We start from the raw sequence: 144,179 nt of genomic DNA, 5'->3' as shown, positions 1-144,179 counted from the left end.
CCGATATTCATGATGTCTGTTAACACGTGTCTTGTGAAAATGACATTTTTTCATTTGTTAGTCTTTTTTGTCTTAATTTAGCATCTGAAAAGTGTGACTGAGAATAAAAACGGATGGAAGTTTGTGTATGTGGTTATTCTTTGTTTGTTTTAGTTTTATTTTGGTCACAATCACTGGCTTTCTCTCCAGAATTAAAGGTACAATCCTTAATTCGTGTTTCAGCCAAACGGCAGCCTTACCCACTTGGTTTGGTACAAAGCTGTGGGATGGGACTGGCGATATGTGGCCACTTTCAAATTCATAGATTGAGATAAAAAAATATATATATAATTTTTAACACATTTCTAAGCTATGCACTGTTTACAAAGACTGATTCTTGAAGAATTGCCTAACTGCCTAAACCCAAGTGAAACCAAAATAAACTTGTTTTACTCCATTGTTTGTAAATATGTAATTGTAAACAAAGATTGTATAGCTTCAAAGCATCTCATGGTTGATTAGTCCTTGCATCCAAAGCTCTGTCTATGAATTTGAGTGGTTACATCCCTCAACTGTTTACCAAAACAGGTGGTGGGGCGGCCATTTTACAAAACTCAGACTGTGGATTTTTTTGAACCTTTATTTAACTAGGCAAGTCAGTTAAGAACAAATTGTTACTTACAGTGTGTTAACTGCCTTGTTCAGGGGTAGAATGATAGATTTTTATCTTATCAGCTCAGGGATTCGATCCAGCAGCCCAATTCCTCTAATCACTAGGCTACCCAGATTGAATACAGTTGTATAAGCTCAAGTACTTTATAAATCAATTAAAATAATTCCAATTTGAACTGGTTTAATGTTAAGGCTCCATGCCGTCTCTTACATGATAGATCCTGTTACAGTATATGAGCCATATGAGAAACTAATGAGCATGATTGGAATGAAGAATGGACTCAAATCAACTTTAGACCACTTTCAAGGTGAACATATCAGAAAATAAATACTTTCAATTCAATTTGGACAAAGAAAGGCTCTCAAACATTTGACCCTAAGTGAGTTTAACCACATTCCTCAGGCCTCAGTATAGAGGCACCAGTGGCGACCCATCAGTGGCAACCTGTTTAGCTAAATAATTTTTTTTTTTTTGGCATTAAATCAAATCAAATCAAATTTATTTATATAGCCCTTCGTACATCAGCTGATATCTCAAAGTGCTGTACAGAAACCCAGCCTAAAACCCCAAACAGCAAGCAATGCAGGTGTAGAAGCACGGTGGCTAGGAAAAACTCCCTAGAAAGGCCAATACCTAGGAAGAAACCTAGAGAGGAACCAGGCTATGTGAGGTGGCCAGTCCTCTTCTGGCTGTGCCGGGTGGAGATTATAACAGAACATGGTCAAGATGTTCAATGTTCATAAATGACCAGCATGGTCGAATAATAATAAGGCAGAACAGTTGAAACTAGAGCAGCAGCACAGTCAGGTGGAAGTTGAAACTGGAGCAGCAGCATGGCCAGGTAGACTGGGGACAGCAAGGAGTCATCATGTCAGGTAGTCCTGGGGCATGGTCCTAGGGCTCAGGTCAGTTGAAACTGGAACAGCAGCATGGCCAGGTGGACTGGGGACAGCAAGGAGTCATCATGTCAGGTAGTCCTGGGGCATGGTCCTAGGGCTCAGGTCCTCCGAGAGAGAGAAAGAAAGAGAGAAGGAGAGAATTAGAGAACGCACACTTAGATTCACACAGGACACCGAATAGGACAGGAGAAGTACTCCAGATATAACAAACTGACCCCAGCCCCCCGACACATAAACTACTGCAGCATAAATACTGGAGGCTGAGACAGGAGGGGTCAGGAGACACTGTGGCCCCATCCGAGGACACCCCCGGACAGGGCCAAACAGGAAGGATATAACCCCACCCACTTTGCCAAAGCACAGCCCCCACACCACTAGAGGGATATCTTCAACCACCAACTTACCATCCTGAGACAAGGCTGAGTATAGCCCATTAATACGTGTCACAGTTTGCAAACAATGTAAAAATAAAAATCGAGTTCATAAGGTTGAATTCAAACATGGTCTCTTTATTGCTTTCTTGAGTAAAGCATCTCCAAAATGTAGGTGTTTCAGCCTAGCTCAGTGGTTTCTGTGGTGGAGGGTAGCCAGTGGAAAATACAGAGCGTAGGGTTTGGTAATCTCCTCTAGTTGCGCCGTGATTGGCTCAGTGTTCTGTCAATCATGGGGACACTACGTCACCGCAAAATCTACAGGGAGAGCTTGAAAGTTCAAGCCCCCTTGGGTGATGCCATCTATTTCCATGCTTTTGTCACTTCTAGGTTAGACTACTGCAATGCTCTACTTTCTGGCTACCCGGATAAAGCACTAAATAAACTTCAGTTGGTGCTAAATACGGCTGCTAGAATCCTGACTAGAACCAAAAAATTTGATCATATTACTCCAGTGCTAGCCTCTCTACACTGGCTTCCTGTCAAAGCAAGGGCTGATTTCAAGGTTTTACTGCTAACCTACAAAGCATTACATGGGCTTGCTCCTACCTATCTCTCTGATTTGGTCCTGCCGTACATACCTACACGTACGCTACGGTCACAAGACACAGGCCTCCTAATTGTCCCTAGAATTTCTAAGCAAACAGCTGGAGGCAGGGCTTTCTCCTATAGAGCTCCATTTTTATGGAACGGTCTGCCTACCCATGTCAGAGACGCAAACTCGGTCTCAACCTTTAAGTCTTTACTGAAGACTCATCTCTTCAGTGGGTCATATGATTGAGTGTAGTCTGGCCCAGGAGTGGGAAGATGAACGGAAAGGCTCTGGAGCAACGAACCGCCCTTGCTGTCTCTGCCTGGCCGGTTCCCCTCTTTCCACTGGGATTCTCTGCCTCTAACCCTATTACAGGGGCTGAGTCACTGGCTTACTGGGGCTCTCTCATGCCGTCCCTGGAAGGGGTGCGTCACCTGAGTGGGTTGATTCACTGATGTGGTCATCCTGTCTGGGTTGGTGCCCCCCCTTGGGTTGTGCCATGGCAGAGATCTTTGTGGGCTATACTCAGCCTTGTCTCAGGATGGTAAGTTGGTGGTTGAAGATATCCCTCTAGTGGTGTGGGGGCTGTGCTTTGGCAAAGTGGGTGGGGTTATATCCTTCCTGTTTGGCCCTGTCCGGGGGTGTCCTCGGATGGGGCCACAGTGTCTCCTGACCCCTCCTGTCTCAGCCTCCAGTATTTATGTTGCAGTAGTATATGTGTCGGGGGGCTAGGGTCAGTTTGTTATATCTGGAGTACTTCTCCTTTCCTATTCGGTGTCCTGTGTGAATCTAAGTGTGCATTCTCTAATTCTCTCCTTCTCTCTTTCTTTCTCTCTCTCGGAGGACCTGAGCCCTAGGACCATGCCCCAGGACTACCTGACATGATGACTCCTTGCTGTCCCCAGTCCACCTGGCTGTGCTGCTGCTCCAGTTTCAACTGTTCTGCCTTATTATTATTCAACCATGCTGGTCATTTATGAACATTTGAACATCTTGGCCATGTTCTGTTAAAATCTCCACCCGATACAGCCAGAAGAGGACTGGCCACCCCACATATGCTCGCTCTAATTCTCTCTTTCTTTCTCTCTCTCGGAGGACCTGAGCCCTAGGACCATGCCCCAGGACTACCTGACATGATGACTCCTTGCTGTCCCCAGTCCATCTGACTGTGCTGCTGCTCTAGTTTCAACTGTTCTGCCTTATTATTATACGACCATGCTGGTCATTTATGAACATTTGAACATCTTGGCCATGTTCTGTTATAATCTCCACCCGGCACAGCCAGAAGAGGACTGGCCACCCCACATAGCCTGGTTCCTCTCTAGGTTTCTTCCTAGGTTTTGGCCTTTCTAGGGAGTTTTTCCTAGCCACCGTGCTTCTACACCTGCATTGCTTGCTGTTTGGGGTTTTAGGCTGGGTTTCTGTACAGCACTTTGAGATATCAGCTGATGTACGAAGGGCTATATAAATACATTTGATTTGATTTGATTTGATTTCATAAATTTTAGAATAAGGCTGTAACGTAACAAAATGTGGAAAAAGTCAAGGGGTCTGAATACTTTCCGAAGGCACTGTATAGATAAAAATGTATCAGTGCTCATTGGCCATTGGACATGAACATTACACAACAAGTTGGAAATCACAAATTCAACAATGACTGGTTTGTAAGGAATCAGCGGCTAACTGCAAGCATTGCAAAGCAATCCCTATTTCGCTTCCCTTGCCTGCTATTCGGTCTGGTCCAAGTCTGGGTTTAAGGGTCTCTTTTCCAAGCATAAAAGGATAAACATTCACATGAAACACCATGGGCCAGAAAAGGTTGAATACGTTGGCCATGCTGGTCAAGACAGTATTACTTCTGCCGCATTCAAAACAACTGGAAACTTGGAACGGGGAAATCTTAGACTTCAGTGAGTTCAAGACAACTGTGAACTCTGAAAAAAAACTATCTCTGACTGGGAAAATACGTTTTGAATCGTCATCCAACTCGGAATTCCACATCGGGAACTCTGGCCTCTTTCTAGAGCTCCGAGCTGGAGAACACTGACGTCATGATTTGACCTTGTTATTTTCCAGAGTTCCCAGTTGAAAGCACCATAAATCCAGAGAATGCCAGACTTTGATGACAAAGTTTTATGACAAAATTTGCCCACAAGAAGGACTGCCGCTGCACCACCTTCCTTTTCGAGTGAGCACAGAACTGTAAGTCCAAAAATGTCTTGTATGATTCTGCATAAATAATTATTATTCCAGGGAGATATGTATACTAAGAAAGTAGCTAAGAAAGTAATACTAAGTGTATGTTGTGTATTAAGCTGTTTCCCCCTCATACTATAATTTAGCTTACTGTTCTCACTTGGTGGTGTAGCCTGTAGCTTGTTTTAGAGAAATGTCATCATCAAATATTGTAAGAGCTTTCATTGTCTGCTTATATGCCCCCTTTATTTATCATACAGTTCTGACTTGGTGTACAGGTAGAATACCGTAAGAACGCCCCATGTTCTGAAATCTGTCTGAAGAACAAAAGTGCTGAACAAATAGTTATTTTTACTATGTCTGTCTTAGCTCACTCATTAATATCTTAATCAAAATTACGGTTCATTGCTCCCTTATGCCATGGTACATAGATTGTACATCTCCATTTTCGTTGGAAACCCCATATGTTTAAGCAAGTCAGCCATATCAGCTATGTTTTTTTTAAAAGGTTGCAAATGAGGCTGAATTAACTGTTTCACTGCCAGATAAGGCTCCGCTGATAGCCAGATGTAGCCGGGTAAGAATTCAATCCATGGTGCTTAAAATTAAGCTCTGCTGTTGGGACAGCTTTATGTAGACCCTAACAGTTTGTCACCTTCATAGTGCAATTCATGTATTGTGGCTTTGCTGGCATGCATCCAAAACAAAAATGTTGAGTTTGCCCCACCAAGATTTACAAGATTTACATGCTAAAATGCCACTGAGAGGCAAATCGGGATATGCAACTTGATCTTATAACAAACACTCACATTGGCCAACAGCCAGAGAAACACTCATGCTCTCTGAACTGCAGATGTACAAGCATGGCAGTTTAGGAGCATTTTTCGTTTATTTTATTTGAAAGGACATCCGGAAATGGAGAGAGGGAGATACAAGGTTTAGAGGGGCATAGACTGAAATGGCCGATACGGGGGGCTTGAACCCCCATCGGGACGGGAGCTTGTGTGGTCCGGAGTAGTGAGTGTTATCTGCTACTGTACCTCAGACTCCAGCAGACAGTTTTGACATTTATTTCAAGCTCATGACTTACCCACATTTCTAATGTATTCGCCTGTGTGTGGTCATAGGAGAGACTCCAACAATGTATGTTACAGCAGAGATAATTTTGGTGGTTGAAAGAATGGTTGTTAATTAGCAAAATAGCTGTCATACTCTCTGGGGAAAGAGACACCCCCCCCCCCACCACTCATCCCATTTCCCTAACTGTCTCTGCAATGTGATCAACCCTTTGTCTCTCACTTAGTTCTAGTCCACAGAGCTCATTGTATGGATTAAACTATGGAGTTATTAAGAATAACAAACCAGGGTGAGCGTGTGTAGAGACAGCTCTGATCTGAAGGGGCAAATACAGCAGAAATGCATGAAAGGAATCGGTAGGTAATGCGGTGGTAAACACTCAGGGTTACAGTATGGTTTAAAAATGTTACACCATTATAATCGGCCTCATTCAAGACAAAGGGAGGTCTACTTTTAGAATGGTGGCCTCTTGGCTCGGTATATGTTTCTTATTTACACTGGACTGTTCTAGGTTAGGGTTTGACCAGGGTTAAACACCAGGGCCCCGAAAGCAGGGTAGAGCTAGTCTTAGCCTAAGGCTGTCTTGGATCATCCCTGGACATATATCACAGGCAAGCCCAGGCTTCCAATAAAGGGTCAACTACTAGACTGGTTATTCTTGAGCCTTATCTATAATAGGTTCTTATGCACTAAGGGGACAATTCAGATTTCTGAATTTATGCCTTTCCTACGCAGTTCTCAGTATTTGGTATTCAAATGTACCTTATTTAGTTGCGTAACGCTCTCTGCAGGTGTGGATACCGTCCATGCCAAGAGTGTGCAAAGCTGTCAACAAGGCAAAGGTGGCTACTTTGAAGAATCTAAAATCTAAAATATATTTTGATTTGTTTAACACTTTTTAGGTTACTACATGATTCCATATGTGTTATTTCATCGTTTTGATGTCTTCACTATTATTCTACAATGTAGAAAACAAAATGTTATTTTCTTAGTCAACCTTGTGTTCTTTTTCTTTGTGTTCTTGAAAGTAGCCCTGTTTCTTTGTGTTCTGGAACGTAGCCCTGTCTTTCATTGTTGTTAATTGATTTCACCTGTGTTCATTTCTCACCTGGTCTCATTAGCTCCCTATTTAGTTCAGTTCTTTCTGTTTGCATGGTTGTGAGGTATTGTTTGGTTTTGCCTGCCTACCTGTGTTTGAGCTTTGCCTGGGACCATGATTCTTGCCTTCTGTGAAGGCTTAACAAACATCTGCTGCGCTCTGCGTGTAAATCTATACATTTTTCTCCCTGAGTATTCATTACAGAATACCTCACCTAAAAACAGAATGGATTCAGCGGAGCTACAGCGGTGCCTAACCCAGCAAGAGGATCTTGTGGAGGAAATTTGCCATCTTCTCCGCCAGCCTATCCCTACTCCTCCGATGCCAGGTATCGTAACCCATAGCCCTCCTTCGTTCATAACCATGCCTGGAAAATATGATGGTTTGCCTGGGAAATGTTAGCGATTTCTGATGCAATGCAGCAAATACATTAAGCACAACCCCACTAACTTCACCACTGACAAGAGCAGGATGGATTGTGTTGTCTCTACTCACGGGCAAAGCCCTGTATTGGGTCACCAACATATGGACTGCCAACAGCACAGAACTCTGATCCGAGAACCATTTCCACACCCTCTTGAAAGAGCTATTCGATAACTCGCCCTCCAGTTGTCCTATAGGAGACCTCCTCATAGAACTTCCACAAGGATGCAATTCAGCTGCTGTGTATGCTCTCGATGGACTGAGGCTGCTTTTCTTACCGTCTACCAAAGAGGGCTCAACAGGGAACTTCAGGTGGAGCTGGCCTGTAGAGTTGACCTTCTGGATTTAAATCAATACATTCGTATCTCCATCGACCACTTCATCGCCGACCGCCGAAGAACTCTGCCACCCAGGAACCCGAAACCTTCTCTTTCCGTGATTAACTCATCCCGTCTGAGTCTTCCAGTGCCCATGTAGTTGGGCCACGCTCCTCTCCCGTGTATCGACCGTCAAAAGTGGATCCAAGAAGGGCTCTGCCTATACTGTGGAGGGAAAGATCATCTGCTCAGCCATTTCCCTGTTCGCCCCCCCCAACGGAGAGATGAGAAGGGTCCCCCTGCTGCCATGCAGGATTAACACCCTGGGCGGGCAGCCAATGGCCACGGGCCTCATTGCGCACCTGACACAGAGCGTCATACTCCAGTTTGGAGTTTTCCACACTCATGGAACTCTCATTCCCCAAACAGCCACTCATCCTCGGACACCCCTGGCTTTGTCGTCATGACCCTCATGGCAACAAGGTGAACTACTGTCCTGGTCTTCTACCTGCTTCTCCAGTTGTCTCAGCCTACCCTGCAAAGCCACCACTATTGAAGACTCTGCATCTGCAGTGCCACCCACCATACCATCTGAATACGCCCAGTACAGCAATGTCTTCAGCAAAACCAAGGCCTCCACTCTGCCACCGCATCGCCCAGGAGACTGCTATTGACTTACTCCCTGGAGTGTCCCCACTGAAGGGCCGTGTTAACCCCATCTATCCTGGAAAATGAGGCAATGGAGAACTACGTTGATGAATCATTCAAACGGTTTCATTCGTCCTTCTTCCCCGGCTTCTTCTTTGTTGGAAAAAAGGACGGTCTCTTGATTATCGTTCCCTGAATGACGTCACGGTCAAGAACCTCTTCCTCTGATTCCAGCAACCCTTGAACAAGTGGGCCGCGCCAACTTCTATACTAAACTCGACCTGCGACGTACATAACCTTGTCCGTATACATGAAGGCGACCGACTGGAAGACTGCCTTTATCACCGCTCGAAGGCACTACGAATACCTGGTCATGCCCTACGGCCTTACGAACACATTCGCAATCCTTTATGAATGAGGTTTCCCAAGATATGATCAACCGCTTTCTCATTGTCTACATTCATGTCCTGATTTACTCCCTGAAAGAACACATACAGCATGTGCAAAAGGTTCTTCATCAGCTCCTTGACCATAACCTTTGAAGACTGAAGAGTTCCTTCCATGTATCCTCGGCATCGTACTGACACCTGGAGGGGTCAGCATGGATGAGCAAAGTCATCACTGTCAGTAACTGGCCCAAACCCACCACCGTTAATGAACTCCAATGTTTCATTGGGTTCTCCAACTTCTATCGCCGGTTCATTCGGAACTTCAGTTCTAGGGCCACTCCCCTCAATGCCCTTACCAGCCAAAAGACCCAGACCCTTCAATGGACTGATATCGCCCTGACTGCGTTCAACAACTTGAAACGCCTCTTCACCTCAGCTCCTGTCCTTCTCCAACCTGATCCGACCCTTCCTTTCACCCTGGAGATGGATGCCTCCGAAGTAGGAGTAGGAGCCATAGTCTCTGGGTGGGAACACATCCCGAAATCACATCCCTGTGCCTTCTTCTCCAGGAAGTTATTCCCCCACAGAGGAATTACGATGTGGGGAACTGAGAACTCTGCCATCAAGCTGGCCCCCATCCTAGCCGATCATCATAATCTGGAATATATCAGAAGGGCCAAGAGGTTAAACTCCAGACAAGCCTTCTGGGCTCTCTTCACACGCTTCCATTTTCATGTGACTTACTTCCCTGGAAAGAAATGTAAAAGCTGATGCTCTCTCCCGCCAGTTTGACCTTCCGACCAGTAACTCCGACCCTACACTCATTCTTCCTTCCTCTTGCATTATGGGACCGGTACAGTGGGAGGTTCACTCTGCCAAACAAGAGAACCTAACCTCAGACCCGGGTCCTCCTGAGACACAAGCTGGGAAGCGTTATGTACTAGCAGCTGTTAGACCCCCAACTGATGCATTGTCGCACATCCTTGGGGTCAGGACATCCGGGCATTACACGAACCACCGGACTTCTAGCCCGGAAGTTCTGGTGGTCCTCGCTGGCATCCAACGTAAGGGATTATGTACTCTCCTTTCCAGTCTGCGCCCAAATCAAAAGCCCTTGTCATCTCCCTTCCGGGAAGCTTCAACCTTTGCCAATCCCTCACAGATCCTAGTGCCACATAGCAGTTGACTTCATCACAGACCTTCCTGAATTTTCTGGTAACACCTCCATCCTTGTCATAGTAGACAGATTTTTTTTTATGTCTGGTTCCTCTTCATCTACCGAATGCCATGGAATTGGCGGAGTGTGTTCCGTCTGTATGGGATTCCGGAGGACATTGTCTCTCCCAAGTTTGTCTCCCTGGTACTGTCCCAGCTGTCGACACTGGTCACCGGCATCTGCAGAAAGCCTCTAATACCCAGAAACGCTTTGCTGACAGACGCTGCTGACCTACGCCACTCCTTCACCCCGGACAGCATGTGTGGCTCTCTACCAGAGACATCCGCCTCCCCTGCAAAAAGTTCTGTCCTCGCTGCATTGGTCCCTTCAAGATGACCCATTGCATCAACCCTGTCACTTACTGACTCCAGTTACCCCATCAGTATAAAATCTCCTCATCCTTCCATGTGCCTCTGTTAAAACCGGTCACCCACAGTCCTCTTCATCCTCCAGTCTCTACCCGCAATGCACCCCCACCGTTGGATGTCGGAGGGGAACCTGAGGTTGTGCAAACATCTGCTGTGCTCTGCGTGTGAATCTACACCTCTTTCTCCTGGCGTACTCATTACAGGTGTGTCCAAACTGTTGACTGGTACTGTAAATGTATGCTTCATCCAGTATAAACTAATGTATAGAATTTATTATACAAGACAAAATTCACAAATTCTATAGCACAATGGCAGAGTCATGTCTCAAGTGTAAAACTAATGACTCAATAATCCATGCTTTCTGGGAATGCTATGAAGTTGTTGGTGGCTGAAAGTTGGCTGTCAGAAGTATTACAATGTACTTCTTATCCTTCTGTCTGCATGTTTCAAGACATGGCATGTGGGGGTGTAGTGAGACCCAATGTGCTGGATGAGTCTCTCATCTTGAAAAAACAAAGTTGGAAGTTTATATACACCTTAGCCAAATACATTTAAACTCAGTTTTTCACAATTCCTGACATTTAATCCTAGTAAATATTCCCTGTTTTAGGTCAGTTAGGATCACCACTTTATTTTAAGAAGGTTAAATGTCAGAATAATACTAGAGAATGATTTTCCAGCTTTTATTTCTTTCATCACAACCCCTCAGGAAACTGTGGATAGATACTTTTGTACCTGTTTCCTACAGCATTTTCACAAGGTCCTTTGCTGTTCTGTGATTGATTTGCACTTTTCACACCAAAGTACGTTCATCTCTAGGAGACAGAACGCATCTCCTTCCTGAGCAGTATGACAGCTGTGTCGTTCCATGGTGTTTATACTTGCGTACTTTTGTTTGTACAGATGAACATGGTACCTAAAGGCATTTGGAAATTGCTTCCAAGGATGAACCAGACTTGTGGAGGTCTAGTCAATTTAGTGTATGTAAACGTCTGACCCACTAGATTTGTGACACAGTGAAATAACCTGTCTGTAAACAATTGTTGTAAAAATTACTTGTCATGCACAAAGTAGTATGTCCTAACCGACTTGGCAAAACAATAGTTTGTTAATAAGAATTGTGGCATTTTAATGACGCCAACTTAAGTGTATGTAAACTTCCGACTTCAAATGTATTTTGTTCAGCATATTTTCTACCTGCATAGTTACAGAAATAGAATGTGCCAACTGAAACCTTGCCTTCTTCGATTTGAGCAGCATCACACGCACACTTCACACGGCAACAAAATTAACATGCACATTACATTTATGATTTGTTTTTAAACCAGTTTTACATTTTCACAGAATAAGGTACAATACCTGCATATAGAGCTATAGAAACAGAGGCATTCAGTTAAATGTCTCTTAACTGTATCCATGCCTGTTGGATTTGTAAAGAAATAACTGTCCAGTGCATCAACATGCTAACATGTAATGGTAATAACAACAGAGCTAGCAGTTCGTGTTCAACATTATATGGTGAACATTCCATTGAGGTTGTGCAAAGAGTGGATTCGGAAAGTATTCAGACCCCTTGACTTTTTCTGCATTTTGTTCCTCGTCAATCTACACAATAGCCCATAATGAAAAAGCAAAAAATGCTTATTTTTTTTTTCCAAATGTATAGAAAATCGACCTGAAATCCGTTACATAAGTATTCAGACCCTTTACTCAATACTTTGAAGCACCTTTGACAGCGATTGCAGCCTCGAGTCTTCTTGGGTACAATGCTACAAGCTTGGCACACATTTATTTGGGGAGTTTCTGGTCTCTCCAGAGATGTTTGATCGGGTTCAAGTCCGGGCTCTGGCTAGGCAACTCAAGGACATTCCGAGACTTGTCCCGAAGCAACTCCTGCGTTGTCTTGGCTGTGCGCTTAGGGTTGTTTTCCTATTGGAAGGTGAACCTCAAATTGAATCAGTTTATTTGTCACGTGCGCTGACTACAACCGGTGTAGACCTTACAGTGAAATGATTACTTACAAGCCCTAACCAACAGTGCAATTTAAGTAAAAAAAGAGGCATTAGGTAAACAATAAGTAAAAACAGTGGTGAGGCTATATTCAGGGGGTACCGGTACAGAGTTAATGTGCGGGGGCACCGGTTAGTCGTGCTTATTGAGGTAATATGCGTAGTGAAGTGACTATGCACAGACTATAAACAGAGTAGCAGCAGCGTAAAAGAGGGGTTGGTGGTGTGTGTGTGGGGGGGGGTCAGAGGCCCGGAGCGCCAAGTCCAATAGTCTGGGTAGCCATTTGATTACCTGTTCAGGAGTCTTATGGCTTGGGGGTAAAAGCTGCTGAGAAGCCTTTTGGTCCTAGACTTGGCGCTCCGGTCCTCTGTCACCGCCTGGTGACAGAGGACCGGTGTGTTTGAACCATTTTAGTTTGTTGGTGATGTGGACACCAAGGAACTTGACACTCTCAACCTGCTCCACGAAAGCCCCGTCGATGAGAATGGGGGCGTGCTTGGTCCTCTTTTTTGTGGTCCACAATCATCTCCTTTGTATTGATTACGTTGAGGGATAGGTTGTTATTCTGGCACAACCCGAACAGGTCTCTGACCTCCTCCCTATAGGCTGTCTCGTCATTGTCGGTGATCAGGCCTACCACTGTTGCGTTGTCTGCAAAATGAATGATGGTGTTTGAAGTCGTGCCTGGCCATGCAGTCGTGGGTGACCAGGGAGTACAGGAGGGGATTGGGCACGCACCCCTGAGGGGCTCCAGTGTTGAGGATCAGCGTGGCAGATGTGTTGCTACCTACCCTCACTACCAGGGGCGGCCTGTCAGGAAGTCCAGGATCCAGTTGCAGAGGGAGGTGTTTAGTCCTAGGGTACTTAGCTTAGTGATGCGCTTTGAGGGCACTATGGTGTTGAACGCCGAGCTGTAGACAATGAATAGCCTTCTCACATAAGTGTTCCTTTCGCGCAAATGGGAAAGGGCAGTGTGGAGTGCAATAGAGATTGGATCTGTTGGGGAGGTATGCAAATTGGAGTGAGTCCAGGGTTTCTGGGATAATGGCATTAATGTGGGCCATTACCAGCCTTTCAAAGCACTTCATGGCTATGGATGTGAGTGCTACAGGTCTGTGGTCATGTAGGCAGGTTACCTCAGTCCCTGTGCCCAAGAGCACTATGGTGGTCTGCTTGAAGCATGATGGTATTAGACTCAATCAGGGACTTGTTGAAAATATCAGCGACACCTGTCAGTTGGTCAGCACGTGCCTGCAAGAGCATGGAGAGCATGATCACAAAGTCATCCGGAGCAGGCGACGCTCTCGTGCATACCTCATTGTTGCTGTCCTCGACGTGAGCATAGAAGTGATGTTTAACTCATCTGGTAGGCTTGTGTCACTGGGAAGCTTGCGGCTGTGCGTCCCTTTGTAGTCTGTAATCATTTTCAGGCCCTGCCACATCCGATGAGCGTCGGAGCCGGCGTAGTACGATTCAATCTTAGACCTGTATTGGCGCTTTGCCTGTTTGATATTTTGTCGGAGGGCATAGCAGGATTTCTACCCTTTAGCTCAGTGCGGATGTTGCCTGTAATCCATGGCTTCTGGTTGGGGTATGTACGTACAGTCACTGTGGGGACGACATCCTCAATGCACTTATTGATGAAGCCAGTGACTGATGTGATGTACTCAATGCCATCGGAAGAATCCCGGAACATTTTCCAGTCTGTGATAGCAAAACAGTTCTGTAGTTTAGCATCTGTTTCATCTGATCACTTTTTTTATGGACTGAGTCACTGGTGCTTCCTGCTTACATTTTTTTCATGTAAGCAGGAATCAAGAGGATATAATTATGGTCAGATTTGCCAAATGGAGGGAGAGCTTTGTCTGTGTGTGGAGTAAAGGTAATCTAGAATTTTGTTTTCCTCTGGTTGCGCATTTAACATGCTGATAGAAATGAGGGAAACTGATTAAGTTTCCCTGCATTAAAGTCCCCGGACACTAGGAACTCCGCCTCTGGGTGAGCGGTTTCCTGTTTGGTTATTTCCTTGCACAGCTGACTCAGTGCCGTCTTAGTGCCAGCGTCCATCTGTGGTGGTAAATAAACAGCAATGAAAAAAATAAACTCTCTTGGAAAATAGTGTGGTCTGCAGCTTATCATGAGATACTCTACTTCAGGAGAGCAAAATCAAGACTTCCTTAGCTTACATGAACCAGCTGTTTACAAATGTACACAGACCGCCCCCCTTCGTCTTACCGGAGTGTACTATTCTATCTAGCCGGTGCAGCGTCTATCCCGCTCACTGAATGTTTTCCATGTCCTCATTCAGCCACGATTCGGTGAAACATAAGACATTACAGTTTTTGATGTCACGTTGGTAGGATATTCGTGATCGTACCTCATCTAATTTATTGTACGTTGGCAAGTCATATTGATGGTAATGGCAGATTTCCCACTCGCCGTTGGCGGATCCTTACGAGGCACCCCGCCCTGTGTCCTCTACTTGCGTCTCTTGCCAATGACTGGGATTTCGGCTTTGACGGGTGTCTGAAACACATCACGTGAGTCCTGCTTGTTGAAGATAAAATCTTTGTCTAATCCGAGGTGACTGCTCGCTGTCCTGGATTGCAGAAGTTATTTTTTTGCCGTAAGACACAGTGGCAGAAACATTATGTACAAAAATAAGTTACAAATAACGTGAAAAAAACTAAACATAATGGCACAATCTGTTAGGCGCCTGTAAAACGGCTGCCATTTCTTCCGGCGCCATCTTGTTCTACCTTCACCCCAGTCTGAGAACCTGCTCCAGAGCGATCAGGACTTTCCCTCTCTCCTGACCAGTCTCCCAGTCCCTGCCGGTGGAAAAACGTCCCCACAGCATGATGCTGCCACCACCATGCTTCACTGTAGGGATGGTGCCAGGTTTCCTCCAGACGTGACGCTTGATATTCAGGCCAAATAGTTCAATCTTGGTTTCATCACACCAGAGAATCTTGTTCCTCATGGTCTGAGAGTCTTTAGCCCACTTGGAGGTGGTCAAAAGGCACCTATCTGTGCCATTTACAGAGAAGTGGATTCCGTCTGGCCACCCTAAGATAAAAGGCCTTATTGGTGGAGTGCTGCAGAGATGGTTGTCCTTCTGGAAGATTCTCCCATCTCCACAGAGGGACTCTGGAGCTCTGTCCGTGACCATCGGGTTCTTGGTCACCTGTCTGACCAAGGCCCTTCTCCCCTGATTGCTCAGTATGTCCGGGCGACCAGCTTTAGGAAGAGTCTTGGTGGTTCCATACTACTTCCATTTAAGAATGATGGAGGCTATGGTGTTCTTGAGGACCTTCAATGCTGCAGACATTTTTTGGTACCCCCAGATCGGTGCCTCAACACAATACTGTCTAGGAGCTCTAAGGACAATTCCTTCGACCTCATGGTTTGTTTGTTTTTCTCTGACATGCACTGTCAACTGTGGGACCTTTATATAGACAAGTGAGTGCCTTTCCAAATCATGTCCAATCTATTGAATTGACCACAGGTGAACTCTAATCAATTTCTAGAAACATCAAGGATGATCAATGGAAATGGGATGCACCGGAGTTAAATTTGGAGTCTCATAGCCAAGGGTCTGAATACTTATGTAAATAAGGTATTTCTGGTTTAATACATTTGCAAAATTATTTTTTAAATGTAATGCCTTCTTGATTTAAGGCTGAAACGTAACAATGTGGAAAAAGTGACAGGAATGTATGGTAACATTCTGAACAAACAAAATTTTTTAAGCAACTTAGTTTTTACTTTGGTATACCAATCTTGTTCATAACCATAGGGAACAAAATTACCATGCTACACTCACATTAGACAAGCCCATTTTGGATTTGTATTTGTACTTTTATTGACACCTGCTGGGACATATTGTGTGTATATACAGTATAACACCAGAAGAGGAAACCACAGAGAAATGAGTAAAAGAGAAACCAGTGGAATCAAGCTCACCAGTGGTAACACAGTTTCAGAAAAGGCCAGTTCGTACCCAATCGACTCCCCTCAAACCACCTAAAACCCAGGCATCCTTTCAGCCCCCACCCACCCCTCCTGTTGCCTGTTCCGAATGCTCTAATTTTATTGGACTCCCGTCGTTCTCAAAACCAACATGACAGGGCCTTTGCGTGTTTGAGTGTGACCCTGTCTGTTCCCTGCTATGGGATCTGACTGCGTGACAGTGGCTGGCCATGGGCAGCTCAGTGCGGGCCTCTACCTGCCAAGCGAATGCTAATGCACTTCACACTGAATGATTTTCCCACAATAGAAGCACAAACTGGCCAAGTGACTTCCTAATTGCCCCGCTGGTCCTCCGGGGGCCCATGTGGGCCTCATTCTGCTGCCCAGGGGCTCCCATTAACACCCTGCACGCAATGCCCCCCCCCCCCCCCCCCCCCCCCCCCCCAGCCAGACAGTAAACATGCAATACATACTGTACACACGCTCCGACATGCTCACACACACACACACACACGCACGCATGCACACACAAACGCAGTACCCATAGGTCCAATCCCAATTGGACCCATAAGCCCTATGCACTAGTGGAGAGCTGAGAGGATTTGACAGGTGTAATGAAGAGCTCCACCTTGCCCTCTAACAGGCTTGGTGGACATTTCATCATATTGCGCCTTACACTGATCAAATCCTCTCGCTATACACCATGCAAAGAAAAACCCAAGAAAGCGTTGCCTTTTCAGACAAAACCATGATACTCTGCGGAATGGTTACCTATGTTCTGCATACTACAGTTTATCCATTTCCTGGGCCTCCAGCCAGTGAAAGATGAAGAGATGTGAATTCAGCATTTTGTACACATATGAGCATGGACCATTTAAAAAAAAAAATATATATATATATGTTTTCTTATAGGTGAGTGTTTCAAATCAAATGTATTTGTCACATACACATGGTTAGCAGATGTTAATGCGAGTGTAGCGAAATGCTTGTGCTTCAAGTTCCAACAATGCCGTAATAACCAACAAGTAATCTAACAATTCAAAAACTACTGTCTTACACTTGTGTGTGTATAAGGGGATAAAAAATATGTACATAAAGATATATGAATGAGTGATGGTACAGAGCGGCATAGGCAAGATACAGTAGATGGTATCAAGTACAGTATATACATATGAGATGAGTATGTAAACAAAGTGGCATAGTTAAAGTGGCTAGTGATACATGTATTACATAAAGAGTACAGTATATGCGTATACCCTACATTATTCATCTCATATGTATGTAAACATTATATTAGGTAGCATTGTTTAAAGTGGCTAGTGATATATTTTACATTTCCCATCAATTCCCATTATTAAAGTGGCTGGAGTTGAGTCCGTGTGTTGGCAGCAGCCACTCAATGTTAGTGGTGGCTGTTTAACAGTCTGATGGCCTTGAGATAGAAGCTGTTTTTCAGTCTCTCGGTCCCAGCTTTGATGCACCTGTACTGACCTCGCCTTCTGGATGATAGCAGGGTGAACAGGCAGTGGCTGATGTCCTGTTGATGTTGATGTCCTTGATGATCTTTATGGCCTTCCTCTAACATCGGGTGGTGTAGGTGTTCTGGAGGGCAGGTAGTTTGCCCGCGGTGATGCGTTGTGCAGACCTCACTACCCTCTGGAGAGCATTACGGTTGTGGGCGGAGCAGTTGCCGTACCAGGTGGTGATACAGCCCGCCAGGATGCTCTCGATTGTGCATCTGTAGAAGTTTGAGTGCTTTTGGTGCAAAGCCGAATTTCTTCAGCCTCCTGAGGTTGAAGAGGCGCTGCTGCGCCTTCTTCACAATGCTGTCTGTGTGGGTGGACCAATTCAGTTTGTCTGTGATGTGTATGCCGAGGAACTTAACTTGCTACCCTCTCCACTACTGTTCCATCGATGTGGATAGGGTGGTGGTCCCTCTGCTGTTTCCTGAAGTCCACAATCCTCTCCTTAGTTTTGTTGACGTTGAGTGTGAGGTTATTTTCCTGACACCACCCTCCGAGGGCCCTCACCTCCTCCCTGTAGGCCGTCTCGTCGTTGTTGGTAATCAAGCCTACCACTGTTGTGTCGTCCGCAAACTTGATGATTGAGTTGGAGTCGTGCGTGGCCACGCAGCCGTGGGTGAACAGGGAGTACAGGAGAGGGCTCAGAACGCACCCTTGTGGGGCCCCAGTGTTGAGGATCAGCGGGGTGGAGATGTTACCTACCCTCACCACCTGGGGGCGGCCCGTCAGGAAGTCCAGTACCCAGTTGCACAGGGCGGGGTCGAGACCCAGGGTCTCGAGCTTGTTGACGAGCTTGGAGGGTACTATGGTGTTAAATGCCGAGCTGTAGTCGATGAACAGCATTCTCACATAGGTATTCCTCTTGTCCAGATGGGTTATGGCAGTGTGCAGTGTGGTTGAGATTGCATCGTCTGTGGACCTATTTGGGCGGTAAGCAAATTGGAGTGGGTCTAGGGTGTCAGGTAGGGTGGAGGTGATATGGTCCTTGACTAGTCTCTCAAAGCACTTCATGATGATGGAAGTGAGTGCTACGGGCGGCAGTCGTTTAGCTCAGTTACCTTAGCTTTCTTGGGAACAGGAACAATGGTGGCCCTCTTGAAGCATGTGGGAACAGCAGACTGGGATAGGGATTGATTGAATATGTCCGTAAACACACCAGCCAGCTGGTCTGCGCATGCTCTGAGGGCGCGGCTGGGGATGCCGTCTGGGCCTGCAGCCTTGCGAGCGTTAACACGTTTAAATGTTTTACTCACCTCGGCTGCAGTGAAGGAGAGGCTACATGTTTAGGTTGCCGGCCGTGTCAGTGGCACTGTATTGTCCTCAAAGCGGGCAAAAAAGTAATTTAGTCTGCCTGGGAGCAAGACATCCTGGTCCGTGACGCGGCTGGTTTTCTTTTTGTAATCTGTGATTGACTGTAGACCCTGCCACATACCTCTTGTGTCTGAGCTGTTGAATTGAGATTCTACTTTGTCTCTATACTGACGCTTAGCTTGTTTGATTGCCTTGCGGAGGGAATGGCTGCACTGTTTGTATTAGGTCATGTTTCCGGTCACCTTGCCCTGATTAAAAGCAGTGGTTCGCGCGAATGCTGCCATCAATCCACGGTTTCTGTTTTGGGAATGTTTTAATCGTTGCTATGGGAACGACATCTTCAACGCATGTTCTAATGACCTTGCACACCGAATCAGCGTATTCGTCAATGTTGTTGTCTGACGCAATACGAAACATATCCCAGTCCACGTGATGGAAGCAGTCTTGGATTGTGGAATCAGATTGGTCGGACCAGCGTTGATCAGCGTGGGAGCTTCTTGTTTTAGTTTCTGTCTGTAGGCAGGGATCAACAAAATGGAGTCGTGGTCAGCTTTTCCGAAAGGAGGGCGGGGCAGGGCCTTATATGCGTCGCGGGAAGTTAGAATAGCAGTGATCCAAGGTTTTGCCAGCCATGGTTGCGCAATCGATATGCTGATACAATTTAGGGAGTCTTGTTTTCAGATTAGCCTTGTTAAAACCCCCAGCTACAATGAATGTAGGCTCAGGATATATGGATTCCAGTTTGCAAAGAGTCAAATAAAATTCATTCAGAGCCATCGATGTGTCTGCTTGGGGGGGAATATATATACGGCTGTGATTGTAATCGAAGAGAATTCCCTTGGTAGATAATGCGGTCGACATTTGATTGTGAGGAATTCTAAATCGGGTGAACAGAAGGACTTGAGTTCCTGTATGCTTTTGTGACCACACCACGTCTCGTTAGCCATAAGGCATACGCCCCCGCCCCTCTTAACAGAAAGATGTTTGTTTCTGTCGGTGCGATGAGTGGAGAAACCAGCTGGCTGTACCGACTCTGATAGCGTCTCTCCAGTGAGCCATGTTTCCGTGAAGCAAAGAACGTTACAGTCTGATGTCCCTCTGGAATGCTACCCTTGCTCGGATTTCATCAACCTTGTTGTCAAGAGACTGGACATTGGCGAGAAGTATACTGGGGAGTGGTGCACGATGTGCCCGTCTCCGGAGTCTGACCAGAAGACCGCTACGTTTCCCTCTTTTACAAAGTCGTTTTTTTGGGTCGCTGGCTGGGATCCATTCCGTTGTCCTGGGTGAAAGGCAGAACACAGGATCCGCTTCGTGAAAGTCATATTCTTGGTCGTACTGATGGTGAGTTGACGCTGCTCTTATGTTCAGTAGTTCTTCTCGACTGTATGTAATGAAACCTAAGATGACCTGGGGTACCAATGTAAGAAATAACACGTAAAAAAACTAACTGCATAGTTTCCTAGGAACGCGAAGCGAGGCCGCCATCTCTGTCGGCGCCGGAAGTCATTTATAGGTGTGTTGTCTGGGTCTTTGGTCCCGGTGTGTTTAGTAGATATCTCTCACATGAGGGAGATTAGCATGGTCAGGGGTCCAGAAACATAATTACAAATCATTTACCGCAAGAAGCCAAAACATTTATATTATCGGCATAAAGTGTAATTTCAAACGTTGACATTTGTATACGATCACATATCTCTCTTAGGTGTGGGAATGCTTTGGAACAGATTTCTAAAATGGTTTGCTAGTGTTATTACAGTCTTATGTCAAACGATAAATAAAATAAAACAACCCCGGGACGCCAGTTGGGCAACCCTGCAATTATAGGGCAGCTCTGACATCTCCCAGAGCACTCAGACTTGTTAATGGAGCTATCCTCTTAGAAAGAGTGGGAATGGAGGGAGGCGAGCGAGAGCGACAGTATTCAACAATGATATTCATGGGGGGAAATTTTATATATATGGTACTAAACAAAAGTTTGGACACCTACTCATTCAAGGGGTTTTCTTTATTTTGACAATTTTCTACATTGTAGAATAATCGTGACGACAAACTAGGAAATAACACATATGGAATCATGTAGTAACCAAAAAAGTGTTAAACAAATTAACATTTTCTATTCTTCAAAGTAGCCACCCTTTGTCTTGACAGCTTTGCACACTCTTGGCTTCTCTCAAACAGCTTCACGTGGAATGCTTTTCCAAAAGTCTTGAAGGAGTTCCCACATGCTGAGCACTTGTTGGCTGCTTTTCCTTCACTCTGAGGTCGGGTGATTGTGGAGGCCAGATCATCTGATGCAGCACTACATCACTCTCCTTCTTGGTCAAATAGCCCTTACACAGCGTGGAGGTGTATTTGGGTCATTGTCCAGTTGAAAAACAAATCATAGTCCCACTAAGCGCAAACCAAAGGGGATGGCGTATTGCGGCAGAATGCTGTGGTAGCCATGCTGGTTAAGTGTGTCTTGAATTTTAAATAAATCACTGACAGTGTCACCAACAATGCACCCACACGCCATCTCCACCTCCATGCTTCACAGTGCAGAGATCATCCGTTCATCTACTCTGCATCTCACAAAGACACGGCGGTTGGAAACAATCTCAAATTTGGACTCATCAGACCAAAGGACAGATTTCCACCGGTCTAATGTCCATTGCTCGTGTTTCTTGGCCCAAGCAAGTCTCTTCTTATTAGTGTCCTTTTAGTGGTGGTTTCTTTGCAGCAATTCGACCATGAAGGCCTGTTTCATGCAGTCTCCTCTGAAGTGTCTGTTACTTCAACTCTGTGAAGCATTTATTTGGGATGCAATTTCAAACAATTAACTCATCCTCTGCTGCAGAAGTAACTCTGGGTCTTCCTTTCCTGCGGCCGTCCTCATGAGAGCCAGTTTCATCATAGCACTTGATCGGTTTTGCGACTGCACTTGAAGAAACTTTCAAAGTTCTTGAAATGTTCCGGGCTGACTGACCTTCATGTCTTAAAATAATGATGGACTGTCATTTATTTTTGCTTATTTGAGCTGTTCTTGCCATATTATGAAATTGGTCTTTTACCAAATAGGGCTATCTTCTGTATACCACCCCTACCTTGTCAGGACACAACTGATTGGCTTAAACACATGAAGAAGGAAATTAATTCCACAAATGCAATTTGAACAAGGCACACGTGTTAATTGAAATGGATTACAGTTGACTAACTCATGAAGCTGGTTAAGAGAATGCCAAGAGTGTGCAAAGCTGTCAAGACAAAGGGTGGCTACTTTGACGAATCTCAAACATAACATTTAAAAAAAAAAAAAAATGTTTTATTACTACATGTGTTGTTTCATAGTTGATGTCTTCCCTATTACTCTACAATGTAGGAAATAGTAAACATAATGAAAAACCCTTGAATGAGTAGGTGTGCCCAAACTTGACTGGTACTGTATATAGATATTTTATTTCTCAATTTTCAGCTCAATGAGAACTATTTCACAACCAAAATATTTTCTAAATCTTTGAGATATGGAGTGAGCGTTAAATGCGCCCCAGCCATTGAGAGGGCATAGGCCTATAGGTCGCATTGGTAGTAGTCTACAACTGCAAAGTTTTTAGTTTTAGGACATTACATTTACTGTTGGATTAATATTTAGCTACTAGCAGTGAGTATTAGTTAATGTGTTTGATTTTCCACTTCCTCAGGTGTTGAGCCCAAATGAATTAGCCTATGATATTAGTTAGTGTACATAAAGATGTATACTATATATACATAAGTATGAGGACACCCCTTTAAATTAGTGGGTTCAGCTATTTCAGCCACAACCGTTGCTGACAGGTGTATAAAATCGAGCACATAGCCATGCAATCTCCATAAACAAACATTGGCAGTAGAATGGCCTTACTATAGAGCCCAGTAACTTTCAACGTGGCACCGTCATAGGATGCCACCTTTCCAACAAGTCAGTTCGTCAAATTTCTGCCCTGCTAGAGCTTCCCCGGGATAACTGAAGAGTGTGCAAAGCTGTCATCAAGGCAAAAGGTGGCTACGTTGAAGAATCTCAAATATTAATTATATTTGGATTTGTTTAACACTTTATTAGTTACTACATGTTTCAAAATGTGTTATTTCATAGTTTTGATGTCTTCACTATTAATCTACAATGTAGAAAATAGTACATGAAGAAAAACCCTAATGAGTAGGTGTGTCCAAACTTTTGACTGGTACTGTATATATATTTATTTCCTGTTTACTTTATTCCTATTTTCTGATTTTATCATATTTTCTGTGCAAAACAGTATTATGACATGAGATAGAATTAAGAAGGATGGTATCAGGGTTGTGAGAGCCAGTCATTGTGCTAAAACCCAGCGATCTACTCTTACACATGCCTTGCTTGGCAGCTATCCCTCTCTGAGCCCGGGTCTGTAATGATGTACCTACTATTCACTCACTCTGACTAAACCAATTTAACAGGGCCCCTTTGAAATGGGGTGCGGGCTTTGGGTGTACTGGTGGCTGCGATATGGCGGTTGGCGCAGGCCTGCTGAAACATGGTGAAGAGCTCCCCGGTGCTGGGGACCTCCTTTGTCTCTGCTCCCTGGGCAAACACAAGCCCCTTTCTGTTCCTCTTAATCTCCGCCCGCCTACTCAGGACCTTGGTCCACTCACAAAGAGGTCCTGGAGCCAGTCATTATACAGCTTCAACATGTAGGGAGAGAGTAGCACGAAGAGGAGAGGAGAAAGGAGACTAGGAAGAGGGGGGGGGGAGAGGAGAAAAAGGAGATGGGGATGGGGGGGGGGGGGGGAAGAGTTTGATGTCCTATGTTTACGATAAGGTGTATTTGCTTCTTGTTGCCGATGTACAATAGGCAAATAGTTTCTCCTCGCTCAGTGAGACTTCTCAGCCCTCACCTTAAAGTCAAACTTGGTGGCATTCTCCTGGAGGATGTCAAATATGGCGCTGAACGCTCTCAGCATGCATGATGCCTGGGCTTCCCTGGTCTCTGTCACCCACCATGGTGAATGTCTTTCCGTAGCCTGTCTGAATGTACGCAATGATACACACGTTGATACAATGATACACACGTTGTAGCCGTCGGGAGAAATAAGGCTGTAACGTATCAAAATGTGGGGGAAATCAAGGTGTCTGAATACTTTCCAAATGCACGGTATACTACCATAACTTTAATGTTAATTTCCCCCAGATCTTCTCTGACATATGAATGTTACTTTATCTGCGTAATGCAGTTCACCTGACTCATAGGGGCTGTAGATCTGGACTTATTCAAATAAGGTATTTCTGTTTTTTATTTTTAATACATTTGCTAAAATGTATAAAAACCTGTTTTTGCTTTGTCATTATTTGGTATTGTGTGTAGATTGATGAAGAAAAATGTGTATTTAATCCATTTTACAATAAGGTTGTAACATAATGTGTGTTTAATCCATTTTACAATAAGGTTGTAACATAACAATGTGTATTTAATCCATTTTACAATAAGGATGTAACATAACAATGTGTAATAAGGGAAGGGGTCTGAATAAGTCTTTCAATTCAGTAAGCGTTATACTTTAAAATGACAAATGAAAAACTTTTGAAATTAATAGCTTCTCCTTTTCAGAAGTCATTGAAAATAAAAGCAATGTTTTTTATTAAGGAATTGGAATTTCAGTTTACCACCTGAATTGACTGACTTCAATTTGAATTGAGCCCAACCCTGCTGTACTCGATCACACTACAGAAAGATCTGCAGTTTGCATATCATGTTATACAAAGAGACACAGCGACACATAGGTCAACATACGTAATAGTGACCGCACACACACACACTTACATTACCAGAGAGAGAAGGGCTGGAACCAACTCTGATACAGTCCAAAGCCTTCTGGGAAATCTCACATTTCCTCAGTGTCTCCAGTAGCAAAAACACATTAGATGCATGCTCATCAGATGGGTCCAACCAGTGGTACAGAACATTATTCACTCAATAACAAGAGGCACCATATCCATTTAATTTGGCCCATATCTAAAGGGTACTATGTAATATAGGAGTTAGCTATGGTCTCTTTAGTGCTTCCACACAGGTTTCCATTCAAAAGGTTGTTGGTTCGAAACTTACCGCAACCCTTAGCCTAACCGTAGCTTCATGTCCATATCCTGGTTCAACCCTTATCCTACCCTCAACTCTAATCCTAACTGTAGCTTCATGTCCATATCCCGGTTCAACACTAACCTTAGCCTCAACCCTAACCAATTTGGACTACTTGCCTAAGCACAACCACATTTTTTCTTCCCTTGAGGCAGAGATGCCCTAAGAACAAGATTGAATAAGGAAGATTCCATGGCTGGAAAGGAAGCTACAGTAAGTCAAAGACATTTTCATGGGATGGAAATCACATTGTAGTTCGTATACTGACCATTCTGGGTCAGGATTGTCCTCTTTGCAATTGTGGTCATCTGCTGTCATATTATATTAAAATGTTTCCATTCTAGTTATATAACAGACCTCAAGCAGTGCTCCTTCCTTTTTTTCTTTCCATAGCTTCAATGATGATAATAAATATCAGTGCTATATCGTCAATGCTGGTGCCCTGGGGCTTTAGTCCTGGATTTCCGAGATTAGATACTTTTTAAAAGACACTGTATAATGGAGACATTTCAAGACTGCCTCACCTTCTCAATGACAGTGCAGAGCAGGCCAGCCCATGGGGGCTAAGCCCCAAACTCAACTGTTACATGTTGCTGACAAAATTCCAAGGGGATAGGACCACAAAACTTCAGGACACCTTCCTGACTTGAATGATGGAATTCATGTTCCACTTTTAAATAATACAAATTCAAATGAACAAATCACATCTGTCGTTTTACAAGATATTAACCTCAGTAACAGTTAAACATTTACATTTGGGAGGTACTTCATCTGTTACATTGTGTCAAGTCTCAAAATCAGACAAACACATGCAAATGGAATATAATTAAGCACGCCTCTCCATTCTTTTGTATGAAATCGTGCAAATTACAAACATATCGCAGTGCGTGTCGGGATAGCACTTCGCTCTGAAGTGTGCAGCATTGCAGGACCTCGGTCGAAGTGTCTGAGGGTCTAATTAGACCCTACAATCAAAATTGTCACTCCCTTAGCTTTGGGACACTTGTTCAGGTGGTGGAGGCACACGTGTATGCTCAAATGTAGGGCCGAGGGGTGAGGAGAAGGGGAAGGGGTGGATTTGGGTTTTAGCCCCTCTCTCCAGTATATACTCTCCTTCAACTTCTCTAGGTGGGCTTGGGCCCCCTCCAGAGGCAGCACTGTGTCACTGCACCCCTATGGACCACAACGCCTGCTCAGTGCTCAAAGTCCCAACCCCACTACACTGAATACTTATGGTAGAAATAGCCAGTAACCACAGATCAAGGATCAGATTACTCTACCCCCAATCCTTACCATCACAATTAGGGCAACGAAAGCAATTTTGGGGAACTTCTAACAACTCTCCATAAAACTGAATGCCTGATTACAATGGAAAACATTTACACTGAGTGTACCAAACATTAAGAACACCTGCTCTTTCCATGAGAACTTTCACCTGGATTCACCTGGTCAGTCTATGATCTCTTATTGATGTCACTTGTTAAATCCACTTCAATCAGTGTAGATGAAGGGGAGGAAGCAGGTTAAAGAAGGATTTTTGAGACGTGGAATGTGTGTGTGCCATTCATACGGTGAATGGGCAAGACAAAAGACGCTTTCAACACCTTGTATAGTCCATGCCCCGATTTAGGCTGTTCTGAGGGTCAAAACTCAATATTAGGATGGTGTTCCTAATGTTTTGTACACTCAGTGAAAATTCTGGATTCTCACGTGTGCTCACTAATATATCTACTTTGTTATTTCTTGATTTCTTGTTAATTTTGGGGGATTATTTGTGTATTTGTCAGACATTCTACTGCACAGTTGGAGCTGGTAACATAAGCATTCTACTGCACTTGCTATAACACCTACAAATCTGTGTACGTGACTATTTGATTTGATTTAAGATCATCAGTCAACTGATAATATGCCAGGACAAAGGTTAATGACTCATATACACACAAAGAGTGCACAGAAGCATGACAGCACAGATGACATAGTGATAAAGACTGATAAATCACAAACACCAGGTAATTCTAATCTGATCTGCACGCACACACACACACACCTCTAGGCAGAAGGAGCCACAGACATGTGAGTAAAGAGGAGAACACAACACTATCTCTATCAATGAATTCACTGTGTGTTTCTTTTCCCACGTCAACATCAGGCCTGTCCCTGAGTCACACGTCTGACTATTTTAACCCATTCCTTCTCTGTACATTGCATTATGATTACTGCTCTTGAACTCAAAACTCTACTATGTGGCTTGACAGAAATGCTAAACACTTACAGTACATTCAGGAAAGTATTCAGACCCATTAATTTTTCCGCATTTTGTTATGTTACAGCCTTATTCTAAAATTGATTTTTTTTTTTTAATTGCCCTCATCTACACACAATACCCCATAATGACAAAGCAAAAACAGGCTTTTAGAAAGGTTTGAAAATGTATTTAAAAAAATATACAAATGAAATATCACATTTACTTGAGAATTCAGACCCTTTACTCAGTACTTTGTTGAAGGACCTTTGACAGCGATTATAGCCTTGAGTCTTCTTCGGTATGATGCTATAAGCTTGGCACATCTGTATTTGGGGAGTATCTCCCATTATTCTCTATACCATAAAGGCCTGATTGGTGGAGTGCTGCAGAGATGGTTGTCCTTCTGGAAGGTTCTCCCATCTCCACAGAGGAACTCTGCAGGTCTCTTAGAGTGACCATAGGATTCTTGTCCCCTCCCCTCCTTGACCAAGGCCCTTCTCCCCCGATTGCACAATTTGGCCGGGTGGCCAGCTCTAGGAAGATTCCTGGTGCTTCCAAACTTCTTCTATTTAAGAACTGTGTTCTTGGGGACCTTCAATGCTGCAGACATTTTTTGGTCCATTCCCCTAGATCTGTGCCTCGACACAATCCTGTCTTGGAGCTCTACGGCCAATTCCTTCGACCTCATGGCTTGATTTTTGCTCTGACCTACACTGTCAACTGTGGGACCTTATATCAACAGGTGTGTGCCTTTCCAAATCATGTCCAATCAATTGAATTTGTCACAGGTGGACTCCAATCAAGTTGTAGAAATATCTCAAGGATGATTAATGGAAACAGGATGCACCCAAGCTCAATTTCGAGTCTCATAGCAAAGGTTCTGAATATTATGTATTTTTATCATTTTTTATTTTCTAAAAACCTGTTTTGGCTTTGTCATTGTGGGCTATTATGTGTAGATTGATGAGGGGGAAAAAATAAGGCTGTAACGTAACAAAATGTGTGAAAAATCAAGACGTCTGAATACTTTCCGAATGCATTGTATACTACCATAAAAACTCATAATAAATGTTAATTTCCCCCAGATCTTCTCTGACATATGAATGTCACTGTATCTGCGTAATGCAGTTCAGCTGACTCGTAGGGGATGTAGATCTGGACCTCCATGACCCCTCTGCTTCCAGCCCGAGGGCAGAGATTCAGAGATGCTTGTCAGCGGTAAAGAATCCACACACAGTCTAACAAAATACACAAAATCTTCCTCATCCTGACTCTTCAGTCAAACCTTTCCTAAGAATTCTAGAAAATGTCATAGTTTCATTTCCACCCACCCGCTCCCTAATTCTCTCTACACCAAAATATACCAATCCTCTCCAACACACTCCCTTTGCTACTCCCATAGAAATAGAGGGACTAGAATGGACATTTCCGTTCAAGTCACCGCTCTGTGAAGGGTGAACCTGTGGCCATATTGAGTGTAAAGCTGAAACGTCTGTGTACGCTATCAAATCAAAAGTTTATTTGTCACGTGTGCCGAATACAACCTTACAGTGAAATGCTTACTTACAGGCTCTAACCAATGGTGCGGAAAAAAAAGGTGTGTGTGTGTGTGTGTGTGTGTGTAGGTCAGTAAAGAAATAAAACAACAGTAAAAAGACATTTGAAAAAAGAGTAGCGAGGCTACATACAGACACAGGTTAGTCGGGCTGATTGAGGTAGTATATACATGACTGTATAGTTAAAGTGACTATGCATATATGATAAACAGAGAGTAGCAGCAGCGTAAAAAGAGGGGTTGGGGGGGCACACAATGCAAATAGTCTGGGTAGCCATTTGTTTCCCTGTTCAGGAGTCTTATGGCTTCAGGTGTCTTATGGGGGTTAAAACTGTTGAGAAGCCTTTTTGTCCTAGATTTGGCACTCCGGTACCGCTTGCCATGCGGTAGTAGAGAGAACAGTCTATGATTAGGGTGGCTGGGGTCTTTGACAATCTTTAGGGCCTTCCTCTGACACCACCTGGTGTAGAGGTCCTGGATGGCAGGCAGCTTTGCCCCAGTGATGTACTGGGCCGTATGCACATGCGGTCGGAGGCCGAGCAATTGCCGTACCAGGCAGGGATGCAACTGGTCAGGATGCTCTCGATGTGGCAGCTGTAGAACCTTTTGAGGATCTCAGGACCCATGACAAATCTTTTTAGTTTCCTGAGGGGGAATAGGCTTTGTCGTGCCCTCTTCACGACTGTCCTGGTGTGTGGACACCAAGGAATTTGAAGCTCTCAACCTGCTCCACTACAGCCCCGTCGATGAGAATGGGGACGTGCTCGGTGCTCCTTTTCCTGTAGTCCAAAATCATCTCCTTAGTCTTGGTTATGTTGAGGGATAGGTTGTTATTCTGGCACCACCCGGCCAGGTCTCTGACCTCCTCCCTATAGGCTGTCTCGTCGTTGTCGGTGATCAGGCCTACCACTGTTGTGTCGTCAGCAAACTTAATGATGGTGTTGGAGTCGTGCCTGGCCATGCAGTCGTGGGTGAACAGGGAGTACAGGAGGGGACTGAGCACGCACCCCTGGGGAGCTCTAGTGTTGAGGATCAGCGTTGCAGATGTGTTGCTACCTACCCTCACCACCTGGTGGCGGCCTGTCAGGAAGTTCAGGATCCAGTTGCAGAGGGAGGTGTTTAGTCCCAGGATCCTTAGCTTGGTGATGAGCTTTGAGGGTACTATGGTGTTGAACGCTGAGCTGTAGTCAATGAACAGCATTCTCTCAAAGGTGTTCCTATTGTCCAGGTGGGAAAGGGGTGTGGAGTGCAATAGAGATTGCATAATCTGTGGATCTGTTTGGGCGGTACGCAAATTGGAGTGGGTCTAGGGTTTCTGGGATAATGGTGTTGATGTGAGCCATTACCAGTTTTTCAAAGCACTTCATGGCTACGGACGTGAGTGCTACGGGTCTGCTACGGGTTTGTGCTACGGGTCTGTTTACTGCTATCCCTGATGCAGTGAAAAATATACAGTACCAGTCAAAAGGTTGGACACACTTACTCATTCAAGGGTTTTTCTTTATTTTTTTACTCTTTTCTACATCGTATAATAATATTTCATAATAGACATCAAAACTATGAAATAACACCTAGGGAATCATGTAGTTACCAAAAAAAAGTGTTAAACAAATCCAAATATGTTTCATATTTGAGATTCCTCAAAGTAGCCACCCTTTGCTTTGATGACAGCTTTGTAAACTCATGGGACTCTCTCAACCAGCTGCAAAACCTTTTCAACAGTCTTGAAGTTCCCACATATGCTGAGAATTTGTTCGCTGCTTTTTCTTCACTCCGCGGTCCAACCCAAACCATCTCAATTGGGTTGAGGTTGGGTGATTGTGGAGGCCAGGTAATCTGATGCAGCACCATCACTTTTCTTTCTGGCGAAATAGCCCTTACACAGCCTGGAGGTGTGTTTTGGGTCATTGTCCTGTTGAAAAACAAATGATAGTCCCAAACCTGATGGGATGGTGTATCACTGCAGAATGCTGTGGTAGTCATGCTTGTTAAGCGCACCTTGAATTCTAAATAAATCACTGACAGTGTCACCAGCAAAGCACCCCCACACTATCACACCTCCTCCTCCGTGCTTCACAGTGGGAACCACACATGCAGAGATCATCCGTTCACCTACTCTGTGTCTCACAAAGACACAGCGGTTGGAACCAAAAATCTAAGTCTAATGCCTGTCTAATGTCCATTGCTTGTGGTTCTTGGCCCAAGCAAGTCTCTTCCTCTTATTGGTGTTCTTTAGTAGTGGTTCCTTTGCAGCAATTCGACCATGAAGGCCTGATTCCTGCAGTCTCCCCTGAACAGTTGATGTTGAGATGTGTCTGTTACTTGAACTGTTACTTGAACATTCATTTGGGCTGCAATCCGAGGTGCAGTTAACTCCAATGAACTTATCCTCTGCAGCAGAGGTAACTCTGGGTCTTCCGTTCCTGCGGCCGTCCTCATGAAAGCCAGTTTCATCATAGTACTTGATGGTTTTTGTGACTGCTCTTGAAGAAACTTTAACATTTCTTGAAATGTTCTGGATTGACTGACCTTCATGTCTTAAAATAATGATGGACTGTCGTTTCTCTTTGCTTATTTGAGCTGTTCTTGCCATAATATGGACTTGGTAGTTTACCAATAGAGCTATCTTCTGTATACCACCCCTACCTTGTCACGACACAACTGATTGGCTCAAACGCATTAAGATGGAAAGAAATTCTACAAATTAACTTTTGACAAGGCACACATGATAAGTGAAATGCATTCCAGGTGACTACCTCATGAAGCTGGTTGAGAGAATTCCAAGAGTGTGCAAAGCTGTCATCAAGGCAAAGGGTGGCTACTTTAAAGAATCTCAAATATAAAATAGATTTTGATTTGTTGATCACTTATTTGGTTACTACATGATTCCATGTGTTATTTCGTAGTTTTTATGTGTTCACTTTTATTCTACAATGTAGAAAATCTGTTTAAAAAAAATCTGTTAACTTTACCGCGAGCGAAGCAGCCAATGTATCAAGGAGACAGCTAAAGCCAAACAAACAGTTATATGTCATTGTATCCAAAAATTATACAAACTAAATTAATCCTTACACTTAGCTAACTCTCCCAACTTCACACACGCACACACAGGAGTTGGAAGCAGCAGCTGAGGGATCAAACAATTGTAAAGCAGGGAATCCCATACATGCGCAGAAGGTTCAACGTCCAATGTTTTCGGCAACGCAGCCACTACAAATGTATATATATGGTCACGGCTCACCCTGCTTGTCTTTATACAGCACATTTCTCCACAGTCCCACCTCCTGGCTCTTCTCTGCAGTCAGCACTAATCCAGCATGCAGCCCACCACTTCAACAACAATACTTAGTTGTCATGGATCCCCCCAGTACTGCTGCTCATTCCGTGCACCAGCTCCGGAGGTCTAACACCTGGTTCCCATTCCCCCTGATTAGTATGTTATATACAGTATGTGCCCTCTGTTCCCCATAGTCCTTGTCGGTTATTGTTACCATGTCCGTTGATCCTGTGAGTACCTGTGTTATTGTTACCATGTCCGTTGGTCCTGTGAGTACCTGTGCTGTTGTTTCAGCTTCCATGCTACGTGTTACTGTTACCATGTCCGTTGATCCTGTGAGTACCTGTGCTGTTGTTTCAGCTTCCATGCTACGTGTTATTGTGGACTTCTTTTACGGGTCTCGTCCCGTGTATTATTTAGAGGTTTACACCTCGCTCTTTTTGAGTTTGAGTTTAAGTTTATTTTTATTTTTACAGGGACAGTGCACATTAATCAACATTTCAGTAAAAGTGCCGGTTTTAGCCAACCGGCTAATTTTCAACCACAGTCCCTGGGCAGGTTATTAAAAACAATTACAATATAGACAATAGCAACATAGAACAAGCAAGACATAGCAACATAGGACAAGCAAGACATAGCATACAGACAGAGCAACATAGGACAAGCAAGACGTAGCATACAGACAGAGCAGCATAAAACAAAAAGCAACAAGACAAAATTCATAAAAGCAACAAAGTGTTTCCACACCTCACAAGCTACAGACAACAGACAACATGGAGAGTGGCAACACACAGCTAGGGACCATGTTCACAAATCTGATTGACCTTTAGCCATGTCTTCAAGCATTTTGTGAAAGTGTGATATGTGGTGCAGTTATGTGTGTCTGATGCCAGTGTATTCCAGACATGGGAAGCTCTCACAGAGAATGCAGATTTACTAAAGGTGCTTTTCCTTAGGGGAACTATACAGTCACCTCTCATGGCAGACCTTGTGGATCTGCTGCCATATGTCTGGGTTTTCTGTTTAACAAAAATATTGAGTGGAGGGGGAGCCAGGCCATTGAGGATCTTGAATACAAGACATGCGTCGGTGTATTGCACAAGATTTTCCCAACTCAAGAGCTCATGCTTTCTAAGGATGTGACAATGATGATGGCTATTGGGCTTCCTATCAAGCACTTTGAGAGCCTGTTTGTAGACAGACTGAATAGGTTTTAATGTTGTACAGCAAGCTTGGGCCCAACTAGTCAAGCAGTATGTTAAGTGGGGGAGTATCATAGATTTGAAGTACAGTTTTGCTACCTCTGTAGTCAAACAATTTCGTATAAATCGGAAATTAGCTAGGTTGAATTTGGTTATTTGAATTACCTTTTTCACATGCTTTTTAAAAGAGAGGTTGGAATCAAGTATGATGCCAAGGTACATAAAATCAGATACCACCTGGAGCTTCTCCCCTGACACATAGACATCTGGCTCAGTAGCATCTGTTGCCCTCTTTGTGAAGAACATGCAAACAGTTTTTTTCACATTGAGATGCAAACACGAGTCACTGAGCCACTTTGTAACCTGGACCATTACAGTAGTGAGTTCTTGTGCAGCTTATTGTTTGCTCTTTGCATGCACATATATCACTGTATCATCTGCATACATTTGAACTTCAGACCCAGTACAGACAGAAGGCAGATCATTAATGTACAGGCTGAACAGGAGGGGCCCCAGTATTGACCCTTGGGGCACGCCCACATCATAGCTACGAGTGGGCGACAGCTCATTGCTCACTCTGACACACTGAGTTCTGCCTTCAAGGTATGATTTCATCCTTCTCAAGGCATCAGGGGAAAAGTTGAACTTGGACAATTTTGTGATGAGAATCTCATGTTTAACAGTATCAATAGCCTTCCTTAGGTCCAGAAACACAGCCCCAACAACGCCAATGCTTTGACGGTGCGCCAGCGAGAAGCAAGGGATTCCTTCTGCAATGTGACCTGTACATCGCTCGCTAAGCCGAGACTGTCCCCGGTAGAGACAGGGTTGGCCACCGTCATTTTGGCACTGACCGGACGGTCCTGGACTGGGGCGCCGTGGTCTGTGAAATGGGAGGACCCGAGGTCGAGTCCTACGAGAGCTTCACTCTCCTCTTCAACTAGGTGTTTGATCATCCTGTGGAGGGCCGAGAGGGGGTGAGCACCTACTCCGACTACTCCAGAGATCTAGGACCACCTCAGAGTTCGCCCTGGAGTTCCGGACCATCGCTGCCTCCACCGGATGGAATGAGTCGACTCTGGTCACCGCAGGAGGAGGTAGAGATGGAGTTAGCCTGCTGTGATGACAACCTGTCACTCGACCAGCATGGACATTTGTTTGGACAATCTCCCGCGGTCCTGGCGAAAACCAATGTGGAATCCGGAGCCCATGACTACACCGGCTGTCGGGGAAATATTGGTTCAATAATATCTCTCAGATACTGGAACCTGTGAATTCAAATAGACATTAATACAAAGTAACAAGCCGAGCTGGTCCATGGAGCAACTCGGCTTGTTACTTTGTTATAAAGTTTATTTGAATTCACAGGCTCCGGCATCTGAGAGATATTATGAACCAATATTTCCACAACATAAATGGCAAGCTTGCCAGGAGTGGCAAAAAGGGACCAGAAATGGTGAAAATCTGTAGTTGTGGACGGTTTTGGACAAACTACACAAACATGTGGCCACTTAAAAGGTAAGCAAAGTTCTTGCTTAAATATTATAGAGTTTTGTGTGGTTCGCTCCAGGACACGGCCTCAGTGGTAGGACACCAAGTGGGTCTCTCCAAATGTAACAAATTTAAGATATTGGGAGTTTTTGAATTCAATAAATGCAGGCAAAATAATGAAAAAAAGGTGATAAATGCTTTGAGGGTTACAACAGTGAAAATATAATAGTAACATTGGTGCGACCACTACAATTGGGGAGTTGTGTGCCACATCTGTTTTGATCGGCTCAGTTGAGTGGGGTTGTTCACTTGTTTTATTCGGGTGGTTCATCTGACCAGTTTGTTCAGTCTGTTTGAGTTTGTATTGTTTTGTCTGATTCAATTTGCACGGACTTGTTTGTTCAACCTGTTTGAGGATGCGATCGCAATTCGTTGCGAGCGCAATTCATTCATCTTATTCAATCAGTCCGAGTCAGGTGGGTCATTCAATTAACTCAGCTGCTCATCTGGGTTATTTGTTCGATCTCATTCAATTCATCTGTATGCCCTTTTGACTGTTCTGCTCAATCCATTTTGGGGCAGCAAGTGTCTGTCTGCATGGTCGAAAAATTAAATTAAATTAAAATTAAATGAAAGTCCTATGGATAACGCTCTGGTGTGTTGAGGAATTGTATCACGAGGGGACTGCACAGATAGGCAAAAAGACCTGCGGATACCACTTTGTGTCGGAGAAGTTTATCAATAAACGGCTACATAGGCAGGCAAAAATTCTGCGGTTACCATTTTGTTGTGTTGAGGAAGTGAATCAGCAAAGGACTGCTCAGACAGGTAAAACCCTGTATAATACCGCTTTTCTGTGTCGAGGAAGGGTAATCAGAGAAGGGATGAATTTGCAGGTCGCTTAGGGAAAGTGTAAGATGTGTGGAAAGTCTTCTGTCATTGGTGGAGAAGGGGCCACGCACCTCTCCTGGATCGCTGCTTAAGAGTAGGGTGGGTACAGATAAGAACCCCTCAATTTACCATTCGGAGATGGTGGCGTAAACCAGGAGAAAGAATAACGTTTAAAACAACTGATTAAACAGTGGTGGGCACAGGAAATAGAAATAATAGAAATGTGGGCAGGGGTATTCCGGTAATGGACTTGCCGTCCGGACATAAATGATAAAAAAATATAAAAAAGTGATGGCAGAATGAAAATAGGGAACAAAGAATAGAACGGACACTATAAGAAGCTAAAGGGATAAAAACATATTGTAGGGAAAATGATTAGAATACGAGGATATTAGAATACAAAAACACAATTTAGCAGTGGAAAAGAAAATTCCTTATTAAGAAACTGGACAGAAAAAAAACGTAATCTAGAAGAGGTCAAATAAAATAAAGTGAATGTCTAAACTAGGGCAATGAATTAAGAGCCAAACTAAACAAAGAATACCCCGTTGCAAGATAATGTTCTATCAGGGTCAAGGAAATAAAATAAAAGTTGTTAAAATAGAAGTGGAAGTGTTTATGTGTAACAGTTTTCTTGAGTTGAAGGAGAGGCGGACCAAAATGCAGCGTGGTTACTTGTATACATCTTTAATAAAGCTGAAACCACGAACAGTATACAAAAACAATAAACGTGAAAACCTAAACAGCCTATTTTTTTATTTTTATAAAAAATAATTTATTATCTTCAATACCATTCATTCTGTACAACTCATAATTCTCATACATACTCAAATAATGGTATTTTAATTTAACTAATTCAACTAAACAAAAACCCCAAACAAAACCTCAGGGGAGCATCTTCTCTCCCCGTCACCCGTCACCCTACAAACTACCTTTCCCTATCTCCCCATCCCTAATCTATCCCCTTACAAATCTAAATGACACCCAGCCCTAAACCCCCCTTCCACCTCTCCCGAGCAGCATGCTGCCCCCACTTCCTCTGCTCCCTCTTCATCCTCCCCCTCAAATCTCCTTCCACCCTCCTCACTATCCCTTCCACCCCCCAATCTCTCCCTGTCTTCACCATGTTCTGCCTGGCTTCCCACAGCCCCCGTTTAAAGAGACTCATGAGAAGCCAGAGCAGAAACCTGTCCCTATCCGTCCCTCTCGCTCTCCCTACACCTCTCTCTAACCTGGCCCACGTCAATACAAAATCCCCCCTTACCAAACCTAACAACACCCGTGCCCTAGCCCATACTACTCCGGCAAAGGCACAGTCCCAAAAGACATGGCGCACAGTCTCCTCCCTGCCACAAGAGGATCTTGGACAGGTGGGGGAATGCACCAAACTATACCGGTACATGATGGAACGTACCGGCAAGCACTTATGGAGGCTCAACCAATTCAGGTCCTTGAGCCCCGCGCCTGCACTCCCTCCCAGACCACTTCCGAGATGCCCACTACAGGCGCCGGACTCCCTGCCTTTCTGACCTCCTCGTACAGGTGCCTGTGATCTAAACCTACTCGGGCAAATTCAACCTCAGGGTGCGCACGTAGCCACTTGGCCTCATGACCAAAGTGCCACGGCAGCTGTTCCGCCCGAGGACCCGTGTTAGACCACACCATTACGCTTCTCGCCTGATATGAGAAGAACACCCGCAGGAGGTAACCGGACGGGTGTATCACTGGATGAGCAAAGTTGGGGAAATGTGGTACCCCCCTACCTCCCTCCCCAATGGGACAGAGCATGCGTGCCCTGGCGACCCACTCGCACCTGCCACTCCACATGAACTGAAACACAAGCCTCACTAGAGGCCTCCTCAGACAAGCCGGCAATGGGTAGATGTACGCCAAATACAAAAGAGACGGCAACACATCCACCTTTAGGACCAGGACTTTGCCCATAAAAGACAAATACCTAGCCTTCCACATTGCTAGCTTCCTCTGTACCACTGCGATACGCATGTTCCAGTTTAGCGTCGCTGAGCCGGAGGTCTCAAAATGGACCCCGAGAATCCTCAGGGCCCCCTCACAGAGAGATAACCCCCCGGGCACATCCGTTCTACCGCGCCATCTTCCGAAAAACTTGACGGAAGACTTTGCATGGTTCAGAACCGCTCCCGACGCTCGGGTGAAATCCCCAAAGATGGCAAGGGACCTTGTCAGGCACGAGTCCTTGCACAGCAGCAAGGAAGTGTCGTCGGCGTACTGCGTCATCTTAACACGCAGCCCACCACTTCCAGGGATCAACAAGCCTTCCACCCCTGTGTCTGCCCTAATGGCAGCCCCCAGAGGCTCCATGTACAGAACGAAGAGGAGAACTGAGAGTGGGCACCCCTGCCTGACCCCAGACGAGAGGTCAAAAACGTCACCCAAGTGACTATTTACACTAACTCGGCACCCCGCTCCGACATATAATGTACGAATCCATCCTATGAACTTCTCCCCAAATCCTAATCGACCTAACACTCTGAATAAAAAGGATCTATTCACGCGATCAAAGGCTTTCGCCTGATCTAGCGCTGCTACCATTAAAGGCAGTCCTCTATCTTCAACCCAAGCGATGGAGTCCCTGATTAACTGTAGGTTCCATCTAATAGAGCGGCCCTCTACCCCGCACGTCTGATCCTCATGGACGACGTAGGGAAGGGCTGTGCGCAACCGGTCTGCTAAAACCTTTGCAAGTAGCTTGTAATCTACACACAGCATGGTCAACGGCCGCCAGTTGCCAAGGTCTGTTACTTCCCCCTTCTTATATAAAAGTGACAGCACACCAACAGCCATTGATCCCCCCGGGACCACTGGTCCAAGTATACCCCAAAACTTGAGATAAAACTCAGCCGGCAGCCCATCCATCCCAGGCACCTTCCCTTTTCCCATCCTCCTAAGAGCGCTCTCAACCTCTTCTAGTGAAATCTGGGCCTCCATCACTTCTCTAATGTCCTCCGGCAACCGCCTGGACAAGTGTTCTAAAAACACATTTCCCTGCTCTACAGTTATTTCCCTTTCCTTAAATAAACCTTGGAAATGATCAGTTGTCACCCTGACCATATCCTCTGGTTCTCTAACTATACTACCATTTTCTTCCCTAACGCCATGCATTACCTTCCTACAATGTCTGGCCCTAACCGACTTAAAGAACATAGCAGAACAAGTCTCATTGTGTTCTAGAAAGCCACTATGCGCACGCTCCAGGAAAGCTCGAGCCTTCCGCTCCTGCAACTCCCTGAGCTCCGCCGAGGTTGCCTGCCTCGTACTCGAGTTCAATTAACCTTTGGATACGATCCACCTCCCTCCTCTCCTCCCTTTTTTTCCTCTTGTAATACCCTATTATAAAAGCCCTAATCCTCACCTTAACTAATTCCCACCACTCTAACACCCCCTCGCACATGGACCGGAGGCCTTCAAGCCTCCAAAAGAAACCATAAAACCCGTCAACAAAAGCCTGCTCCTCCAGCACATCTCGATCTAACTTCCAGTACCCCCTACCAAAGAGGCAGACTGGCGACCCCACCTGCAGGAGCACTCCGTCGTGATCCAAAAAGAAAACAGGCAACAGCCGCCCAGACAACTTACCCAAAGACCTGGGTACAAAAATATAGTAGAGCCTCCGCTCAACCCCCCTGGAGTTGCGCCATGTAGGACCGGCCATTTTCGGAGTAGTGTGCAGACCACCATCAACCAGACCATGGCAAGCCATTAGCCTGGTGATGGTGCCTGCACTGCTATCCCCCCTATTCCTAAATCTGTATTAAAATCCCCCCCTATCACTAATTTCCTATTTGTGACACACAGGGGCGTCAGACAGTCCATCTCCCTCCTGTCTGCCACCACCTGTGGCCCATACACCACCACTAATCTAAATTTACAATCCCTTATCGTGACATCCACCCCTATAACCATCCCCTGCATTACCACAAAATAATCCTCCACTTTTAACTCCCTGTGCCCCCACAAAAATCCCTACCCCCGATGAGTGCACTCCCCCAATACCCCAAACCGACTCCCCCTTGTCCCACTCCCTCTTAAACCAACTAACATCCCCTCCATCCCTCAGGTGAACCTCCTGTAAAAAACAAAAATCAAACCCCACACCCTCCAAATAACTAAAAAACGCTCTCCTCTTAACAAAATCCCTTAAACCCCTTACATTTAAAGTAACAAAAGTAAAATTAGATCCCATGAAAGAATAAAATAAAATCATGTAATACACTCAAATTCTAAACCCAGACAGAAAAAAACAAAAACAGGAGACTCACCCGATGCTCCCCTGCTCCATATCTACCGGTGAGAACACCATCCGTACTCCCGACATCCCCCCCCTCTTCCTCCATCTCACCAACCCAGGATGCAGGAATAGTGTTTGGCTCCGGGGTGCCCTGCACCCTGGGTCTACCCCCACACTCCTCCCCCTCCCCAGTGCTGCAGCTGGTTTGGAAAAAAAATCGGGGAGGCTAAGTCCCCAAACAAAAAAACTCCCCACCTCCTCCTGTACCCAGTCCTGAGTCTTGTTAGGTGTGTCCCCACCCAACAGAAGTTGAGGGCCTGGGGAAACCAGCATCAACCCAGAGGTTTCTCCCACCCCCATCACTCTCTTGGCCATCCCCTCCCTCTCACTGTAGGCCAATCGCACCCTCCTCTTCATTCTCTTCTTTGGTGATGGCGGCAGTGGAGAGATACCACCCTCCCCCCGCCAGCTCCTCCACCATACCCCTCATCTCTTCCACCAGGGCACTTTCCCCCCAGTCCACTTGCTCTTCCACCGTCTCCTTCTCCAACACTCCTCCCTCGCTTTCTTCTCTCTCATGCTCCTCCACTCGGTTGCCTTCTTCCGCCGCTTTTCCTGGTTCTCCTACTCCCGTGCCTTCTGTTTCCTTCTCTCTTCCATCCGCCGCTTCTTGCTCCTCCTCCTTCCTTGCGGCCTTCCCCTCTGGACCTGTACTCTGGTCATGAGGCGTGCTTCCTTCCCCTCCTCTTCTTCCCCCATCCCCCGCTCCTGCTCCCCCCCCAGCCGCAGACGCATATGACCTCTGACGAGCCGGGCACCCCCGCCACAGGTGTGCTGACGAGCCACACCCGTGGCACGCCTTAGGCTTGTCACAATCCCTCGCCTCGTGTTCCTTAGATCCACAAAATCTGCATTTTCTTGTGCTGCACGAAGCGAATATGTGGCCGTAGGCCATACAGCGCCTGCAAAATGGGGGCTGACGTGTATAAAACAACGTCCCCCTGTCAGCCCCTAGGGAGAACATAGCAGGAGGTTGGAGGTAGCCACCATGTCCCTTTGGGTCCTCCCTGAGGAGGGCCTGGAAGCCTCTCCTCCCATTCCAAAATCCAAGGGAGTCTTTGAGGTGCCTTGCTGAGGAGAAGTTATCCATGTATCTCCCCAGAAAGGCCCTCACCTCTTCGTCCTTAACGTATGGGTTGTAAATGTTGACAGTTACAACCCTAAAGTTGTTCTTCGACAGGCTTGTTATTTCATAGTGGCTCATCGGCCTCTCACCTCCCACTGCTCTTGCCCTTCTCAGGATATCATCGTGTTTCTCCTCTGTATATAGTGCCACGTCGTATGCTCCCTCCAACGAGTTGCCTTGGAAACAAAACACGTCCTTCACCGTCAGCTTTAGAATCCCCATCAATATTATCCTTCCAAAAGTTTCCCGTCCTAAAGGCTCCAACTCCTTTTCCTTCCAAGCAAACCGAATCGTGTTGGCCAGCCCAATCCCAGGGACCGACCGTGTTGATGTATTTTGCACCATCTCCGCAAGGAGAATGGCACACGTTCTCTTCTCTTCCAAAACAAGGAAAAAAGAAAAACCAAAGTGACTGAGCCTATCTGGTGCAAACAAACACCGAGATAGGAACAATCACCCACAAAACCCAACACCAAACAGGCTACCTAAATATGGTTCCCAATCAGAGACAATGACTAACACCTGCCTCTGATTGAGAACCATATCAGGCCAAACATAGAAATAGACAAACTAGACATGTAACAGAATGCCCACTCAGATCACACCCTGACCAAACAAAAGATAGAAACATACAAAGCAAACTATGGTCAGGGTGTGACATTATGCAACGAGAGAATAGGTATCTAAATAAAGAAATGGAAAAAGCAACTGATGCTGGGTGCAGCGCAGAAGTTAGAAAATATAAAGTGACCTGGATAGAGGAAATAGGGTGTGGTCTAGTCACCCAGAGCTAAACAGAACTGTTGGAAGATACTTATTAAAAGCAGAGAGAGTGGTTTTAGGAATTAGACAGTAGGGTTAGACAGTAGGGCGAATTGGATCTACATTAGAGGAACTAGCACAATCAAGGAAATTACATTTTATGTTAGTACCCATAGACGTTTAAGTAAAGACTTGGCTGAGATTGGGAGAAGAGCAGGAGTTTGAGAGAGGGAAAGGAATAACCCGGAAAACAAGGAAAATAAACAGAAGTTGAAATGTCAGTAGCACTGAGATAACTAGTGGATAACAAATAGAAGATTAATGATACTTAAAACACAGACTGTTACTAGATTAAAATTAAGGAAAATATTGGTAACGATAAAACCAAGGCTGGCCGTGGGGGAGACCAAGAAAACAAGCGGTCAAAATGAATAAAACGGCAGTAGAAATCCTGAGCAGCAGGTATCCCCTATGCAGGGAAGAATTTACTAAAATATCTCAAATGGGAACAACGCACCAAGAAAATGGGTATGAGATGGCTAGAAGGAGGAACGTTTGATGTCACGGCGTGTGAGGAAATGGAGACGCAGATAAAAAAATATAAGACTAGTGACACAGGGAAGAAGAGAGAGGACAAGAAAGAAAGAGAAAGAGGTACTGAGTATGTTTAAAAAATAAGGAGAAGGGTTGTTGAAAGGTATAAAGACAGCTAGAGGAATGTTGAAGAAAGACAATGAAAAGTCAGACAGGAAGGTGGAATGGTTTTTAAAAAACTCCACCATACACCAGTGAGCAATAGCCCCTGGTGTCGGGAGTGGTGGAAATAAAGGGAGAAATAGAGGTGGAATAGGAGAGGAAGACTCCCTCTGTGCCCTCTAAGGTAAAATAAAAGGACATGGAAAAGACAGGGGAGACTGAGCAGAAAAGTTGAACTGTTATGAAGGATTAAGGCCTTAGCAAAAATGCAGGTAAAAAAAGATGAATATGAAGAATCATTGGAAGATGACATAATAGCTGAAATGGAAGCAAAAAGCAAGAGAGTGGACGGAGAAATAAGAAGGCTAGAAAAACTCTTAATTGAAAAAGGGGGAGAGAGAAAGAGAAAAAGAGCGAAAAGAACAGACGTGTAGGGAACGAGATGGGGAGAGCGGAGAAGAGCCAGTTTTATGGAAATGGTCTATGGCAGGGAAAGGGAAAAAAGAGAGCTGTGGAGTAGGAGGAAGATGAAAGAACCTGAAAGATATGGTGCACAATGTCCAATTTTGATAAAAGGTACTCAAGGGCACTATATCCCATGGGGCTCACAGGACCTGGAAAGGTTGGTTGCCCACCTACCTGATCTCCATGATGGAGCAGGTAAATGGATTAGGACCTTTGAAGAACAAACCATGGGGAAGCTACTTGCTGTGGGGGATCTGAAGGCACTGCTGGCGAGAGTAGTGGGAGTGGCAAAGATGGAGGATGTCCAGTAACCTGAACGAGGCAATAGGGACTACAATAGGAACTACACTGGAAGATGGAATAGACTTTGACTCACACTGCCCTGACTTTTGATGCGTTTTAAAAAGGGAATACACAGCAAAGATTGATCCAAAGTCACTAAAAGGGGAAGCAATGGGGGAGACAGAGAATCCAGCTGCGTATCTACATGGACAGCTGAAACGATGGAGGCTGGAAACAGAACAGGATCCAGAGGAGGACCCACTGATGACAACTCTATTCCGAAACTCAGTAATAGAAGCCATGCCCCAGCCAGTGAGAAGCAGGCTGGAGGACGTGGGGGACTGACTTCAAAATCACAAAGAATTCTGTGACCATGTAATCCATGCAGTGGAAAAATAAAGAAAGGATGAACAAAGACAAGAAACAAGCTAAATACATTCAGAGGAAGCCAACACAGCTCCAGCTGGAAGAACTAACAAACAAAGGAAAAAAGAAAGTCCAATCTCCAGTGACAGCCCCAGTGCCTGAAGCAGTCTCCCCTGGAGGACTACAACCGCCTCCTGCAGGCCCAAGTACAACCCACACCACCAGTAGTGAATGTGTATGCACAGCAACCCCAACAATGGAATAACGACAATAGGCAACAAAGACTTCCAAAAATAATCAGAGAGGAGGAAACAGGGGCCCGCAGGGACCACCTGGGATCTGTTGGGGATGCCAACAGCCAGGACACACTAGAGGAAATTGTCCTATTAACCCCTGGCAACAACAGGGAAGCAGGAACCAAAATAATTGGAAACAGACCGGAGGAGGCTGGCAACAAAATCAGAAGAAACCACAGGGCCCTGTGAACCCATGGGCGGAGCCTAATCAGGGATACTAGGAGTGCCCAGAGAATCCTACAGGGGAGGTTCAGTTCCCAGTGATAACAACAAGAGCTGATCAAGAAGATTAAGAACTTGTGCTGCAGGTTCAAATATAGAACAGAGGCACACCCATGATGATAGATACTGGAGCCACTTCAAATTATGCCTCTCTTCTCCCCATGTCTGGTAAATGTGCCAAAACTATAGGTTTCTCGGGACAAACACAGCTAATTCCAATGGCAGCTCCAATCCATTTAACAGCTGATGATAAATCAGTGACCCTTCCTAGTGTCAGAATATACCCCAATTAATTCATTAGAGCGATTAGAATTGGAGTAAAAAGCATATGTAAGACAATTAACTGCTAAACATGAATTTATTTATCTCCAGGAAAAATTATGAAAACCTGAACAAGAGGTTCCCAGACCCGTGATTCCAGGAGATCGGGTCTACATCCGAGTATTCTGGAAGTGGAACGAGCCAAGGCGAGAGGGTCCCTACAAGGTGGTCCTAGCGACACCAACAGCCATCCAGGAGGAAGGAAGCACTACGTAGTACCATCTAAACCACTGCACCAGAGTTCCGGAAGGGATCTGTGAGCGACCATCGAGCCATGAGAAAGCAGAGGGTGCTGATACACCAGGCAGGAGCCTGGAGGAAACAGAAGGAGAAGAGGACCAAGGAGCAACTCCCACATGCCAACAGACACTCTCTCCTGAAGGTCCAGAGAGTCAAGAGATGGGGACGAGTGACATGCACGTTGCTCCTGATGGCATACCTACTCTGGCAGATACCCCAGACGGGGGCACTGACCAAGGGGGCAAAGAAACAACAAGAAATAGAGAGGAGGTTGACTTCCCTGCCATCGACTTCCCTGCCATCGACTTCCCTGCCATCGACTTCCCTGCCATCGACTTCCCTGCCATCGACTTCTCTGCCATCGACTTCCCTGCCATCGACTTCCCTGCCATCGACTTCCCTGCCCTCTCATGGTCCCTTCAGTCTTCAGTCCTTCAGTCTTCCAGGCCTTTATTAACAAAGTATTTCAGGACATGCTGGGATGAGGCATAGTGGTTTATATCGACAACATTTTGGTCGATTCTGCTGACCGCGCCCAGCATGTCTCGTTGGTCAGGTCTGTACTGGGAAGACTGTTGGAGCATGATCTATATGTTAACCAAGAGAAGTGTTCGTTTTTCCAGTGGTCCGTGTCCTTTTTGGGCTAGCTCATATCCACAGAGGGAGTGGAGCTGGAGGAGCAACGCATCAGCGCAGTCAGGTCATGACCCATTCCCAACTCAATGAAAGCAGTTCAGCGATTCCTGGGGTTCGCCAACTATTTCCGGAGGTTCATCCTGGTTGCGCCTCTTACTTTCCTGCTGAGAGGAGGTCCCCAGCGGCTTCGTTGGATGGCGGAGGTGGAGAGGGTGTTTGAGACACTGAAGGCACGCTTCACCACTGCTCCCGTGCTGGCACACCGGAACCTCTCCAAAGCTGCGGCCCTGCGACCTACTCCAAGCAGCTGGGCCCCGCCCAGAGCAACTACGACATTGGGGACCGGGAACTCTTGGAGGTCAAGAAGGTTCTGTCTCCTTGTCCAGGTGTGTGTTGTGTACTACCCGGCATGGCCTCCTCCCTCAGGTCAGGGAAACTCCCAGGCAACTCCTCCAGAACTGTCAATGTCACGGGGGCGTTGTCCACCTGCGAGAAACCCACTTACACCTCAGGACATAGCGACCGGGCTGTCGTCTTCCAAGCACCTGAACAAAATACAACACAGGCTACTGTATACACCACGACTAGAGACTGGGAGAAGAAGAGATGTGAGGACAACATAGAGATGCCTAATGACGTGGACAAAGCAGACATTGATAGTTTATATCAGGGGCGCAGCTTTAACTGGGGACGGGGGGACCCTCCTACATTCTGAAATTGAAAAATAAATGTCCCCCCCCAGTTTTATCATTGGAATGTGATGCAAAGCGGTAAAACTGTGTGCTTTAGGATCATGCGGATGCTTCAGAGCATTCGGGAGGCTGTTTGGAGCCCCTGTACTCCCTGTTCACCCACGACTGCGTGGCCATGCACGCCTCCAACTCAACCATCAAGATTGCAGACGACACAACAGTAGTGGGCTTGATTACCAACAACAACGAGACAGCCTACAGGGAGGAGGTGAGGGCACTCAGAGTGTGGTGTCAGGAAAACAACCTCCCACTCAATGTCAACAAAAAAAAGGAGATGATCGTGAACATCAGGAAACAGCAGAGGAAGTACCCCTCTATCCGACAGAGATGGCCGCCTCGCTTCGCGTTCCTAGGAAACTATGCAGTTTTTTGTTTTTTTACGTGTTATTTCTTACACTAGTACCCCAGGTCATCTTAGGTTTCATTACATACAGCCGAGAAGAACTGCTGAATATAAGATCAGCGTCAACTCACCATCAGTACGACCAAGAATATGTTTTTCGCGATGCGGATCCTGTGTTCTGCCTTACAACCTGTGCAACGGAGTGGATTACATGCAGCGACCCAAAAAAACGACTCAGAAAAAGAGGGAAACGAAGCGGTCTTCTGGTCAGACTCCGGAGACGGGCACACCGTGCACCACTCCCTAGCATTCTTCTTGCCAATGTCCAGTCTCTTGACAACAAGGTTGATGAAATCCGAGCAAGGGTAGCATTCCAGAGGGACATCAGAGACTGTAACGTTCTCTGCTTCACGGAAACATGGCTAACTGGAGAGACGCTATCCGAAGCGGTGCAGCCAGCGGGTTTCTCCACGCATCGCGCCGACAGAAACAAACATCTTTCTGGTAAGAAGAGGGGCGGGGGCGTATGCCTTATGACCAACGTGACATGGTGTGATGAAAGAAACATACAGGAACTCAAATCCTTCTGTTCACCTGATTTAGAATTCCTCACAATCAAATGTAGACCGCATTATCTACCAAGAGAATTCTCTTCGATTATAATCACAGCCGTATATATCCCCCCCCAAGCAGACACATCGATGGCTCTGAACGAACTTTATTTCAAACTGGAAACGATTTATCCGGAGGCTGCATTCATTGTAGCTGGGGATTTTAACAAGGCTAATCTGAAAACAAGACTCCCTAAATTTTATCAGCATATCGATTGCGCAACCAGGGGTGGAAAGACCCTGGATCATTGTTACTCTAACTTCCGCGACGCATATAAGGCCCTGCCCCGCCCCCCTTTCGGAAAAGCTGACCACGACTCCATTTTGTTGATCCCTGCCTACAGACAGAAACTAAAACAAGAAGCTCCCACGCTGAGGTCTGTCCAACGCTGGTCTGACCAAGCTGACTCCACACTCCAAGACTGCTTCCATCACGTGGACTGGGAGATGTTTCGTATTGCGTCAGACAACAACATTGACGAATACGCTGATTCGGTGTGCGAGTTCATTAGAACGTGCGTTGAAGATGTCGTTCCCATAGCAACGATTAAAACATTCCCTAACCAGAAACCGTGGATTGATGGCAGCATTCGTGTGAAACTGAAGGCGCGAACCACTGCTTTTAATCAGGGCAAGGTGTCTGGTAACATGACTGAATACAAACAGTGCAGCTATTCCCTCCGCAAGGCTATCAAACAAGCTAAGCGCCAGTACAGAGACAAAGTAGAATCTCAATTCAACGGCTCAGACACAAGAGGTATGTGGCAGGGTCTACAGTCAATCACGGACTACAGGAAGAAACCCAGCCCAGTCACGGACCAGGATGTCTTGCTCCCAGGCAGACTAAATAACTTTTTTGCCCGCTTTGAGGACAATACAGTGCCACTGACACGGCCTGCAACGAAAACATGCGGTCTCTCCTTCACTGCAGCCGAAGTGAGTAAGACATTTAAACGTGTTAACCCTCGCAAGGCTGCAGGCCCAGACGGCATCCCCAGCCGCGCCCTCAGAGCATGCGCAGACCAGTTGGCCGGTGTGTTTACGGACATATTCAATCAATCCCTATACCAGTCTGCTGTTCCCACATGCTTCAAGAGGGCCACCATTGTTCCTGTTCCCAAGAAAGCTAAGGTAACTGAGCTAAACGACTGCCGCCCCGTAGCACTCACATCCGTCATCATGAAGTGCTTTGAGAGACTAGTCAAGGACCATATCACCTCCACCCTACCTGACACCCTAGACCCACTCCAATTTGCTTACCGTCCAAATAGGTCCACAGACGATGCAATCTCAACCACACTGCACACTGCCCTAACCCATCTGGACAAGAGGAATACCTATGTGAGAATGCTGTTCATCGACTACAGCTCGGCATTCAACACCATAGTACCCTCCAAGCTCGTCATCAAGCTCGAGACCCTGGGTCTCGACCCCGCCCTGTGCAACTGGGTACTGGACTTCCTGACGGGCGCCCCCAGGTGGTGAGGGTAGGCAACAACATCTCCTCCCCGCTGATCCTCAACACTGGGGCCCCACAAGGGTGCGTTCTGAGCCCTGTACTCCCTGTTCACCCACGACTGTGTGGCCACGCACGCCTCCAACTCAATCATCAAGTTTGCGGACGACACAACAGTGGTAGGCTTGATTACCAACAACGACGAGACGGCCTACAGGGAGGAGGTGAGGGCCCTCGGAGTGTGGTGTCAGGAAAATAACCTCACACTCAACGTCAACAAAACTAAGGAGATGATTGTGGACTTCAGGAAACAGCAGAGGGAACACCCCCCCATCCACATCGATGGAACAGTAGTGGAGAGGGTAGCAAGTTTTAAGTTCCTCGGCATACACATCACAGACAAACTGAATTGGTCCACTCACACAGACAGCATCGTGAGGAAGGCGCAGCAGCGCCTCTTCAACCTCAGGAGGCTGAAGAAATTCGGCTTGTCACCAAAAGCACTCACAAACTTCAGCATCCTGGCGGGCTGTATCACCGCCTGGTATGGCAACTGCACCGCCCTCAACCGTAAGGCTCTCCAGAGGTTAGTGAGGTCTGCACAACGCATCACCGGGGGCAAACTACCTGCCCTCCAGGACACCTACACCACCCGATGCTACAGGAAGGCCATAAAGATCATCAAGGACATCAACCACCCGAGCCACTGCCTGTTCACCCCGCTGTCATCCAGAAGGCGAGGTCAGTACAGGTGCATCAAAGCTGGGACCGAGAGACTGAAAAACAGCTTCTATCTCAAGGCCATCAGACTGTTAAACAGCCACCACTAACATTGAGTGGCTACTGCCAACACACTGTCAATGACACTGACTCTACTCCAGCCACTTTAATAATGGGAATTGATGGGAAATGATGTAAATATATCACTAGCCACTTTAAACAATGCTACCTTATATAATGTTACTTACCCTACATTATTCATCTCATATGCATACGTAGATACTGTACTCTATATCATCGACTGCATCCTTATGTAATACATGTATCACTAGCCACTTTAACTATGCCACTTGGTTTACATACTCATCTCATATGTATATACTGTACTCGATATCATCTACTGTATCTTGCCTATGCTGCTCTGTACCATCACTCATTCATATATCCTTATGTACATATACTTTATCCCCTTACACTGTGTATAAGACAGTAGTTTTTGGAATTGTTAGTTAGATTACTTGTTCGTTATTACTGCATTGTCGGAACTAGAAGCACAAGCATTTCGCTGCACTCGCATTAACATCTGCTAACCATGTGTATGTGACAAATAAAATTTGATTTGATTTGACATTGAAGGGACAGCAGTGGAGAAGGTGGAAAGTTTTAAGATCCTCGGCGTACACATCACAGACAAACTGAAATGGTCCACCCACACAGACAGTGTGATGAAAAAGGCACGACAGCGCCTCTTCAACTTCAGGAGGCTGAAGAAATTTGGCTTGGCACCCAAAACCCTGACAAACTTTTACAGATGCACAATCGAGAGCATCCTGTCGGGTTGTATCACAGCCTGGTACGGCAACTGCACAGCCCTAAACCACAAGGCTCTCCAGAGGGTGGTGCAGTCTGCACAACCCATCACCGGGGGCAAACTACCTGCCCTCCATGACACCTACAGCACCCGATGTCACAGGAAGGCCAAAAAGATCATCAAGGACAACAACCACCCGAGCCACTGCCTGTTCACACCGCTACCATCCAGAAGGCGAGGTCAGTACAGGTGCATCAAAGCTGGGACCGAGAGACTGAAAAACAGCTTCTATCTCAAGGCCATCAGAATGCTAAACAGCAATGACTAACTCAGAGAGGCTGCTGCCTACATTGAGACCCAATCACTGGCCACTTTAATAAATGGATCACTTGTTACTTTAAACAATGAAAACTTAAATAATGCCACTTTAATAATGTTTACATATCTTACATTACTCATATCACATGGTATAAAATACAGGGTATCTATTCGTCGCCAGACCCACTGGCTCCAGGTCATCTACAAGTCTATGCTAGGTAAAGCTCCGCCTTATCTCAGCTCACTGGTCACGATGGCAACACCCATCCGTAGCACGCGCTCCAGCAGGTGTATCTCACTGATCATCCCTAAAGCCAACACCTCATTTGGCCGCCTTTCGTTCCAGTACTCTGCTGCCTGTGACTGGAACGAATTGCAAAAATCGCTGAAGTTGGAGACTTTTATCTCCCTCACCAACTTCAAACATCAGCTATCTGAGCAGCTAACCGATCGCTGCAGCTGTACATAGTCTATTGGTAAATAGCCCACCCTTTTCACCTACCTCATCCCCGTACTGTTTCTATTTATTTACTTTTCTGCTCTTCTGCACACCAATATCTCTACCTGTACATGACCATCTGATCTTTTATCACTCCAGTGTTAATCTGCAAAATTGTAATTATTTGCCTACCTCCTCATGCCTTTTGCACACATTGTATATAGACCCCCCCTTCGTTTTCTACTGTGTTATTGACTTGTTAATTGTTTACTCCATGTGTAACTCTTTGTTGTATGCTCACACTGCTATGCTTTATCTTGGCCAGGTCGCAGTTGCAAATGAGAACTTGTTCTCAACTAGCCTACCTGGTTAAATAAAGGTGAAATAAATAAAATAAAATAAAACAGGGTATCTATTGCACCTTGCCTATGCCGCTCGGCCATCGCTCATCCATATACTTATATGTACATATTCTCATTCACCCCTTTAGATTTGTGTGTCTTAGGTAGTTGTTGGGGAATTGTTAGATGACTTGTTAGATATTACTGCACTGTCGGAACTAGAGGCACAAGCATTTCACTACACTTGCGTTAACATCTGATAACCATGTGTATGTGACCAATACAATTTGTTTTGATTTGCCTTATGACTAGGGTTAGCAGTTGATGTTATTCTTTAACAAAACAGACCCTAAAGCAAATCAGGGGGAGGAAAATAGGTTTATTCAACTAGGACAAATCATGCTTGGAAGTAAATGGTCATTCTCCCCTGTCCTCAGTGATGCTTTCCAGTGATTCTCCCCTGTGATTATCTCCCGTGAACAAAGGGACAGGATGTAGTTTATAACCCAGCCCTAGCCTGTGGTTGACCAATTAGAATTCCTTGCAATAAAACTGGGGACAATGGCCAAATAACAAGTATCCTATTTCAGAATAAATATATAGTCAAATTCCTCCCATGTCTCTACATTAATCCCCTATTACAGAAAAAACACTTTCCATTGATCGTTAGTACTCTATTGACTCTCGCCCTCTTGACCTCTCGTACTCTCGTGTCTCTGCATTGTGTATTTATCTTCGAAATATTCTCATACTCCCTCTGAATGTGTTTGTGCATGCACACGTGTTTGTGAGTTGGCGGCATACTTACTTTGTTTTGATGGCAGGGCGAGAGAGCAGTGCCTCCCTACTTGGTTCCCCAGAAACTTCAGTGACACGTTGTCAGTTCACGAAGAGTTAACGTCCATGCTGTATTGGTGTGTGCATGTATGATTGTTTGAATCCTGTCCCAAGTAGCAGAACATGTATAAAGGTAGATTCATAACAAAACAACATGCAATGCCTATTATACAAAGACCATCATTTGATTACATGACACACTCACACCCTTCATAACCTTAGCAACTCTGTGTGTGTGTGTGTGTGTGTCTGTGTGTGTGTGTGTGTGTGTGTGTGTCTGTGTGTGTGTGTATACAAGACAGGAGTTTACACTAACTGTTTGTGTGTCTATGCAGCAACAACAAAAATAGCATCACAAGTTAATCAAGCTCAAAGCATTCTGGAAATGTCCAACAGCTCACAGAGCACATTCCCCCAGTAAATGGAGCACATGTGTCGATCTCACCAGCTAGCCTAAGCTACTTTACACTGAGGTTGGTCCAGACAATATAAGATTGCATGCTGTGTCCTAGAGAGGCTCTTCGGATATGCATAATATTCCAGTCATGGAGTTCTCTCCATATCATTTAGCGTAATACTTACAGTCACACTATCTGTATGCTCAAAGTGATTCACATTCTAACACTATGCAATAGGACACTTTTAAATAGTATCATCAATAACCTACACAGCCTAATGATTTTGATCTGTACTTGTAGGCCTACTGACACTCAACTACGGTATGAGATACGTTCACACATTTAGCTTATTAATGACATTAAGCTAAATGAAGCGTCACAATAAAAACAAACAATCAAATCAAATATTAGATTGATTATAAATGAGCACTTTAAATTCGATCAGATCCCTGCTATGGCAATGTTGGAGACCTGCTGCTGTCCAGGAAGGTAGAGGGAAAATCTGTAACGCTGCTCGTTTTTCTGGGGACACAAACTCTGAACACTCTTTAAATATTAAACTTTAAGATGGGGTTTTACCACTTTACCACCATCCGACGACACCTAGTGGTGTGGGGGCTGTGCTTTGGCAAAGTGGGTGGGGTTATATCCTTCCTGTTTGGCCCTGTCCGGGGGTGTCCTCGGATGGGGCCACAGTGTCTCCTGACCCCTCCTGTCTCAGCCTCCAGTATTTATGCTGCAGTAGTTTATGTGTCGGGGGGCTGGGGTCAGTTTGTTATATCTGGAGTACTTCTCCTGTCCTATTCGGTGTCCTGTGTGAATCTAAGTGTGCGTTCTCTAATTCTCTCCTTCTCTCTTTCTTTCTCTCTCTCGGAGGACCTGAGCCCTAGGACCATGCCCCAGGACTACCTGACATGATGACTCCTTGCTGTCCCCAGTCCACCTGGCCATGCTGCTGTTCCAGTTTCAACTGACCTGAGCCCTAGGACCATGCCCCAGGACTACCTGACATGATGACTCCTTGCTGTCCCCAGTACACCTGGCCATGCTGCTGCTCCAGTTTCAACTTCCACCTGACTGTGCTGCTGCTCCAGTTTCAACTGTTCTGCCTTATTATTATTCGACCATGCTGGTCATTTATGAACATTTGAACATCTTGGCCATGTTCTGTTATAATCTCCACCCGGCACAGCCAGAAGAGGACTGGCCACCCCACATAGCCTGGTTCCTCTCTAGGTTTCTTCCTAGGTATTGGCCTTTCTAGGGAGTTTTTCCTAGCCACCGTGCTTCTACACCTGCATTGCTTGCTGTTTGGGGTTTTAGGCTGGGTTTCTGTACAGCACTTTGAGATATCAGCTGATGTACGAAGGGCTATATAAATACATTTGATTTGATTTGATTTGGTATTAGCTCGCCGCGTTCCCTGCAGAGGACCAACTCCAAACAATCATCAGGTTTCCAGTGTGTGAGTTAGAGATTGTAACTAGACTAAATGAAAAATCTGTTGATGTGCCCTTGAGCAAGGCACTTTACCCTAATTGCTCTAGATAAGAGCATCTGCTAAAATGTAGCATCAGGATTTGATTAATTATCATCTGAAAAGGCTAAACTGATCCAAGATCTGAGATGCTTTATGAATCGTAACTTTCGCCAACTTTGTTATTGTTGTTGCTGTGGTTGTTGTCATGCCAAACAACAGCAGTTGTCCAGAGCAGAAACAGAGTGTGACCTGGCTAACAGGAAGGTCAAATCAAATCAAATCAAATTTATTTATATAGCCCTTCGTACATCAGCTGATATCTCAAAGTGCTGTACAGAAACCCAGCCTAAAACCCCAAACAGCAAGCAATGCAGGTGTAGAAGCACGGTGGCTAGGAAAAACTCCCTAGAAAGGCCAAAACCTAGGAAGAAACCTAGAGAGGAACCAGGCTATGTGGGGTGGCCAGTCCTCTTCTGGCTGTGCCGGGTGGAGATTATAACAGAACATGGCCAGGATGTTCAAATGTTCATAAATGACCAGCATGGTCGAATAATAATAAGGCAGAACAGTTGAAACTGCAGCAGCAGCACAGTCAGGTGGAAGTTGAAACTGGAGCAGCAGCATGGCCAGGTGGACTGGGGACAGCAAGGAGTCATCATGTCAGGTAGTCCTGGGGCATGGTCCTAGGGCTCAGGTCAGTTGAAACTGGAACAGCAGCATGGCCAGGTGGACTGGGGACAGCAAGGAGTCATCATGTCAGGTAGTCCTGGGGCATAGTCCTAGGGCTCAGGTCCTCCGAGAGAGAGAAAGAAAGAGAGAAGGAGAGAATTAGAGAACGCACACTTAGATTCACACAGGACACCGAATAGGACAGGAGAAGTACTCCAGATAACAAACTGACCCCAGCCCCCCGACACATAAACTACTGCAGCATAAATACTGGAGGCTGAGACAGGAGGGGTCAGGAGACACTGTGGCCCCATCCGAGGACACCCCCGGACAGGGCCAAACAGGTCAGATGGTCAGGTGACTATTAGTGACTTACTTTAAAACCACAATCTGTAAGATTTGCAGTAATCAAGTTTTTCTGGTCAGGTCACATGGCCAGGAAAAAACGTATGAAACCACCCATGCGCCATCTAAAGACCTGAATTGAAAGGCACAAAGGGAGCATCAGCAAAGCATCTGGTATAACCCAGATGCCCTAAACCCCATACTTATACCTTTTTAATGAACATTCTGACTTGGCAGGAAATGACTAATAGCATCCCTGCTTCTGCTTCCACTACCCAAAATACCCAGAGGACATCCATAGCCTGGCAGACAGATACAGACCAGTCAGTCAGTCAGTCGCCAGTCACTCACTAACTCACTGACAGTTGACAATGCATGCCAAGCACACATACATATATAAATATGTTGTATTTCCATACACACTGAGTATACAAAACATTGGTCCACCACCTAAAGGACATCCAGTCAACTTGACACAACTGTGGGAGGCATTGGAGTCAACATGGGCCAGCATACCTGTGGAACTCTTTCAACACATTGTAGAGTCCATGACCCGATGAACTGAGGCTGTCCAAGGGCAAAAGGTGGGTGCAATATTAGGACGGTGTTCCTAATGTTTGATATACTCAGTGTACACACTGGATAGGTGCAGTGAAATGTGTTGTTTTACAGGATCATAGTAGTAGTACAGCGCCCCTGGAGCACATTAGGGTTAAGTGCCTTGCTCAAAGACACAACAACAGATTTTCACTTTGTCGGCTTGGGTATTCAAACCAGCAACCTTTCAGTTACTGGTGCTAAAATTTTAACCACTAGGCTCGCTGCCTCCCTACCAGGGATCTAGCAAGTAAGAGTGCCACAAAACTCTCCAAGGGCCACAGCTATGGGATGTTGTGTTTAGCAGGCCATCATCGTCCTGACTGCCTCTGCAATCTCAGTCCTATCCTCTTTGATTGTAACTGCCAGTGAAAGTTATTTTGTTATATCTCTGATAGTCTTGTTACTCAGAGAGACAGAGCTTCTCACAACAACCCTACTGAAATAACTGATCAGTATAACTGATCATTGACAATTTTGTCTTCAGTAATGATTCTCAAACACTCAAACGGCATATTCTGAATCTGTTTGATAGGTTATTAATAGTTTTTGTTTTCATGGAGTCTATTAAGCCATGACACAAGTAACCAAGTTATTTTGATGATGAAATAGGTAGACCAGGGATGGGCAACTACAGTCCTTGGGGGCCGGAGTGGTGTTACACTTTTTCTCCATCCCTAGCAAACACAGCTGATTAAACTAATGTTATTCTAAACTGAAGATCATGATTAGTTGATTATTGGAGTCAGGTGTGTTATCTGGAGCTGGGACAAGTGTGACACCAATCAGGCCCCCGAGGACTGGAGCTCCCCATCGCTGAAGTGGACTATAATAAGTGCACATTTTGAAGAGATTGTAGCCTAATCATTCTGAGTAACTTGTCCAAACATCTCCATTTGATGAAGCATGGAATGTTCAAACAAGTTGAGCAGGTAGCTTACAGGTTGTCAGGTCCCAGACAGTCTTGTGGTGTTGACAACCGCAGGAATTAGCTAGTCAACCATATCCTTGAGGCACTCTTTACTGTCAGCATCAAAGAAGGAACTCTAGAGCAGTGTTTCCCAACGCCAGTCCCCCAACTTCACACATTTTTGTTGTAGACCCAAACAAACTCACCTGATTCAAATTGTCAACTAATCATCAAGCCCTGAATGAGTTGAATCAAGTGAGTTTTTCTGGAGTTACAACAAAATGGTGTGGTGTTGGGGGACTGGAGAACAGGAGTTGGAAATCATTGCTTGCACAGTCAAGGATGATAGGCTTACAGCAAAGATAATTAGGGATGTTTGGTTTTTACGTACACCATAGACCTGAGATTACATAACCATTGTGGCCAAGAAGGCTCAATCAGATCAGTGGACAGTGACTGCTGGTTTCCTGCTACAGGTGTGCTACACCTGCTACAGGTGTGCTACAGGTGTGCTACACCTGCTACAGGTGTGGATGGACAGTCATTCATCATGCACAGGAATACATGAATTGCACTATAACGGTGACAAACGGTTAGGGCCTACATAAAGCTGTCCCAACAGCAGAGTCCCAACAGCAGTCCCAACACCTTACCACTGCTACACTCGGCTATCAGTGGAGCCTTGTCTGGCAGCGAAACAGTTCATTCAGCCTCATTTACTGCCTTTAAAAAAAACATAGCTGATATATATGGCTGACTTGCTTAAACAAATGGGGTTTCTACTGACAATTGAGATGTACAAACTATGGCTTAAAGGGACAACAAGCGGATAAGAGGCACTCCGTCATTTCGATTAAGACATTAATGAGCGAGCTAGGACAGACGTAGTCAACAATACTAATTGTTCAGCACTTTTGAAATGTACAGCGACAGAATTCAGAGCATGGTCCACTCATTGTTGAATTTGCGATATCCAACTAGTTGTGTAATGTTTATGTTCCATAGGGTGGTGCGCAATTTTCCCAGCGTCGTCATTTTGGCCGGGGTAGGCCGTCATTGTAATTAAGAATTTGTTTTTAACTGACTTGCCTAGTTAATTAAATAAAGGTTCAATTTAAAAAAATTAAATGTCCAATGGCCTATGAGCACCGATACGTTTTATCTATCATTTCTCTTCGTATGACAAGGATTAAAAAGGATTTGCCAGTAGATTGTCAACTTGATTGATGAAGATGAGTACTAGCTAAGATATTGAAAGTATGACGTTGACATGATCAGTCCAATCAAAGCTACTGTAGATATAAAGTGATTTGACGTCATTTTATCTGTGGCCAATGACCTTGACCCTTCTTGGATGGGCACTGTAACTCTATGGCAGCACCCAAGGGGCTTGCATTTCGAGCTCTACCCTTAGATTTGGCGATGACATAGTGTCCTGATGAGTAACAGAACATTCAGCCAATCACAGCGCAACTAGAGAACATTATCAACCCTAGCGCTCCGTATTTTCCGCTGGCTGCCCCACCACCACAGAAAGCACTGAGGTAGGCTGAAACACCTGCATTTTGGAGCTGCCTTACTCAAGAAAGCAAAAAAGAGACCATGTTTGTATGCGGCATTATTAACTCAATGTATATATTTTTTTTACATAGTTTGAAAACTGACACATATTAATGGCAAAATAACATGCAAAGCAGGCAACCCCCCCCATGCATTGAAAAGGTTGTAGCCTACTCTTTCTGAGTAACGTGTACAAACATCTCCATTGTATGAAGCATGGAATGTTGAAACAAGTTGGAGAGGTAGCTTACAGTTAGTGTCAGGTCCCAGACAGTCTTGTGGCCTTGACAACCACAGGAGATAGCTAGTAAACCACACCCGTGAGCCACTCTTTACCACCAGCCTCAAAAGGAGGATCTCTGGGAATCACTGTTCACATAGTCATGGATGATAGGCCTACATTAAAGATAACCAGGCGTGTTTGGTTTTACGTACACCATAGACCTGAGATTATATAACATTCGTGGCTTTCTAGAACCCAAAAATGTACTATCAAGAACCTAAAAGGGTTATTTGGCTGTCCCCATAGGATAACCCTTTGTATAACCCTTTTTGGTACTAGGTAAAATCCTTTTTTGTTCCAGGTAGAAACATTTTGGATTCCATGTCAGAGGGAACCCAAAAGGGTTGTACCTGGAACCAAAAAGGGTTCTCCTGTGGGGACAGCCGAACCCTTTTGGAACCCTTTTTTGTACGAGTGTAGGCTCAAGCAGATCTGTGGGCGGTGTCTGCTGGTTGCCTGCTACAGGTGTGGTGCAGGTGTGGCTAGACAGTCAGTCATCATGCGATGGAATGTGAGGTGTTTTCAATGAGGCAAAGCAGAACCTAAAAGGTTGGAACCAAAAGGGCTTTACCTAGTACCAAAGAGAAGTGAAAAGGGGTGGTTTCCTCTCACTAATCTATAGAGATGTTTCAAAACAAACAACTATGTAGGTAACTCTTAAAAAAACATTGACAGAGGCAGGCACAAGCTTGGCAGGCAACTTACAGGTAGCATCAGCTCTCAGACTTGTGGCCTTAACAACCACAGGAGGTAGCTAGTAAACCACACCCTTGAGGCACTCTTTACCGCCAGCCTCAAAGGAGGATTATACATGAGATTATACATGAGATAAAGTTGATAGTTTAATCATGTTTTAAAGCTGAATCATTTCAAACCTTGCTTATATTTGTTCACGTGTCTCTCTATTATGCATGGGAATACTCAGGAACATATTTCTTAAATAAGAGTCACTTGGAGCTTATTTCCTGCTGTTTTTACAGTCTATTATGTTTGCTCATAACCACCCGGCCACCAGTTGGGGACCCTGCTTTACATTGTTTGTTTACAATAAATATCAAATATTACAAACAATGTAGTAAAACAAGTTCATATATTGGGCTCTGATGGGTAACGCAGGTCTTGAAGTATTTATAGGTTATATTCTTCAAGACTCAATGGCTAAATATCATTCATTTAAAAATCAAGGGAACACCTTTTGGTTTACCGGTAATTGTAACCCCAGATCGAAGCACAACTTCCATAGGCTAAGAAATCACATTTTACTTCAATGTATAGTGTCTACATTAAATATTGAATTTGTTCACATCGACACAAGAAGGAACTTTACTGAACAATCCACATCTGTTTTCATTTAACCAAATTGTGTCAGTACTATCAGTTTTTTCGACATGGCTGCTATTAATTTACTGACGACTTTATTGCGCTGCATGGAAACGTTTACGCAGTCTTGCAACCAGAAGTGCCTGTCCAATGGTACCTATTGCGAGTGTGGGTTGCACCGTTGCTACCGTGGGTGGGGTTTTTCGTGTTTATATATATATATATATATATATATGGTTGTGCAAATTCCCAACCCCCCTGCAATCTCAGTCTGAGAACGTTTCACAGTCACTACCTGTGGCCAGCTGGTAAGATATCCCATTTTTGATTCAATATACCTTCTGCAGGAAATTGAGCACCTCGACTTCCAATCCTAGATAACAATAATTTGTTGTTGTCATGAACCATTTATATTTTGCATTTGGGAACTCTCCTTTCGGGACGTTGAAAACGTGTTTAGATGGGAAATTAACTTCCCTGTTTCTTTGTCGCTCCGATCTGGTAGCCAGTGTGGCTGTGGCGTAGTAGTAACATTTCAGAATGATTTTGATTCCTTATTTTCTGTAACGGTTGCATTTACCTGAGTGAGCAGATCATGTTATGTCTTGAAAAGCATTGTGAACTAACCGAGTAAAAGTGACGAAACGGTTAAAGTTTTGAGTGAGTTCTACATGATTCCAGTTAGGCGCGGGTCATCACCAGATTTTTGTGCGATAGATTGGGGCAGTTTGTTCTGCAGTGACATACATAATCTGTACAGCCTCATAAACACATTTCTATCCAGTTGTTGTTGGCATATAATTGTATTCTATGGAATGATGATTAGCCGATATAAGCGGCAGCCTATCATAGGCAGATACATGTTTTACTTTTGTGTTGGGGATGAGTCCATGAAATACAGATTGACAAAATATATGCATGGTCTGGTACTGTAGCATATTCTGGCATCAAATAATTAGCTTTTCAACTATAATTATTTTAGAAATGCAATAGACTTTGGTGTCAATATAGAGGATATTATTAATACTGTACTGTGGTTATTACTGAATCCCCCTGTTTCTCTCTGCAGACCTGTTCCACCATGTCCTTCATTGCAGCCTTCCTGGAGCAGACCGTCTATCTGGGCATGCCCGATGACATGGTAGGGTTCTGTTCCACTTGCTTGGGGAATAGCCTTGAATCTGCAAATATTTACCAGGCTGTGTTTGTACATTTCTACCCAGATAGAGAGGAGGGGACGGGGGAGGACAGAGTGAGAGCAAAAGTGATGGATGTTGAGGGTAAAAAAGAGGGTCAGTCTGAGACAGTCATAGGAGGAGAGATGGTTGACCATACTTATCTTGTGATTTATAGAAGGAATTTAGTAGTTGGGAGCCCTTCGGTTCAGAACCATTAGAAACCAAAAATACAAAATGCATAATTCCTTCTCTTTCCCACTCTATCCCTATTCCTTGTATGGGATGTTTCTCCCTTTTGCTTCTGAATTATTCTCTACATTTTGTGAAGGTATCCATTGATTCACTGCATGGCAGCTAAGTGGAATTGTTCTCTGTCTCAGACCTTACTCAATCAGGGCACTGTGATTCCATACCCGCTTTTCAGTGCCGATGGGGATGCAGTCATCTTGGATAAGGCCATCAAGGCCAAAGGTGAGGTTGTCACACACACACACAAATGTTTGAATGTGTTTCATAGCAGAGAAGCTTAGGTGAATAGAACTCACTCCGTGTGTAACATGAGGCAGCATAGGGGGACATTCTGAGAGCGAATGTGAGCATGTGTGTACATGTCTGTTTCTATTGTCTTTTGCAGGGGAGTAGTCAAAGATTTCTCACCGTACGCCTGGGGCCACACAGATTTTTTTGTGTTAGTTTAAAAAATGGATAAGGGATCATGGATTAGGCTAGGCAATGGTGTTTCCTAGAGACGGGTTGGCTGTTTAGCAACAAAACCGACGAGTGTACAACTATTTGGCAAAACAGATGGGATTGGCTATACTTCGTCTGAAGTTGTTGGTTAGGTATCTAGCACATTTTAGCCATATTGGCATAGACAGGACATTAGTCAAAACAAGACATGGTATCAATAAAAAGATTAAACGAGATGAAACAAGACACCCACGATTCCCTACATGACAGCTTTTTGTCATTTGTTGCTAGCTATCTGACCATTCAGAATCATAACGCACACCTTCTGGCCACACTGACGCATGCTCATCATTTTCGTGACGTTGTCAGCCAACCCATCTATTGAACAAGTCCTTCCATCTTGTCTCTGTGACGTAGGTGTAGATGAGAACACCATCATTGATGTGCTGGTGAAGAGGAGCAACGCCCAGAGACAGCAGATCAAAGCTAGCTACCAAAAGGCTAGTGGCAAGGTAAGACGGGACACCCACTAGGTGCGTTTGGTTTAGCATGTGCGGCTCGTGGGTGGAATTCGCACTTCAGGATCAATGGAATGATGCAAAACGTGCAATCTCCAGCCACCTGGTGCACCTGGAAAGCTTAAACACACACTTGTATGACTGTGGAAGTGTGTATCAACCCTCTATCTGCAGCCTCTGGAGACTGCCCTGAAGTCGGCCCTAAATGGAGAGCTGGAGGATGTGGTTCTGGCACTGCTCAAAACGCCAGCCCAATATGACGCCCAACAGCTCAAACTGGCCATGAAGGTACACACTCACTCACTCAGTCACTCACTCAGTCACTCACTCAGTCACTCACTCAGTCACTCACTCAGTCACTCACTCAGTCACTCACTCAGTCACTCACTACTACTAAGAATATACAATACTACTTAGAATACAAACAAATGTGTATCTTTCCCTCCGTTCGGGTGGCCTAGAGACGGTAACAGATATAATACAAATAATTATAGCGTAATGATTACCTTCTAAAGAGGACGCTGGGATGACATCATCCTGTATTCTTGTTCTGCTGTTTAGTCAGACCCACCCACTTCCTAACACCCTACCCATATTGACTCATTCTGCTTTATTATAGTGTGGTGTAATAACGGTGGGACTTTTAAAATGTGTGAGACTGTCTGTATTCTTTATACAATGGGTGGAGCTGTTTTAATATGTGAGGAGACGGTAAGAAAAGGGTTGATGAGTACCTACTGTACTTTAAGTTTCACGATACACAAGTCTGTGCATGTGCAGTGTGTGTGATCCCAGCTAGCACATTTCGTTTCTAGGAAGTTGTGGGAACGTATGTTTTTGGTTTCCCATTGGTTCTGGTATCTAAGCCATACGTTTCCTGACTGGTAAAATGGTTGCAGGGAGGTTCCTATGGTCCCTTTAAAGTTTTCCTGGGAGGTTTTATTAATGTTCTAAGAAAGGAAATTATAGGTTATTTAAAGGTAATTTAATAATGTTCTGTGAACATGTTTCAATTAAACTTTCTGTTATACTGAACAGAAATATAAATGCAACATGTAAAGTGTTGGTCTCTGTTTCATTGAGCTGAACCCCCCCCCCCCCCCCCCAGGTTATTTATTTCAGATTTTTGGAACACATTTGTTTACTTCCCTGTTAGTGAGCATTTCTCCTTTGCCTAGGTAATCCACCTGACAGGTGTGGCGCATCAATAAACTGATTAAACCGCATTATCATTACACAGGTGCACCTTGTGCTGGGGACAAGAAAAGGCCACTCTAAAATGTGCCTTTTTGTCACACAACACAATGCCACAGGTCTCAAGTTTTGAGGGAGCATGCAGTTGGTTTGCTGATTGCAAGGATGCCCACCAGAGCTGTTGCCAGAGAATTTAATGTTCATTTCTCTACCATAAGCCGCCTCCAACATTGTCTTGGAGAATTTGGCAGATTTTACAACCGGCCTCGCAACCGCAGACCATGTGTAACCATGCCAGCCCACGACCTCCATCAGGCTTCTTCATCTGCGGGATTGTCTGAGACCAGCCACCCAGACAGCTGATGAAACTCTGGGTTTGCACAACCGAGGAATTCCTGCACAAACATTCAGAAACCGTCTCAGGGAAGCTCATCTGTGTGCTCATCGTCCTCACCATTGTCTTGGCCTGACTGCAGGTCGGTGTCGTAACTGACTTCAGGGGGAAAATGCTCACCTTCGATGGCCACTGGCATGCTGGAGAAGTGCGCTCTTCACGGATTAATCCAGGTTGAAACTGTACTGGGCAGATGACAGACGTGTGAGTGAGTGTTTTGTCAATGTTGTTAAGAGTGCCCTATGGTGGGGTTATGGTATGGGCAGGTGTAAGCGACGGACAACGAACACAATTGCATTTTATCAATGGTCATTTGAATGCACAGAGATAAAATGACGAGATCCTGAAGCCCATTGTTGTGCCATTCATCCGCTGCCATGTTTCAACATGATAATGCACAGCCCCATGTCGCAAGGATCTGTACACAATTCCTGGAAGCTGAAAATGTCCCAGTTCTTCCATGGCCTGCATACTCACCAGACACCAGACCATTGAGCAAATTTGCGATGCTCTGGATTGACTTGTATGATAGCATGTTACAGTTCCCGCCAATATCCAGCAACTTTGAACCGCCATTGAAGAGGACTGGGACAACATTCCACAGGTCACAATCAACAGCCTGATCAACTCTGTGAAGTAGATGTTGTGCTGCATGAGGCAAATGGTGGACACAACAGATACTGACTGGTTTTCTGATTCACGCCCTTACCTTTTTTGTAAGGTATCTGTGACCAACAACTACATATCTGTATTCCCAGTCTTGAGAAATTCATAGATTAGGCCCTAATGAATTTATTTAATTTGACTGATTTCCTTATATGAACTGTAACTCTGTAAAATTGTTGAAATTGTGTTGTATTTTTGTTCAGTATAATAACACGGCTAACTTAGTTTGCGTTAACTCCAATCACAGGACATATGGAACTTAATTTGCTAAGGCATTATTAATCATGCAAACATTTTTTTAATTGTGGCATGGAGTCAGTCCGATTCGAACCTGTAATCTTCTGTTCTCTATCCATAGAATGAGTTAATTGCGCCATACCATATCTTTTTAACACATACAAAGCGGTTCATTTTAGTCTATTCAAACCAACACCATTTCAAAGGAAAATAAGCGCTCATTAAGATCAGGTGTGGCCAATTAATACATTTAAAGTTCCATTGTGTAACTAACTTTTTGGGTGACCTGACCAAATTCACATAGAAACGTGAGGTATACATCTGTCATTCTCGTTGAAAGCAAGTCTCTAAGAAGCAGTAGATCTGTTCTATGTGCACTTTCTCTATGTTTACCCTTAAGTTTTGTTTTTGCGTCTTTTGGTTTTGTACACCAGTTTCAAATGGCTGAAAATATTATTGGTTATGGAAAATATATTTGTGACCCACCACCTCAATTCAGTCTTGTCAACATTTTAAATTGTGTTTTTTACATTGGATAAAAGTACAGACTCAGAGTTACAGTGGTATATCATACACTGCAATTAAGGAACAATTGGAAAGTATTTCCGCTTTGAGAAAATGGTCCTTGAATGTTTTGGTACACCTACTAGAGCTCTTCTTTTTCTACACCCATTCAGCATTGTTCACACCCTCTTAAGCCCCACCCATCTCTTTAAGGATTCACATGAGGCCATGTGCTAAACAGAGTGAGTAAGAAATTAAACATCCAAAGATTTCAATACTAAAAGTGCTGAAAGTAGTATCAAAAATAGTAGTAAAAATACACTCTAGTCCTTGGCCTATATCCTAATCTGACTTTGCAGGTCCTGTTCTTCATATTGCAGTTTCTGGTAAATACACAGTATATTAAATCAAAAGGTATTTGTCACGTGTACAGCATAAAGGTGTAAACGGAATGGTGAAATGGATATACAAATATCGTCTAAATTGATGGTGAAAGAATGTGTGAAAGAAATGCTATAACCACCAACCCAGCCACATCAAACTAAGTGGATGCGTCACTATTGTCTAGACATGTACACATGTTCATGAAATACTATAGATCACCATAATCACCCCCAGACACAGCTGGCTAACTTGATGGGTTATGTCATCGTCTGGCGAAGTGGAGTCTTCTGTTTAGACAGGTAGGTAGCTGAACAATAAACCATAATCCCAACCCATAGCTGCAGTAGAAATGGATTGTTGTAGCTAGCCACCATGCATGAAATGCTGTAGTTTGACTATTCAGGTAGCTAAAGTGAACCAACTAGGTTCAATGTTAGCTAGCTAACATTAGACTATAACTAGCAATGGAAATGGATTGCAGATCATCCACCTAATGTTAGGTTGCTCGCTGGCTAGCTAGCTATCTTTCGCTGGCTGGCTAGCTAGCTATCTTTCGCTGGCTAGCTAGCTAGCTAGCTAGCTATCTTTCGCTGGCTAGCTAGCTATCTTTCGCTGGCTAGCTAACAGTACGCTTTAACTTAAAATGAAAACAACTCATTTCTGACTAAATTAGAAACGTATAATACCTGAAAATGAAGCTAGACTCTTACCCGTATACATGGATGAACACTTGTTTGTCCTGTTGTCAAGTCACTCCGGTTCACACTGACTGTGCAGAAAGTAGTCCGTCACAACCTTTTCCCGCTGATCTTTGTCGATAGCGCCTGCTAAATCCAGGGCAGCAATTTTGTTGAGCGCAGTAGCAACACTTTTGCAGTTCTCAATTTGGCCTAAATTAGCTCTGTGACGGTCTTTGAACATTTCTAATGTTTTCTTGTGGTTTTAGTAAATGTTAAGGTAATGAATAATAATTCATATAATATATATATATATATATATATATGTATATGAATGAGTATATATATTTTTTATATATATATATATATATTTGTGTCAAGTTCCTTAAATGTGCTGAGAATGAAGCCAAGCAACTATCCTGCACCATTCCTGGAAGGTTGTTTGCAAAATAACCATAGGACAACCATGCCCTCACCAAGCTCTAGGAAACATTTTGTTTTTAGAACATTATATGCTAGCAGTGTGGTGTCTGGTGGTATAGTGATAGACTTGTATGTGCAATACCCCCCTGTTTGCCTGTTTTTGTTTCTGTTTGAGGCATAATTAACATGGCCCTGCTCTTTGTTTGTGTCATCCAATCCTGGGCTCGTTTGTCTCAGCTTTATGACTGATGTGACCCTTTTGTCCTAGTTGACACTCTCTCCTATTTCTCTCAGGGATTGGGCACAGATGAGGATACTCTGATTGAGATTCTGGCCTCCAGGACCAATAAAGAGATCAAAGAGATAAAGAAGGTCTATAAGGAAGGTGTGTAATGTGTTTATGTCTGCAATATGTAAATGTCCTGTACGTGATGTGATAGTTACAAGTCAATAATCATGTCTTTTTTTCTTGCTAGAATACAAAAAGGAGCTGGAGAATGACATCAAGTCTGACACAGGTGGAGACTTCAGGAATGCTCTGCTTTCGCTCTGCAAGGTGTGTGTGTGTGTGTGTGTGTGTGTGTTTTAACTTCGGATGAATATTTTGGAACAATAAACCCACCCTCCTGCCCCCCCTTCACATACTGTAGGCTACTAGGAATGAGGACACCATGGTGAACCAGGAACTTGCTGACAGTGATGCCAGGGTATGGAGAAAAGAGAGAGGGAGTGTGTTTGACTGTATATGAGAGAATTTAAGAAGTCAATGTGTAATGCGATTCCTGTATGTGATGCCTGTGCCTACTCTATCGGTCCATAGGCCCTGTATGAGGCTGGAGAGAAGAGGAAGGGAACAGACTGCTCTGTCTTCATAGACATTCTGACCACCAGAAGTGCTTCTCAACTCCGCCAAGGTGAATATGTGATGGCACAACTCTGTGAGCTTAAGTCTAATCGAAACATGGAAAGTTATGCTGCTTTGAAATTTGATCAACTTTTAAAACCACTAGGGGTGTCCCCAACAACAAGAAAATCTTTGTCGACCGAAAGAAGTCCTTATTTATTTTTCCATATATACAGTGCATTCGGAAAGTATTCAGACCCCTTGAATTTTTCTGGAATTTTGTTACGTTACAGCCTTACTCAAATTAATTTAAACATTTTAGCTCATCAAATTAATTTAAACATTTTAGCTCATCAATCTACACACAATACCCCATAATGACAAAGTGAAAACCGGTTTTAAGACAATTTTGCAAATGTATTAAAAATACCAAACAGAAGTACCTTATTTACATAAGTATTCGAAATTGAGCTCTGGTGCATCTTGTTCCCATTGATCATCCTTGAGCTGTTTCTACAACTTGATTGGAGTCCACCAGTGGTAAATTAATTGGACATAATTTGGAAACTCACACAACCCGTCTATTTAAGGTCCCACATTTGACAGTGAATGTCATAGCAAAAACCAAGCCATGAGGTTGAAGGAATTGTCCGTAGAGCTCTGAGACAGGCTTGTGTCGAGGCACAGATCTGGGGAAGGGTACCAAAGAATTTCTGTAGGGTTGAAGGTTCCCAAGAGTGGCCTCCATTCTTAATTGGAAGAAGTTTGGAACCAACAAGACTTTTCCTAGAGCTGGCTGCCCGGCCAAACTGATCAATCGGGGGAGAAGGGCCTTGGTCAGGGAGTTGACCAAGAACCCGGTGGTTACTCTGACAGAGCTCCAGAGTTCTTCTGTGGAGATGGGAGCACCATCTCTGCAGCACTCCACCAATCAGGCCTTTATGATAGTGGCCAGACGGAAGCTACTCCTCAGTAAAAGGCACATGTCAGTGAGCTTGTAGTTTGCCAAATGGCACCTGAAGACTCTCAGATCATGAGAAACTTTGAACTCTTTGGCCTGAATGCCAAGCGTCCCGTCTGGAGTAAACCTAGCACCGTCCCTACAGTGAAGCATAGTGTTGGCAGCTTCATGCTGTGGGGATGTTTTTCAGCAGCAGGGACTAGAAGACTAGTCAGGATCTAGGGAAACATGAAAGGAGCAAGGTATAGAGAGATCGTTGATGAAAACTTGCTCTCGAGCACACAGGACCTCAGACTGGGGCGAAGGTTCACCTTCCAGCAGGCCAACAACCTTAAGCACACAACCAAAACAATGCAGGAGTGGCTTCACGACAAGTCTCTGAATGTCCTTGAGTGGCCCAGCCAGAGCCCGGAATTGAATCTGATCAAACATCTCTGGAGAGACCTGAAAGTAACTGTGCAGCGCCACATCCAACCTGACAGCTTGAGAGAATCTGCAGAGAAGAATGGGAGAAACTCCCGGAATACAGATGTGCCAAGCTTGTAGCGTCATACCCAAGAAGACGACAAAGTACGGAGTGAAGGGTCTGAATACTTATGTAAATGTGATAATTCTGAATTTGTATTTTTTTATAAATTTGCCCAAAATTCTAAAAACCTGTTTTGGCTTTGTCATTATGGGGTATTGTGTGTAGATTGATTGGGGGGGGGGGGGGGGGGGGACTATTTAATACATGTTAGAATAAGGCTGTAATGTAACAATGAAAAAGTCAAGGGGTCGGAATACTTTCCAAATGCACTGAATCTCTATCTTTATATCTAATGAAAGTGTATGTGTGGATATATAATATATATATATATATAAATAAATATATAAATATAATAATATATATATATATAATTTCATTACAATATAAAGATAAGAGATTTGCATTACAACCTGTAATTTAAATTGATTTTTATTTGGATTTCATGTAATGGACACACAAAATAGTCAAAATTGGTGAAGTGAAATGAAAAAAATTACTTACTAATTATAAACGTAAAAGTGGTGCATGCATATGTATTCACCCCCTTTGCTATGAAGCCCCTAAATAAGATCTGGTGCAAACAATTACCTTCAGTCACTTAATAAATTAGATTGCACACAGTTGGACATTATTTAAGTGTCACATGATCTCAGTATATAAACACCTGTTCTGAAAGGCCCCAGAGTCTGCAACACCACGAAGCAAGGGACACCATGAAGACCAAGGAGCTCTCCAAACAGATCAGGGACAAAGTTGTGGAGAAGTACAGATCAGGGTTGGGTTATAAAAAAAAAAAACTGAAATTTTGAACATTCCACGGAACACCATTTTTAATTTTTTTTAATTATTATTATTATTATTATTATTATTATTATTATTTTAATGGAAAGAATTAGGCACCACAACAAACCTGCCAAGGGAGGACCATCCACCAAAACCCACGGACCAGGCAAGGAGGGCATTAGTCAGAGAGGCAACAAAGAGCTTCAAAGCTCTACAGCGGAGATTGGAGTATCTGTCCATAGGACCACTTTAAGCCGTACACTCCACAGAGCTGGGCTTAACTGAAGAATGGCCAGGAAAAAAGCCATTGCTTAAAGAAAGAAATAAGCAAACACGTTTGGTGTTCGCCCAAAAGGCATGTGGGGGACACCCAAACATATGGAAGAAGGTACTCTGGTCAGATGAGACTAAAACTGAGCTTTTTGGCCATTGTGGAAAATGCTATGTCTGGCACAAACCCAACACCTCATCACCCCGAGGACAACATCCCCACAGTGAAGCATAGTGGTGGCAGCATCATGCTGTGGGAATGTTTTTTGTCGGCAGGGACTTGGAAACTGGTCAGAATTGATGGAATGATGGATGGCGCTAAATACATGTAAATTCTTGAGGCAAACCTCTTTCCTTCTTCCAGAGATTTGAGACTGGGATGGAGGTTCACCTTCCGCAGGACAATTACCCTACGTGTACTGCTAAAGCAACACTTGATTGGTTTAAGGAGAAACATTTAAATGTCTTGGAATGGCCTAGTCAAAGCCCAGACCTCAATCCAATTGAGAATCTGTGGAATGACTTACAGATTGCTGTACACCAGCAGGAACCCATCCAACTTGAAGGAGCTGGAGCAGTTTTGCCTTCAAGAATGGGCAAAAATCCCAATGGCTATATGTGCCAAGCTTATAGAGACATATCCCAAGAGACTTACAGTTGTAATTGCTGCAAAAGGTGGCTCTACAAAGTATTGACTTTGGGGGGGTGACTAGTTACGCACACTCAAGTTTTCATACATTTTGTCTTGTTTCGCAATATGTTGTGTAAATCAAATGATATAAACCACCCCCCCCTCACAAAAAATATATTTTAATTCCAGGTTGTAAGGCAATAAAAAAGAGAAATTCCAAGGGGGTGAATACTTTCTGTATGTATACAGTTGAAGTTGGTAGTATAGCCAAATATATTTGAACTCAATTTTTCACAATTCCTGACATTTTAATCCTAGTACAAATTCCCTGTCTTATGTCAGTTAGGATCACCAATTTATTTTAAGATTGTGAAATGTCAGAATATTAGTTGAGCAATTTCTTTCAGCTTTTATTTCTTTCATCACATTCCCAGTTGGTCAGAAGTTTACAGACACTCAATTAGTATTTGGTAGCATTGCCTTTAAATTGTTTAACTTGGGTCAAATGTTTCGGGTAGCCTTCCACAAGCTTCCTATAATAAGTTGGGTGAATTTTGGCCCATTCCTCCTGACAGCTGGTGTAACTGAGTCAGGTTTGTAGGCCTCCTTGCTCACACACACTTTTTCAGTTCTGCCCACAAATTTTCTATAGGATTGAGGTCAGGGCTTTGTGACGGCCACTCCAATTACTTGGCTTTGTTGTCCTTAAGCCATTTTGCCACAACTTTGGAAGTATGCTTGGGGTCATTGTCCATTTGGAAGACCCATGTGTGACCAAGCTTTAACTTCCTTACTGATGTCTTGAGATGTTGCTTCAATATGTTCATATAAATTTCCTTCCTCATGATGACATCTATTTTGTGAAGTGCACCAGTCCCTCCTGCAGCAAAGGACCCCCACATGATGCTGCCACCCCTGTGCTTCACGGTTGGGATGGTGTTCTTTGGCTTGCAAGCATTCCCCGTTTTCCTCCAAACATAACAATGGCCATTATGGCCAAACAGTTCTATTTTTGTTTCATCAGACCAGAGGACATTTCTCCAAAAAGTAAGATTTTTGGCCCCATGTACAGTTGCAAAACGTAGTCTGGCTTCTTTATGGTGGTTTTGGAGCAGTGGCTACTTCCTTGCTGAGCGGCCTTTCAGGTTATGTCGATATAGGACTTGTTTTACTGTGGATATAGATACTTTTATACCGGTTTCCTCCAGCATTTTCACAAGGTCCTTTGCTGTTGTTCTGGGACTAATTTGCACTTTTCGTACCAAAATACATTAATCTCTAGGAGACAACGCATCTCCTTCCTGAGTGGTATGACTGCTGCGTGGTCCCATGTTTATACTTGCGTACTATTGTTTGTACAGATGAATGAGGTACCTTCAGGTATTTGGAAATTGCTCCCAAGGATGAACCAGACTTGTGGAGGTCTATAATTTTCTGAGGTCTTGGCTGAGTTTCTTTCGATTTCCCCATGATGTCAAGCAAAGAGGCACTGAGTTTGAATGTAGGCCTTGAAATACATCCACAGGTACACCTCCAATTGACTCCAATGATGTCAATTAGCCTATCAGAAGCTTCTAAAGCCATGATATCATTTTCTGGAATTTTCCAAGCAGTTTAAAGGCACAGTCAACTTAGTGTATGTAAACTTCTGACCCACTGGAATTGTGATAGTGAAATTCTCTTTATGTAAACAATTATTGGAAGAATTACTTGTCAAGCACAAAGTAGATGTCTTAACCGACTTGCCAAAACTATAGTTTGTTAATAAGAAATTTGTTGAGTGGTTAAACACGTTTTAATGACTCCAACCTAAGTGTATGTGAACTTCCGACTTCAACTGTATATATATTTCACACACACACACACACACACACACACACACACACACCACAAAAATCCAAATAACTTCACAGATCTTCATTGTTAAGGGTTTAAACTCTGTTTCCCATGCTTGTTCAATGAACCATAAACAATTAATAACCATGCAGCTGTGTAATGGTCATTAAGACACTAACAGTTTACAGATGATAGGCAATTAAGGTCACAGTTATGAAAACTTAGGACACTAAAGAGGCCTTTCTACGGACTCTGAAAAGCACCAAAAGAAAGATGTCCAGGGTCCCTGCTCATCTGCGTGAATGTGCCTTAGGCATGCTGCAAGGAGGCATGAGGACTGCAGATGTGGCCAGGGCAATAAATTGTCATGTCCGTACTGTGAGATGCCTAAGACAATGCTACAGGGTGTACAGGTGATCGTCCTTGCGGTGGCAGACCACGTGTAACAACACTTGCACAGGATCGGTACATCCAAACCTTACACTTGCGGGACAGGTACAGGCAACAACAACTGCCCAAGTTACACCAGAAATGCACAATCCCTCCATCAGTGCTCAGACTGTCCTCAATATGCTGAGAGAGGCTGGACTGAGGGCTTATAGGCCTGTTGTAAGGCCGTTCCTCACCAGACATCGCTGGCAACTACGTCGTCTATGGGCACAAACCCACCGTCGCTGTACCAGACAGGACTGGCAAAAAGTGCTCTTCACTGACGATTTGCGGTTTTGTTTCACCAGGGGTGATGGTCCGTTCGCGTTTATCGTCGAAGGAATGAGCATTACCCCGAGGCCTGTACTCTGGAGCGGGATCGATTTGGAAGTTGAGGGTCCGTCATGGTCTGGGGCGGTGTGTCACAGCATCATCGTACTGTGCCTGCAATGACAACGAGCTATCTCAACGCTGTGCGTTACAGGAAAGACATCCTCGTTCCTCAAGTGGTACCCTTCCTGCAGACTCATCCTGACATGACCCTCCAGCATGACAATGACACCAGCCATACTGCTTGTTCTGTGCGTCATTTCCTGCAAGACAGGAATGTCAGTATTCTGCCATGGCCAGCGACGAGCCCGGATCTCAATCCCATTGAGCACCTATGGGACCTGTTGGATGAGGGCTAGGGCCATTCCCCCCAGAAATGTCCGGGAACTTGCAGGTGCCTTGGTGTGAAGAGTGGGGTAACATCTCACAGCAAGAACTGGCAAATCTGGTGCAGTCCATGAGGAGGAGATGCACTGCAGTACTTAATGCAGCTGGTGTCCACACCAGATACTGACTGTTACTTTTATTTTTGATCCCCCCCCCTTTGTTCAGGGACACATTGTTCCATTTCTGTTAGTCACATGCCTGGAACATGTCTGAGTCTTTGTCCATTTAAAATAACATCAAATTGATCAGAAATACAGCGTAGACCATTGTTAATGTTGTTAACGACTATTGTAGCTGGAAACAGATTTGAAAAATATATATATATATTTATTTTTTAATTTTTTTAAAGGAATATCTACATAGTAGTACAGAGGCCCATTATCAGCAACCATCACTCCTGTGTTCCAATGGAACTTTGCATTTTAATTTATCATTTTAAAAGGCTAATTGATCATTCGAAAACCCTTTTGCAATTATGTTCGCACAGCTGGAAACTGTTGTGCTGATATAAAGAAGCAATAAAACTGTCCTTCTTTAGACAAGTTGACTATCTGGAGCATCAGCATATGTGGGTTTGATTACAGGCTCAAAATGGCCAGAAACAAAGACCTTTCTTCTGAAACTCGTCAGTCTATTCTTGTTCTGTGAAATGAAGGCTATTCCATATGAGAAATTGCCAAGAAACTGAAGATCTCGTACAATGCAATGTACTACCCCCTTCACAGAACAGCGAAAACTGTCTCTAACCAGAATAGGAAGAGTGGGAGGCCCCGGTGCACAATTGAGCAAGAGGACAAGTACATTAGTGTTTCTCAAACTAGACACTGACGCCTCACAAGTCCTCAACTGGCAGCTTCATTAAATAGTACCTGCAAAACACCGGTCTCAACGTCAACCGCGAAGAGGCGACTCCGGGGTGCTGGCCTTCTAGGCAGAGTTGCAAAGAAAGAGCCATATCTCAGACTGGCCAATAAAAAGAAAAGATTAAGATTGGCAAAAGAACACAGACACTGGACAGCTGAACTATGCCTAGATGGCCAGCATCCCGGAGTCCCTTCACTGTTGCCGTTGAATGGTGTTTTGCGGGTACTGTTTCATGAAGCTGCCAGTTGAGGCGTAAGTTTCTCAAACTAGACACTAATGTAAAAAACAATCAACTGCTTTTGCGACACCCCAGTGTAGCACTGTTCGGCTGCTGGAATTCTGTGTTCAGTTTTTTTTTTTTATCCCTTGCCTAATGCGACAACCACAGAGCGGGCTCAACTTGACTGGCTGCCGTAAATTCCATAAATTGTCCATCTTTCGCTTAAACAAGTTAACCACAAAGATCAATTTTAGATAGGCCTACTGGAATTTGTAGCTCAGTGCTCTGTCCTTGGCTAAACTAGGCTTGTAATTAAACATGTTTCAGACGTAGTCATATTTTACAGAAAATATACACGTTTGTTATTAAGGCACATGAATGTTCACAAAGGCATTTCTGAAGAAATAATAACAATCTAACATCCCTACTGTGAAGAAGGAACCCAACTTCTTGAATCCCGTCTCCACACACACAGAGAGAGGTTGTCTCAGATTTGGGATGTGCAAAAAATACTTTTCCAAGTCACACATGCATCTAATATTCACTTGTACATGTGCGAAAAGGACAAATCTAAGCGCCCACCAAATTATTATTTAAGTACACAAACACTTTATTTTCTCACCACCTGTTAATTACATTTACATTAGTGTTCTTTGTTTTTGTCATCAGTTAGACACTGAAGTCGGGCAAAATGTTTGTCAACGCACCACAAATGCTACTCGAATATAGATGTGCGTGTGGTTTTCCATTTTTCATCCACTGTATGTGCAACCACACATGACTTGATACTGTAAGTGTTTCAAGTACATCATTATTTTCTTTTCTCTCTCTTTCAGTGTTTGAGAAGTACTCCAAGTACAGTAAGGTGGATGTGACAAAGGCTATCGACCTGGAACTGAAGGGAGACATTGAGAACTGTCTGACTGCCGTAGGTGAGATGTCACTGCCAGGACCAAGCCTAGTAATGTTCCAATGTCTTTCATATAATCTGTGCATCACCCTCAATCCATGTCTTCTGCTGTATCACACTCTTCACTGGGCATCAGCCCTGTAACATTACATTATGTCCTTCATTTTCCTCATGCAGAAAAAGGTCATGCTGTGAGCAAATTAACATTTATCTCTCAAGACTAAAATAATAATAACTTTTTAAATAGATGGGATGGCACATTATCCAAGGCAAATTCACTATACTACAACTCCTGCAATGCACTGGTTACCTCATGGCCATTCCGATACCCTTGCGACAGCTTTGGGGAATGCTGCCTCTTGTCTATGCTGCTCTATGATGTCATCTGACAGGTTTTGATATCTGTCTTTCAGTGAAATGTGCTGGAAGCAAGCCTGCTTTCTTTGCTGAGAGACTCAACTTGGCCATGAAGGTCTGTTTACTGTTAAACATACTTACAGTGCGTTTTATGTACTAGACAAACATATTTTTAAAGCAAAAAATTCTTATTGGACACATCAAGGTATTCCCTACCTGTTTCTGTCAATTTTTTACCTAATGAATGCATCTCAGTTTTAAGAGTTGACAATCTACAGAAGAACTAGAGAAAATGTTTATGCATATATACTATATAAGACAGCATATATATATATATATATATATATATATATCGGTTCAAGCTAAGGACCTTGTACTATCTGGTTATAAATCTTCAGTTTGTGTGCATGTGCCATACCCCAGGGTAAAGGAACCAGGACAAAGATTCTGACCCGTGTCATGGTGAGCCGTTCTGAAGTAGACATGGCCCGGATCAAACAAGCGTACCAGAAGACGTTTGGGAAAACCCTCTACCAGGATATTCTGGTGAGCAAACATCTCCACTGCCAAAGTGGCAATAAAAGACAAGGAACTGTTTTCCCAAACCCAGATTAATCACAGTACTAGACCTTAAAGCTTTTTCAACAGATCCTCCATTGAAAATGAGATTAAACCCAGGACTAGGCTTAATCAGAGTTTTAATGACATCACATTGTATGACGTATTCTGATTTCTGGGTCCAATCCGAGATAGGATAGAAGACTGACCATGTGTGAAATGGAGAAATATGCAATCTGAATAATTGTCAAAATATGTTATATTTAAGCAATATGGCCTGAGGGTGTGTGGTATATGGCCAATATACAATGGCTAAGGGCAGTTCTTACGCGCAACGCGGAGTGCCTGTACACAGCTCTTAGCCGTGGTATATTGGCCATATATCACAAACCCCAAAGGTGCCATATTGCTATTATAAACTCTTTACCAATGTAATTAGGACTGTAAAAATAACTATTTTGTCATGCCTGTGGTATATCACAGCCGTCAGCCAATCAGCATGCAGGGCTTGAACCACCCAGTTTATAATATGGTGTCTAAACATTATTTATATGTTGTAGAGTAACTCTGTGCTCTCTCTTACCCCCTTAGGATGACACCAATGGAGACTATGAGAAGATCTTACTGGCCCTGTGTGGAAGTGACAACTAACTTTCTCTCTTATCTCACCAGGAGACAATGTCTACCACAGTGCATGAGTGCCAATGGAGAATAATGTACATGAAACATTCCCCTCCAATGCCTCAAATGCTCTTGCCAAATATGTTCCATGACAACTATTTGAAATGGCAGTCCTGATGTATTTTCACTACATGCTAACAGCAATAAGCACAGTTAGCATGTTAAGCAGCATTGTATAATTTAGGCTAACTTCAGCAGACTTGGTGATCCATAGTGCAATATCACACAGTGGCATTGTACCCTGGTTGGTAACTGGTCCTTTGTGAAAATAAAGCATTTTATGTGGATCCATATTGTCTGTTGAATTTGTTTGTGTATATATTTTTCATTCTATGCAACATTGCATGTTAATAATTAGCATTATTTTTGTAGCCTATCTATGAAAAGTTATAATTTGATAATAACCCATCGAGACTGAACCATGTCATGAGTTACATTTACAACATTGTAAAACACAGACATGGTGTGTAACACAAATTAAGATCCAGCTCACTAGAATTTCGATAGACATGTGTATTAGGCCTACAGTAAGTAGCATGACCGGCTTTGAAAGTAGTTAAATATAAAGCCATTCTTGAGGAAGACCGAAAAGTAGAAGACACCTTTAAAAAAAATTTTTAAAAAATAGACATAAGCCTAATTAACTATCGAACCAGGTCTCCTTTGAGAAATAGATTTTTATCTCAATGAGGAAAAACCTGTATTCCAAAAAAAAAGAGGGAAAAGGTTATGAAAATATGTGTTCAGACCCAGGAGTCTAATCAGTAACACAAAGTTAATCATGAGAGAAAAACGACATTTCAACAGTAGGTCTACATTCTCACGGTCATGGAGGAATGCAGTGTCATGAACCGCAGATATTGGCTCCTGATAACCGTTTTGATTAGGCCTAAACGGAGAAAGATGCTTGTTTGTGTCTTGATTAAACGGCGAATGATCTTCCCGCCTGAGCAACATACATGGTCACAAAAGAAAAGGATATGGCGTGCACACCCAGTGCATTTTTGGATGGCGTTTCAAATAATGTGTTCAAAGAAGAAAAGGAAGGAATGTAACAGTTCAATGCAAACTGTTTGCACATGGTGAAAGCTGCTGTCGACATCCATTGACTCAACCGCAAACCTGAAGAAACACTTGGAGGTAAGGATGACAATTGGCACGTTAGCTTTTTTATTTTTATTTTACCCAGGCAAGTCAGTTAAGAACAAATTCTTATTTTCAATGACTGCTTAGGAACAGTGGGTTAACTGCCTGTTCAGGGGCAGAACGACAGATTTGTACCTTGTCAGCTCGGGGGTTTGAACTCGCAACCTTCCGGTTACTAGTCACACGCTCTAACCACTAGGCTACCCTGCCGCTTTCTTAGCTAACTAGTCTTCCCAATCTTACAGCATATATCGGGGATTTCAGAGAGCATTAGCTGACTAGTTAGTCAGATTTCTAGCAAACTAGTCTGTTAGCTAATTTGCTTGCCAACTCTCCTACACTATCAAATCAAATTTATTTATATAGCCCTTCGTACATCAGCTGATATCTCAAAGTGCTGTACAGAAACCCAGCCTAAAACCCCAAACAGCAAGCAATGCAGGTGTAGAAGCACGGTGGCTAGGAAAAACTCCCTAGAAAGGCCAAAACCTAGGAAGAAACCTAGAGAGGAACCAGGCTATGTGGGGTGGCCAGTCCTCTTCTGGCTGTGCCGGGTGGAGATTATAACAGAACATGGCCAAGATGTTCAAATGTTCATAAATTACCAGCATGGTCGTATAATAATAAGGCAGAACAGTTGAAACTGGAGCAGCAGCACAGTCAGATGGACTGGGGACAGCAAGGAGTCATCATGTCAGGTAGTCCTGGGGCATGGTCCTAGGGCTCAGGTCCTCCGAGAGAGAGAGAAAAAAAGAGAGAATTAGAGAGAGCATATGTGGGGTGGCCAGTCCTTTTCTGGCTGTGCCGGGTGGAGATTAAAACAGAACATGGCCAAGATGTTCAAATGTTCATAAATGATCAGCATGGTCGAATAATAAGAAGGCAGAACAGTTGAAACTGGAGCAGCAGCACGGCCAGGTGGACTGGGGACAGCAAGGAGTCATCATGTCAGGTAATCCTGGGGCATGGTCCTAGGGCTCAGGTCCTCCGAGAGAGAGAAGGAGAGAATTAGAGAACGCACACTTAGATTCACATAGGACACCGAATAGGACAGGAGAAGTACTCCAGATATAACAAACTGACCCTAGCCCCCCGACACATAAACTACTGCAGCATAAATACTGGAGGCTGAGACAGGAGGGGTCAGGAGACACTATGTGGTATGCTGGTCACTTAACGTTGCACTTAACGTTAGCAAGATATCATAGCAAGTATACTATTGTGCTAATTTGTTAACAATTTCGCAAATTTAAATCTATTTGAACTAAGAAATCAGTTGTAGATAGTTGGGTAAGATTCACTGGGCTACATAGCCTAGCTAGCTAAATCAAAAGTTTGAAAAACATTTTGAAAGCTAGTTGCACCGCGTAACCCAGCATAGCAGGGTGCTTACTGTCAGGGTTAGTTAGTTAGCTAACTAGCTATGGTTTCACCCAAATCAATTTAGACACGCTGCAGTTTGCCTGCTGTTCAATTGTTTTTTCAACCCAAGTAAATGCTGGTATTTAAAAAAATAACATGTATTTAACCTTTATTTAACTAGGCAAGTCAGTTAAGAACAAATTATTATTTACAATGACGGCCTACCAAAAGGCAAACTGCCTCCTGCGGGGAAGGGGGCTGGGATTAAAAAATATATAAGAGAAAACACAGATCACGACAAGAGAGACAACACTACCTAAAGAGAGACCTAAGACAACAACATAGCATGGCAGCAACACATGACACACAGCATGGTAGCAACACAACATGACAACAACATGGCAGCAGCACAACATGGTACAAACATGATTGGGCACAGACAACAGCACAAGGGGCAAGAAGGTAGAGACAACAATACATCACACAAAGCAGCCACAACTGTCAGTAAGAGTGTCCGTAACTAAAAGTATAATACTCCATTGTTTTTATTTGAGTATTTCTAGATAAACAATATGAACAACCATATACATCGTTGCATCCACAGCTTTGTCCATGTGTGAGTGGTTACATGTTCCAACCCCAGCCCTGTGTTTTTCAGACCTGGGTAGGCTATAGAAAGTGAAACATATGTTTCGAAAGGGTGGACAAATGTTGGATAAACGTACAATCCCCTAATTAAAACAATAACAAGGTGCTCACACCACTGTTATTTTAATTATACTGTAGCATAGTTAAAACTAAATGTAATCACTTTTCAGAGGATGCATAACACTCAATGGAAGACCCTGAGCAGAAAAAGGCAGCCAGGTGACATGGAGGAGTGCAGAGATGCCCAGCCATCTACAATGGCCAAAAAGGGACCTCTTGTACATTATTGAAACAGGCAAAACTACAACCAAGAGGACCACACACCTCACAAAGCCGGGTTAATCACCTGGTATTTGACTTAATCATAGACGATATGCAACCCTTTTCACTAGTAGAGGTGCCTTCATTCTGCAGCTAGTAGAAGGAATCAGTGGTGGGAGACAAGTAATGTGCAGAAGGAGTTTGATGGAATGAATTTAATAATAATTTGAGTCCATGAAAGAAGCTCTCTCTACCAAACTCCAGACCGTAAAATCCGTCTGCACCACAGCAGGTATCTGGTCTGCCCATAACAGAAGCTTCATCGTTATGACATGACACTGGATCGAGGAGGAGACCTTGGAGAGGAAGTCCGATTCTTTGGCTTGTACAGTCCTACAGCCACTCGCATTCTCTATCGATCTTCTTCAGGGAGATAAGTGTTTTCCTGGCTTTCTTATCCCAACAATCCTAAGCTTGAAGTCTAAGCTCTCAGAGAAAATACCGCTCAACCCTTGAAAGAGAAAGGAGATGTGGAGCACATTAGTTCAAGAAGCAGCTTCTATGTAGAACACACACTCTGAAGAGGTTGATGAGGGAGCACAGAACGAGTCTGATGACTCAGAAGACAATGTTTTGGTGTTCAGAGTTGCAACGACAAGGGCCAGTGACATTGCAGAGGATGAGGTGAGGAAGTTCCTCAAAGAGAAGTCTTTGGACTCCTTGAAATTGTTTCTGAAGTACAACACGAGACTGCCCTCCTGTGCCCCAATTGAGCGCCTTTTCAGCTATGGTGGAAACCTGTTTACCAATCCGTGAAACAGGATGTCTGATGCTCATCTAGAGCATCTCCTCTTGCTACAATACAAAAGCAATTTCTGCCTTCAATCATCTGAGTAGGCTAGCTTCAGAATAGGCCTACTGAAATGCCATGTCTGATATTTGGGTTTATTGCACAAAGCTGCACTTTTTTTTAAACTACTTGGTGGACTAAATGTGTGATTACACTGTTTTCTTCATATTTCTATTTCAAATTGTTGTTATTTCTCTGACGCTCTTATCCAGAACGACTTACAGTAGTGGGTGCATACATTTTTATTTTTATACTGGTGTCTCTTGGGATAAATGTTTAGCATCATCCATGCTGCTGTGTTACTTAAGCCCTTACTTATTTATTTATTTCACCTTTATTTCACCTTTTATTTAACTAGGCAAGTCAGTTAAGAACAAATATGCCTAGTTTTAACATGTATCCTTTGTCCTGCACATTATGTTTGTGCCCACATTTTTAGACAGATGTACATTATTTTTTATTTAACTAGGCAAGTCTATTAAGAACAAATTCTTATTAATTATTCTATATAAATGGACAAGATCAGGATGAAGGATGAAGGCTAGTGGCAGGTATAGAGGCCTTAAATACATTTGTGTCACAATGTTTTGTGATGTCTTTTAATGTGGCTCAAACATCCTGCAATAAATGTTGTTTAATTGGTAATCTTTTTTTTCTTGTTTTGTGGGTGAAATAATCAAAAAGTAACAAAGTAATCAGATTACGTTACTGAGTTTAGGTAATCCAAAAGTTACGTTACTGAATACAATTTTAGACAAGTAACTAGTAACTAAAGGATTACTTTTAAAAAGTAACCTACCCAACCCTGACTAAAAAATATATATATATTGACTGTGAAATATAGCAACTTTAATCTAATTGTCAACCCAAAATTCATTACAATCACTGGATTAGGTTATACATATGAAAATATCTATAATCATGCATTCCTGCTTGGACATTGTAGATGAAACAACTTATTTCTTGAATAACTCAGTCGTCTACTTCATAATAAAGCGCTATGAATTACTTTGAGGGCAGTCAGATGAAGATGTCCCACTCATGCCGTCTTCTGGGTTGACGCCCCCCTGGGTTGTGCCGTGGTGGAGATCTTTGTGGGCTATACTCAGCCTTGTCTCAGGATGGTAAGTTGGTGGTTGAAGATATCCCTCTAGTGGTGTGGGGGCTGTGCTTTGGCAAAGTGAGTGGGGTTATATCCTTCCTGTTTTGCCCTGTCAGGGGTATTGTCGGATGGGGCCACAGTGTCTCCCGACCTCTCCTGTCTCAGCCTCCAGTATTTATGCTGCAGTAGTTTATGTTTCGGGGGGCTAGGGTCAGTTTGTTATATCTGGAGTATTTCTCCTGTCTTATCCGGTGTCCTGTGTGAATTTAAGTATTCTTTCTTTCAACTGTTCTCCCTGCGGCTATGGAACCCTGACCTGCTCACCGGACGTGCTACCTGTCCCAGACCTGCTGTTTTCAACTCTCTAGAGACAGCAGGATCAGTAGAGATACTCTGAATGATCGGCTATGAAAAGCCAACTGACATTTACTCCTGAGGTGCTGACCTGTTGCACCCTCGACAACCACTGTGATTATTATTATTTGACCCTGCTGGTCATCTTTGAACATCTTGGCCATGTTCTGTTATAATCTCCACCTGGCACAGCCAGAAGAGGACTAGCCTCCTCTCTAGGTTTCTTCCTAGGTTCTGGCCTTTCTAGGGAGTTTTTCTGTATATCAGCTGATGTAAGAAGGGCTTTATAAATCAATTTGATTTGATTGTGGAATGTCTGTGTAGATTTTGTATACAAACATGATATTGTGGGTCATTTTGACCCGGAGGCTTTCATCTGCCTAGATATTTGCACAGGCCCAAAATAAACAAGTGTCTTTGATGTTTGTTTTTTATTTACTGGTTCTGGTTGCACTTTTATCATTACCTTTGGGAGAAAAGGAGCTTTCCCAAACGTCTCCTTCTCAGTGTGAGAACAGCAGATCTCTGGCAGACATTCAAAAATGAGCTCCAGAAAATGCTTGTTTGTGAGAAAGGAAATATTTTTTCCAAAAAGTTATTAAATATGGAGTTTTGAAATCAAATGTTCTTCTATTTCTTATTTCTGTAAGGTCTGACAAGACTAAATAAAGTATTGGCTGTTTTTACGGGATTCTTTGACTCTTCTTGAGTGTGTTTAAACTGTGCGGGTCAATCTGACCCATCCCACAATGGACATCCAATTTTTTCCAGGAAACCACAAGGGTTTTTCAGTTTAATCAAGACTCACACATCTTTCTCTGTTTAGGCCTAATCAAAACTGTTATTAGTAGCCTACTATATCTGTGGTTCATGACACGGAATTCCTCCATGACCGTGAGAATGTAGGCCTACTGTTTTGAAATTAATACGTTTGAATGTAATTTCTTTACTTACATGGTTAGCAATTGTTATTGATTAGACCACCCAGGTCCGAACAAACACATATTTTCGTAAATTTTTGCCTCTGAGATGGTTCCATAGTTTTATGTTGGAATTTGAATTAGGCCTATGTTAGTAAGATTAAGAAGTCAGTTTGTTCAAAACGTGTATTCTACTCTGTCTTCAAGAATGGCCTACATGTAATTGTAGTCTCACGTGACCATCCTTCCAAATTATGTCTTGCTATTGTAGACCTTGTCTTGTTTTGCACACTTTGTACAAAATAATAAAATGCAGGACTACAAGATATTTCTTAACGTAGCTCTTTATTAGCTAGCTATAACTGGCTTGTTCACGTCTCGCCAACCAGGATCAAACTGACCATGACCTAACCATTTGGGTGGTCTTAACCAATCATAGCACAGTATGATATGGCGGTAAAATGCATCCAATTACAATTCAGTATGTTTACACATAAATTACAGACCTAATACAAATAATTACATCTAAATTCTAGAGTGAGATGAATCTAATTTATATTACACAATGTCTGTTTTACAGTGTTGTAAATGTAACTCATGACATGGTCTGAGGTGGTACATTCTCGTGGGTGATTATCAAATGAACTTTCATAGACAGGCTAAATTGCAAAAAATTATACTAATAATAAACATGTTTTTTAGAATGAAAAATATATACACAGTCAAATTCAGACAATATGGATCCACATAAAAAGCTTTATTTTCACAAAGGACCAGTTATTCAACCAGGGTACAATGCCACTGTATATTCTTGGCTCACAAATGGTTAAGTGTGTGATATATTGCACTATGGAATAGATCACCAAGTCTGCTGAAGCTAGGCTAAATTATGCAATGCTGCTTAACATGCTAACTGTGCTTATTGCTGTTAGCATTTAGCAAAAATACATCAGGACTGCCATTTCAGATAGTTGTCATGAACCATTATATTTTGCATTTTGGGAAGTGCACATTGAGGCATTGGAGGGGAATGTTTCATCATGTACAGTTTTCTAAAATGGTGTGAATGCCATTCTTGCTAGGTGAGAGAAGAGAGAAAGTTAGCTGTCACTTCCACACAAGGCCAGTAGGATCTTCTCATAGTCGCCATTGGTGTCATTCTAAGGGGGTAAGAGACAAGAGGCTGTATCACAACCGGCCGGGATTGAGAGTCCCATAGGGCGGCACACAATTGGCCCAGCATCGTCTGGGTTTGCCCGGTGTATGCAGTCATTGTAAATAAGAATTTGTTCTTAACTGATTTGCCTAGTGAAATAAAGGTTAAATAAAAAAATAAAAAATAAAATAAGAGTTACTCTACAAAATATAAACATTTTATGTTGACAATTATTTTTCAGATGCCATATTTTCCCATTTCACACATGGTCAGTCTTCTATCCTATCTCAGATTGGACCCAGAAATCTGAATACTTCGTACAATCTGATGCATGTCCTTAAAACTCTGGACCCCAATTAAGCCTAGTCCTGGATTTAAACTCATTCTCAATGGAGGATCTGTTGAAATAGCTGTTTAGTTTAGTACTATGTGCTTAATCTGGGTCGGGGAAACAGTTCCTTGTTTTTTTTACTGCTACTTTGAGATGTTTGCTCACCAGAATGTCCTGATAGAGGGTTTTCCCAAACGTCTTCTTGTACTCCTGTTTGATCCGGGCCATGTCCACTTCAGAACGGCTCACCATGACATGGGTCAGAATCTTGGTCCTGGTTCCTTTACCCTGGGGTATGGCACAGGCACACAAACTGAAGATTTATAACCAGATGGTGCTAAGTCCTTAGCTTGAACCGAGATCTGTTTGTGCTTTCTTGTACAGTATTTGCATGTTCTTCTGTAGATTGTCAAATCTTAAAACAGGGTCGTTTTCTTTAGGTAGAAAATGGACTGTAACAGGTACCTGGATTTGTCCAATAAGCAACACTTAATTTCATATTTAAAACATTTTCTGTTGCATACCCTAATGAACACGACCCAGGGCAAACTCTTATCTGGCACATAAAACGCACTGTAAGTATGTTTAACAGTAAACAGACCTTCATGGCCAAGTTGAGTCTCTCAGCAAAGAAAGCAGGCTTGCTTCCAGCACATTTCACTGAAAGACAGATATCAAAACCAGTCAGATGACATCATAGAGCAGCATAGACAAGAGGCAGCATTCCCCAAAGCTGTCGCAAGGGTATCGGAATGGCCATGAGGTGACCAGTGCATTGCAGGAGTTGTAGTATAGTGAATTTGCCTTGGATAATGTGCCATTCCATCTATTTAAAAAGTTATTATTATTTTAGTCTTGAGAGATAAATGTTAATTTGCTCACAGCATGACCTTTTTCTGCATGAGGAAAATGAAGGACATAATGTAATGTTACAGGGCTGATGCCCAGTGAAGAGTGTGATACAGCAGAAGACATGGATTGAGGGTGATGCACAGATTATATAAAAGACATTGGAACATTACTAGGCTTGGTCCTGGCAGTGACATCTCACCTACGGCAGTCAGACAGTTCTCAATGTCTCCCTTCAGTTCCAGGTCGATAGCCTTTGTCACATCCACCTTACTGTACTTGAAGTACTTCTCAAACGCTGAGAGAGAGAGAGAGGGAGAGAGATGTACTTGAAATGTTCAAACAGTATCAAATAATTTGTGGTTGCACGTGCGTGTTTTCCCTTTTTCATACACTGCACATCTAGATTGTGCAGTGATGACAAAAATAAAGAACCCTATAGATAGGGCTACAATGTAATTAACTGGTGTTGAGAAATAATTGTGTGTGTAATTAAATAATTATAATAATTTGGTGGGTGCTTATATTTTTTCTATTGCTCAAATAAAGAGATTTGAGCTAATACTTGTTAAATAATCAAAAAGGTATGGGTAAAAAAAAATTGACACCCCTAAAGATGATTTTACGATGACTAGATTAGATGAGTTTATTAGTCACATGCACAGGGTCACAGATGTAATCGTAGTGTACAGTGAAATTCTTGAGCGTACGTAAATGTTCGTTGGGGGGGGGTGGGGTAGAATATTCTTAGGGGAGCTGCAAAGGGGCAGGAGGGGGAGCAGGTAGCTGCCTAGTGACTATTCAGCAGCCTGATGGTCTGGGGGTAGAAGCTATTGGTCGGTCCGACAGTTTGTCATAATACTACTATACTGCCCGCGTCTCAGTAATGGAAGCGGGGAGAACAAGCTGTCTTGCTTGTCTGAGGTCCTTGATGATCTTCTTGGCCTTCTTGCAACACCTGGTGTTGTAGGTCTCCTGGATGGCAATCAATAAGCACCCAATTGTACGTTTGGCTGAGCGTACCACCCTCTGTAGAACCTTGCAGTCAGTGGCGGTGGAGTTGCCGTACCCGGCCATGATGCAGCCTGACCGTATGCTCCCGATGGTGCTCTTGTAAGAGGCTGTGAGGGTCCTCGGGCAAATGCCTAATATATTCTGCCTCCTGAGATTGAAGAGTCGCTGCTGTGCCTTTTTCACCTCGATGTCCGTGTGGATATGATAATTTCAGCTCATTGGAGATATGTATACTGCAATCAGTTACTTTGTTTTGCTGATATTGGGGGAGAGGATGTTTACCTGGCAACCTCCTGTCAGGGTGCCTACGTCCTAGGCTGTCTCGTCCTGGTTGGTAATCAGGCCTGATACTGTCATGCCGTCTGCGAACTTGGTGATGGAGTTGGAACGGTGTGAGGCCACGCAGTCGTGGGTATACATGGAGTACAGGTGGGGACTGAGGACGAACCCTTGAGGGATCCCTCGTGTTGCGGATCAGTGGGGTGGAGGTAATGTTGCCTATCTTCACCACCTGGGGCGGCCTGTCAGGAAGTCCAGGAACCAGTTGAATAAGGAGTTCAGTCTCAGGGTTTTGAGCTTTGTGATGAACTTAGAGTGCACTATGGTATTGAAGGCCCAGCTGTAACTGATGAACAGCAGCCTCAGATATGCATTTCTTTTGTTTATGTGTTTGAGGGCAGTGTGCAGTGCAATGGCGATTGCTGTCAGGGCGGTAGACGAATTGAAGAGGGTCAAGTGTGTCGGCAGGGAGGAGGTGATGGGGTCTTTGTGCAAAAGCAGTCGTTTAAAAAAAAAACTGCTACACCGGAAGTGTAATTTTTGGTCAGGGTGAGCAGAGCACAAGCCACTTTATCCTATGGCTCTACAGCAGGGTTTCCCAAACTCGGTCCCGGGGCCTCCCTTGGGTGGACATTTTTTTACCCCAGCTGATTAATATAATCAAATCTTGATGATGAGTTGGTTATTTGAATCAGCTGTGTAGTGTTAGGGCAAAGACCAAAACATGCACCAGGGGGGCCCCAGGACTGAGTGTGGGAAACCCTGTTCTACGGTGTGAGCCCACACGATAACCTGGAGTACTCTGATGAGAAGGACAAAGGCTACTAATTGTGTGAGTTGACAAATTATCAGACAAGGCAAGTCAATCAAAGAAACAGTTTGTCCTTGACTTAAACACATTTGCATTAAAACATTTTTTAAACAAAATCAAAAGTGGTAGAGCACTGCCTCATCTAATTGAAAAGTGCTGGGGAAAATGACTGTTCGCCACACGTTTGCCGGCCCTGCTCTCACCATTACCAATAATGGGAGGTTAGCATTTTGGGGGGGTATGATATTTATCCCTCTAACTTTCTCACTCATCATTGTTCACAATTAATTAATGATTATCTATAATCAGAGTAACATCCACATTAATATACTGGTCAGTATATAGATGATCTTTGCTACTGCAGATTTTTGGAACGCTATGGACAACTGCAAAAGTGTTGCTACAACTCTCAACAACATTTCTGCCCTCAATTGAGCAGGTGCTATTTATCGACACAGTTCAGTGGGGGAAAGTTTAAGTAGTGAGACCAGTTTCTGGAAGACAATGCCATGCTGACTTACCAGCGTTTACATATGGATACTTAAATAGGTGTGGCTAAGGCTTAAAAGGGTGTGAACGATGCTGAATGGGCTTAAACAAAGAGGAGCACTCTAGCAAGGGCATTTCTACTACTTGTCTCCTAAGTGGTTTTACAAGTTTAGCAGCATCATTTTCCATGTTTCGTCAAACTACAGTGTATGATATACCAGAAGCTCTGAGTCTGTAATTTTATTTAGCTCACATAGAGCTGTGCTGTCACATTCACCTTGGCGGAGCTGAGGAGCACTTCTGGTGGTCAGAATGTCTATGAAGACAGAGCAGTCCGTTCCCTTCTTCTTCTCTCCAGCCTCATACAGGGCCTATGGATTGATAGAGTAGGCACAGGCATCACACACACAGGGTTTAAATTACACATTGACTCTGGGTGCCAGTGTCAAACGTTGATTTCTTTAAAAATTCTGACACACACAAATACACACTCTAGCTCTCCTCCATACCTTGGCATCACTTTCAGCAAGTTCCTGGTTCACGATGAAGTCCTCATTCCTAGTACCCTACAGTATGTGAGGGAGAGAGTGGGGGCAGTGAGGTTGATTGTGCCATACTATTCATCTGAGGTTAAAGAAACTATAAATAAACACACACACACACCTTGCAGAGCGAGAGCAGAGCATTTCTGAAGTCTCCGCCTGTGTCAGACTTGATGTCATTCTGCAGCTCGTTTTTGTATTCTAGCAAGAAAAAGCCATGATTATTGTCTTGTTGTAACTATCATATCACGTACAGGACGTCTACATATACATATTCACATATTACACACCTTCCTGATAGGCTTTCTTTATCTCTTTGATCTCTTTATTGGTCCTGGAGGCCAGAATCTCAATCAGAGTATCCTCATCTGTGCCCAATCCCTGAGAGAAATAGGTGAGAGGGTCAAAGGGTCAACAAGGACAAAAGGGTCACATCAGTCATAAAACTGAGACAAAGGATTGGATTGGATGATTGGATGACAGAAACACAGAAACCCATGTTCATTATACCCTAAATGGAACAGAACAGACTGAAGCATGGCACTACCTGCACCTACAGGTCTACCACTATGCCAGACACCTCCCAGCTAGCACATAACGTTGTGAACACTGTATGTTTCTTAGAGATTGGTGAGACCGTGGTTGTCCCATGGTTATTCTGCTTACAACCTTCCCATAACTTTCTGGGAATGGTGCTGGATAGTTGTTTGGCATCGAAACATTCTCAGCACATTTTAAGAAACTTCACTAAAATTATAATTCCATTGATAGAGATCAAAAGGTCAAAGGTTCAAATCTCACTGACTGTGCCAAAATAAAAAATAAATGTGTTTGCATTATTAATGCTTAGGCAAATTAATTTCCATGTGTCCCGTCGGTGCTTGGAGTTCTAAACATTCCCAGAACTTCCCTGCAACCTAAAAATATACGTTCCCAGAACAAGACACATTTTCACTTCCGTTCTCAGAACGTTTAAAACAACATTCACAGAACCTCCCTGCAACCATTTTACCAGTCAGGGAACTTATGGCTTCGTTCCCAGAACCAATGGGAAACCAAAAACGTACGTTCCCACAACTTCCAAGGAACCAAATGTGCTAGCTGGGCTCACACACACTGCACATACACAGACTTGTGTATCGTGAAACTTAAAGTACAGTAGGTACTCATCAACCCTTTTCTTACCGTCTCCTCACATATTAAAACAGCTCCACCCATTGTATAAAGAATACAGACAGTCCCACACATTTTAAAAGTCCCACCGTTATTACACAACACTATAATAAAGCAGAATGAGTCACTATGGGTAGGGTGTTAGGAAGTGGGTGGGACTGACTAAACAGCAGAACAAGAATACAGGATGATGTCATCCCAGCGTCCTCTTTAGAAGGCAATCATTACTCTATAATTATTTGTATTATATCTGTTACCGTCTCTAGGCCACCCGAACGGAGGGAAAGATACACATTTGTTTGTATTCTAAGTAGTATTGTATATTCTTAGTAGTAGTGAGTGACTGAGTGAGTGACTGAGTGAGTGTGTACCTTCATGGCCAGTTTGAGCTGTTGGGCATCATATTGGGCTGGCGTTTTGAGCAGTGCCAGAACCACATCCTCCAGCTCTCCATTTAGGGCCGACTTCAGGGCAGTCTCCAGAGGCTGCAGATAGAGGGTTGATACACACTTCCACAGTCATACAAGTGTGTGTTTTAGCTTTCCAGGTGCGCAAGGTTTCTGGATTATGCACGTTTTGCATTGTTCCATTAGCCCTAAAGTGCGAATTCCACCCATGTGCCACCACCTGCACATGCTAAACCAAACGCACCTAGTGGGTGTCCCGTCTTACCTTGCCACTAGCCTTTTGGTAGCTAGCTTTGATCTGCTGTCTCTGGGCGTTGCTCCTCTTCACCAGCACATCAATGATGGTGTTCTCATCTACACCTACGTCACAGAGACAAGATGGAAGGACTTGTTCAATAAGAAATGTTGTTGCATACTCTAATCCATGAGCCCTTATCAATTTCTTTATGAACGTTAAGTGTGTGTGTGGCCCCGGGCTTACGGTTAGGCAGCTCTGACTACTCCCCAGCAAGAGACAATGAAAACACGGACCCGGAAATGTACACACGGTCACATTCCCTCCGAATATCCTTCTATGCTGCCTCATGTTACACACGGAGTGAGTTCTATTCACCTAAGCTTCTCTGCTATGAAACACATTCAAACATTATTTGTGTGTGTGTGTGAGACAACCTCACCTTTGGCCTTGATGGCCTTATCCAAGATGCCTGCATCCCCATCGGCACTGAAAAGCGGGTATGGAATCACAGTGCCCTGATTGAGTTGGGTCTGAGACAGAGAACAATTCCACTTAGCTGCCATGCAGTGAATCAATGGATACCTTCACAAAATGTAGAGAATAATTAAGAAGCAAAGGGAGAAACATCCCATACAAGGAATAGGGATAGAGTGGGAAAGAGAAGGAATTGTGCAGTTTGTTTCTCAGACTCTCTTTGACCCTCTCTGTTGCTGTCCTCAACATCTGTCTATTTTTCTCTCACTCTTCCTCTGTCCTCCGCCCTCCCCCTAAATTTTATCCGGCTACAAAAAGTACCCAATTGTCAAAATCACTCAAGTAAAAGTTAAGGTCATCCAGTAAAATACTACTTGAGTAAAAGTCTAAAAGTTTTTGGTTTTTAAATATACTTAAGGATCACAAGTAAATGTAATTGCTAAAATATAATTACGAATCAAAAGGAAAACAAAAAGTTTAAATAATTTCAAATTCCTTATATTAAGAAAACCAGACTGCATGGCTTTCTTGTTTTTTTTACATTTATGATTATTAAGTCGACCAGATCAGAGGCAGTAGCGATGACCAGGGATGTTCTCTTGATAAGTACACGAATTTGACCATTTTTCTGTCCTGCTAAGCATTCAAAATGTAACGAGCATTTTTGGTTGCTAGTGAAAATGTATGGAGTAAAAAATATATACATTTCTTTAGGAATGTAGTGGAGTAAAAGTAAAAGTTGCCAAAAATCTATAAAGTAAGATACCCCAAAAACCCACATAAATACTTAGAGTACTTTAACGTTTTTTTAAAGTTTTTTTTTACAAAAGTACTTTACATCACTTGCTACAAGTGTACAAACACAGCCTGGTATGTTGTTCCACATTCCACAAGAAAGAACATTTTTTTAGGCTTTCCCTCAAGTAAGTGGAACAGAACCCTACCGAGTCATCTGCCATGCCCAGATAGACGGTCTGCTGCAAGAAGGACATGGTGGCACAGGTCTGCAGAGAGAAACAGGGGGATTCAGTAATAGCCACAGTACACTATTAATAATATCCTCTATATTGACATCAAAGTCTATTGAATTTCAAAAATAATTATAGTTGAGAAGCTAATTCTTTGATGCCAGAATATGCTACAGTACCAGTACCAGACCATGCATATATTTCATCAAACTGTATTTCATGGACTCATTCCCAACACAAAAGTAAACAATGTCTCTGCCTATGATAGGCTGCCGCTTATATTGGCTAATCATCATTCCATAGAATACAATTATATGCCTACAACAACTGGATAAAAATGTGTATTTATGAGGGTGCACAGATTCATTATTTGTCACTGCACCATCTATTTCACAATGTTGGCAAAAAATCTGGTGGTGACCACACCTAACTGGAATCATGTAGATAGAACTCACTCAAAACTTGAACCTTTTCCTCACTTTTCCGCAGTTAGTTCACAGTGCTTTTCAAGACATAACAGGATCTGAGGTATATGGATCCGTTATAGAAAATAATGAATCAAAAATAATTCTGAAATATCACAAGTATGCCTCAGCCACAGTGGCTATCTGATATGAGCGACGTGAGTGACAAAGAAATAGGGATGTACGCATGGTAAAGTTCCCTAGGGGAACGTTACACTGCATTTAGAATGTATTCATACAGCTGTGAAGTTAGTTTCCCATCTAAACATGGTTTCAAAGTCCCTAAAAAGGAGAGAAGTGAACAAATGATTGTTACCTAGAATTGGAAGTCGAGATGCTCAATTTCCTGGAGAAGGTCTATTGAATAAAAAAAAGGGATATCTTACCAGCTAGACAAAGGTAGGGACTGTGAAACTTCTCAGACAGATTGCATGGGCCTTGGGAAGGTGCACTCATATATTTATATACATGAAAAACCCCACCTAGAAGTGGTGCAGCCCACACTCGACGCTATCATTGGACAGGCATTGCTGGTTGCGAGACTGTGTAAAACTTTCCATACAACCCAGTAAAGTTGTCAGTAAATGACTAGCAGCCAGCAGTAGAAGAAAACTGATAGATCTAACACAATTTGGTGACATGAAAACAGATGTGAAATGTTTAGTAAGGTTCCCTACTGAGATGATGTTAACAAAATCAGTATTTAATGTAGACACTGTAAATTGAACTAAAATGGGAGTTCTTAGGCTATGGAAGTTGTGCCTCGATATGGGGGACGCAATTACCGGTAGGCCAAAAGGGGTTCCCTTAAATGGGATTAGCTAGATTCATTATTGGATTTTTAAGTTCATTAGCCATTGAGTCTTGAAGGATATAAGCTATAAATAGAACCTATAAATGAGCTGCGTTACCCATGAGAGCCCAAAATATAAACTAGTTTTACTACATTGGTTGTAAACAATGTAATTGTAAACAAACACTGTAGAGCTTCAAAACATGGTTAAAACTATCACTTTGAGCTCATGTATAATCCTCCTTTGCAGCTGGTGGTAAAGGGTGTGGTTTACTAGCTACCTCTTGCGGTTGTCAAGGCCACAAGACCGTCTGCGACCTGACACTAACTGTAAGCTACCTGTCCAACTTGTTTGAACATTCCAATGGGGATCTTTGGACAAGTTACTCAGAAAGATTACACTACAACCTCTCCAAAGCTACTCTTACAGATACTTTTGAAAAACTAAATGATTACTGAATTACTTGAGTTACTTTTAAATTCAGAAACATTTCTGTTTTCAATTCAGCTTTGAAAAAAGGTGCATGTTTAAGTTTGTTCCACCTGAGCGAGTCTGATCACAAGTCAGATGACACACCAAATGCATTTGATGGATCCTTTTTGTCTTCTTCTAATGCCTCTTAAGGGATAACGAATCCAAAATTTCACTGAAAGTTATCCAATTGCGTTACTACATTTTGGTCATCAAAAAGTTACATCACTGATTTAAATTTGACAGGTAGCTAGTAACTGTAACGGACTACATTTAGAAAGTAACCTACACAACCCTTTCTACCTCAGGGATGGGCAACTCCGGTCCTTGGGGGTCTGATTGGTGTCTCGCTTTTAACCCAGCCCAAGCCTACACACCTCCGATAATCAACTAATCATGATCTTCCGTTTAGAAAGCAATACATTTAATCAGGTGTGTTTGCTAGGGTTGGGGGGAAATTGTACTTGCCCATCCCTGGTCTACCTATTTCATCATCAAAATAACTTGGTTACTTGTGTTATGGCTTAATCGACGAAAACTATTAATAACCTATCAAACAGATTCAGAATATGCCATTTGAGTGTTATGAGAATCATTACTGAAGAAAACTGATCACTGATAATTTTATCTCAGCAGGGTTGTTGTGAGAAGCTCTGTCTCTTTGAGTAACAAGACTATCAGAGATATAGCAAAATAACTTTCACTGGCAGGACTGAGGTGCAGACAGCTTCAGAAACAAACATCACCAGATCAGAGCCCCCCCCGGTGTTTGGCTGGGAACGCTGTGCCTCATGGACCTGCTTCCCTATTCCCCAGCTGAGTGCCGTCGCCAGGCATGAAGTGGAAAGGATGGTCTCGGGTTCCAGGGTAGTAGTGGTGGGGCTTTAGCAGCGTGACTGCGCATCCAGCTTCACATTCTTGGATCCCAGCCGGTACGAGATGGAGAAGTTGAACCGTGTGAACAGCAGTGCCCATCTAGCTTGCCTGGAATTGAGGCGCTTGGCGGTCAGTTTGGCAAGTTTGATGCCATTCCATTTGCTCCGTTCCGGACATTATTATGACCCCTTTCCTCCTTAACAGCCTCCTGTATCTGCCATGTAGCATGATTTTGTCTATAACATGAGCAGCTCAGTATGTTTCGATAATCCTTGCTACTGCTGCTTTAAAATAATATATATATATATATAACGTTAGACATGGAGATCTGCAAATGTGTTGCTAATGCTCTCAACAACATTGCTGCCCAGAATTTATGTGATGACTACTTTATGCACATTGCCAGTGTGAACCGGAGTGACTTGACACAACAACGGGCCAAACAATGTGTAGCTAGCTACAAACCAAATGGAAGCATTCATGCATGTATACGGGTAAAGGTCTAGCTACATTTTCAGATATTATGTTCCTAATTTTGTCAGAAATACATTTATTGCTAGTTATAGCCCAATGTGAGCTAGCTAGCTAACATTGAACCTAGTTGCAGATTTATACTCCAGCATAATGCATAGTGGCTGGCTATAACAATCCATTTGTCCTGTAGATAATGGGTTGAGATTATGGTTCATTGTTTAGCTAGCTAGATAAAAAAAAGATAATGATTACATGACCCATCAAGTTAGCCAGGTGTGTCTGGGGTGATTATGGCCATCTATTGTATTTCATGAACATGTGTACATGTCTAGACAATAGTGACCCATCAATTTAGCTAGATGTGGCTGGGGAGGTGGTTATAGCATTTATTTCACATGACCCATTAATTTAGACAAGTGTCTGAGTAAGCATCATCTAATATTTATACAATATTTTCATCTGGACACTTTCAAAGTCAGATTAGGATATATGCCAAGGACTAGATAAAGTGTATTTTTACCTGGAGTTTTTCCTTATTGTAGGCTACTACTTTCACCACTTTTAGTCTTGAAATCTTTGGATGTTAACTACCTTACTCACTCTGTTTACCACATTGCCTCATGTGAATCCTTAAAGAGATGGGTGGGGTTTAAGAGGGTGTAAACAGTGATGAATGGGTGTAGACAAAGAGCTGTCCTGTAGGTGTACCAAAATATTCAAGGGCCATTTTCTCAAAAGTTGGGTTACAAGTTTATCAACTTTCAAAGCAGAATTACTTTCCAAGTCTTCCTCAACTGCACAATATATCATTTTGTAGCTCTGAGTCTCTACTTTTATAAAAATGTTGCTACAAAAGACCAAATTGAGGCGGTGGGTCAAATATGTGATTATTTAAAATTACTGGGGAAAAAATGAAGATGTCTTTAATGCAGATGTGTGTTTCTCAGACAAAGGACTTGACTTGGCCATGGGAAATTATGTTCTATGTTGACAGGTGTGTAGAGGACAGCAGGTAGCTTAGTGGTTAAGCGCATTGGGCCAGTAACGGAAATGTTGCTGGTTTGAATCCCTGAGTTAACAAGGTGAAAATCTATTGATGTGCCCTTGAGCAAAGCTCTTAACTGTAATTGCTAAATTAAATGAATGTAGAGGGTGACTCTGCTCTCTGTGTAGAGTGCATCACAGCTGTGGGTGTGGTGATGAGGCCGGCCAGGAAGTGCTCAAACTCAACACGGCCATACCTGAGGGGCGGAAAAAGAGCCTTGATGCTGTATCAACACAACAGCCCAATGTTGCGAGACATTATGTCAGAGGTAGACTTACTCATGTTATCTACATTGGAGCTGATTATGCATATCACCCTGCACTAAGTGGTCTTCCTACTATGGCACACCGCCTCAGTGCTGACAGGACAGTGTAACTCTGGTTTATAGGCTCATGATTACTGCTTACAGTAGCTGTAGGATAAACAGATGTATTCGGTGCAATTAGGGGAACATAAATTAAATTACTGACATTGTGTTTTCCAGTGCCCATAAGATCATGTACATTTGATGCAGCATTATGACAACTCATTGTCACAATGGTAGGGATTAACTGAGCTGACCCGGTTATTTTTGGAAAGATAATACCAGATTCGATTCGGATTCGAGGTGGACCAGATCCAACCCAAAATATGTCCAGGATGAGGGAGAATCAAAGAAAAAAAATATATTTTTAATTTTTTTACCTTTATTTTACTAGGCAAGTCAGTTAAGAACAAATTCTTATTTTCAATGACGGCCTAGGAACAGTGGCTTAACTGCCTGTTCAGGGGCAGAACGACAGATTTTGTACCTTGTCAGCTCGGGGATTTGAACTTGCAACCTTCCGGTTACTAGTCCAACGCTCTAACCTCTAACCATATTACAGGGGCTGAGTCACTGGCTTACTAGGGCTCTTTCATACCGTCCCTAGGAGGGGTGCGTCACTTGAGTGGGTTGATTCACTGATGTGATCTTCCTGTCTGGGTTGGCGCCCCCCTTGGGTTGTGCTGTGGCGGAGATCTTTGTGGGCTATACTCGGCCTTGTCTCAGGATGGTAAGTTGGTGTTTGAAGATATCCCTCTAGTGGTGTGGGGGCTGTGCTTTGGCAAAGTGGGTTGGGTTATATCCTTCCTGTTTGGCCCTGTCCGGGGGTGTCATCGGATGGGGCCACAGTGTCTCCTGACCCCTCCTGTCTCAACCTCCAGTATTTATGCTGCAGTAGTTTGTGTCGGGGGGCTAGGGTCAGTTTGTTATATCTGGAGTACTTCTCTCTCTATAATTCTCTCTTTCTTTCTTTCTCTCTCTCGGAGGACCTGAGCCCTAGGACCTTGCCTCAGGACTACCTGACATGATGACTCCTTGCTGTCCGCAGTCCACCTGGCCGTGCTGCTGCTCCAGTTTCAACTGTTCTGCCTGTGATTATTATTATTTGACCATGCTGGTCATTTATGAACATTTGAACATCTTGGCCATGTTCTGTTATAATCTCTACCCGGCACAGCCAGAAGAGTACTGGCCACCCCACATAGCCTGGTTCCTCTCTAGGTTTCTTCCTAGGTTTTGGCCTTTCTAGGGAGTTTTTCCTAGCCACCGTGCTTTTACACCTGCATTGCTTGCTGTTTGTGGTTTTAGGCTGGGTTTCTGTACAGCACTTTGAGATATCAGCTGATGTACGAAGGGCTATATAAATAAATTTGATTTGATCGTGGTGAGTGTACATTTTCTGTTTATTATAAATGTCGCCAACAAAACAAGAAACATAAATGAACGTGAAGCTTACTAGGGCTACACAGGCCACTATAACAAAGACAACTACCCACAACTAAGGTGAAAAAACAGGCTGCCTAAGTATGATTCCCAATCAGAGACAACGATAGACAGCTGTCCCTGACTAAGAACCATATCCGGCCAAAACAGAAAACATAGAAATAAAGAAACTAGCATGCCCACCATAGTCACACCGGGCGTGACAGTCCCCCCCCCCCCCCCAAAGGTGCGAACTCCGGGCGCAAAACCTGACTCTATAGGGGAGGGTCCGGGTGGGCATCTACTTCGGTGGAGGCTCCGGTGCGGGATGCAGACCTCGCTCCACCTCTGGCTCCCCCCACTTTGGTGGCGCCTCTGGACTGGAGACCCTCGCCGCAGGCCCCGGACTGGGGGCCCTCGCCGCAGGCCCTGGACTGGGGGCCGTCGCCGGAGGCCCCGGGCTGGAGGCCTTCGCTGGAGGCTTCGTGCCACGGATCATCACTGGAGTGAGACATACAGGAGGCCTGGTTCTGGGAGCAGGCACAGGCACAGGACTCACCAGGCTGGGAAGACATACAGGAGGCCTGGTTCTGGGAGCAGGCACAGGACTCACCAGGCTGGGGAGACATACTGGAGGCTTGGATCTTGGAGTAGGCACCAGATACACTGGGCCGTGGAGGCGCAGTGGAGTTCTCGAGCGTAGAGCCTGCACAACTTGTCCTGGCTGCATGGTTACCTTCGCCCGGCAAATGCGGGGCGCTGGCACAGGACGCACTGGGCTGTGGAGACGCGCCGGAGACACAGTGCGCAGAGACGGCGCAGGATATCCTGGGCCGAAGAGACGCACCAGAGGCCAGATGCGCTGAGCCGGCACCATCTGTCCTGGCTGGATGCCCACTCTAGCCCGGCAAATGCGGGGAGCTGGAATGTAGCGCACTGGGCTGTGAACGCGCACTGGAGACACCATGTGCTCCACCGCATAACACGGTGCCTGACCAGTGCCACGCTCCCTACGGTAAGCACGAGGAGTTGGCTCAGGTCTGAATCCTGACTGCCACACTCCCCATGTGTCCCCCCCCAAAAAAATTGTTTGGAGTGGCCTCCCGGTCTTGCCTGGTTGCTGTGACTCCTGGTATTGCCGCCGTTCCCCCCTTGCTGTTTCCACCTGTTTCCATGGTAGGGTCTTGTCCCCTGCCATAACCTCCTCCCATGTCCATGAGGTCATCCACTCCCGGGCCCAGGATCCCTGCTCCTCTTGGCCACACTGTTTGGTCCTTTGGTGGTGGGTAGTTCTGTCACGACCGTCGTCATTGTGGAAATGACCGGACCAAGGTGCAGCGTGGTGAGCGTACATTTTCTCTTTATTATAAATGTCTCCAACAAAACAAGAAATAACATAAACGACCGTGGCGCTTACTAGGGCTATACAGGCTACTAACAAAGACAACTACCCACAACTAAGGTGGAAAAACAGGCTACCTAAGTATGATTCCCAATCAGAGACAACAATAGACAGCTGTACCTGATTGAGAACCATACCCAGCCGAAACAGAAAACATAGAAATAAAGAAACTAGAATGCCCACCCTAGTTTGATTCCCACGGGTGTCACACCCTGGCCATAGAGAGGCTTTTATTCTCTATTTTGGTTAGGCCAGGGTGTGACACCCGTGGGAATCAAACCCACTACCCTGCGCCATGCTCTACCAACTGAGCCACACAGAACCATTTTTTTGCTACACTGTTAATAGTTATGTATAGACAAGTCTGATGAAATGACAGTAGTTACTGTATTTGAACAATCTTATCATCAACACTCTCCTTTCCATAGGCCTAAGTAGGCTAAGCACCGCGCCACGGTGTGAAATAGAAACATATTGCTGAACAGTGCTTGACTTGGGCAGAAGCACACTGGAGCTGAGTACCGGCACCTAAAATCTGGTACCGATTGAACTCCTGTTCCTGCTAAAAAGTATTGTGGAGCTTCTGCACCTAAATATAAACAGTACTGGCACCCAAAATGAGTACCGGAACCTACAGTACCAGTGAAAAGTTTGGACACACTGACGAATTCAACATGTTTGAATAATAGTGAAGATAATAGTGAAGACATGAAAACCATGAAATACATATGGAATTATTTAGTAACCAAAAAAGTGTTAAACAAATCCAATTGTATTTTAGATTTGAGATTCAAAGTAGCGGTTTAAGGCACTGACCAAACCAAAATAGAGACATACAAAGCTCTCTAAGGTCAGGGTGTGATGTTTTTGACTGAACCAACACTGGATAGGGTAAAACCTTTGTGGTTGCTTGAACAGAGGATTGCCCTTTTAAAGCCTGCAGGTATAATGTGTTATAACATGTTATAAGCACTATAAGCCTTTATAATGTCTAATAATCTGCAGGTTACTGTTGCAGTTCATCATATTTCCTACACTGAAATAATCAACTCTTGATTCTTTACCAGTGGTTCTGTGTCTCTACAGCATTCCGTTCTCCCACTGCTTCAAACTCATTCATTATTTAAAAGGGGAGTGCAGACAAACACAACAGGGCTGATTATTCAATTCTATAAATATTCGCAAAGCAACAATTGTCCATTTCAGTGGGGATTTCATTAGGCATCCACAAATTAGAAACTAGTAGAGAGGCGAGTATGGGAGAAAAATAGATAGACAGAGAGTGGGAGAAAGACAGCGAGAGAAAAAGAGGGGTAAGGGAGAAAGACACAGAGAGGGGTAAAGGAGAAGGACACAGAGAGGGGTAAAGGAGAAGGACACAGAGAGGGGTAAAGGAGAAGAACACAGAGGGGTAAAGGAGAAGGACACAGAGAGGGGTAAAGGAGAAGGACACAGAGAGGGGTAAAGGAGAAGGACACAGAGGGGTAAAGGAGAAGGACACAGAGAGGGGTAAGGGAGAAGGACACAGAGAGGGGTAAAGGAGAAGGACACAGAGAGGGGTAAGGGAGAAGGACACAGAGGGGTAAAGGAGAAGGACACAGAGAGTGGTAAAGGAGAAGGACACAGAGAGGGGTAAGGGAGAAGGACACAGAGGGGTAAAGGAGAAGGACACAGAGAGGGGTAAAGGAGAAGGACACAGAGAGGGGTAAAGGAGATGGACACAGAGGGGTAAAGGAGAAGGACACAGAGAGGGGTAAAGGAGAAGGACACAGAGAGGGGTAAAGGAGAGGGACACAGAGAGGGGTAAAGGAGAAGGACACAGAGAGGGGTAAAGGAGAAGGACACAGAGAGGGGTAAAGGAGAAGGACACAGAGAGGGGTAAGGAGAAGGACACAGAGGGGTAAAGGAGAAGGACACAGAGGGGTAAGGAGAAGGACACAGAGGGGTAAAGGAGAAGGACACAGAGAGGGGTAAAGGAGAAGGACACAGAGAGGGGTAAAGGAGAAGGACACAGAGAGGGGTAAAGGAGAAGGACACAGAGGGGTAAAGGAGAAGGACACAGAGGGGTAAAGGAGAAGGACACAGAGAGGGGTAAAGGAGAAGGACACAGAGGGTAAAGGAGAAGGACACAGAGGGGTAAAGGAGAAGGACATAGAGGGGTAAAGGAGAAGGACACAGAGAGGGGTAAAGGAGAAGGACACAGAGGGGTAAAGGAGAAGGACACAGAGGGGTAAAGGAGAAGGACACAGAGAGGGGTAAAGGAGATGGACACAGAGGGGTAAAGGAGAAGGACACAGAGAGGGGTAAAGGAGAAGGACACAGAGAGGGGTAAAGGAGAAGGACACAGAGAGGGGTAAAGGAGAAGGACACAGAGAGGGGTAAGGGAGAAGGACACAGAGGAGTAAAGGAGAAGGACACAGAGAGGGGTAAAGGAGAAGGACACAGAGAGGGGTAAGGGAGAAGGACACAGAGGGGTAAAGGAGAAGGACACAGAGAGGGGTAAAGGAGAAGGACACAGAGAGGTGTAAAGGAGAAGGACACAGAGAGGGGTAAAGGAGAAGGACACAGAGAGGGGTAAAGGAGAAGGACACAGAGAGGGGTAAAGGAGAAGGACACAGAGAGGGGTAAAGGAGAAAGACACAGAGAGGGGTAAAGGAGAAGGACACAGAGAGGGGTAAAGGAGAAAGACACAGAGAGGGGTAAAGGAGAAGGACACAGAGGGGTAAAGGAGAAGGACACAGAGAGGGGTAAAGGAGAAGGACACAGAGAGGGGTAAGGGAGAAAGACACAGAGAGGGGTAAAGGAGAAGGACACAGAGAGGGGTAAAGGAGTAGGACACAGAGAGGGGTAAAGGAGAAGGACACAGAGAGGGGTAAAGGAGAAGGACACAGAGAGGGGTAAAGGAGAAGGACACAGAGAGGGGTAAAGGAGAAGGACACAGAGAGGGGTAAAGGAGAAGGACACAGAGAGGGGTAAAGGAGAAGGACACAGAGAGGGGTAAAGGAGAAAGACACAGAGAGGGGTAAAGGAGAAGGACACAGAGAGGGGTAAGGGAGAAAGGTGGAGAGATGAGTAATAAAGGCATCAGCATGCTGGCTAGCGACTAGCCGAACTCGTCTAGGTGAAGTGAACGAGTGTGCTCGCATACTCCCTTAAAATACATTCGCTTGAAATACTAGAAAAAAGCTGCAATAGAACTGTTTGTTCATCGTGAGACACCATTGCCTCAAAATAGTCTGAATTAATCTAAGATAACTCCAGAAATCTGTCATTAATTTTGACATTTTTGCCAAGGAGATCTTAGTCGGCAATTTTACATCTAACTAAGATATTTGGTGCAGTATTTCTCAAGTGAAAAAATGTGCATGAAAATGATTAATCTCTCGTTGAATGACAACAAACACTTAATTGAAGAATCCCTACTGTTGACCTATAACCAACGAAGGGGCTGACCTCAGCTACCGACTTCAGCTTGTGCACAAACAGCGGGAAAAAACTATGCCAAAGACCAAAACGAACAAAAGTTCATCATAATATATGCCCGAACTGTTACAAACTTTTTTAGATGGAATGCAGGTGGACTTAAGATAGAAAGATGGAGGGAGACAGATAAAGGGAGAAAGAGGCAGAGAGAATAACAGAGAAACAGATAGAGGGAGAATGACAGAAAGAGGGAGAACGACAGAAAGGGAGAACGACAGTAAGGGAGAAACATGAACAGACAGAGAGAGGGGTAATGGAGAAACATGAACAGACAGAGAGGGGTAAGGGAGAAACATGAACAGACAGAGAGAGAGAGGGGTAATGGAGAAACATGAACAGAGAGAGAGAGGGGTAAGGGAGAAACATGAACAGACAGAGAGAGAGAGGGGTAAGGGAGAAACATGAACAGACAGAGAGAGAGAGGGGTAAGGGAGAAACATGAACAGACAGAGAGAGAGAGAGGGGTAATGGAGAAACATGAACAGACAGAGAGAGAGAGGGGTAAGGGAGAAACATGAACAGACAGAGAGGGGTAAGGGAGAAACATGAACAGACAGAGAGAGAGAGGGGTAAGGGAGAAACATGAACAGACAGAGAGAGAGAGGGGTAAGGGAGAAACATGAACAGACAGAGAGAGAGAGGGGTAATGGAGAAACATGAACAGACAGAGAGAGGGGTAAGGGAGAAACATGAACAGACAGAGAGAGGGGTAAGGGAGAAACATGAACAGACAGAGAGAGAGAGGGGTAAGGGAGAAACATGAACAGACAGAGAGATAGAGGGGTAAGGGAGAAACATGAACAGACAGAGAGAGAGGGGGGTAAGGGAGAAACATGAACAGACAGAGAGAGGGGTAAGGGAGAAACATGAACAGACAGAGAGAGGGGTAAGGGAGAAACATGAACAGACAGAGAGAGGGGTAAGGGAGAAACATGAACAGACAGAGAGATAGAGGGGTAAGGGAGAAACATGAACAGACAGAGAGAGAGGGGTAAGGGAGAAACATGAACAGACAGAGAGAGAGAGGGGTAAGGCATAAACATGAACAGACAGAGAGAGAGGGGGGTAAGGGAGAAACATGAACAGACAGAGAGAGAGAGGGGTAAGGGAGAAACATGAACAGACAGAGACGGGTAAGGGAGAAACATGAACAGACAGAGAGAGAGGGGTAAGGGAGAAACATGAACAGACAGAGAGAGAGGGGTAAGGGAGAAACATGAACAGACAGAGAGAGAGAGGGGTAAGGGAGAAACATGAACAGACAGAGAGAGAGGGGTAAGGGAGAAACATGAACAGACAGAGAGAGAGGGGTAAGGGAGAAACATGAACAGACAGAGAGAGAGGGGTAAGGGAGAAACATGAACAGACAGAGAGAGAGGGGGGTAAGGGAGAAACATGAACAGACAGAGAGATAGAGGGGTAAGGGAGAAACATGAACAGACAGAGAGAGAGGGGTAAGGGAGAAACATGAACAGACAGAGAGAGAGGGGTAAGGGAGAAACATGAACAGACAGAGAGAGAGGGGGGTAAGGGAGAAACATGAACAGACAGAGAGATAGAGGGGTAAGGGAGAAACATGAACAGACAGAGAGAGAGGGGTAAGGGAGAAACATGAACAGACAGAGAGAGAGGGGTAAGGGAGAAACATGAACAGACAGAGAGGGGTAAGGGAGAAACATGAACAGACAGAGAGAGAGGGGGGTAAGGGAGAAACATGAACAGACAGAGAGATAGAGGGGTAAGGGAGAAACATGAACAGACAGAGAGAGAGGGGTAAGGGAGAAACATGAACAGACAGAGAGAGAGGGGTAAGGGAGAAACATGAACAGACAGAGAGAGAGGGGGGGTAAGGGAGAAACATGAACAGACAGAGAGATAGAGGGGTAAGGGAGAAACATGAACAGACAGAGAGAGAGGGGTAAGGGAGAAACATGAACAGACAGAGAGAGAGGGGTAAGGGAGAAACATGAACAGACAGAGAGGGGTAAGGGAGAAACATGAACAGACAGAGAGAGAGGGGTAAGGGAGAAACATGAACAGACAGAGAGATAGAGGGGTAAGGGAGAAACATGAACAGACAGAGAGAGAGGGGTAAGGGAGAAACATGAACAGACAGAGAGAGGGGTAAGGGAGAAACATGAACAGACAGAGAGAGGGGTAAGGGAGAAACATGAACAGACAGAGAGATAGAGGGGTAAGGGAGAAACATGAACAGACAGAGAGAGAGGGGTAAGGGAGAAACATGAACAGACAGAGAGGGGTAAGGGAGAAACATGAACAGACAGAGAGAGAGAGAGAGGGGTAAGGGAGAAACATGAACAGACAGAGAGAGAGAGAGGGGTAAGGGAGAAACATGAACAGACAGAGAGAGAGAGGGGTAAGGGAGAAACATGAACAGACAGAGAGAGAGAGGGGTAAGGGAGAAACATGAACAGACAGAGAGGGGTAAGGGAGAAACATGAACAGACAGAGAGAGAGAGGGGTAAGGGAGAAACATGAACAGACAGAGAGAGAGAGGGGTAAGGGAGAAACATGAACAGACAGAGAGAGAGAGGGGTAATGGAGAAACATGAACAGACAGAGAGAGGGGTAAGGGAGAAACATGAACAGACAGAGAGAGGGGTAAGGGAGAAACATGAACAGACAGAGAGAGAGAGGGGTAATGGAGAAACATGAACAAACAGAGAGAGGGGTAAGGGAGAAACATGAACAGACAGAGAGAGAGAGGGTAAGGGAGAAACATGAACAGACAGAGAGAGAGAGGGGTAAGGGAGAAACATGAACAGACAGAGAGAGAGAGGGGTAATGGAGAAACATGAACAGACAGAGAGAGGGGTAAGGGAGAAACATGAACAGACAGAGACGGGGGTAAGGGAGAAACATGAACAGACAGAGAGAGAGGGGTAATGGAGAAACATGAACAGACAGAGAGAGAGGGGTAAGGGAGAAACATGAACAGACAGAGAGAGAGAGGGGTAAGGGAGAAACATGAACAGACAGAGAGAGAGGGGTAAGGGAGAAACATGAACAGACAGAGAGAGAGGGGTAAGGGAGAAACATGAACAGACAGAGAGGGGTAAGGGAGAAACATGAACAGACAGAGAGAGAGGGGTAAGGGAGAAACATGAACAGACAGAGAGAGAGAGAGGGGTAAGGGAGAAACATGAACAGACAGAGAGAGAAAGAGGGGTAAGGGAGAAATCAAATCAAATGTATTTGTCACATACACATGGTTAGCAGATGTTAATGCGAGTGTAGCGAAATGCTTGTGCTTCTAGTTCCGACAATGCAGTAATAACCAATGACTAAACTAACCTAACAATTCCAAAACTACTACCTTATACACACACAAGTGTAAAGGGATAAAGAATATGTCAAAATAAAGATATATGAATGAGTGATGGTACAGAACGGCATGAACAGACAGAGAGAGAGGGGTAGAAAACAAAGGAATTTCTAAAGTTAGCCATCCCAGGAAACTGGGTGTGGTATCTCGTATGTCTAAAGGTTGGAAATAAGTTAGGTAGAGTGGGACTTTAGAAATGAAAACAACGCAATGTATCAACCTACATATCAACATATCACAGTATTTATCAAATGTTTTGACTGCCTGGCAGTGTTTGACAGTATTCTATGTTTCTGAATAATACAAGCTATAAATATGTTTTATGACTAGTTCATAACCCTAGGATGGCAACAGATTCATTCTAATTGGTTTAATGGTCTTTCTCCTTTCTGATTGTTTTATACTCAAACAAACTATGACAAAACCGGTATACCTTGAAATATGATATATCACCCAGCCCTAACTACACGTTACCAGTTTATTGAACAATGATTGATATCTATGCTGTTGACAAAGTAAACAAACACTGACTATGCAATCTAGGGGAGCAGTGTTATGCACAACCAAACAGGGTCACTGGTTGGTTTGGCTCCAGTATTGAAAAAGTCCTGTTATATCGTCCCAATACTGTCCTCTCTCTCTAGGCCTCTTTGCCTTTATCCATCGCTCTCTGTCTCCCTCTGGGCACCATGTGGTGGTTCTTCATTAATTCATCGCCCCTTCAGCCTCCCAGCCGTCCTCCATTTTCCCTCTTAAAAATGACCCCACATCCCTCCCCCCTCTTCCCCTCACCCATGCTCTGCCATCATCTCTCCCATGTCTCATAGTCTATCCTCCATGTATGGCTGTGCATGGAAGGGAGGGGACCAGTTTCCCACAACAGGAAAATAATCCTGCAGCAACAGGAAATTGTAATTATTGTGTGGATTATAATTAATAACACAACATTCAAAAACAAGCACATGTATGTACATGTACATAGAACATGTACATAGAACATGTTTTCCCAACACCCAAACAAACACACCAGTGTCTTCCATTTCAATTTCCATGAAAAAAACACCACAGACACAGACACTCTAATCCTTACATAATCCACTCCTGCTGCCAAACACCAAACTCTGTTCATATCAACTCTTGCTCACACACACACACACACAATATACACTGCTCAAAAAAATGAAGGGAACACTAAAATAACACATCCTAGATCTGAGTGAATGAAATATTCTTATTAAATACTTTTTTCTTTACATAGTTGAATGTGCTGACAACAAAATCACACATTATCAATGGAAATCAAATTTATCAACCCATGGAGGTCTGGATTTGGAGTCACACTCAAAATTAAAGTGGAAAACCACACTCCAGGCTGATCCAACTTAGATGTAATGTCCTTAAAACAAGTCAAAATGAGGCTCAGTAGTGTGTGTGGCCTCCACGTGCCTGTATGACCTCCCTACAACGCCTGGGCATGCTCCTGATTAGGTGGTGGATGGTCTCCTGAGGGATCTCCTCCCAGACTTGGACTAAAGCATCTTCCAACTCCTGGACAGTCTGTGGTGCAACGTGGCGTTGGTGGATGGAGTGAGACATGATGTCCCAGATGTGCTCAATTGGATTCAGGTCTGGGGAACGGGCGGGCCAGTCCATAGCATCAATGCCTTCCTCTTGCAGGAACTGCTGACACACTCCAGCCACATGAGGTCTAGTATTGTCTTGCATTAGGAGGAACCCAGGGCCAACCGCACCAGCATATGGTCTCACAAGGGGTCTGAGGATCTCATCTCGGTACCTAATGGCAGTCAGGCTACCTCTGGCAAGCACATGGAGGGCTGTGCGGCCCCCCAAAGAAATGCCACCCCACACCATGACTGACCCACCGCCAAACCGGTCATGCTGGAGGATGTTGCAGGCAGCAGAACGTTCTCCACAGCGTCTCCAGACTGTCACGTCTGTCACATGTGCTCAGTGTGAACCTGCTTTCATCTGTGAAGAGCACAGGGCGCCAGTAGCGAATTTGGCAATCTTGGTGTTCTCTGGCAAATGCCAAACGTCCTGCACGGTGTTGGGCTGTAAGCACAACCCCCACCTGTGGACGTCGGGCCCTCATACCACCCTCATGGAGTCTGTTTCTGATCGTTTGAGCAGACACATGCACATTTGTGGCCTGCTGGAGGTCATTTTGGCTCTGGCAGTGCTCCTTCTGCTCCTCCTTGCACAAAGGCGGAGGTAGCGGTCCTGCTGCTGGGTTGTTGCCCTCCTACGGCCTCCTCCACGTCTCCTGATGTACTGGCCTGTCTCCTGGTAGCGCCTCCATGCTCTGGACACTACGCTGACAGACACAGCAAACCTTCTTGCCACAGCTCGCATTGATGTGCCATCCTGGATGAGCTGCACTACCTGAGCCACTTGTGTGGGTTGTAGACTTCGTCCCATGCTACCACTAGAGTGAAAGCACCGCCAGCATTCAAAAGTGACCAAAACATCAGCCAGGAAGCATAGGAACTGAGAAGTGGTCTGTGGTTATCACCTGCAGAACCACTCCTTTATTGGGGGTGTCTCGCTAATTGCCTATAATTTCCACCTGTTGTCTATTCCATTTGCACAACAGCATGTGAAATTTATTGTCAATCAGTGTTGCTTCCTAAGTGAACAGTTTTATTTCACAGAAGTGTGATTGACTTGGAGTTACATTATGTTGTTTAAGTGTTCCCTTTTTTGAGCAATGTATAAATGTATGTACCTGTTTCTTTGTACATAAATGCTATTCACACAGCTCAAAATGTCATTTCTTCCAAAAACCGGATTTTAAGTAGGCTAGATTCTGGACTCACTATCAAGTCCCTGGTAATAACCCACTCATTCCCTTTATTCATCAACAGATTAGTTGACCAGTATAGATCAGGGTCGTCACTACCACAGCCACAAAGCCATAAACCCTGTTTAACTTCAACAATTTCTCTTCTTAAAATGTGATTTTAACACTAACCTTTACCACACTGCTAACATTATGCCTAACCTTAAATTAAGACCAAAAATCCAAGTTACGTTTTCATACATGTTTATGATACAGCCATTTTTTACTGTGGCTGTCGTAACGAGTGGAAAACCTAGATCTGTGCCCTCTTAGACATGAAAACAGTGACATCACGTGGTAAGAAATGAGTCCACAGCTGAATGGAGAAAAGACTCACAAATGAGGTTACAGGTCATCTGAGTTGTGTTCATTTAGGCACTAAACGGAAGAAAACTGACTGAAACAGCAAGGGGATTAGTTGGATCGGACCAATATGAAACACTTCATTTTGTTCACCATTGCAAACAGTTTTAATATATTTTCTTTTGCATGTCCTAGTGAACACGACCCAGAGAAAGAGATGTTTAGAATGGTGTCATCAAGGTTGTATTCATTATTACCAAACGGGAGAAAACAGACTGAAACAGGGAGGGACTATGTGAGCTTGTCCAATAAGAAACGCTTATTTTCATTTTCCATTGCAAAATGTTTTGCTACATTGTGCACTAATGAATATCACCCAAAAAGGTTTTGTGTGCTTTCTCATAGGAGTCAAACAGACACTACCTGTATTGAAAACTCCTCTGTCACTTGAACTCGATGACCTAAACCCCACTTACATAGAGAATGAGTAGAGAACTCGTTAAGGCTATTTTAATGAAAAAGGTGGTGTTCAAATGCTGGGAAAGTACTGATGCAACACAAGACAACTTCAACCAGTCTCTATAGTAAATCTTTTCAACGTGGAGATAAATTATGAAGTGATGGAGGGGTTTTCAACATAGATATAATATATGGATTAATCGCTGTGCTTTTCAACACAGGCACAGAACCAGTCGCGGTTCCAGACCATTTTAACTGGAGGGGCCAAGCTGGGGCCAGTTGTACTGTTAGAGAGGCCAGTTACATTAGACGTTATTGTTGTCATCGTTTTCTTCACTGCATTGCAGACATTAGCAGGCAAAATACCATGTTCATAATCATCATCGTTGCCACTGTCTAATAACGGATGTAAAAAAAGAACGATAGCAAAAATTTGTTATGTACATTTTTTTTCATACACCACATTTAGGGGGGCCACAAGGGGGTCAAATTGTTGTCACGGGGGCACTGGCCCCCCCTGCCCCCCAACCTCCCAGAACCACCACTGCACGGAACATTGATGGAGTAATCGCCTAGACCTGTAGGACTACTATTAGAAGAAAACATGTTTTGGCATTTATGGAATGGTGGGTTTCTTATGTAGTGGCCTTGTAGTGGATCAGCTTCAGTGTACAGTAGATGAGTGTGGAGGTTAGTGTTAAGACTTTTAGCTACTTCTCTAGTTGGTACAGTAGGTGAGTGTGGAGGTTAGTGTTAAGACTTTTAGCTACTTCTCTAGTTGGTACAGTAGGTGAGTGTGGAGGTTAGTGTTAAGACTTTTAGCTACAGTACTTCTCTAGTTGGTACAGTAGATGAGTGTGGAGGTTAGTGTTAAGACTTTTAGCTACTTCTCTAGTTGGTACAGTAGGTGAGTGTGAAGGTTCGTGTTAAGACTTTTAGCTACTTCTCTAGTTGGTACAGTAGATGAGTGTGGAGGTTAGTGTTAAGACTTTTAGCTACTTCTCCAGTTTGTACAGTAGGTGAGTGTGGAGGTTAGTGTTAAGACTTTTAGCTACTTCTCTAGTTGGTACAGTAGGTGAGTGTGGAGGTTAGTGTAAGGACTTTTAGCTACTTCTCTAGTTGGTACAGTAGGTGAGTGTGGAGGTTAGTGTTAAGACTTTTAGCTACAGTACTTCTCTAGTTGGTACAGTAGATGAGTGTGGAGGTTAGTGTTAAGACTTTTAGCTACCTCTCTAGTTGGTACAGTAGGTGAGTGTGAAGGTTCGTGTTAAGACTTTTAGCTACTTCTCTAGTTGGTACAGTAGATGAGTGTGGAGGTTAGTGTTAAGACTTTTAGCTACTTCTCCAGTTTGTACAGTAGGTGAGTGTGGAGGTTAGTGTTAAGACTTTTAGCTACTTCTCTAGTTGGTACAGTAGGTGAGTGTGGAGGTTAGTGTTAAGACTTTTAGCTACAGTACTTCTCTAGTTGGTACAGTAGATGAGTGTGGAGGTTAGTGTTAAGACTTTTAGCTACTTCTCTAGTTGGTACAGTAGGTGAGTGTGAAGGTTCGTGTTAAGACTTTTAGCTACTTCTCTAGTTGGTACAGTAGATGAGTGTGGAGGTTAGTGTTAAGACTTTTAGCTACTTCTCCAGTTTGTACAGTAGGTGAGTGTGGAGGTTAGTGTTAAGACTTTTAGCTACTTCTCTAGTTGGTACAGTAGGTGAGTGTGGAGGTTAGTGTTAAGACTTTTAGCTACTTCTCTAGTTGGTACAGTTGGTGAGTGTACATGGTTGTCAGACTGACTTGCAGATTTACCCAGTTTGTATGTGAGAGTGTGGATCATGGTCCAGGGCGTCCCAGGTACTGACAGCATCTTCCTCCACACCCTCCAGGGATGCACAGCGTCCGACTGGACCCCCTTCCTCCCCTCTGCCTGCCCCTCAACAGCTCATTGTACAGCATAGGGTCCCCCTCCACAATCAGCTCTGAATAATACTTAGTGTTGCTGGCCTTTTAATGTGGTCAAACTGCTTAAAAGGGGGTGCCTGGACACTATAGGGTACAAATATAACAACGTACAGGAAAAATTATTATTTGTTCCGATGTAGATGTGAGCGATAACACACTTTATAATACACTCATTCGTTGCAATCCCTCGTCGAATAAATCCATTGAATTGGTGAAATATCTACACTGAGTATACTAAACACCTGCTCCTTTCTATGACATAGACTGACCAGGTGGATCCAGGTGAAATCTATGATCCTTTATTGAGGTCACTTGTTAAATCCACTTCAATCAATGTAGATGAAGTGGAGGAGGCAGGTTAATTAAAGAATGATTTTTAAGCCTTGAGACAATTGTGACATGGATTGTGTAAGTGTGCCATTCAGAGGGTGAATGGGAAAAAAACATATTTAAGTGCCTTTGAACAGGGTACACCTGTTTGAGTCAAGAACTGCAACGCTGCTGGGCTTTTCATGCTCAACAGTTTCCCGTGTGTATCAAGAATGGTCCACCACCCAAAGGGCATCCAGCCAAACTTGACACAACTGTGGGAAGCAATGCTTTTTTATTTCATTATTATTATTATGCATGAATATGTTGGCTCACTGTTTGTTGTTGGCATTTCCTGCCCAAGTTTGCCCACTTTGCCAATAAAGTAATCATTGTAATAATTGGCAACATCAAATGGTTTTGTGATGAATAAGCCATCTGATGCGATGAAAGATGGAGTTGAATTTGTCCTTCTGTCCATAAAAGTTTTTTTTCCATCATTCATATATCATTGAGCTTGGCTTCATAATACAGTTTCTGTTTCTTTTTGTTGACTTTAGTCACATCATTTCTCAAATTGCAGTAAGTCAGCTAGTCAGATTTGCAGCCAGACTTATTAGCCACTCCTTTTGCTCCTTCTCTTTCAACCATACAGTTGTTCAAGTCCTCCTCAGTCCATGCGGCTTAAACAGTTCTAACAGTGAGTCTCTTAACAGGTGCAGCATCTGGATGCACCTTATTAATCACATCAGACCAACAAATATTTTTAACATCTTCCACATAAGTCGAAGCAAATTCTCGGCCCAGCTTTTGGAACTTTGGATTTCCTGGATATTGCCACTATATAGTGAATAGTAAATTCTAAATAAATCACAGACAGTGTCACCAGCAAAGCACCCCCACACCATCACACCTCCTCCTCCATGCTTCATGGTGGTAACCACACACGCAGAGATCATCAGTTCACCTCTGCATCTCACAAAGACACGGCGGTTGGAACCAAAAATCTCAAATTTCCACTGGTCATTTCCACTATGATGTCCATTGTTTGTGTTTCTTGGCCCAAGCAAGTCTTCTTATTATTGGTGTCCTTTGGTTGGTTTCTTTGCAGTAATTCAACCATGAAGGTCTGATTCACACAGTCTCCTCTAAACAGTTGATGTTGAGATGTGTCTGTTACTTGAACTCTGTGAAGCATTTATTTGGGCTGCAATTTCTGAGGCTGGTAACTCTAAATGAACTTATCCTCTGCAGCATTGGTAACTGGGCCTTCCTTTCCTGTGGAGAGCCAGTTTCATGAGAGCCAGTTTCATCATAGTGCTTGATGGTTTTTGCGACTGCACTTTCAAAGTTCTTGACATTTTCTGGATTGACTAACCTTCATGTCTTAAAGTAATGATGGATTGTCATTTCTCTTTTACCAAATAGGGTTATCTTCTGTATACCACCCATACCTTGTCACAACACAACTGATAGGCTCAAATGCATTAAGAAGGAAAGAAATTCCACAAATTAACATTTAACAAGGCACACCTGTTAATTGAAATGCATTTCCAGGTGACTACCTCATGAAGCTGGTTGAGAGAATGCCAAGAGTGTGCAATGCTGTAATCATGGCAAAGGGTGGCTACTTTGAAGAATCTCAAATATAAAATATATTTTGATTTGTTTTTGGTGACTAGATGATTCCATATGTGTTATTTCATAGTTTTGATATCTTCACTATTATTCTACAACATAGAAAATAGTTTTGAAAAAAGAAAGAAAACCCTTGAATGAGTAGGTGTGTACAAACTATGGACTGGTACTGTACATTTTACTTCGACACCTAAACTATGTTTCTCTCTATAAGAAAATATGTAATCTATTGGCCTGTAGTGTATTGCATTGGAACCAAGGGAGTGGGTGGTGTAAAAAGTGTCGCTGGGCATATAAAAGTGTCCACCGTGACATAACATCATATATATTATTATATATTATACAGACCGCACTGATAATTCCTTTCAATACTTTTACTGCGGAAAACAGAATAGTTTTTTTTCTCTATAAGACAATATGTATTCCATATACAGTTATTCCCATTGTGGCCAATGGAATGGGTTGAGTAAAAGGCCAGCAACACTGTATTATTCAGAGCCCTATGAAATGACACCATACATACAGTATATACATTCTACAGACCCTACTGAGTATTTCCTACAATACTTTTACTGAGACACCCAGAATAGTTTTTGCTTTTTTAAACCAATATGTATTCCATATGGTGATTCATATTGTGGCCATTTATTTGACCTTGGAACAAGTTTTAAAACCCAGCTTTAATGCAAATGTAACTTAAATATGAACAAATAGGAATCATTGTTAATGTTAAGACAATAATTGTTCATATATCATGAGTAAATACAGGTTATTGAAATGTTTCTACTATTACTTGGGGGGCTTTTATTTGGAAAAGTTCTGAAATTCCGTGACCCGGATGTACTCTGTTAGTGTTGTTGACGAGACGCTGAAAGCAGGTTCTCCCTTTCCAGTATGTAGCCAGCTAGCTAACGACACAATTATCATAACAGATTGCACTCAGATTAACGTTTTATAATATAATATTTATAAAACTTCACCACGGAATTTGCTAGCTATTGGCACGCGCTGATACTTAACTTACTCTGAATTGGCAGTATGACAGCGTTAGCTTGAATACTAGCTATTTGGCCATGCATGTTTATTGGTTTTTGCTTGTGGTATAACTAGCCAAGTTACCGAGACATCAGTTTAGCTTGCTACTATTGAAAGGTCAAGTTTGGGGCGTAAACGGATATCTACACGGTCCCATGTGTTATACGTTTAATTAAAAGGAAGATGAACTAGTTATGAAAGTTAATTATTGCTTGTGAATAAAGCTTGACAGCTGTCTGATGCATCAGTTTGCCAGAATCTATACTGAACAAAAATATAAACGCAACTATTAACGATTTCCCTTAGTTACAGTTCATATAAGGAAATCAGTCAATTTAAATAAATTCATTTGGCCCTATCTATGGATTTTACATGACGAGGCAGGGGTGCAGCCATGTGTGGGCCTGGGAGGGCATAGGCTACCCACTTGAGATCCAGGACCAGCCAATCAAAATGTGTTTTTCCCCACAAAAGAGCTTTATTACAGACAAAAATACTTCTCAGTTTCATCAGCTGTCGGGGTGGCTGGTATCAGACAAGAAGCCGGATGTGGAGGTCCTGGGCTGGCATGGTAACACGTGGTCTGTGGTTGTGAGGCCGGTTGGACATACTGACAAATTCTCAAAAATTACATTGGAGGCGGCTTATGGTAGAGAAATTAACATACAATTCCCTGGCAAGAGCTCCATTGAACATTCCTGCAGTCCATATGCCAATTTCACGCTCCCTCAAAACTTGCAATATCTGTGGCACTGTATTGTGTGACAAAAATGCAAATTTTAGAGTGACCTTTTATTGTCCCCAGTACAAGGTGCACCTGTGTAATTATCATGCTGCTTAATCAGCTTCTTGATATGCCACACCTGTCAGGTTGATGGATTATATTGACAAAGGAGATATGCTCACTAACAGGGAAGTAAACAAATTTGTGCACACAATTTGAGATAAACATTTTTTTGGTGCATTTAGAACATTTCTGGGATCTTTTATTTCAGCTCATGAAACATGGGACCAGGACTTTACATGTTGCGTTTATATTTTTGTTCAGTGTATAATGAAACCTGAGTTTCCTTCATTTAATACATATACTAAAACCCAAAACTATTTATCATGAGGGGAATTCCATTTGCTCATGATTTTATTTTTATATATTATTTTTTCATGTACCTTGGCAGTCGGAAGGTAGACAAGGTGACAGATACAGAGGGAGAAAGAGTATAGGGAGCAAGGTGGAATTTGGAACCCCGTCACTAGCTTGCATGTGTGGTCTGGAGTCTGCCAGACTAACTAGACCAGACTCCGGCACCCATTTGCTCATGTTTTCCGTCAGTGAAATGATCCCCTCTCTCTCTTCCCCATCTCTCCTAGGCTGATCGACCCATTTGATCAGCTCCTGGTGGAACATCGTCATGACCTGACGAATTGTCCCTTTCCTATTTAATCATGAATGACAAGCTGGTTTTTCTGGGCCTCCTGTACTTTGTGCAGGGGATCCCCTATGGTCTCCAGTCCTTGTTGCTCCCTGTCTACCTCCGTGGGGCGGGCCACTCCCTCACCCACATCGGCTTGACCAAAATCCTCTACTTCCCCTGGGTGCTCAAGGTCCTCTGGGCACCCCTGGTGGACCGTGTGGGCACCAAGCGGCGCTGGCTGGTGGCCACGGTCTCTGGCCTGGCGCTTACTTGTCTCTCCAGTGCCGCTCTGGCCCCGGAGGCCCACATCTGGGGAGTGGTGGGGACTCTGCTGGCCATGAACGCCCTGGCATCAATTCAGGACATCACAGTGGACGGGGCCGCTGTGGGACTGCTGAAGGGCCGTAGCGAGCTGGGCCTGGGCAATGTGGCTCAGGTGGTGGGGTACAAGGCCGGCTCGGTGTTCGCCGGGGGCGGGCTCCTGGCTGTGATTGACGTGGCCGGGTGGGGCCCTATGTTTATGCTGTTGGCCTTTGTGTACTTCGGGGTGGCACTGTTTGTGTTGGGGGCCCCTGTGCTGGACAATGAGCTGTTGAAGGGCCAGGCAGAGGGGAGGAAGGGGGTCCAGTCGGACGCTGTGCATCCCTGGAGGGTGTGGCGGAAGCTGCTGTCAGTACCTGGGACGCCCTGGACCATGATCTACGTTCTCACATACAAACTGGGTAAATCTGCAAGTCAGTCTGACAACCATGTACACTCACCTACTGTACCAACTAGAGAAGTAGCTAAAAGTCTTAACACTAACCTCCACACTCATCTACTGTACCAACTAGAGAAGTAGCTAAAAGTCTTAACACTAACCTCCACACTCACCTACTGTACCAACTAGAGAAGTAGCTAAAAGTCTTAACACTAACCTCCACACTCATCTACTGTACACTAACGCTGATTCACTACAAGGCTACTACATAAGAAACCCACTATTCCATAAATGACTTATCCAAAGCATGTTTTCTTCCAATAGTAGTCCTCCATTATTTAATGCAAAACATAGCAAAACATTTTGCAACGGAATACAAAAAACAAAAAGTTTCTTATTGGACAAGTTCTCATAGTCCCTGCCTGTTTCAGTCTGTTTTATTCCATTTGGTGCCTATTGAATACAAGCCTGATGACCTGTAGCCTCATTTGTGAAGTGGGTGGCAGGTATCCTAGCGGTTAAGAGCGTTGGGCTAGTAACCGAACGGTCGCTTGTTCAAATATCTGAGCTGACAAGGTGAAAAATAAAATCTGTTTGTGCTCTTGAGCAAGGTACTTAACCCTAATTGCCCATGTAAGTCGCTCTGGTTAATACTGTGTGCGAAATGACTAAAATGTATAAATGTAAGTAAGCAAGACAGCATCATATTTTCTCCATTCAGCTGTGGTCTCATTTCTTACCACTGTTGCCCTGAACTATTTACTACAGCCACAAAGTAAAAAAAGGGCTATATTGTAAAAATTTACTTTTTGGTCTTAATTTAAGGTTAGGCATAAAGTTAGCAGTATGGTTAAGGTTAGGTTTAAAATAACATTTGTGTCTGGGGTAACTAACGATGACCCTGATCTAGACTGATCATCTAGTCTGTTGATGAATAAAGGGAATTAGTGTGTTATTCCCAGGGACTTGGTAATGAGTCCAGAACCTACTTAACGTTCAATTTTTTGAAAATATGACATTTTGAACTCTGTGAATAGCATTTATGTACAAAGTAACAGGTATATATTAGGGCTAGTGAGATGTTAGGAATGTTGTCCTTTAAAAAATGTATTTGTCTCCAAGTTTATATTTGCAAGAGAAAACGTTCTATGATGAACACAGTTTGGTGTTAAGCAGCGTGTGTGTGTGTGTGTGTGTATGTGTGTGAGCGAGAATTGGTAGGAACAGAGTTTGGTGTTAAGCAGCATGTGTATGTATGTATGTATGTATGTATGTATGTATGTATGTGTGTGTGTGTGTGTGTGTGTGTGTGTATGTATGTGTGTGTGAGCGAGAATTGGTAGGAACACAGTTTGGTGTTAAGCAGCGTGTGTGTGTGTATGTATGTGTGTGTGAGTGTGTGTGTGTGTGTGTGTGTGTGTGTGTGTATGTATGTGTGTGTGAGTGAGAATTGGTAGGAACACAGTTTGGTGTTAAGCAGTATGTGTGTGTGTGTGTGTGTGTGTGTTTGTGTGTGTGTGTGTGTATGTATGTGTGTGTGAGCGAGAATTGGTAGGAACACAGTTTGGTGTTAAGCAGCGTGTGTGTGTTTGTGTGTGTGTGTGTGTGTGTGTGAGCGAGAATTGGTAGGAACAGAGTTTGGTGTTAAGCAGCATGTGTATGTATGTATGTATGTATGTATGTATGTATGTGTGTGTGTGTGTGTGTGTGTGTGTGTATGTATGTGTGTGTGAGCGAGAATTGGTAGGAACACAGTTTGGTGTTAAGCAGTGTGTGTGTGTGTATGTATGTGTGTGTGAGTGTGTGTGTGTGTGTGTGTATGTATGTGTGTGTGAGTGAGAATTGGTAGGAACACAGTTTGGTGTTAAGCAGCGTGTGTATGTATGTGTGTGTGAGCGAGAATTGGTAGGAACAGAGTTTGGTGTTAAGCAGCGTGTGTATGTATGTGTGTGTGAGCGAGAATTGGTAGGAACACAGTTTGGTGTCTGGCAGCAGGAGGGGATTATGTAAGGATTAGTGTGTCTGTATGTCTGGTGTTTTTTTCATGGAAATTGAAATGGAAGACGCAGCGTCACACTGGTGTGTGTGTTTGTTTGGGTGTTGGGAAAACATGGTCTATATACATTTGCATACATGTGCTTCTTTGTGAATGTGTGTGCCATTGTTTTTCCTGTATGTGTTTGTGTGTTTTTGAGAGAGAGTGTGTTAGGGGTGGCACAGTAATTGGATGATCCCAGGCAGACACTAGACAGGAGAGTAAGACAGTTCGTTTGAAGGGTTCACCAGTATTGTCATCATCACCACTGTCACCATCTCCATAGCAATAATTTTCATCATCTAATATAATCAGCATTTATAAATAACCGGCTTAGTTGTCCGCTCTTTATTTCAGAATTAAAAAGGTCAGACTGTTTGTGTGCAACTGTCGGGTGAAACTCAACAATCCGTGTGAATGTGAGACTGTTTGTGTGTGAGATTTTAGAGTGAAAGGTCTGCCTTAAACCCCCCCTCCCCCAACACACAAACACACACATCTCAGACCCCTCTCCCACTCACTCTTAATGAACACAGCGAGTTTGCTCTGTGTAGAACCGCACAACCAATGAGAGGGAGCCGTTTGCATGACCCCTGTGTCATTTGAGGTCGCGGACATGGGACTTGCTGTCTGAGCAGAATCCCAGAGAGAGAGTCGGGGGCAAAAGGGATAGAAGGAGAATGAACCTGTGTATTGTAGTCCGGGGAACACTGATGGAGGGATGGGCTCGTATTGGTAGATGGGAAAGTGATAGCGCTGCTCTTATTGGGTTTAGTACCCACTGATCTAGGATCAGATTAACCTACCCTACAATAATAACCTTAACCACTAATCAAACAGAGAAAAACTGACCCTGTATCAGTCAGTGGTTAACTTGGGGCCAACATCTACAGATGTAAGATCTTAATTTGATCACCCTGTTGTTGCAGGTAATTTCCACTTTAAAATGTCAGATTTGATTTGCACTAACAAAAAAATGTATCAACCCCTACAAAAATGTCCGTTAATTATAATCCACGAAATAATTTAAATGTCCTGTTGTTGCAGGATTATTTTCCTGCTATGGGAAACTGCCAACCTCTGCCATGCACAGCCATACTGGATAGACTGTGAGACATGGGAGAGAGGATGGCAGAGCATGGGTGAGAGGGGGGGGGGGGCCTGGGAAGTGGGGGGAGAGAGCAGTGTGGGGGGGATGTGGTTAATTTTCCAGAGGGAGAAAGGAGGACGGCAGGGAGGCTGAAGGGGGGATGAATTAATGAAGAACCACCACATGGTGCCCAGAGGGAGACAGAGAGCGATGGATAAAGGCAAAGAGGCCTAAAGAGAGAGGACAGTATTGGGACGATATAACAGGACTTTTTCAATACTGGAGCCAAACCAACCAGTGACCCTGTTTGGTTGTGCATAACACTGCTCCCCTAGATTGCATAGTCAGTGTTTGTTTACTTTGTCAACAGCATAGATATTAATCATTGTTCAATACACTGGTAACGTATAGTTAGGGCTGGGTGATATATCATATTTTAAGGTATACCGGTATGGATTTTTATAGAATCGTCTATAACGATATGTTGATACAGTGCTAAATAAATGAAAAGTCAGATTTGTCCTAGTTTGGTTGAGTAATAAGCAATCAGGAAGGAGAAAGACCATTAAACCAATTAGAATGAATCTGTTGCCATCCTAGGGTTATGAACTAGTCATAAAACATATTTATAGCTTGTATTATTCAGAAACATAGAATACCGTCAAACACTGCCATGCAGTCAAAAGAATGAGAAATATATTGTGATATGTTATTTTGGCCATATCGCCCAGTCCTACATGGAATGTTAGGACCCCTGATTGGTGGAATCTCCTGGTGCCATGGAGCTCTGTAGTGCAACAGCTTTCTGTAGAAAGGTTAGCGAGGACAGTTATAGTTCATGTGGTTATGGGAGTAAAACATAGTTGGTAATGTAAGAGCATTTTAGCAAAGTGACCCATCTGGGTAGGGTGGGTGGGGTTCAAGTTTTTTCCCCATGCTTCAGCCTAGTTCCTTAGGAGTTCAACAAACTCTATGACACCCTGCAAAGTGCACACCTGTAGGGATTGCTGTTAGTGTGTGTGTGTGTGTGTGTCAATGGAAGGTGTACGTAGAACTGTAGCTTACTGATTTACTGGGCCTCTCTCTCTGTCTTGTTCCCAGGGTGTGTTTTGTGTCTTGTTTTCTCCTAAGTGTCCTCGTGATCCCATCTGATCCTGGCCACTAGTGTCTGAGCTTCATGTGATCACTCTGTTACCCGACCAACCATTCTGTGTCCTAATTGACTCTCATGCTGATCCCTCATCCTGTTCTCTCTCTCTCACTATTTCTTTCTTTCTTTCTTTCTCATTCCCATCAGCAACCTGTCAGCCCTACTCTCCCCATCACCCCTCCTGTACCAAATTCCTCATTCTCCTCAGTCTCATTCTTCCACATTTTGCCCCTTTTTCTGCATCCCTCCTCCTCTATAAACCCAGTCTCTCTCCATAAATCATTCTCACTATCTCTCTCCCTTACCCCTCTCTCTCCATAAATCATTCTCACTATCTCTCTCCCTTACCCCTCTCTGTCTGTTCATGTTTCTCCCTTACCCCTCTCTCTCTCTGTCTGTTCATGTTTCTCCCTTACCCCTCTCTGTCTGTCTGTTCATGTTTCTCCCTTACCCCCCTCTCTCTCTGTCTGTTCATGTTTCTCCCTTACCCCTCTCTCTCTCTGTCTGTTCATGTTTCTCCCTTACCCCTCTCTCTCTCTGTCTGTTCATGTTTCTCCCTTACCCCTCTCTCTCTGTCTGTTCATGTTTCTCCCTTACCCCTCTCTCTGTCTGTCTGTTCATGTTTCTCCCTTACCCCTCTCTCTCTCTGTCTGTTCATGTTTCTCCCTTACCCCTCTCTCTCTGTCTGTTCATGTTTCTCCCTTACCCCTCTATCTCTCTGTCTGTTCATGTTTCTCCCTTACCCCTCTCTGTCTGTTCATGTTTCTCCCTTACCCCTCTCTCTCTCTGTCTGTTCATGTTTCTCCCTTACCCCTCTCTCTCTGTCTGTTCATGTTTCTCCCTTACCCCTCTCTCTCTCTGTCTGTTCATGTTTCTCCCTTACCCCTCTCTCTCTCTGTCTGTTCATGTTTCTCCCTTACCCCTCTCTCTCTCTGTCTGTTCATGTTTCTCCCTCACCCCTCTCTCTCTCTGTCTGTTCATGTTTCTCCCTTACCCCTCTCTCTCTCTCTGTCTGTTCATGTTTCTCCCTTACCCCTCTCTCTCTCTGTCTGTTCATGTTTCTCCCTTACCCCTCTCTCTCTCTGTCTGTTCATGTTTCTCCCTTACCCCTCTCTCTGTCTGTTCATGTTTCTCCCTTACCCCTCTCTCTCTTTCTCTCTTATCCATTATTTTTCTCTCCGCCTTGTCTCATTTTCTGTCTCTGTCATTCTCCCTCTCTCTCTCTCTCTCTGTCATTCTCCCTCTCTCTGTCTCTCTGTCATTCTCTCTCTCTATCTGTCTCTCTGTCATTCTCCCTCTCTCTGTCTCTCTGTCATTCTCCCTCTGTCTCTCTGTCATTCTCTCTCTCTATCTGTCTCTCTGTCATTCTCTCTCTCTATCTGTCTCTCTGTCATTCTCTCTCTCTATCTGTCTCTCTGTCATTCTCCCTCTATCTGTCTCTCTGTCATTCTCTCTCACTATCTGTCTCTCTGTCATTCTCCCTCTGTCTGTCTCTCTGTCATTCTCTCTCTCTATCTGTCTCTCTGTCATTCTCTCTCTCTATCTGTCTCTCTGTCATTCTCCCTCTATCTGTCTTTATCCCCCTCTATCTCTCTCCCTCTCTCTGTCTCTGTCTTTCTCCCACTCTCTGTCTATCTATTTTTCTCCCATACTCCCCTCTCTACTAGTTTCTTCTTTGTGGATGCCTAATGAAATCCCCACTGAAATGGACAATTGTTGCTTTGCGAATATTTATAGAAATGAATAATCAGCCCTGTTGTGTTTGTCTGCACTCCCCTTTTAAAGAAATAATGAGTTTGAAGCAGTGGGAGCACTGAATGCTGTAGAGACACAGAATCACTGGTAAATAATCAAGCATAGGAGGTTGGTGGCACCTTAATTGGAGAGGACAGGGCTTGTGGTAATGGCTGGAGTGGAATGAGTGGATTGGTATCAAATACATCAAACACATGGTTTCCATGTGCAACAGCAGCCTGTGGTTTATTAGACATCATAAAGGCTTTAAAAGAACAATCTGTTGTTCAAACAACAACAAAGGTGTTACCCCATCCAGTGTTTTGGTAAATATCTCAGGGAGGGGGTTGGAGGAATGTAACCACTCTCAAATTCATAGACAGAGCTAGGAATGACCATCCCATGAGTGACCAACTGCCCCTCCCTACCTTCTGGCTATGCTCAAACCCTACACCCCAACCCGAGCACCTCTGGTCTCCAGCTCCTGCTCAGCCCAGTCCAAGCTCTTCTCTTCCCTTGCACAACCCGATGGTGGAACTGGCTTCCCCCTAAAGCTAGAACAGCAGAGCACCCCCCCCCCCCTGCATAAAAATGCATTTTGTGAACTAACACTTTTCTTTCCTTACTAACTCTGACTTTGCTGATAGCTACTTTATTGAGGAAAAATTTACTTAAATGTACTTACTATAACTGTGATATGTGGTTGTGGTTGTCCCACCTAGCTATCTTAAGATGAATGCACTAACTGTAAGTCACTCTGGATAAGAGCATTTGCTAAATGACTAAAATGTAAAAATTAAATATGACATCAAAATTATAGTTATAACCATATTTTTAGTTTACAATAAGACCTACACTGTTTACAAACAAATGAGTAAAACAAATGTATATTTGGGGTTTTTATGGAGTAAAATAATTTAACTAAGGTCATGAGGCATTTGAACTACACGGAGTGTACAAAACATTAGGAACAACTGCTCTCTCCATGACAGACTGACCAGGTGAATCCACGTGAAAGCTATGATCTCTTATTGATATCACTTGTTAAATCCACTTCAAATCAGTGTATATGAAGGGGAGGAGACAGGTTAAAAAAGCTTTTTAAGCCTTGAGACATGGATTGTGTATATGTGCCATTCAGAGGTTGAATAGGCAAAAATAAAGATTTAAGTGCCTTTGAACAGGGAATGGAAATAGGTGCCAGGCGCCCCGGTTTGAGGGTTTTTCACGCTCAACAGTTTCCCATGTGTATCAAGAATGGTCAACCACCCAAAGGACATCCAGCCAACTTGACACAACTGTGGGAAGCATTGTAGTCAACATGGGCCAGCATCCCTGTGAAACGCTTTCGATACCTTGTAGAGTCCATGCCCTGACAAATTGAGGCTGTTCTTTGGGCAAAATGGGGTACAACTCAATATTAGGTAGGTGTTCCTAATGTTTTGTGCACTCAGTATATATTCTTCAAGAATCAATGGGTGTATATCAATCATTTCAAAGTTTTAAAAAATGGATGTAGCAATGGCAGATTGTCCATTTAAGTAATGTCTTGCCTCAAACTATCTACCCTGTTGGATGATAAAAAGTTCCCCAGGTTTCAACCGGTGATGGTGGGAAGTAGTGAGTAATACAGTAGCTGATAGCTGTTTATGTTAGTGCTGCCTTGGAATATAGAATATAGATGCTGAATGAATATGTCATCACAGCAGCCTCTGTTTATCCCTCTCATTCTCCTGCCATACATTTAGCTTGGCTGTCACATAGCGCTGGCATAACGTGTGCGTTGTCGTAGCGTTCCCGTGTGCCAGGAGGTTTTCAGCGTCTTCTCTAAGATCTCCTTTTGATATCCTTCTCCATTTCATGTGAAAGATTCTCTCTCTATTGTTGTTTTTCTTCTGGCCAAGTGTGTGGTGTGTGAGTGTGTCGTCTCTTTGACAGCAGTCTCTGAGCTGTCACTCAGCACTCCGTCTCCCTGTCTTTGTGAAGTCACTCTCCATTAATAATGGCGGCAGCGCTGAATATTTTACAGCGTCGTTCGGGCAGAAAATTGTCCCGCCTTCGAAACCACACAGCGACAGAGGCACTATTGTCTCACTGACAAACTTTTATTTCACCAGAAAGCTCTGTGACTGAGGCTTGTGTTATCTCAGGAAGTTTTATATTAGGCCCTTTTGAAAAATGACGCAGGATATTCATAGTTTTTTTATTTTTTACATCTATTATTGATACTATCTAGGAATAGTGTATGTTGTTAGATTAAGAAAGCACCAATATAACATTGTCCAGTCTATTAAAGGTAACTGCTTTGTGCACTGTCACAGTGTTTAAGAAAGTTGTCATACACAGTGAAGACATCCACTATTGTTTACTTCTTCCTGTTTTCCTTTAAATAGCTCTGTCACAGGAAGGTGGATTGTGGGTGTTTTTGAGTATGTTTATTTCCAACAATGGCTAATCCATCGTAGTTGACTCTTGGCTATGTTGTAGATAAAATGACTAAAACTACAGATGAACAGATTTGTGTTTGGAGTCTAACTCTCTCTTGTCTAACCTGAACTCCAACTGGTTTGTCCTCTCTCTCTGTCTCTATCCACAGGTGAGCAGGGTGCGGTGACCATGTTCCCTCTCTTCCTTTTGGACCATCACATGACAGCCCGGGAGCTGGGGTTCTGGAACGGCATGATCGCCATGTGCTTCTCAATCTGTGGCTCCTCCCTCGGTGGCCTGCTGCTCTCCCAGTTCAGGTAGCGTTCAGAGGCAGCACTCTCCTGTTAGCGTTCAGAGGCAGCACTCTCCTGTTAGCGTTCAGAGGCAGCACTCTCCTGTTAGCGTTCAGAGGCAGCACTCTCCTGTTAGCGTTCCGAGGCAGCACTCTCCTGTTAGCGTTCCGAGGCAGCACTCTCCTGTTAGCGTTCCGAGGCAGCACTCTCCTGTTAGCGTTCCGAGGCAGCACTCTCCTGTTAGCGTTCCGAGGCAGCACTCTCCTGTTAGCGTTCCGAGGCAGCACTCTCCTGTTAGCGTTCCGAGGCAGCACTCTCCTGTTTGCGTTTAGAAGCAACACTGTCTATAGTGCCCATTTTAGTGTCCCTTTCTGTGGCACAGATATCACGTCACCCCATCACCTCCCCTCCCCACATTGTGTGTGTGTGTGTGTGTGTCTATAGCCCTCTGTGTGTGGTAGGAGAACAGCTCGGGGAGACAGGCCCCAGCCGCAACACTAGGTCTTCTGTGTTCTACAGCTGATAATTCAAAGCATTCACCAATAGTCAACTATTTCTATTGACCTAACATGAAGTGAACTAACTAGATCAGACTTTAGCCCAAAAGACATTATAATCTGCAGCAGCGCCATTTGCTCGTGAAAAATGTCACTCCTATAGACTCTCCTTTGACGTCATCTTATTTTCTAAGAATAATATTGAAGTTCCTAGCAAACGGTTGTAGAACATACATTTGGAAAGGCAGCAGCTGCACAACAAAGCAGGGATGCCTCAGCTCTAGAGATTAAAGTTCTCCTTTCAATTGCTAGTTAACCTTACATTTTCGCCAACTGCCATTACAGCACATACACTACCCTAACTCAACCTCCAATGCATAAAACAATACATGTGATGTAATGCAATCTATAAATAACAACAATACGTAAGTATTTTCCCATACTCGTTGGCATGAGACATACATTATATTTACAAAAGTATGTGGACACCCCTTCAAATCATTGGATTTGGCTATTTCAGCCACACCTGTTGCTGACAGGTGTATAACATTGAGCACACAGCCATTCAATCTCCATAGACAATCATTGACAGTAGATTGGCCTTACTGAAGACTTTCAACGTTGCACCTTCATAGGATGCTTCCTTTCCAACAAGTCAGTTCATCAAATTTCTGCCCTGCTAGAGCTGCCAGGTCAACTATAAGTGCTGTTATTGTGAAGTGGAAACATCTAGGAGCAACAATGGCTCAGCCGCGAAGTGGTACGCCACACAAGCTCATAGAATGAGACCGCCGAGTTCTGAAGCGTGTGGCGCATACAAATCATCTGTCCCCGGTTGCAACGCTTACTACCGAGTTTCAAAATGACTCTGGAAGCAACGTCAGCACAAGAACTGTTAGGTGGGAGCTTCAGGAAATGGGTTTCCTTGGCCTATCAGCCACACACGAGCCGAAGATCACCACACACAATGCCAAGCGTCAGCTGTAGTGGTGTAAAGCTTGCAGTCATTGGACTCTGGAGCAATTGAAAAGCGTTCTCTGGAGTGATGAATCACTCTTCACCATCTGGCAGTCCGAAGGACGAGTCTGGGTTTGCCGGATGCCAGGAGAGTGCTCCCTGCACCAATGCATAATGCCAGCTGTAAAGATTGGTGGAGGAGGCATAATGGTCTGGGGCCATTTTTCATTCGTGCTTGGCCCCTTAGTTCCAGTGAAGGCAAATCTTAACGCTACAGCATACAATGACATTCTAGACGATTCTGTCCTTCCAATTTTGTGGCAACAGTTTGGGGAAGGCCCTTTCTTGTTTCAGCATGACAATGCCCTCGTGCACAAAGCAAAATGGTTTGTCAAGATCGGTGTTGAAGAATTTGACTGGCCTGCACAGAGCGCTGATCTCAACCCCATCAAACACCTTTGGGATGAATTGGAATGCCGACTGCGAGCCAGGTCTAATCGCCCAACATCAGTGCCCGACCTCACTAATTATCTTGTGGCTGAATAGAAACAAGTCCCCACAGCAATGTTCTAACATCTAGGGGAAAGCCTTCCCAGAAGAGTAGAGGCTGTTATAGCAGCAAAGGGGGACCAACTCCATATTAATGGTCATGATTTTGGAATGAGATGTTCGAAGTGCAGGTGTTCACATACTTTTGGTCATGTAGTGTACATCACCGTAGTCATTGCTAGCGCTCACAAAGCTAGATTGGTTAATGCTAAGCATTAGCATCGAGCTGAAATAGGCCCTATATGAAGAGAATACCAATGTCTTGTCTTTCTATAAAACGTCTGCAGAAGTCTGTGGTCTGTCCTGTTTTAATTACATCTCCATATGGTCTCTGATGCTGGCTCCCAGGTATTTGTCACACTACCCATAAAGAAATATGACCAAAAACAATGTTGTTTGGAATCTCTTTCACAAAAGCGCTGTCAAATTTTTGGGGTACTTCTACTCTTTCTTCCTGTCTAACTTTTTGAGAAGGCACACCTGTTAATTGAAATGCATTCCAGGTGACTACCTCATGAAGCTGGTTGTGAGAATGCCAAGAGTGTGCAAAGCTGTCATCAAGGCCAGGGGTGGCTATTTGAAGAATCTCAAATATAAAACATATTTAGATTTGTTTAACACTTGTTTTGGTTATTACAAGATTCCATATGTGTTATTTCATAGTTTTGATCTTCATTAGGACTCGGGCAGAATTGTCACATTTTCACACACAGAGTTGCGTTCACCTGACACTGTACACCCAGTCCAGATTCCCACAGAATGACTCACCACCACTCTCCCCCACCTCCCAACTCGCAAGCACACATACACACACTACACAAAGCCAATCCACCAAGCCATCTCAATGCTCTCAAATCAAATTTGAACATTTCTCCTGGGCCCCATCAGAAACGTCTGAGTGGCCAGAGACTGACCGCCTCACACAGATCCCCGAGAGCCTATATGGTATCGCAGACCAGCCCGTGTGAGGTGTCAGTAGCGAGGCAGGTTCTTCTCTCACCCCATCACTACTGCAACTCCTTAGAGAGCCAGATTTGAAAGAGTGTCATTGAGAAGGAGATAATAAAAAATGAGGGAAACAATGTCTTTAGCATGTGTATGATAGCAGATTGGTTTTCCGTTGGAAAGGGTAAAGAAGGAGAAATGAGAGAGGTGTTGTAAAGCCTGTAGACGTAAAGACTGACAGAATGGACAGATACTATTTGGTATCAGATATAAGTATAGTGGTAATGGTAATGTCCATGTGGTAATGTCCTTGTCAGATGGTATAGATGTCAGATACCAGACAGTGACACGTGTCTGGTTCGTCTGATAGACAGGATCCTTTGGGGACTGATTGGCACAGTGGTAATCCCTGGGACACACACACACACACAACACAATGCTCTAAGGGGGTTGAGAAGTGGGGAGCTCCTTGGGTTATTGATTACCCCATGAGCCATGCCTATCGGGAGACACAGCTCTTAGACTAACAAGGAATCAATTAGCGTCTGGGGACATGTCGTGGGTGGGTGTGTGTGTGCGTGGCACGGTTTCCGTTAGCCGGTAATAGCCGGCTTATGGCCAATAAATATTTTTTAAGGTGATAAATAAAATTTGTACCGGCCAATTGTCTGGGAGAGGGAAAAAAATCCCATAGCAAGATTATGCCTTTTAGCATAATCCATCAATTTCCATTGATGGAAATGCCAGTTGATGTAAATACATTTGACCAGTCATGCTTATTGGTCTATGGGTTCATTTCCATAATTTTGTGGAATTAAATTGGCACGTGTATATTTTTGTTAGTCGTTATGATTCTTATTTATCACACATGCACAGCATACAGAGCCTAGCATACAGAGCCTAGCATACAGAGCCTAGTGTACAGAGCCTAGCGTACAGAGCCTAGCGTACAGAGCCTAGCGTACAGAGCCTAGCGTACAGAGCCTAGCGTACAGAGCCTAGAGTACAGAGCCGAACATACAGAGCCTAGCATACAGAGCCTAGCATACAGAGCCTAGCGTACCGAGCCTAGCGTACAGAGCCTAGCATACAGAGCCTAGCGTACAGAGCCTAGCGTACAGAGCCTAGCATACAGAGCCTAGCATACAGAGCCTAGTTTAAGCTGAACATCTTTGACAGCACGAGACCTGCTGCTACAGCTCCTGGTGCTGCTGGAGGGAAATGTGCTTTCATAAGCCCAGTCATTGGGCAACAATTCTAACTGAAATCTTGTGTCAAAAACAATTTTGATAGCATGATAAAAAAGAGCTACTATTTTTATTTCTCAACTGGTATTGGAAGTGCACTTCCCATTCGCCATTCTAAGTGCCTATAATGGCAGGTAGGCTTCAGTGCTACCTGCTACCTTGAACCGTTTAGAAATTACAGCACTTTTTGTACATAGTCCCTTCATTTTAGGGGACAACAAGTATTGGGACAAATTCACTTATATGTATTAAATTAGTCCCATATTCCTAGCACGCAATGATTACATTATTTACCATTCATTTTTAAACGGTTCACCTGATATGGATGAAAATAGATTCAAATTAAGCTGACAGTCTACACTTTAACTTCATAGACATTGTATAATTTCAAATTCAAAGTGCTGGAGTACAGTGCCTAAACAACTAACAAATTGGGGTTAGTAGATTGACATAGGCTTGTGGTTTGGTTGTTCATTACTCGTCTTGTTGGCTGAGAAAAAGTAAATGTGGTAGTTATTCTAACATCTTTAAATGGAATTCGGCAAGAAGGACCCACACCGTTTCATCCTTGAGGTTCATGATTTGTTAAGATGAATTACTATAATTTAAATGTGATTTCTTTCATTCTGAATACCGTGGGTGGACGACCTGATCATGTTACACACCAAATGCGTATGGGTCTGGTAAATTTCTCAAATGTCAGGTATCACAGTGCTAGCTGTGCCACGAGAGATCCTGGGTTCGAGTCCAGGCTCTGTCGCTGCCGGCCGCGACCGGGAGACCCATGGGGCGGCGCACAATTGGCCCAGCGTCGTCCGGGTTAGGGGAGGATTTGGCCGGCAGGGATGTTCTTGTCCCTTCGTGCACTAGTGACTCCTGTGGCGGGCCGGGCGCAATGCACGCTGACACGGTCGCCAGGTGTGCAGTGTTTCCTCCAACACATTGGTCCGGTTGGCTTCCGGGTTAAGCGGGCATTGTGTCAAGAAGCATTGTGGCTTGGCTGGGTTGTGTTTCGGAGGACGCACGGCTCTCGACCTTCGCCTCTCGCGAGTCCGTACGGGAGTGGCAGTGATGGGACAGAACTGTAAAAATACCACGGAATTGGGGAGAAAAATTCTCAAATGTCCAGTAAATGAAAATGCAGCCAGTCAAATGTCTGGTGGCACATTTTCCTAATGGAAACCCTGGAGTGTGGGTGTGTGTGCTACTGTAGAAGGAAATATGGTGTTTGTTTTTGTTAGCAGACACATACTACACAGTATTCTTTACCTGTGTGTGTGTCAAATGGCATTTGTGACTGGTTGTCTGTCTTGTGTGTCTCCACAGTATTGGCTCTCTGATGAGGCGTGTGTTTGTGATGCGGACTGTCAGTATGGTGTTCCAGAGCTCCCTCCTGACCGTGCTGGAACCTTCCCCGCTCATGAAAGGTGAGAGAAGACCAGACTGCACTCTGACCACAACTTAACTAGGCAGCATTGACCATGTTTACATGCGTATTCTGGATAGTATTCCGGATAGTAGCTCATATCCCGCTTAAGGTCTTGTTCAGGATAAGCTGTTTACATGCACCTTTGATATCCCGCTTAAGGTCTTGTTCAGGATAAGCTGTTTACATGCACCTTTGATATCCCGCTTAAAGTCTTGTTCAGGATAAGCTGTTTACATGCACCTTTGATATCCCGCTTAAGGTCTTGTTCAGGATAAGCTGTTTACATGCACCTTTGATATCCCGCTTAAGGTCTTGTTCAGGATAAGCTGTTTACATGCACCTTTGATATCCTGCTTAAGGTCTTGTTCAGGATAAGCTGTTTACATGCACCTTTGATATCCCGCTCACGAATATCCCGGTTTCCATGAATAAACTGAATATTCCTCATTTTAAATTCATATGGGTTAAATGGAATAGTAACTGAAATCTGGACACTGACTGTAGGTCTATAACCTCTCACATGTAGAGTAATATAATTTTAACTCCTGCAAAATTAAGCATTTCTTACAGTAAAATTAGACAACAAATGTTCATTTTGTTTCTGGAACAGGAGTGGAAAAGTCTGATTTCTTTCTTTCAGCATCATTTGAGAAGATGTGTGTGTAATGTTTTGTCTTTGACACTGTTATGCAAGCAGACAGTATTTCAACCACATAAAATATGCAGCCAAGACGAACTGAATTCTTATCAGAAACTTGTTTATTCATTTTCTCAGCTTTTCCTTTCCTTAAAACCGGTCAAACTGATTGCATTTGGACATTCAGCACTGGACCAATCTTTCCACTGTGTTGGAGTTATTGGGTTTTCTCCCCGGTTCCTAAACCAAACAACTTTACTGGTGTTAACTAGATTAATGCATTCATTCTATTGATATAAGAGATTATTCTGGTGAGCACTACTTTATTTAGTGTTCTGGGGCAACAAGTTATGACAGAGGCAAAGCTGCATGTAGGCTATCAAACTACGATTTACAAACAAATGGCCTACCAAATGTCGAACATTTTAAGCAGAAGCTTGATTTAAAATATAGTAAATGAATTATAGTAGGCAAAATTATTATGTAATTATTAATGGTGGATGGAACTGCGCAGGTAGCCTACTTTGTTCAGTGATTTGTTTGATAATCAGATAAAAAGATCATCACACAACACCATAGAATGCACAACACCATAGAATGCACAACACCCATGATTTGCACAACGGAGCCTGAAAAACAACAGTAAATGGCATAAGATGTTTACATACCACAGTATCTCATCAGCATATCCCAGGCATCTTATCTGTGTTTCTTATGACCATAATACAAGCTTTTTGCGGTTATTGTATATGGGATAATGTTATCTGATCACTAACCATGGACATACACCATTGACTCTAACCAGCCTGTCCTTTTCCACTGATCTAGACCTGTAGTGCACATTTAGGCCTATACAAAAAACATTTTCTCACGTGTAACCTATCCACATTTAGGCCTATACATATAACATTTTCTCACGTGTAACCTATCCACATTTAGGCCTATACATAAATAAATAAATATATGTGTAACCTATCCACATTTAGGCCTATACATAAATAAATAAATATATGTGTAACCTATCCACATTTAGGCCTATACATAAATAAATAAATATATGTGTAACCTATCCACATTTAGGCCTATAAATAAATAAATAAATATATGTGTAACCCATCCACATTTAGGCCTATACATAAATAAATAAATATATGTGTAACCCATCCACATTTAGGCCTATACATAAATAAATAAATATATGTGTAACCCATCCACATTTAGGCCTATACATAAATAAATGAATAAATATATGTGTAACCCATCCACATTTAGGCCTATACATAAATAAATAAATAAATATATGTGTAACCCATCCACATTTAGGCCTATACATAAATAAATAAATATATGTGTAACCCATCCACATTTAGGCCTATACATAAATAAATAAATATATGTGTAACCCATCCACATTTAGGCCTATACATAAATAAATAAATAAATATATGTGTAACCCATCCACATTTAGGCCTATACATAAATAAATAAATAAATAAATATATGTGTAACCCATCCACATTTAGGCCTATACATAAATAAATAAATATATGTGTAACCCATCCACATTTAGGCCTATACATAAATAAATAAATATATGTGTAACCTATCCACATTTAGGCCTATAAATAAATAAATAAATAAATATATGTGTAACCTATCCACATTTAGGCCTATAAATAAATAAATAAATAAATATATGTGTAACCCATCCACATTTAGGCCTATAAATAAATAAATAAATAAATATATGTGTAACCCATCCACATTTAGGCCTATACATAAATAAATAAATATATGTGTAACCCATCCACATTTAGGCCTATACATAAATAAATAAATAAATATATGTGTAACCCATCCACATTTAGGCCTATACATAAATAAATAAATATATGTGTAACCCATCCACATTTAGGCCTATACATAAATAAATAAATATATGTGTAACCTATCCACATTTAGGCCTATAAATAAATAAATAAATAAATATATGTGTAACCCATCCACATTTAGGCCTATACATAAATAAATAAATATATGTGTAACCCATCCACATTTAGGCCTATACATAAATAAATAAATATATGTGTAACCTATCCACATTTAGGCCTATAAATAAATAAATAAATATATGTGTAACCCATCCACATTTAGGCCTATACATAAATAAATAAATAAATATATGTGTAACCCATTCACATTCAGGCCTATACATAAATAAATAAATATATGTGTAACCCATTCACATTCAGGCCTATACATAAATAAATAAATATATGTGTAACCCATCCACATTTAGGCCTATACATAAATAAATAAATAAATATATGTGTAACCCATCCACATTTAGGCCTATACATAAATAAATAAATATATGTGTAACCCATTCACATTCAGGCCTATACATAAATAAATAAATAAATATATGTGTAACCTATCCACATTTAGGCCTATACATAAATAAATAAATATATGTGTAACCCATCCACATTTAGGCCTATACATAAATAAATAAATATATGTGTAACCCATCCACATTTAGGCCTATACATAAATAAATAAATAAATATATGTGTAACCCATCCACATTTAGGCCTATACATAAATAAATAAATAAATATATGTGTAACCCATCCACATTTAGGCCTATACATAAATAAATAAATAAATATATGTGTAACCCATCCACATTCAGGCCTTCTTGATTGAACCTTTATTGAACCAGGTTTGTCTCGTTGAGATAGAAATACATTTTTCAATAGAGACCTGGTACATAAAGGCCTATACATACAACACACACACACATACAGTGCTTTCGGAAAGTATTCATACCCCTTGACTTATTTCACATTAAGTTAGTCTTGGGGGGTGGTAGGTAGCCTAGTGGTTAGAGTGTTGGGCCAGTAACTGAAAGGTCGTCATCTGTCGTTCTACCCCTGAACAAGGCAGTTAACCCACCGTTCCTAGGTCGTCATTGTAAATAAGAATTTGTTCTCAACTGACCTGCCTAGTTAAATAAAGGTCAAATAAAAAATAAATAAGTTGTTACAGCTGGAATTCAAAATGGATTAAAAAATAATAATCCTCACCCATCTACACACAATATCCCATAATGACAAAGTGAAAACATGTTTTTAGACATTTTTTCAAATGAATTGAAAATGAAATACAGAAATATATTATTTACATAAGTATTCACACCCCTGAGTCAATACATGTTAGAATCACCTTTGGCAGCGATTACAGCTGTGTTTTTCTTCGTAAGACTCTAAAAGCTTTGCATACCTGGATTGTACAATTTTAAATTCTTCAAGCTCTGTCAATTTGGTTATTGATCATATCTAGACATAGATGTTTAAGCCGTCAAAATTAAAGTCAAAACTTTAACTAGGCCACTCAGCAACATTCAATGTCATCTTGGTAAGCAACTTTTATTAAAGTCACCACTGGCCACATGGTGAAATCCCTGAGCAGTTTCCTTCCTCTCCAGCAACTGAGTTTAGAAGGACGCCTGTACCTTTGTAGTGACTGGGTGTATTGATACACCATACAAAGTGTAATTAATAACTTCACCATGCTCAAAGCAATATCAAATGTCTGCTTTTTATCTACTAATAGCTGCCCTTCTTTGTGAGGAATTGGAAAACCTCCCTGGTCTATGTGTTTGAAATTCACTGCTCGACTGAGGGACTACAGATAATTGTATGTGTGGGGTACAGAGATGAGGTAGTCATAAAAAAAATGATATTAATCACTATTATTGCATACAGAGGGAATCCATGCAACTTATTGTGACTTGTTAAGCACATTTTTACTCCTGAACGTATTTAGGCTTTCCATAACAAAGGTTGAACACGTATTGACTCAAGACATTTCAGCTTTTCATTTTTTATTCATTTGTAAACATTTCAAAAAACATAATTCCACTTTGACATTATTGAGTATTGTGTGTAAACCAGTGACACAACATCTCAATTTAAGCTATTTTAAACTTGGGCTGTAACACGACAAAATGTGGAAAAGGTCAAGGGGTGTGAATACTTTCTGAAGGCACTGTATGTGGTGGAAGAAGAGGTGTGTGAAGAGGTCCGTTTACAGCGCTTTGAGCATCTCTCACAAACATCCCATTTTAATCTCATGACTAAATTGAAGGAAATCTGAAAGCAGAACAGAAGCTTTCTCAGTGACCTGTTTGAACCTATGTTGAGCTGTTCACTCTGGGAACCTCTGGAAGTGGAGGCCTCCCTCTTTAGAGCAGGAACAATGATGTCAAAGATTAAAAAATGTTTTGCTGTAAAATTCTTAATATTACATGAGTGCCCCATTTTCTCACTCTGATAAGCTGAGTTAGTGTCTCGCTCTCTGAATCCTGTGAAATGGAGAAGTCTTAAAACTCGACATCTCCGGTGAATAATTCAGCGTCAGTGGGAGCTGTGAGACACTCTGTGTCGCCTCTGTTCTGCTGTCTTCAGAGAGGGAACAACTTGTTTGGGGGAACGCGAGGAGACAGCACCCCCCTCACTTCCACCTTTGTTGTCTCGGTTCAGCGACAGATCCGGCTCCACTGATATACGCTGTGCCACTGAGCTCTCCTTCTCACACCATCCAGTAGGGACTCTGAGTGAAAAGAAAGAGATTTAAAAAAACACCACTTTAAGACAGGAACGCAGCAGGTAGACTAGGGGTTAGAGCTTTGGGCCAGTAACCGAAATGTCACTAGTTCGAATACCCGAGTCGACAAGGTGAAATATCTGTCGATGCGCCCTTGAGCAAAGCACTTAACCCCTAATTGTTCCAGGGTCGCTGTTGATAATGGCAGACCCTGGCCTTGACCCCACTCTCCAAGGGTGTCAGGGAGAGTGGGATGTGCAAAAAACACATTCCCAATTCACACGTGTGAAATAGGACAAATGTAAGCACCCATAATGTTTCGCAACAGTGTCAAGGCTGTTACTGTGTTTGCCCCTCAGGTATGGCCGTGTTGAGTTTGAGCATTCAGCACTTCCTGGGAGGCCTCATCACAACGCTCACTTTCACAACCATGATGCACTGCACACAGAGAGCGGAGGAGAGTGTACAGGTAAGAGTCACCCTCTACACACCTGTCAACCTAGAACATTGTTTCCCAAAGTCAGGTCCTTTATGTGAGAAACACGTATTAAAGACAGACATCTGAATTGTTTTCAGTGATATTAAATAATCCCATAAGCTTGAGGAAGGCTACCTGAAGTTTACATATACTTAGGTTGAAATGATTAAAACTAGTTTTTTTAAGACTCAACAAATTTCTTGTTAACGAACTATAGTTTTGGCAAGTCAGTTAGGATATCTACTTTGTGCTTGACACAAGTAATTTTTCCAACAATTGTTTACAGACAGATTATTTCACTTAGAATTCACTGTATCACAATTCCAGTGGGTCACAAGTTTACATACACTAAGTTGACGGTGCCTTTAAACAGCTTGGAAAATTCCAGAAAAGGATGTTATGGCTTTCGAAGCTTCTGATAGGTGAATTGACATAATTGGAGGTGTACCTGTGGATGTATTTCAAGGCCTACCTTCAAACTTAGTGCATCTTTGCTTGCCATCATGGGAAAATCAAAAGAAATCAGCCAAGACCCAAGAAGAAAAATTGGAGACCTCCACAAGTCTGGTCCAAGCGCCTGAAGTTACCACATTGATCTGTACAAACAATAGTACGCAAGCATAAACACCATGGGACCACGCAGCCGTCATACCTGTCATCTGTCTCCTAGAGATTAACGTACTTTGGTGCGAAAAGTTCAAATCAATCCCAGAACAACAGCAAAGGACCTTGTGAAGATGCTGGAGGAAACAGGTACAAAAGTATCTATATCCACAGTAAATTGAGTCTTATATCGACATAACCTGAGAGGCCGCTGAGCAAGGAAGAAGCCACTTCTCCAAAACTGCCATAAAGAAGCCAGACTACGGTTTGCAACTGCACATGGGGACAAAGATCATACTTTCTGGAGAAATGTCCTCTGGTCTGATGAAACAAAAATGGAACTGTTTGGCCATAATGACCATCGTTATGTTTGGAGGAAAAAGGGGGAGGCTTGCAAGCCGAAGAATACCATCCCAACCGTGAAGCAACGGGGTGGCAGCATCATGTTGTGGGGGTGCTTTGCTGCAGGAGGGACTGGTCCACTTCACAAAATAGATGGCATCATGAGGTAGGAAAATTATGTGGATATATTGAAGCAACATCTCAAGATATCAGTCAGGAAGTTAAAGCATGGTCGCAAATGGGTCTTCCAAATGGACAATGACCCCAAGCATACTTCCAAAGTTGTGGCAAAATGGCTTAAGGACAACAAAGTCAAGGTATGGGAGTGGCCATCACAAAACCCTGACCTCAATCCTATAGAAAATGTGTGGACAGAACTGAAAAAGCCTGTGAGAGCAAGGAGGCCTACAAACCTGACTCAGTTTCACCAGCTCAGGAGGAATGGGACAAAATTCACCCAACTTATTCTGGGAAGCTTGTGGAAGGCTACCTGAAAAGTTTGACCCAAATTAAAGAATTTAAAAGCAATGCTACCAAATACTAATTGAGTGTATGTAAACTTCTGACCCACTGGGAATGTGATGAAATAAATAAAAGCTGAAATAAATCATTCTCTCTACTATTATTCTGACATTTCACATTCTTAAAATAAATTGGTGATCCTAACTGACTTAAGATAGGGACTTTTTATTAGGATTAAATGTCAGGAATTGTGAAAACCAGAGTTTAAATATATTTGGCTACGGTGTATGTTTTCTTCCCGACTTCAACTGTATACCCCTTGATTTTGGTGAATGTGACTGAGATAAGTACAAATGTCTAACATCATCAGTACATTGGGGCGGCAGGTAGCCTAGTGGCACTAGTAACCGAAAGGTTGCAAGAACAAATCCCCGAGCCGACTATGTAAAAATCTGTCGTTCTGCCCCTGAACAGGCAGTTAACCAACTGTTCCTAGGCCGTCATTGAAAATAAGAATTTGTTCTTAACTGACTTGCCTAGTTAAATAAAGATACAATTATGTTGAGATGTGTCAGAAATCAAGTGCTATTTGTCATGGGGATGCATTTGCTCAGTTGTTAACATTTATGCCTGTGGCCCAATCTTTGAGGCTATGCACACATTTACGGTGTGAGACTCTCATCCTTTTACCTCCACTTGGAGGAGATTATTTTTATATAAGAAGACAGAATTCTCTGAAACCCGGTGGCCTCTGAAATGGTCTGTTATGTTAGCGAGCAAAACGGAAACTCCTGGAGTTGGATTATATCCTACGATGTCAACAGCCAGGACAGGTAGCCCTCCTCACAGCAACAACACCCACCCCTGAGCTGGGACTAACAAGGCCATTTTCTTCTCCTAGCTAACTCTCTCTCCCCTTTTACATATCTATATTTCCCTCTCTCTACCCCTCTTCTTTGACTAAACTTATTTTGTCCTGTTTAAACTGGGCCATCGCTGCCTGGAGGTGTTCTGTTCGCAGCCTCTCAATCGTCACTCAATCAATTCTGAAGGGGACGAGTTACCACAGTTCTAACAAAGAGTCGTTGACTAGGAAAACTACGCCAAGGAGGATACAGGGCTGTATCTGGGCAATTAAGGAAGAAAAACCTAATGAAACAAAGCTAATAACCTCTGGGGTTAATTTGAAATGTTCTCATGACAGTGACACATATAGCTACCTTTTTAAGGTCATATCCAGTGACAGAAAGCTGATACCGTGAGTGCTTGTCGATGACCCAGGAGAGAGAAACGGAATCTCTTAAGCAAGTTATCCCGAATAATAGCACTTCACTAAACTCGGGTCTACAGGCACTTCAACTGTGTGAACCTGGCTCAAACCAGCACTTTTCTCAATACTGAGACCCAGCAAAGATGCCTGGGTAATGTCTACTTTACAGTTTGCTCGTTTCGTCGCCGGTGACATTTGTCCGAGTCAGGTAACTGGCTAAATTACAATTAGCCACACAGGAGCTATGTTACATGGCGTCAAAGGCACAACTAAGGAAGACCTTGTCGCCTTTTCACAGCCCCAAAGTTCTAATGATCTAAGTCATCTGCTCACCATGATCACTCCTCCCCTTATTGATTAAGATCCATCTCACTTTGATCATGTGGAGTTAGGGATAGCCAGAACTGTACTGATAACTATGCATGCCACAGCGGATGTCTTAGTGGTTTCTGCTGAAATAAATCCATTCAGTTAAGAGGTTAGCAGTTTACATTGTTTCATTTGTAGAGTCTTTATGTCATACACCTGAGTGTATGGAACAGGGTTGCCATTGTGTGAACATTTAGGTGTCAGTGGAGGGTGGAGACCCATGGAGATGCGTTGGCTATGTTGCCTTGTTGTGTTGCTGTGGGCCTGAGAGTTGGAGTCTGGGATGTTAGGTAATCTGTGTCGGTGTGGTGTGGCCTCTAGTTTTTCTCTCTCTGAGCTCGTCCCTACCTAACCCTCTCCTCTTCTCTCTACAGGCCACCCACTACAGTTTCCTGTCCACTCTGGAGGTACTGGGGAAGCTGATGTTCGGTGCCCTGGCAGGGGGCCTGGTGGACTGGGTGGGTTTCCCCACTGCCTTCCTCCTTTTCCTGGTCCTCTCTGCCGGAACAGCCCTCCACATCTGGAAGGCCACAGACACAGGGGCCCTCAGGGAACAGCCCAAGTGATCAGCTTTTTGTTCTAGCCCTTACTAACACATCAGATCAAGCTACTCAAAGGGTCGATAATCAGTTGACTCGTTGAACAAGCTGTGTGAGTGTAGGGTTGGAACAAAAACCTCCACACCCTATAGGTGTCCAGGACTAGGGATGGTGATCACTGAGATTGAGGTGGAGGAGGAAGTAGTGTGTTGCATGAGTGCGAAGGAAATTCTGTCGTACGTCGGCGTCCTAGAAAAACTCTGTATCTCACTTTTTTTAAACATAAATTGAAAGTTTCACAGAACATTCCACTCCATGTTCTGTGAAAGATTAATGAATCTAGTACTAATATAAGTAATTCAAAGCCATGTGAATTCCCATTAATATATGGCAACAACAACATTGTTTCGGATTCCTGAAAAGTAAACTTTTTTATACAAGATTTTTCCAGGACACTGATTAGTAACTATATTGAGTTGGGGGATTGGATCAGTAGCATAAGGGAAGACAATACATGGGAGCGCTGTTAAGGGGTTGTTGGAGGACATACAGTACCATCTGAGCCATTTTCATATTTGCGAAGGCTGCAGTAAAATGTAGTCCAGCAGTTATACTTAGTCATTGATTAGCCTGCGATGAAGGTTATATATGTCATATCAGTTTCCTTTTTGAACTTGTTCTGTGGTGACGTTTATGAATGAATCCCAACTACCTCTTATCAACACTGTAAGATACGCAGAAGAGTCTAGTGAGCAGTAGAATACAACATTTGCTAGCTAGTGTGCAATTTTGATTAGAGGTAGCTAGCTTGAACCATTACTCTGCTAGCCTAGGTTAGTTGTTAGCGCAATTAGAGAACCAGGTCAGAGTTTATTTATATATAGTCCGGATTTTCCATCTGTAGAGTCATACTATCAACAAACTATCTGTTGATAAGCAACTGCTTGCTATGGTTACTGTTAGGTTTAGGGTTAAGGTTAGGGTACGGTCTAAGCTTAGGGTTATGATTAAGTTTAGGGTTACAGCTAGGGTTAGTAGATAGTTAGTTGAAATGTTACTGATGGTCTATATCTACAGATGGACTATCCAAATAAAGTATTACCGAGAACAATACTGTAGCCTTACATTTTGTATGGTGATTAGTTTTACAAGATTGGCAAAATAAATATGAAAAAATGATATTTATATGTAATTTTACATAGATGCTGGTTGTTTTACTACCTGCTGATATTGCTTGTTTGAGTTGTTAAATAATGTGTAAAGTTCTTAAGAATAACACACACCTTATCTAATCACAGCAGTTGAAGCTATTTAGATTGTGTTGCAGTTCATTTGACTGGTCAGAGGTGTCTACTGGCAAAAGGACTGAAATATTCAACCAATGCCTCACACTGATTGAATACCATCTGTCTTTTGTTTACCGTATCACACATTGTGATGGCTGAATTACAATATAACAGATAGTCATAGGGATGACAATCACCAGAGCAGCCATGCTATGAACTGTCATGATCAGCAAGGTCACTTTGACCAATACAGCCAAGTCCACGCTAATGTAAAGCACCTGTTGCAAAGCACACCCCTGCCTCTGACACATGCTGAGAGATTGTCACAAAATAAAGCTGCTACCCAAATGTCATATCCTGTAATAATACTCTACCTGAACGTACCTGTTTTTAATACTGTCCCTTTGGCATCAGTCTAAAAAAGAATCATAGTAAGCACCTGTACATTTGAAAGATAGAAGCATAAAGTTAATATATCATACAAATTATATCCAGCCGACTGAATAAGATTTAGGCTTGCCATTGTTGGGGACATTACACCATGCCAAATCTTGGGACACAATTATGTCTTCCTCACACACGTATATCAGGATCCTCCTGATAACCATAGCTCTTTGTGTGTGTGTGTGTGTGCGTGTGTGTGTGTGTGTGTGTGTGTGTGTGTGTGTGTGTGTGTGTGTGTGTGTGTGTGTGTGTGTGTGTGTGTGTGTGTGTGTGTGTGTGTGTGTGTGTGTGTGTGTGAGTCCATCTCTCTCCTATACCTCTCCCCTTGCTCCATGTAATACACCCACTACATTCTAGCTACAACATTGATATTTCTCAGAAATCACAGGTGGTATTGGCATTTTCAACACACATTGATCAGGTTTGGTTCTCTGTCGGGGATTCAAAACACAGGTGTTTGGAACAATGACTACATGAATGACCATTTAATCAATAGACCCATTTAAATTCTAACGTAACATCGAGCGATGATGTCGCTACATGTGCAGTGTTCAGTTTTTCTGCAGTACAGCACTGTTGAGTATTACATCCTTGTATTTGCTACAGGTGTTATGTACCAGATTAGGGAAAACACTAGACTTCATCTGTACAATAGGTAACCTGGCAGAAAATCCAGATAACCCCTACCAGCCCAATGTTTTCCCCCTTGCCAGTTAAAAGGGCATAGCGTAACACACTTCCCAGATCATTTCATATTTGGTTATGGAAAATGATAGATACAACAAAGATAAATGACACGGAGATACATATTCATTCGACTCCCTTGAATGTGAGACAGAGTATCCTGATGAATCACTTCAGTTCAATCAATCATACAAAGGCAATTAACCCCTTCAAGTCCCGGGCCCCTTGTCTTCTCAGAGTTGTGGATTTGCTACAGCACTGGCTGATGGACAGACATGTAATCATGGCATCGTTAGAGAGGGCTTTTCACAACACCCTGAACACTGTGATGCGGCCCTCAGCCAACGTGTCACGACAGGTTGTCTATGAGGCACAGAGGGGGTTATGGGATGGAGTTGTAGTAGAGGGCAGAGGAATGAAGGGGTGGGGAGGTGGGGTGCAGAGAGGGGTGGTTTGAAACATGGGGCGTCTTCTGCTATGGCCCTAATGGCTCAAACGAGGCTGTGAGAGAATAGGGTTGAGGCCAGGGATGGGGGCGAGAGGGGCCCACAACCCACTGTGAAGTGACTCAAGCACAACACCATATGAGCTGGCAGCCTGTCACATCTCCACCCATCAGAAAGGACTCTATAGGACCCTCTCTATTGGACTTTTCCCTACAGACCAGCTTCTATCACTTTATACAGTAGTACTTCACTATACAAACTAACTCCCATTACCAAACACATCACCATAGACAGCTAAG

At 43.5% G+C, this 144,179-nt stretch overlaps 3 protein-coding genes across 5 annotated transcripts; 2 read left to right on the top strand and 1 right to left on the bottom strand.

Annotated features, from left to right (window-relative positions):
- The first annotated feature begins 59,886 nt into the window (after positions 1-59,886).
- On the top strand, positions 59,887-77,527 carry LOC109876834 (annexin A1-like). The gene is made up of 13 exons (XM_020469210.2): positions 59,887-60,089; positions 60,851-60,922; positions 61,340-61,430; positions 62,067-62,161; positions 62,342-62,455; positions 66,941-67,031; positions 67,123-67,202; positions 67,297-67,353; positions 67,467-67,560; positions 75,567-75,662; positions 76,054-76,112; positions 76,421-76,543; positions 77,147-77,527. The coding sequence occupies exons 2-13, from the start codon at positions 60,863-60,865 to the stop codon at positions 77,204-77,206; spliced, it is 1,020 nt and encodes a 339-aa protein (XP_020324799.1). The 5' UTR covers positions 59,887-60,089; positions 60,851-60,862; the 3' UTR covers positions 77,207-77,527.
- Positions 77,528-84,617: 7,090 nt separating this feature from the next.
- Positions 84,618-93,532, bottom strand: LOC109876817 (annexin A1-like). Of its 3 annotated transcripts, none has more exons than XM_020469198.2 (13): positions 93,461-93,532; positions 92,587-92,646; positions 91,608-91,698; positions 91,196-91,290; positions 90,895-91,008; positions 89,641-89,731; positions 89,472-89,551; positions 89,318-89,374; positions 89,086-89,179; positions 86,418-86,513; positions 85,968-86,026; positions 85,532-85,654; positions 84,618-85,039 (listed from the first exon to the last, which is right to left on the bottom strand). In XM_020469198.2, exons 2-13 carry the CDS (start codon positions 92,632-92,634, stop codon positions 84,980-84,982), a joined length of 1,008 nt encoding a protein of 335 aa, XP_020324787.1. In that variant the 5' UTR covers positions 92,635-92,646; positions 93,461-93,532; the 3' UTR covers positions 84,618-84,979. The 3 variants fall into 3 exon arrangements, with proteins under 3 accessions (XP_020324787.1, XP_020324779.1, XP_031674375.1); XM_020469190.2 differs by having other exon boundaries at positions 93,391-93,512; XM_031818515.1 differs by having other exon boundaries at positions 91,196-91,698; positions 93,461-93,505.
- Positions 93,533-115,051: 21,519 nt separating this feature from the next.
- Positions 115,052-142,659, top strand: LOC109876807 (major facilitator superfamily domain-containing protein 3-like). Its single transcript, XM_020469182.2, has 6 exons — positions 115,052-115,101; positions 116,613-117,378; positions 125,962-126,109; positions 131,607-131,707; positions 137,317-137,426; positions 140,856-142,659. The coding sequence occupies exons 2-6, from the start codon at positions 116,688-116,690 to the stop codon at positions 141,045-141,047; spliced, it is 1,242 nt and encodes a 413-aa protein (XP_020324771.1). The 5' UTR covers positions 115,052-115,101; positions 116,613-116,687; the 3' UTR covers positions 141,048-142,659.
- The last annotated feature ends 1,520 nt before the right edge of the window (positions 142,660-144,179 follow it).

Source organism: Oncorhynchus kisutch, linkage group LG3 (assembly GCF_002021735.2).
Source record: "Oncorhynchus kisutch isolate 150728-3 linkage group LG3, Okis_V2, whole genome shotgun sequence".
NCBI lineage: Eukaryota > Metazoa > Chordata > Actinopteri > Salmoniformes > Salmonidae > Oncorhynchus > Oncorhynchus kisutch.
Note: the sequence above shows the minus strand (reverse complement) of the source record. Positions and strands in the feature narration are given on the sequence as shown.

Excerpts from the sequence above, each read along its gene's own strand:
- LOC109876807 (XM_020469182.2), top strand. The coding sequence starts at position 116,688 with ATGAATGACAAGCTGGTTTTTCTGGGCCTCCTGTACTTTGTGCAGGGG. Across the intron at positions 117,379-125,961 it reads CGTTCTCACATACAAACTGG|GTGAGCAGGGTGCGGTGACC; the intron begins GTAAATCTGCAA and ends CTCTATCCACAG. Across the intron at positions 131,708-137,316 it reads ACCTTCCCCGCTCATGAAAG|GTATGGCCGTGTTGAGTTTG; the intron begins GTGAGAGAAGAC and ends TTTGCCCCTCAG.
- LOC109876834 (XM_020469210.2), top strand. The coding sequence starts at position 60,863 with ATGTCCTTCATTGCAGCCTTCCTGGAGCAGACCGTCTATCTGGGCATG. Across the intron at positions 62,162-62,341 it reads ACCAAAAGGCTAGTGGCAAG|CCTCTGGAGACTGCCCTGAA; the intron begins GTAAGACGGGAC and ends CTCTATCTGCAG. Across the intron at positions 67,032-67,122 it reads AAAGAAGGTCTATAAGGAAG|AATACAAAAAGGAGCTGGAG; the intron begins GTGTGTAATGTG and ends TTTTCTTGCTAG.
- LOC109876817 (XM_031818515.1), bottom strand. The coding sequence starts at position 91,516 with ATGAGGCAGCATAGAAGGATATTCGGAGGGAATGTGACCGTGTGTACA. Across the intron at positions 86,027-86,417 it reads GAACTGTCTGACTGCCGTAG|TGAAATGTGCTGGAAGCAAG; the intron begins GTGAGATGTCAC and ends TCTGTCTTTCAG. Across the intron at positions 85,655-85,967 it reads GACTCAACTTGGCCATGAAG|GGTAAAGGAACCAGGACCAA; the intron begins GTCTGTTTACTG and ends GCCATACCCCAG.